Source organism: Rhinoraja longicauda, chromosome 10 (genome assembly GCF_053455715.1).
Source record: "Rhinoraja longicauda isolate Sanriku21f chromosome 10, sRhiLon1.1, whole genome shotgun sequence".
Taxonomy (NCBI): domain Eukaryota; kingdom Metazoa; phylum Chordata; class Chondrichthyes; order Rajiformes; family Arhynchobatidae; genus Rhinoraja; species Rhinoraja longicauda.
The window spans coordinates 60,263,190-60,407,368 of record NC_135962.1 but is presented as its reverse complement, the minus strand read 5'-3'; the positions used below and the strand labels follow the sequence as shown (position 1 = coordinate 60,407,368).

Sequence of the window (144,179 nt, the reverse complement as noted above, 5' to 3'; positions counted from 1 at the left end):
CAGTGCTGAGTGCTGACAGCACCAGGAATGCAATGATTTAGCTTTAGGCTTGGTATTGTCACCTGTACCGAGGTACAGTGAAAGGCTGTCTTTTGCATGCTGTCCAAACTGATTAGATAATACCGAAGGTAGACACAAAGCGCTGGAGTAACTCAGCGGGTCAGGCAGCATCTATGGAGAAAAGGGATGGGAGAGGCTTTGGGTTGGAACCCTTCTTCAGACTTCAGATAATACTACACATAAATACATTCGTCAAACTCCAGTACAACAGGTAGAGCAAAGGGGAAGATACAGAGTGCAGAATATAGTTCTCAGCATTGTAGCGCATCAGTTCCACAGACACAGTCCAATGTTCGCAATGGGGTAGAGGTGAATCGGACAGTACCCTAGCTTATGGAAGGGCCGTTCAGAAGCCTGATAACAGAGGGGAAGAAGTTGTTCCTGAGTCTGTTTTTTGAGTGCAGGAGGATGAGGGGTGAACTTATAGAGGTGCATAAAATAATAAACAGAAGAGATTGGGTGAAAGTGCAGAAGATTTTACCCAGTGTCGGGGAATCAAGAACAGAGGCCATAGGTTTCATGTGAGAGGGAAAGATTTAATAGGAACCTGAGGGGCAACCTTTTCACACCGAGTGTGGTAGGTGTATGCAACAATAGACAATAGACAATAGACAATAGGTGCAGGAGGAGGCCATTCAGCCCTTCGAGCCAGCACCGCCATTCAATGCGATCATGGCTGATCACTCAATCAGTACCCCGTTCCTGCCTTCTCCCCATACCCCCTCACTCCGCTATCCTCAAGAGCTCTATCCAGCTCTCTCTTGAAAGCATCCAACGAACTGGCCTCCACTGCCTTCTGAGGCAGAGAATTCCACACCTTCACCACCCTCTGACTGAAAAAGTTCTTCCTCATCTCCGTTCTAAATGGCCTACCCCTTATTCTCAAACTGTGGCCCCTTGTTCTGGACTCCCCTAACATTGGGAACATGTTATCTGCCTCTAATGTGTCCAATCCCCTAATTATCTTATATGTTTCAATAAGATCCCCCCTCATCCTTCTAAATTCCAGTGTATACAAGCCCAATCGCTCCAGCCTTTCAACATACGACAGTCCCGCCATTCCGGGAATTAACCTAGTGAACCTACGCTGCACGCCCTCCATAGCAAGAATATCCTTCCTCAACGAGCTGCCGGTGGAGGTAGTTGAGGCAGATGTAACAGCATTTAAAAGCTGTAACTGTAATTCTTTTTTTGTGCACAATCCGCAGGCATTGCCACTTTCATTTCACTGATGTGTATGTGACAAATAAACTTGACTTGACTTGACTTGACACCTGGACAGGTACATGGATGGGAAAGGTTTAGCGGATATGGGCCAAACGCAGACAAATGGGACTAGTTTAGAAGGGGCACCCTAGTCGACATGGGCAAGTCGGGCTGTATGACTCTAATATCTACCATGTGGCTCAGTCTTTGTTTGATAATACTCTTTGGAACATTTTGCTCTATCTGAATTACCTTTATTGTCATTCAAAATGAATTGAACGAAAATCATTCAATCCAAAATGAATTGAACGAAAAACACTTGTAGTTGTAAATTCTCATTGCTTTCAGCTGGTTGCCTTTAAACGGTGAGAGAGAGAGAGTGCCATCATTGGTGAATAATAATCAACATGAACTAATTTCAGGGTCAGATTGGGCTCTGTGCGTCTGATGTGTGCATTGTGCTGGAGCTCGGTGGGGAACCAGTAATGTGCGTGAAACAACAGGGACCTCTCAATGATGCTGGGATGTTTTAAACAAGTGGCAGATTGCTCTTAATGACTCATTCCCCAGGAGAGTCAGGGGATAGATGAAGCTGTGAATCATAGATGAATGATCCCAGCAGCAACTATCCTCTCTTCTCAAGGAACCCTCAGTAATACTGTGTAGGAAAGAACTGCAGATGCTGGTTTAAATCGAAGGTAGACACAAAATGCAGGAGTAACTTAGGGGTCAGGCAGCATCTCTGGAGAGAAGGAATGGGTGACTTTAGATTTTAGTTTTAGAGATACAGCGCAGAAACAGGCCCTTCGGCCCACCGAGTCCGCACCGCCCAGCGATCTCCGCACACTAACACTATCCTACACACACTAGGGACAATTTTTACATTTGCCCAGCCAATTAACCTACAAACCTGTACGTCTTTGGAGTGTGGGAGAAAACCAAAGATCTCGGAGAAAACCCACGCAGGTCACGGGGAGAATGTACAAACTCCGTACAGACAGCGCCCGTAGTCGGGATTGAACCTAAGTCTCCGGCGCTGCATTTGCTGTAAGGCAGCAACTCTACCGCTGCGCCACCGTGCCGCCATAACAACATGGGATAGAAACGTTTCGGGTCGAGACCCTTCTTCAGACTGAATTGTAACTTGTCCCTAGTGCGTGGGAATGTGGGAGCGTATGGGCTCATCACTGGTATGGGAACTATATATTTTCAGTATTTCTTTGGATGAGGCCATCATCAGACCAAGTGTGAAAATGTCATTATCACATTGTCAGTACATATGACAATTAAATAGTCTTGACGTTTGATTAGTGGCTGTCAGAGTTCTCCGTGACTGCGTGGGTTTTCTCCGGGTGCTCCGGTTTCCTCCCGCACCCCAAATATGTGCTGGTTTGTATGTTAATTGGCTTCAGTAAAAGTGAGTAAATAGACAATAAACAATAGGTGCAGGAGGAGGCCATTTGGCCCTTCGAGCCAGCACTGCTATTCAGTGTGATCATGGCTGATCATTCTCAATCAGTACCCCGTTCCTGCCTTCTCCCCATACCCCCTGACTCCGCTATCCTTAAGAGCTTGATCTAGCTCTCCCTTAAATTGCGCGTCGTGTGTAGGTGAGTGTTCGTGTGAGCGTGATCGCTGGTCGGCGCGGACTCTGTGGGCGGGGAGGGCCTGTTTCTATTCCTGTTCCTTATAGCTATGTCCTCTAGTGTTGGACATTTCTACCGTGGGAAATAGGTTCTGACTGTCTACCCTGTCTATGCCTCATCATTTGATATACTTCTATCACTTCTCCACGCAACCTCTAGATGATCCAGAGAAACTATTCAAGTCTGTACAACTTCTCCCTGTAGCTGAAACCCTCAAGCCTAGAGTTGAAGCCTTCACTCAATAGTTGGGTTGCCAACTTCCTCCCTCCCAAATACGGGACAACGGGTGACGTCACCGCCATTGGTGGAGCGGGAGCACGTGGCCGCTGGCTGGGTGAGGTCACGCGGGGCGGTGATGTCACCCTTTGTCCCTTATTTGGGAGTGAGGAAGTTGGCAACCCTACTAATATGGGACAAAACACGGGATGTCCCGGCTAATACGGGACAGTTGGCAACCCTACTCAATAGTGAGCATTGAGGGCGGTCTCCCTGGTTTAGGTGGCTCTAGATTTACCAGTGCAGGGTTAGCTCAGCATGCTTCACTGAACACCAGCCTTACTGCCATTCCTTGTGTTCCAGGCTCCGGCCACTGATTTCTGCTGTTCCTCTGAAGAAGGTGGCGGCCAGTGAGGTAAGATGCTTTCTTCATTCACTCCTTAGATCCTGAGAGACATGGCTCAGTGTGATCCAGTGATGTGGGATTGCACTGGATCCAGTGATGTGGGACAGCACTGACTCCAATGATGCGGAATGCACTGGCTTCAGTGATGTGGGACTGTTTACACTGGGTGATGTGGGACTGCACTGGATCCAGTGATGTGAGACTGTCTACACTGGGTGATGTGGGACTGCACTGGCTCTCTATGGTGCATCTGTAGACATAGACATAGAAAATAGGTGCAGGAGGAGGCCATTCGGCCCTTCGAGCCAGCACCGCCATTCATTGTGATCATGGCTGATCATCCACAATCAGTAACCCGTGCCTGCCTTCTCCCCATATCCCTTGATTCCACTAGCCCCTAGAGCTCTATCTAACTCTCTTAAATTCATCTGGTGATTTGGCCTCCACTGCCCTCTGTGGCAGAGAATTCCACACATTCCCAACTCTCTGGGTCGAAAAAGTTCCTTCTCACCTCAGTTTTAAATGGCCTCCCCTTTATTCTAAGACTGTGGCCCCTGGTTCTGGATTCGCCCAACATTGGGAACATTTTTCCTGCATCTAGCCTGTCCAGTCCTTTGCAAGAGTCAGGGGAGTCACGAGCGAGTTTCCTCGGGGCCCTGAAGTTGGTGTGACCGCCTGACTGACGCATCAGTGTGGTTTATCGCTGGTTGTTGTGTCCAGATTCAGGGACAGTTTCTTCCCAGCTGTTATCGGGCAACTGAATCATCCTACCATAACCAGAATACTATCTGCCTTGTTGGAGATTCTTGGGACTATCCTTGATGAGAGTTTGCTGGCACTACTTTGCACTAAACGTTATTCCCTTATCATGTACCTGTCCACTGTAAATGGCTTGTAGACACAAAATGCTGGAGTAACTCAGCGGGTCAGGCAGCATCCCTGGAGAGAAGGAATGGGTGACGTTTCGGGTCAAAACCCTTCTTCAGTCTGAAGAAGGGTCGAGACCCGAAACGTCACCCATTCCTTCCCTCCTGATATGCTGCCTGGCCCGCTGGGTTACTCCAGCATCTTGTGTCTACCTTCGCCTTTAACCAGCATCTGCAGTTTGTTTCCTACACTGCAAATGGTTTGATTGTAATCATGTATAGTCTCCCCGCTGACTGGATAGCCGGCAGCAAACAGCTTTCCCCTGTACCTCGGTGCACGTAACGATGAACCACACTGTAACCGTGTGTCCCCCCCAGAGCCCGGCAGCGGAGTCGGGGCCAGCGGTGGTGCAGGCTGCACAGCCAGGGGCCGTGCTGGTGGAGAGTGGCCCCGTGCTCTACCACGAGGAGGAGGTGGAGGAGGAAGAGGAGCAAGAGGAGGAAGAGGAGAACTGCATGAGTGCCCTGCAGCTGATCGGCGGCAACGGTGAGTCGCTAATCTCCCCAACTCTCCCCGCACAACCAGTGCTGCCATGTTGGAGGGGAGTGGTCACAAGGAGAGGCTGGACAAAGATGGGAGAGTCCAGGAACAGAGGGCACAGCCTCAGAATGAAAGGACGTGCCTTTAGAATGGAGATGAGGAGGGTAGTGAATTGAATCAGTATTGCAGTTGAGCAAAGGGGACTGTGGAGGCATGAGGGGGGAGCTGGCCAAAGTTGACTGGATAGGGATCCTAGCAGGGATGACGGTGGAACAGCAATGGCAGGAATTTCTGGGAATAATCCGGAAGATACAGGATCTTTTCATTCCAAAGAGGAAGAAAGATTCTGGGGGGAGAAAGAGGCGACCGTGGCTGACAAGGGAAGTCAAGGACAGTATAAAACTGAAAGAGAAGGCGTATAACACGGCAGAGATTAGTGGGAAGCCAGAGGATTGGGAAGCTTTTAAAGAACAACAGAGGGGAACTAAAAAGGCAATAGGGGGAGAAAAGCTGAAATATGAAGGTGAGTTAGCCAAAGAGGATAGCAAGACTATCTTTAGTTATATAACGAGCAAGAAAGAGGCGAGAGTGGACATTGGACCGCTGGAGAATGATGCAGGAGAGGTGATCATGGGGAATAAAGAAATAGCAGAGGAGTTGAATAACTTTTCTGCATCAGTCTTCACAGTGGAAGACACCAGCAACGTGCCTGAAATTCCAGAGAGTCGGGGGTGGAGTTAGTGGAGTGGCTATTACCAGGGAGAAGGTGCTTGGAAGCTGAAAGGGCTGAAGGTGGACAAGTCACCTGGAGCGGATGGACTGCACCCTAGGGTGCTGAAAGAGGTGGCTTTACAGATTATGGAGGCATTGATAGTGATATTTCAAGAATCACGAGAAATTCACGCTAAAATAGGCCAAAGTCAGCATGGCTTTGTGAAGGGGAGGTCTTGCCCAACAAAATTGCTGCAATTCTTTGAAGAAGTCAATAGCAGGACACACAAAGGAGAGCCAGTAGATGTTGTTCACTTAGATTTTCAGAAAGCCTTTGATAAGGTGCCACATGTGAGGCTGCTAAGGAAGATGAGAGCCCACGGTGTCAAAGGGCAGATACTGGCATGGACAGCAGGCTGGCTGGATGGCAGAGGGCAAAGAGTGGCAGTAAAGGGGGCTTTCACTGGGTGGCTGCCAGTGACCAGTGGAGTTCCGCAGGGCTCGGTGCTGGGGCCGCTACTCTTCACGTTGTATATTCATGATTTGGACGAGGGGATTGAAGGCTTTGTGGCCAAGTTTGCGGATGACACGAAAATAGGTGGAAGGGCAGGTAGTGTAGAGAAAGCAGGGACTCTGCAGAAGGACTTGGACAGGTTGGGAGAGTGGGCAGAGAAGTGGCTGATGGAATATAGAGCAGCAAAGTGAGGAGTCATGCATTTTGGTCGGCGGAATAAAGGCGTAGACTATTTTGTAAATAAGGAGATAATCCAGAAATCAGAGGTGTTAAAGGGACTTGGGAGCTGGTGCAGGATTCCCAAAAGGTTAATCTGCAAGTGGAATCTGTAGTAAAGAAAGCAAACTCAATGCCAGCATTTATTTCAAGAGGGCTTGTGTACAAAAACAGGGATGTAATGCTGAGGCTGTATAAGGTGCTGGTCAGGCCACATTTGGAGTATTGTGAGCAATTTTGGGCACCATATCTGAGAAAGGATGTGCTGGCTCTGGAGAGGGTCCAGAGGAGGTTTACAAGGATGAGCCCATGAATTAGGTTAACATATGACGAGTGTTTAGGAAGGAGATGAGGAGGAATGTCTTTAGTCAGAGGGTGGTGAATCTGTGGAATTCTTTGCCACAGAAGGCTGTGGAGGCCAAGTCAGTGGATATTTTTAAGGCAGAGATAGATTCTTGATTAGTACAGGTGTCAGAGGTTATGGGGAGAAGGCAGGAGAATGGGGTTAGGAGGGAGAGATAGATCAGCCATGTTTGAATGGCGAGTAGACTTGATGGGCTGTCTGTGTGGAGTTTGTACGTTCTCCCTGTGGCTGCAAGGTTTTTGTCCGGGTGCTCCGGTTTCCTCCCACATTCCAAAGACGTGCGGGTTTGTAGGTTAATTGGTTTCTGTAAATTGTTCCTAGTGTGTGGGGAGTGGATGAGAATGTGGGATAACATAGAACTAGTGTGAATGGGCGATCGACAGTCGGCGTGGACTCGATGGGCCGAAGGGCCCGTTTGCATCCTGTATCTCTAAAACTAAACTAAAGTTCTTGTGGAAAATGAGCAGATAAAAGAGATAATTTTCTCTTTTTAATGTTGAAATGCTCTGTTTTTCTGCTCCCCAGATTATGGTTTTGAAGTGGAGGAAGATGAGGGATTCTGAAGCGGACCGGCGCTTTCCCGTCGAGTCCCGGGATCCGTGGGAATGTGGGAATGCTTCCCGCGACGTTCCCTCTCTCACGGGACAAGGGAGAGGAATCTGTGAGCAGTATCGAGCGCCCCTCCTCATCCAGCTCACACCCCCTGCAGGAATACTCACTCTGAAAGTCAAAACACCACCCCACGCTTCTCGATTCTTTTCTTAAAGTTTATTTTTGTACAGAAGCTCCTATTTATTCTGGTTGACTTGAAGCCAGTTTTCTATTTCTGTGTGGGTGCAGATCTGTGAGGAGGCGTGGCAGCTGCTGGGGTTGAGAGATGTCTCGGTACGTCGCGCCATTGGAAACGGAGCGAGTTCCAGCTCCCTCTCCTCGCCCCACACACGCTGCCCGCCATTGCCTGGATGCCTCTCCACAGAGCAAGCCTGTGCCCCTCCAGCAGAGAGGGGCGAAGAGTGGGCTAGCACGGAGGAAGACTTGGTCACCGCGGGTCCATTCCCCAGTCCGGGCGGCCGCATGGATTATTGAGCTGTTTCAGGCAGAGCGTGAGTGGGCAATCGTGCCCTAACAGGGGCACAGCCTTGACACTTCCTCACACGGACAAACCCTGCGGCCTCTGTATAAAGTGCCAACTATTTATCGATCCATTCCCCTTGTGTCTTTGAATCTTTTCTATTCACTCACAGGGATAAGATGTTTTTACTGACTTTTTAAAAAACCGTAAGGCTCCAGACCAGTTAGCCCTGCACAGACAGAGGTGAGCAGAACCATTACGTGTTAGATGTTTCATTGCATTTGATCGATGTGTCCGCAGATATAGACACAGAGTGCTGGAGTGACTCAGTGGGTCAGGCAGCAGGTGACATTTTGGCTCAGGACCCTTCTTCACACGGCAGTCCACTTCAGATTGTAGTAGGTGAAAGAAGGCGGAAAAAAGATGTGTTTAGAGTTTAGAGACGCAGCGCAGAAACAGGCCCTTCGGCCCACCGAGTGAGCGATCCCCTTACACTAACACAATTATACACATTGGGGACAATTTACAATGTGGGATGAAACCCGAGCACCCGGAGGAAACCCACGCGGTCACAAGGAGAATGTACAAACTCCATACAGACAGCACCCGTGGTCTCTGTCGCTGTAAGACAGCTACTCTACCGCTGTGCCACCGTGCCGCACGTAAAGTGGGAGTGTGACAAAGACGGGTAAGTAATAGGTGGATACAGGTGAAGGGGGGGGGGGGTTTGATTGGCAAAAGAAGGGTCCCGACACAAAACGTCACCTATCCACGTCCTCTAGAAATGTTGCCCAACCCGCTGAGTTACTCCAGCACTTTGTGTCTTTTTTTGTAAACCAGCATCTACAGTTCTTTGTGTCTACATCCCTCCAATATGTCCATAGACATACCTTTAAGAAAGTCGCCTGCCACAAATGTCAAGGGTATTTTTAACTCTGGGACAATGTGTGATAGGAATTGGTATCTTTTAAAATCATCAATTTCCATTTGAACTCGGAGCAGTTACATCCTCCTGGTGGTGGTTTGGATTTATATAAATAATTAAACTCTTTGACTGAAGTTACTCTTACAGATTGAAACTCCCTCGTCCGGCTTTCTCTGGCCCAACCACCCTTGTGTTCTGGCATGTTTTGGACCTGTGGTACAATAGACAATATGTGCAGGAGGAGGCCATTCGGCCCTTCGAGCCAGCACCGCCATTCAATGTGATCATGGCTGATTATTCTCAATCAGTACCCCGTTCCTGCCTTCTCCCCATACCCCCTGACTCCGCTATCCTTAAGAGCTCTATCTAGCTCTCTCTTGAATGCATTCAGAGAATTGGCCTCCACTGCCTTCTGAGGCAGAGAATTCCACAGATTTACAACTCTGACTGAAAAAGTTTTTCTCCATCTCCGTTCTAAATGGCCTACCCCTTATTCTGGACTCCCCCAACATTGGGAACATGTTTCCTGCCTCGAACGTGTCCAACCCCTTAATAATCTTATATGTTTCAATAAGATCCCCTCTCATCCTTCTAAATTCCAGTGTATACAAGCCTAGTCGCTCCAGTCTTTCAACATACGACAGTCCCGCCATTCCGGGAATTAACCTAGTGAACCTACGCTGCACGCCCTCAATAGCAAGAATATCCTTCCTCAAATTTGGAGACCAAAACTGCACACAGTACTCCAGGTTCAGTCTCACTAGGGCCCTGTACAACTGCAGAAGGACCTCTTTGCTCCTATACTCAACTCCTCTTGTTATGAAGGCCAACATGCCATTAGCTTTCTTCACTGCCTGCTGTACCTGCATGCTAACTTTAAGTGACTGATGAACAAGGACACCCAGATCTTCTTGAACTTCCCCATTTCCTAACTTGACAACATTCAGATAATAATCTGCCTTCCTGTTCTTTCCACCAAAGTGGCACATGGTCATGGAGTCATACAATATGGAAACAGGCCCTTCAGCCCAACTTGTCAACACGCCAACCAACATGCCCCATTTACACTAGTCCCGCCTGCCCGCGTTTGGCCCATATCCCTCATAACCTGTCCTATCCACGTACCTGTCCAAATGTCTGTGAGATGCTGTTATAGTCCCTGCCTCAACTACCTCCTCCGGCAGCTCGTTCCATATACCCACCACCCTCTGTGTGAAACAGTTGCCTCTCAGGTTCCTATTAAATCTTTCCCCTCTCATCCTAGACCTACGTCCTTTGGTTCTTGATTCCCCGACCCTGGGTAAAAGACTCTGTGCATTCACCCTCTCGATTCCCCTCATCTGTTTAATTGACCGATTCCAACAAGATATAACGAAGATTTCAAAATGAATGAATGAATAAGTTTATTGGCCAAGTATGTGCATATACAAGGAATGTGCTTTGGTGCTCCGCTCACAAATGACAAGACAAACATACAGTTAACGATTAAGAATAAAGCATAAACACATCAAAACAATAAGGATACAACATTACGGTCTAAACATGTGGGTGAAAATAAACCAGAGCAAAAAAGAGACTACAGACTTTTGGCTGTTGAGTAGAACTACCACTCGTGCAACAAAGCTGTTTTTATGTCCGGCTGTGGCTGCTTTGACAGTCCGGACTCGCCTTCCAGTCGCTTCAAAGAGTTTGTGGCCAGGGTGAGAGGGGTCAGAGATGATCTTGCCCGCTCGCTTCCTGGCCCTTGCTGTGTACAGTTCGTCAATGGGGGGAAGGTTGCAGCCAACAACCTTCTCAGAGGATCGAACGATCCGTTGCAGCCTCCGGATGTGGTGCTTGGTGGCTGAGTCAAACCAGACCATGATGGAGAAGGTGAGGACGGACTCAATGATGGCAGTATAGAACTGGACCATCATTGCCTGTGGCAGATTGTGTTCCTTCAGTTGCCGCAGGAAGTACATCCTCTGTTGGGCCTTTTTGACTGTGGAGTCGATGGTGGCCCCCCATTTAAGGTCCCTGGAGATGATGGTTCCAAGGAACTTAAATGACTCCACAGATGTGACTGTGGTGTTGTTGATGGTGAGTGGGGGGAGGGGAGGGGGAGCTCTTCGAAAGTCAATTAACCTACACCCTTGTAAGTCTTTGGAGTGTGGAAGGAAACCGGAGCACCCGGAGAAAACCCACGAGGTCACAGGGAGAAGGTGCAAACTCAGTACAGACAGCGCCCGTACTCAACATCGAACCCGGGTGCTATGAGGCAGCAACTCTACCGCTGCGCCCTATGATGGTGGAGCTTGGCACGGGTTTGGGTACAGCATTGTATTGACCACTGGGTGGGCACCTTGTGCCTATGGACAGGGCACTACGGACAGTGGATCAGGACAGGAAGTAAGGGTGCCAACTATCTCACTCCCAAATAAGGGACAAGGTGACATCACCGCCCCGCGCCCCACATAACCTCACCCAGTCAGCGGCCACGTGCTCCCGCTCCACCAATGGCGGCCGCCCGGACCGGAAGGCAGATTGCTACGCAACCTCCGTTAGGCGGCGCCCGGGCTTCCGGACCTACACTGACCGGGCCTACAGTGTCCGGGCCTACACTGACCGGGCCTGCATTGTCTGGGCCTATACTGTCCGGGCCTGCATTGTCCGGGCCTTCACTGACCGGGCCTACAGTGTCCGGGCCTACATTGACCGGGCCTGCAATGTCTGGGCCTATACTGTCCGGACCTACATTGTCCGGGCCTACAGTGTCCGGGCCTGCACTGTCCGGGCCTTCACTGACCAGGCCTATACTATCCGGGCCTACAGTGTCCGGGCCTATACTGTCCGGACCTATACTGTCCGGGCCTACAATGTCCGGGCCTACACTGACTGGGCCTACACTGTCCGGGCCTACAGCGCCCCCGAGGCCTAATGCGGGACAAGGATGGTCCCGTACGGGACAAACTAATTTAGCCCAAAAGACGGGATGTCTCGGCTAATACGGAGCCGTTGTCGACCCTACCTAACAGGAAGCCAGGCAGCATTGGTGGAAATGAGTCACAGTCTATGAGTCCAAATCACAAGCTGCTGCACAAAATCACATCACAGCGGTTTCAGGTCAGTCTTTTCATTAAAAGCCACCGAGCTGCCAATGAGATTTTGGTTACAGCATGAATCTATACAATGCTCTCATGGTGAAACATGAGATGGGCTCTGGCCTTCCTGTCAGGTCAGCACTTGGATTAGTGTTAATTCAGCTTGAATTGGAAATAGTACCTGTGTTCTGGTCATCGACAGAAGCAAGGGCTCGTCTGTGCCTGAAGGTCGATGTGTCAAACAGCCTCGATTCCACAGCTCATGCTGGGCTGCAGTGTTGCCCAACAATCGATCAACTCCCCTTCCCCCATTCCCACACTGACCTTTCTGTCCTGGGTGGGGTTGCCAACTATCTCACTCACGCATAAAGGACAAGGTGACGTCACGGCCCTGCGCCCCAAGTGACCTCACCCAGCCAGCGGCCACATGCTCCCGCTCCACCAATGGCGGCCGCCTGGGCCGGGAGGCGGGTTACTACGCAACCTCCGTTAGGCGGCGCCCGGGCCTACGGACCTAGAATGTCCGGAGCTAAAATGTCAGAAACCTAGAGTGTCAGGACCTAAACTGTCGGGACCTACAGTGTCAGGACCCACAGTGTCAGGGCCTACAGCGTCCGGGCCTACACCGTCTGGACCTACAGCATCCGGGCCTACAGCGTCTGGGCCTACACTGTCCGGACCTACAGCATCCGAGCCTATAGCGTCCCCAGGCCTAATATGGGACAAGGGCGGTCCCGTACAGGATAAACCACTTTAGGCCAAAATACGGGATGTCCCGACTAATAAGGGACAATTGGCGACCCTAGACCTGGGCCTCCTCCATTGCCAGAGTGAGGCCCAGCGCAAATTAGAGGAACAGCACCTCATATTCCAGAGATAGACACAAAATGCTGGAGTAACTCAGCAGATCAGACAGCATCTCTGGAGAAAAGGAATAGGTAACGTTTTGGGTCGGGACCCTTCACACTGAGAGCCTCATATTCCACTTGGGTAGCTCACCATCTGATGATATGAACATTGAATTCTCCAAGATCAGGTAACTAACCTACCAAACAATCCCTTGGATAAAGGGATTAAAAGTACCATTAGCAAATTTGCAGATGATACAAAACTGGATGGTAGTGTGAACTGTGAGGAAGTTGCTATGAGGCTGCAGGGTGACTTGGATAGGTTGTGTGAGTGTGCGGATGCATGGCAGATGCAGTTTAATGTGGATAAGTGTGAGGTTATCCACTTTGGTGGTAGGAATAGGAAGGCAGAGTATTATCTGAATGGTGTCAAGTTAGGAAAAGGGGACGTACAACGAGATCTGGGTGTCCTAGTGCATCAGTCACTGAAAGGAAGCATGCAGGTACAGCAGGCAGTGAAGAAAGCCAATGTAATGTTGGCCTTCATAACAAGAGGAGTTGAGTATAGGAGCAAAGAGGTCCTTCTGCAGTTGTACAGGGCCCTAGTGAGACCGCACCTGGAGTACTGTGTGCAGTTTGGTCTCCAAATTTGAGGAAGGATATTCTTGCTATTGAGGGCGTGCAGCGTAGGTTTACTAGGTTAATTCCCGGAATGACGGGACTGTCGTATGTTCAAAGACTGGAGCGACTAGGCTTGTATACAGTGGAATTTAGAAGGATGAGAGGGGATATTATCGAAACATATAAGATTATTAAGGGGTTGGACATGTTAGAGGCAGGAAACATGTTCCCAATATTGGGGGAGTCCAGAACCAGGGGCCACAGTTTAAGAATAAGGAGTAGGCCATTTAGAACGGAGATGAGGAAAACCTTTTTCAGTCAGAGAGTTGTAAATCTGTGGAATTCTCTGCCTCAGAAGGCAGTGGAGGCCAATTCTCTGAATGCATTCAAGAGAGAGCTGGATAGAGCTCTTAAGGATAGCGGGGAGTCAGGGGGTATGGGGAGAAGGCAGGAACGGGGTACTGATTGAGAATGATCAGCCATGATCACATTGAATGGTGGTGCTGGCTTGAAAAAAGTATCCCCCGACCCCCTCCCCCACCTCCCACAATAAACAAACCAGAGAACATTAACACAAACTTTTAAAGCACACGAAAAATATCAAAAAAGACAGACAGACTGTTGGCGAGCCTGCCATCGCTGCCGGCGCCACCTGGTGGAATTGATGAAAGCCACCAGCCTTCTTTATCAAGTCCTTTCTGTCCTTGCAGAAATCAACCTGGAACTATTCCATTTCTGAGCAACTTAATTGCGGTCGGTCAACTCCTCAGAGCTGTGCCGTCAGAGTTGTTGAATTCAGGTCCTGTCCGTCTCTTCCATTGACGTCATCGTTCCCAGAGCAACACCTGAGACATTGCAGTAACTTGCTCCAGACCACAGGCCGACATTGCAGCTCCAGCCAACACACTGACCTAAGGAATGACCCGATGACTTTGTTTCAAACCCATTCCCTATACAATGGCAGCTTCATGGCGTGCTTTAAGCGGTTTGTGTGACTCTCAAGTAGAGTTGCCAACTGTCCCGTATTAGCCAGGACATCCTAGCCATCATTTTGGGCTAAATTGATTTGTCCCATAAGGGACCGCCCTTGTCCCGTATTAGGCCCTGACTGCGCTGTAGCCCCTGACACTATAGGCCCGGACGCTGTAGCCCCAGACACTATAGGCCCGGACACTGCATGCCCGGACACTGCAGGCCCGGACACTGTAGGCCCGGACACTGTAGGCCTGGACACTGTAGGCCTGGACACTGTAGGCCTGGACATTGTAGGCCTGGACACTAGGCCCGGGGGGCGCCTAATGGAGGATGCGTAGCAACACGCCTCCCGGCTCTGGGCGGCCACCATTGGTGGAGTGGGAGCACGTGGCCGCTGGGTGGGTGAGGTCACGTGGGGCGTGGGACGGTGACATCACCTTTTCTCTCTTATTTGAGAGTGAGAGAGTTGGCAACCCCTACAGACCAGACTCCCCACTATTGACTCCACCTACACTTTGTAAAAGCAGCTTTGATCAGTACCGGTGTCAGGGGTTATGGGGCAAAAGCAGGAGAATGGGGTTGAGAGGGAAAGATAGATCAGCCATGATTGAATGGTGGAGTAGACTTGATGGGCTGAATGGACTATTTCTGCTCCTAGAACCTAAGAACATAATCAAAAAAGTATCCATGTACCCAGTCCTTCTCTCTCCTACCGTCTCTGTGAAACGTCACCTATCCATGTTCTCCACAGATGCAGCCTGACCCGCTGAGTTACTCCAGCACTCTGTGAAACGTCACCTATCCATGTTCTCCACAGATGCTGCCTGACCAGCTGAGTTACTCCAGCATTTTGAGTTTTCTTTTGTAAACCAGCATCTGCAGTTCCTTATGTCTTCCCTCTAAACATTTCCTCTCCATGTACCTGTCCAAATGTCTTTTAAACGCCGTTGTACTAGCTACCTCATCTACCTCCTCTGGCAGATAGACACAAAAAGCTGGAGTAACTCAGTGGGACAGGCAGCATCACTGGAGAGAAGGAATGGGTGACGTTTCTGAAGAAGGGTCTCGACCCAAAACGTCACCCATTTCCTTTCTCTCCAAAGATGCTGCCCGTCCCGCTGAGTTACTCCAGCTTTTTGTGTCTTTCTCCAGTTTAAACCAGCACCTGCAGTTCCGTCCTACACATACCTCCTCTGGCAGCTTATTTATGGAGCAATGCAAATGTTCCGCTTGCAGGCTCTCCCCTAAAGCTTTCCCACGTCACAAACACTATGCACCGACCAGCCAAAACATTATGACCACCTGCCTAATATGCTGTTGGTCCTGCGTGTGCAGCCCCATACACAGCAGGGTGCGATGCACTGTGTATTGTGACACATTCCTCCCGTGACCACCATTAATATTTTCTGTGACTTGTGCCACAGTCGACCTTCTGTCGGTTCGGACCAGACGGGATAGCCTTCGTTGCCCTCGTGCATCGATGAGCCTTGGGCGCCCAACACCCTGTCTGTCGCCGGTTTGTGGTTTGTCCCTCCTCGGACCACTGTCGGTAGGTACTCACCACTGCTGACCGGAGCACCCCACAAGCCTTGCCGTTTCAGAGATGCTCTGACCCAGTCGTCTGGACATAACAATTTGGCCCTTGTCAAAGTCGCTCAGGTCTTTACTCCTGCCCATTTCTCCTGCATCCAACACATCAACTTCAAGAACTGACTGTTCACTTGCTGCCTAATATATCCCACCCCTTGACAGGTGCCATTGTAACAAGAAAATCAATGTTATTCACTTCGCCTGTCAGTGGTCGTAATGTTTTGGCTGATCGGTGTATCAATGAATTGGCCTTACTTTTATTCACTGCCACTTTCTTTATCACGCAGCGTGAGAGAGAAAGAGAGAGAGAGAGAGAGTTTAGTGGATTCACAACTCACCAACTCACCCATCAAATGAAACTCTCTGTGACTTTAGCCCACCGATCTCTCTGCCTCGTCTCTGCAGCTGTCGAGCTGACGTTAGCGTGATTGCATTACCGTTCAAGCTGCAAACTTGAAGGATTATGGACACACTGTCACCCACAGATGACAGGGAGACAGACCACACCCTTTGATCACAGCCTTGGTATCCAGGCTCCAGTTACAGGATTAATCACACACCACGAGAAGAAATCTCACCCCCCCCCCCCCACCCGCCCCAAGTTCTTTGATCTTCCCGCTCACTTGCCTTCCATCCACACTAATATTAAAATGCTAATTTTATAATTATGCATTAGGCATAATTAACATTTTAATTGACTGCGTGGAAGATTTTTTACCAAAACGTGCAAAAGACACTTTTCCAAACCGTGACCGTGACCGTGACCGTGACCGTGACCGTGACCGTGACCGTGACCGTGACCGTGACCGTGACCGTGACCGTGACCGACCCAAAGGTTATCACAGACAGAGCTGCTTCATCTGGCTCATCTGGCTCAGGAAGAGGGAGATGGACGGGTGAAGGGAGATGGTTCCAGCGTTTACAGGCCAGAACCCAAGTGCATTCCATGCAGGTGATGGAGAGGCCACATGTAGAGGAGACGCAAAGAACGGCAGGTGCTGGAATCTTGAGCAAAACAAGTGCTGGAGCAACTCAGCAGGTCAGGCAACATCCGTGGAGGTGAATGGACAGGCGAGTTTGGGGAGGTGATGGTGGGGGAGTCTGGTCTGTGTGATGGACTGCGTTTAGGGGTTACAAACTATCTCACTCCCAAATAAGGGACAAGGTGACGTCACCGCCCCGCGCCCCACATGACCTCACCCAGCCAGCGGCCACGTGCTCCAGCTCCACCAATGGTGGCCGCCCGGGCTGGGAGGTGGGTTTCTACGCAACCTCCATCAGGCGGCGCCCAGGCCTCCGGGCCTACACTGTCCAGGCCGACAGTATTCGGACCCACACTGTCCAGACCTAAATTGTCCGGGCCTACACTGTCCGGGCCTACAGTGTCCGGGCCTACAATGTCCAGGCCTACAGTGTCCAGGCCTACTGTGTCCGGGCCTACACTGTCCGGGCCTACACTGTCCGGGCCTACAGTGTCCAGGCCTACAGTGTCCAGGCCTACTGTGTCCGGGCCTACAGTGTCCGGGCCTACAATGTCCAGGCCTACTGGGTCCGGGCCTACACTGTCCGGGCCTACACTGTCCGGGCCTACAGAGCCCCTTGGGTCTAATACGGGACAAACCAATTCAGCCCAATATACGGGATGTCCCGGCTAATACGGGACAGTTTGCATCCGTAACTGGGTTACATCCACAACTCTGCAATTTCTTGTGCTCGTGGGAAGAGCCTGTTTCCCCACCAGGCTGTGATGCAACCTGACTGCTTTCTACGCTGCACCTGTACCATAAATACAGCATGGAAACAAACCATCAGCCATCCAAGCCCATGCCCACCATCGATCACCCGCTCACACTCGTTCTATGTTCCACTCCTCACACACTAGGGGCAATTTACAAAGGGCCAATTAACCTGCAAACCCGCACATCCTTGGGATGTGGGAGGAAACCGGAGCGCCTGGAGGAAACCCACGCGGTTACAGGGAGAACGTGCAAACTCCACACACACACACACACACAGACAGTAGCCGTAGTCAGGGTGGAACCCGGGTCGTTAGCGCTGTGAAGCAGTGGCTCTGTGTAATTGCTGCCTTGTGTGATCCTGTGGCCAGTATCTGACAGCAATATCGTTACACAACTCATCCTCATCCGCGGTCACTGGAAGCGAGTGTGACTGTCCTCTCCATAGGGTCGGACGCCTGTGCGTGACTTTGTTTAACGTGGGGAGACTGGTGCACAGACAGCCACCACACGGTCCTTGACAGATCTGGGTCAGGATCCAGTGGCATGGAGTCCAAGACGACCGGGGACCCTTTTCTGCTGCAGCCTTCATCCATCCGCCTTCCCAGCCGTTGTGACGCTCCACTAAAGTCAGCCGTCATCCTCCGCCTGTTCCACCATTGAGGTCTTGGTTGGATTGCTCTTTGTCAGGGACCTCCCCCTCGACCTTACCGCCATGGGTGACCCTACCAGGAGCGTAGCTCCAGACGGCATCGCTCTCAGGATCTCAGGACCACACGAGCTTCTCCACCATGACACGGTGACAATCCATGGAGAAGGTTACACAACATTGACCGCAGGAAGGCTGTGACCTGAGACCAGGTTACAGAGGGTGTGTGTCTATGGAAGGAGGGGAGAGGAGCAGGGAGGGGTCGTGGCATGCCGACAGTGGAGGGGGGAAGGCAGTGGGAGCTGAGGGAAAGGTAAGATTAGGCTGGAGGCAGTTTCAGGATCAGGAGGGTGGTGAGGGGATAATGGGGGGGGATATGATATACACCGATCAGCCAAAACATTATGACCACCTGCCTAATATGCTGTTGGTTCTCCGTGTGCAGCCCCATACACAGCAGGGTGCGATGCACTGTGTATTGTGACACATTCCTCCCCTGACCACCATTAACATTCTCTGTGACTTGTGCCACAGTCGACCTTCTGTCGGTTCGGACCAGACGGGATAGCCTTCGTTGCCCTCGTGCATCGATGAGCCTTGGGCGCCCAACACCCTGTCTGTCGCCGGTTTGTGGTTTGTCCCTCCTCGGACCACTGTCGGTCGGTACTCACCACTGCTGACCGGGAGCACCCCACAAGCCTTGCCATTTCAGAGATGCTCTGACCCAGTCGTCTGGCCTTAACAATTTGGCCCTTGTCAAAGTCGCTCAGGTCTTTACTCCTGCCCATTTCTCCTGCATCCAACACATCAACTTCAAGAACTGACTGTTCACTTGCTGCCTAATATATCCCACCCCTTGACAGGTGCCATTGTAACAAGATAATCAATGTTATTCACTTCGCCTGTCAGTGGTCGTAATGTTTTGGCTGATCGGTGTACGTACCCTTCCAACATATTGGTTTATTGTTGTCACGTTTACCGAGTTACAGTGGAAATTTACTTTGTGTTATGCGGTCAAAACATCCCATACATGAGTCTGATCTCGTGACACATGTCCAGGGGTACTGCAGAGAAACACCGGAGCGCAGAATGTAGCGTTAGAATTATGGTGTCAGTTACAGAAGGAGTGCGTGTAAAGAAAGTGCAAGGGCCGCAATGAGGTAGGTTGGAGAATTGGGACTACACCCTAGCTTATGGAAGGGCCGTTCAGAAGCCTGATAACAGAGGGGAAGAAGCTGTTCCTGAGTCTGGTGGTGCGCGCTTTCAAGCTTCTGCACCTTCTGCCGGACAGGAGCGGGGAGAGGGAGGAATAACCGGGGTGGGATAAGTCATTGATTATTTCCCGAGGCAGCGTACAGTGTAGAGGGGGTCAATGGTGGGGAGTCTGGTGTGTGTGCTGGGCTGGGCTACATTCACAGCTGTGTGTGGTTTCTTGCAGTCTTGGGCAGAGCTGCTGGTTAAGAAACCCCTTTCAGTCCCCTGAAGTCTTGTGAACAGGATTTGATGGTGAATGACGGATCCAATCTCCTCTCACACTTGCAACTGGTTTACAGTCTTGCCCCTTGCCCCTTGCCCCTTGCCCCTTGCCCCTTGCCCCTTGCCCCTTGCCCCTTGCCCCTTGCCCCGTGCCCCGTGCCCCGTGCCCTGGTAGTCTGCTGACAGAGGCTGTGATGAGCTCCTCCATTCAGGCTGCCTTTAATCCCACTCCTGCTGTGATAATCAGTGTCTCAGCACCCCTAGCACCTGCTGTATGATTGGACTTTAATTAAAGCACTTCCCCAGAGAGCAGCAGAGCTGGGCTCCACACTGACGTCTACAAGCCCATCAGGGTGTCCAGCAGTACCACTGACATCTCACACACCCCTCCCCATCACAGTCACACAGCTCGGAAACATGCCCTTCATCCCAATCAGGGTTGCCAACTGTCCCGTATTAGCCAGGACATCCCGTATTTTGGGCTAAATTGGTTTGTCCCATACGGGACCGCCCTTGTCCCATATTAGGCCTGGACACTGTAGGCCTGGACACTGTAGGCCTGGACACTGTAGGCCTGGACACTGTAGGCCTGGACACTGTAGGCCTGGACACTGTAGGCCTGGACACTGTAGGCCTGGACACTGTAGGCCGGGACACTGTAGGCCCGGACACTGTAGGCCCGGACACTGTAGGCCCGGACACTGTAGGCCCGGACACTGTAGGCACGGACACTGTAGGCCCGGACACTGTAGGCTAACGGAGTGTGTTCAGGGAATGGGGCCGTGTGTATTCGCCTGACGGAGGTTGCCTAGCAACCCACCTCCCGGCCCGGGCGGCCATCATTGGTGGAGGAGCACGTGGCCGTTGGCTGGGTGAGGCCACTTGGGGTGCGAGGCAGTGACGTCACCCTTTCTCCCTTATTTGGGAGTGAGGATGTTGGCAACCGTACTTGGGAGTTGACTACAATTCATGTTGAGACGGGGCAGGGCTACAATGCCCAGACTGTGTCGGGCCACGTGTTCATTATGACTGTGTGTGTCCACTATCTGCTCATGCTGGTAACATACATGAACACATCAGGGGAAGAAGCTGTTGCTGAGTCTGGTGGTGCGCGCTTTCAAGCTTCTGTATCTTGTAGGCAGTGCTTGTCGAGGTTTGTACTGGTATCAATTGGCTGAGATTGAGTCAGGAAGGTGTAACATTCCTGCTGAAACCTGAACAGTTCTCAGTATCACACACTCCCCCAGGGTCAGACACAGAGTGACGTTCCCTCTACACCGTCGTGTCACACACTCCCCCCAGGGTCAGACACAGAGTGACCCTCCCTCTACACCGTCCCATCACACACTCCCCCCAGGGTCAGACACAGAGTGACCCTCCCTCTACACCGTCCCATCACACACTCCCCCCAGGGTCAGACACAGAGTGACGCTCCCTCTACACCGTCCCGTCACACACTCCCCCCCCAGGGTCAGACACAGAGTGACACTCCCTCTACACCGTCCCATCACACACTCCCAGGACAAGGAATGAACAGTTCAGGCATAGATTCAATCAGTGTGTCTTGTGCTCGAATCTTGGGGCTTTCAGATTTGGGATCAGTCCCCGCCTCTGCTCTCTCCCCGTTGCCCTGACAGGGAGACTGTCCCAACAGCAGAGGGATTTGTCCCTGAATGAGTCACTGGCAGGAACACTGGCAGTTGCCAGCAACCCCTCAGCCTGGGATCATCATGCGCACTGTCGACTTACACGCTGCGATTCCTCACAGACAAATAAACTGACATCAAATCATGCAAACAAACGGAGCTAAATTATTCAGAGCTTGCAGGAGGGTGGTTATTTATTAAAGACGTGGCTTTACATCCGCTCATCTGCTTCCAGTGGTTCCCTGTGGTGGTCCGCTGGTGCTCCAGGCAGCACAGGGATGTGTTGGCACGTTCAAGCTTCACTGCTCTGTGTAGCGGAACTCGCTGAGTTGCCAGCACAGAGACACGAGTCCTTGGTTCACCAAGGCATGGAGAGGCACGGGTCTAAAGTGGGTTAGTATAGGTGTGGTGGGCTGAAGGGCAGAGATAGCATAGACAGGCACAGTCTTTTCCCTGGACAGAAGAGTCTCGGTCAAGGGGGTGGAGGTTTGAGGAGGGGGAGACATGTCACGGAGATCTGAGGGGTCTATTTTCCACAGAGTGTAGAATCTGGAACTCATCACACTCACACAAGGAGCTGCCTCTCGCTCTGTGATGCAATGATTAGAAAGCAAATGATCATTTCCAACACCGGGAGAGGTTGGCTGGTTTAAATGCCCTGAAGCTGTGAAATTCTCCAGCAGATAATTACAGCACCCTGACCTCACCAGGGCTCATTATAAGATGAAGCTTTCTCCTTCACACGAGAGCGAGAGAGAGTGGGAGAGAGAAAATGAGAAAAGGAGAGAGAGGGAGCAAGAAAGGGAATGAGAGAAAGAACAGAAAGGGAGACAAAGAGCAGAAGAGTGAAGACAGAACACAGAACAGTACAACACACGAACAGGCCCTTCAGCCCCCCCACAATGTTCATGCCTACCCTGATGCCAGGTTCAACTAATCTCCTCTCCCTGCACGTGATCCATATCCCGCTATTCCCTATGTATCCACGTGCCTGTCTAAAACCCCCTGAAACACCACTATGGTATCTGCCTCCACCACCACCCCTGGCAGCAGGTTCCAGTCATCCACCCCCCTCTGTAAAAACCTTGCCTTGCACATCGCCATTAAACTGCCCTTAAAGCTACTGTATGTCCTCCAGTCTTTGACATTTCCACTGTGGGAAAACAGTTCTGTTTACCCTGACTAAGATAGATGGGGCATCTTGGTCGGCATAGATAGGGTTGCCAACTGTCCCGTATTAGCCGGGACATCCAGTATTTTGGGCTAAATTGGTTTGTCCCGTACGGGACCGCCCTTGTACCCTATTAAGCCCGGACGGCGCTGTATGCCCGGACTTTGTGGGCCCGGACACTGTGGGCCCGGACAATGTAGGCCCGGACACTGTAGGCCAGACACTGTAGGTCCGGACACTGTGGGCCCGGACAGTGTGGGCCCGGACACTGTGGGCCCGGACACTGTAGGCCCACACAGTGTAGGCCCGGACACTAGGCCCGCACAGTGCAGGCCCGGAGGCCCGGGCGCCGTCTAACGGAGGTTGCGTAGCAACCGGCCTCCTGGCCCGGGCGACTGCCATTGGTGGAGCGGGAGCACGTGGCCGCTTGCTGGGTGAGGTCACGTGGGACGCGGGGCGGTGACATCATCCTTTGTCCCTTATTTGGGAGTGATGAAGTTGGTAACCCTAGTGCTGTGTGACTCTGCTACCTGACCCGCTGGGTTCCTCCAGCGTTTCGTGTTTAGCTTAAGATTCCAGCATCTGCAGTTCCTTGGTATCTTAATAATTTGAGTCACAGAGCACAGAATCAGTCCCTTTGGCCCATGCCGACCAAGATGCCCATCTAAGACAGTCCCATTTGCCCGTGTTTGCCCAGATCCCTCTAAACATTTCCTATTCATGCTCCTGTCCAAATATATTTTGAGTATGGTTATAGTTCCAGCCTCAACTACCTCCTCTGGCAGCTTATACCATGCACCCACCACCCTCTGTGTGAAAATATTGCCCCCCAGGTTACCATTAAATTTTTTCCCTCTCATCTTAAACCCTGTGTCCTCTGGTTCTTGATTCCTGTTGGGCCTGTTTTTACGCTGCATCTCTTAAGCCTAAAGTAAAGTCATACCTCCCCCCCTCCCCCGGTAGCTCAGGCCCTGGAGTCCAGGCGACATCCTCGTAAATCTTCACTGCGCTCGTTCCAGCTCAGTGACAGCATTCCTACAGCAGAGTGACTAGAACTGAACCGTAGTCATAGAAACATAGACAATAGGTGCAGGAGGAGGGCATTTGGCCCTTCGAGCCAGCACCGCCATTCATTGTGATCATGGCTGATCATCCACAATCAGTAACCCGTGCCTGCCTTCTCCCCATATCCCTTGATTCCACTAGCCCCTAAAGCTCTATCTAACTCTCTTTTAAATTCATCCAGTGAATCGGCCTCCAATGCCCTCTGTGGCAGAGAATTCCACAAATTCACAACTCTCTGGGTAAAAAGGTTTCTTCTCACCTCAGTTTTAAATGGCCTCCCATTTATTCTTAGACTGTGGCCCCTGGTTCTGGACTCCCCCAATATTGGGAACATTTTTCCTGCATCTAGCTTGTCCAGTCCTTTTATAATTTTGTACGTCTCTATAAGATCCCCTCTCATCCTCTAAACTCCAGTGAATACAAGCCCAGTCTTTCCAATCTTTCCTCATATGACAGTCCCGCCATCCCGGGGATTAACCTGGTGAACCTTCGCTGCACTGCCTCAATAGCAAGGATGTCCTTCCTCAAATTAGGAGACCATAACTGTACACAATACACAAGAGTGCTTGTGCAGAATCCTGTTGCTGTAACTCACTGGGCTGGAGGTGTGTGTGTGAGTGGAGGGGTGCTATAACTCACGAGCTGACCCGCCCCACCATCGTGCAGTGGCAGCCCAGTCCATTCTCCAGCTCTCCATGAGGCAGTGTCCATCTGTCAGGGTATCTGCCCCACGCTCCCACAACACAAAGCATTCCCCCACACATTGGCCACCGCCACAGTGGGGAATACCTCCACCTTCTGTCCCCATTCATGGCCGAACACACCCTGTGACAAAGCCAGTGATTTGTTGGCCCCCTAGTTAACTTATTGACTGTTTACAAACTGCAACCTGCTGCCTGTTGTGGAAATCTGGTGCCCGCTATTCACACAATCTGTTGCTGCCTCAGTCCTCGTATCAATGACTGGGTTAAAGACACATTACAATCAGAGTACATCTGGAACATTCCATCACTATCTCACTCACTCCCCACAGCCCTCTATCAACCCCACACTAATCCCACTGCCCTGCTCTCTCCCCACTGCCCTGTATCAACCCCACACTAATCCCACCGCCCCACTCTCTCCCCACTGCCCTGTATCCGTCCCACTGCCCCTCTCTCTCCCCACTGCCCTGTATCAACCCACACTAATCCCACTGCCCCACTCTCTCCCCACTGCCCTGTATCCGTCCCACTGCCCCGCTCTCTCCCCACTGCCCTGTATCAATCCCCACACTAATCCCACTGCCCCGCTCTCTCCCCATGAGCTGCGTCAGGTTGCGAGGCTCTGCTCTGCATAGTTGCTGGACGTCTGTGGGTGAATGCCGGCCGGATTGTGAATCTGCTCATTAGTCACGGCCCACACTGGCATCCCAGGCATGGGCCACATTGCAGCCAGGGCCTGACGCTCTGTGCGTGCCTGTGAGTGTGTGCTGCATGCGATGGCGCATATGTGGTGTACGTGTGTGTGCACGCGCATATGCGCGTTCTTGTGTATCCGTGTGTGTGTATGCGTGTGTGTGTGTGCGTGTTATGTGTGTGTATGTGTGTGCGCCTGTGCGTGCATGTGTGTGTGTGTGCGTGCGTATCTGTGTGCGCATGTGCGTGTGTGATGTGCGGTCGTGCTTGTGTGTGTGCGTGAGTGTGTGCGTGCGTATGTGTGCACGTGTGCTTACGTGTGTGTGCGTGTGTGCATGTGTGTGGGTGCGTGCGTGTGTGAGTGATGTGCGTGCTTGTGTGTGTGCGTGCTTGTGTGTATGCGTGTGTGTGTGCGTGTGCGTGCTTGTGTGTGTGTGTGTGTGATTTGCGTGCGTGCATGTGTGTGTATGTGCGTGTGCGTGCGTGCTTGTGTGCGTGCGTGTGTGTGCGTGTGTGTGTGTGCTTGCGTGTGTGTGTGTGCATGCGTGCGTGTGTGTGCTTGCGTGTGTGTGTGTGTGCGTGTGTGTGCATGCGTGCGTGTGTGTGCGTGTGTGTGCGTGTGTGCGTGTGTGTGTGTGCGTGTGTGTGTGAGTGGGTGTGTGTTTTCCCCGTGCCTGTAGTTGGTGAATAGCTCTGTACCAATTATCTGCTGAAGCCATTAATCAGCACAGATTATCCAGCCACTGCTGGGAGATGCTGGTATTAATCTTCCAGCGGGGGCTGAGATTCCGATCGTCGTGCTGTGGGAGAGTGGGTAATGCACATTCAGGTCGGCACGGTGGCACAGTGGCAGAGTTGCTGCCTGACGGCGCCAGGTGAGGCGGGTGAGATCAGTGTAGCTTGGCATTGTGGTCAGCACCAGAGGGCTTGGCTTTAGGATAAATCGGGGAACGTTTAAAGGAGATGTGTGGGGTAATGCGTGTCTAGAACGTGCTGCCAGGGGAGGTGGTGGTAACAGATACATCAGTGGTGTTTAAGAGGCTTTTAGACAGGCACGTGGATATGCAGGGACTGGAGGGATATGGACCACGTGCAGGCAGAGGAGGTTAGTTTAACTTGGCATCGTGTTTAGCATGGACGTTGTGGGCCGAAGGGCCTGTTCCAGTGCTGCACTATGTCCTATATTTTATTTCCCTTAAATCCCTGGTGATGATGAAAGCTATTGTTATTCTTGCGAAAAAAAGACACAAAGTTCTGGAGTAACTCAGCGGGATCAGGCAGCATATCTGGAGAACATGGATAGGTGACGTTTTGGGTTGGTTCCCTTCTTCTGAATAAGGGTTGCCTATCCATGTTCTCCAGAGATGTTGCCTGACCTGTTGAGCTACTCCAACAATCTTGTTTTGCTCAAGATTCCAGCATCCGCAGTTCCTTTTGTCTCTGGTTTTCTGAAGGTCTTCTAGACAATAGACAATAGGTGCAGGAGGAGGCCATTCGGCCCTTCGAGCCAGCACTGCCATTCAATGTGATCATGGCTGATCATTCTCAATCAGTACCCCGTTCCTGCCTTCTCCCCATACCCCCTGACTCCGCTATCATTAAGAGCTCTATCTAGCTCTCTCTTGAATGCATTCAGAGAATTGGCCTCCACTGCCTTCTGAGGCAGAGAATTCCACAGATTCACAACTCTCTGACTGAAAAAGCTTTTCCTCATCTCAGTTCTAAATGGCCTACCCCTTATTCTTAAACTGTGGCCCCTTGTTCTGGACTCCCCCAACATTGGGAACATGTTTCCTGCCTCTAACGTGTCCAACCCCTTAATAATCTTATACGTTTTGATAAGATCTCCTCTCATCCTTCTAAATTCCAGTGTATACAAGCCTAGTCACTCCAGTCTTTCAACATATGACAGTCCTACCAGTATAATTAAAATTATACATTTTAATTCACCAGTAGGTGTACATTATTTAGGGTTGCCAACTGTCTCGTATTAGTCGTATTAGTCGTGACTGTAGGCCCGGACACTGTAAACCCAGACTCTGTAGGCCCGGACACTGTAGGCCCGGATACTGTAAGCCCGGACACTGCAGGCCTGGACACTGTAGGCCCAGACACTGCAGGCCCGGACACCATAGGCCCGGACACTGTAGGTCAGGACATTGTAGGCCCGGGGGGCGCTGTCGTCCCGGACAATGTAGGCCCGGGCGCCGCCTAGCGGAGGTTGCGTAGCAACCCGCCTCCCGGCCTGGGTGGCCACCATTGTTGGAGCTGGAGCACGTGACCGCTGGATGGGTGAGATCACGTGGGGCACGGGGCGGTGACGTCACCTTGTCCCTTATTTGGGAGTGAGGAAGTTGGCACCCCTAACATCATTTGACCAAAATATCTCTGTGTCAGGAGGCAGCGAGGGCTTAGTTCATAATCCAAACCTTCCTTTAATTAAATACCATGAGATATCGGTATCAAAATATTTTCTCAGCATTCTCGGTGAAGAGTGTGAAATGATTCAGCTCCCCGTGACTTCCATCCGCATTAGAGGAGCTACAGTCAGGCTGATGTCATTCCAAGGGAACATTCAGAATAGAATGGGATTTAATTAGGCTTCACTTGAATAACATCGACACAGGGAAGTGCAGACGCTTGTTTACAAAACAAAACACAAAGTGCTGGAGTAACTCAGCGGGTCAGGCAGCATCTCTTCGGAACATGGATAGGTAACCCTTCTTCACAAGAAGGGAACCAAACCGAAACGTCACCTATCCATGTTCTCCAGAGATGCTGCCTAACCTGCTGTGTACTCCAACACTTCGTGAAACGTCACCTATCCATGTTCTCCAGAGATGCTGCCTAACCTGCTGTGTACTCCAACACTCTGTGAAACGTCACCTATCCATGTTCTCCAGAGATGCTGCCTGACCTGCTGAGTTACTCCAACACTTCGTGAAACGTCACCTATCCATGTTCTCCATAGATGCTGCCTGACCCGCTGTGTTACTCCAATTTCAATGGTTTTCATCAACACCAGGGTTTCAAGGGAAACAGAACATAGAACAGTACAGCACAGGAACAGGCCCTTCAGCCCACAATGTCTGTGCTGAACATGATTGCAAGTTAACTTGATCCACATCCCTCCATTGCCTGCATATCTTAGAAGCCTCTTAAACACCACTCTTATCATTTCTACCTCCACCACCATCCCTGACAGCACGCTCCAGGCACCCACCACCCTCTGTGTAAACATAAACGTGTGTGTGTGTATTTGTATTTGTGTGTGTGGATCAGTGAGTCTGTTGATGTGTTCATATACATGTGCACGTATGAGGATAGACACAAAGTGCTGGAGTAACTCAGCGGGTCAGGCAGCATCTCGGGAGAGAAGGAATGAATGGGTGACGTTTCGGGTCGAGACCCTTCTTCAGACTGATGTCAGGGGAGGGGGCGGGACAAAGATAGAATGTAGTCGGAGACAGGAAGACCAGTAGGAGAACTGGGAACGGGGAGGGGATAGAGAGGGAAAGCAAGGACTATCTGTAGTTAGAGAAGTCAATGTTCAATGTTCAAGCATGTATGAGTGTGTGTATATTTGTGTTGTGCCTGTGTTGTGTGTGTGTGTGTGTGTATGTGGGTGTATTTGTGTGCATGGTGTGTGTGTATGTATATGTGTGTGCATGGTGTGTGTGTATGTATATGTGTGTGCATGGTGTGTGTGTATGTATATGTGTTGTGCCTGTGTTGTGTGTGTGTGTATGTGGGTGTATTTGTGTGCATGGTGTGTGTGTGTGTATGTATATGTGTGTGCATGTATGGGTGTGTATATTTGTGTTGTGCCTGTGTTGTGTGTGTGTGTGTGTGTGTGTGTGTGTGTGTGCATGGTGTGTGTGGGTGTATATGTGTGTGCATGGTGTGTGTGTATGTATATGTGTGTGCATGGTGTGTGTGGGTGTATATGTGTGTGCATGGTGTGTGTGTATGTATATGTGTGTGCATGGTGTGTGTGGGTGTATATGTGTGTGCATGGTGTGTGTGTATGTATATGTGTGTGCATGTATGGGTGTGTATATTTGTGTGTATCAGTGTGTGCGCATATATGTGTGTGTGGGTGTGTTTGTGTGTGTATATATCATTGTATGTATAGCGTGTTTATGCACGTGTGTGTGTATAGGTGTGTATGAGTGTGTGCATGTGTGTGTGCGTCTGTGTGTGCCTGTGTGTGTGCCAGTGTGAGTTGGGCCGAAGAGCCAGTTTCTGTGCTGTACAACGACTCTGACTATTCCGGATGACCACAGAAAACACGGGCTACTGCCACCACCTGGTGGACACAGGCAGTAATGCAGGTCAGGGTGAGCCATTGAGATACAGTGAAAACATTTTTGTAGGAAGGAACTGCAGATAGTGGTTTAAACCGAAGATAGACACAAAATGCTGGAGTAACTATGGGCAGCATCTCTGGAGAGAAGGAACGGGTGACGTTTCAGGTTAAGATTTTTCTTTAGAGGGCCCAGCTCTCTCACACACACACACACACCCCACTCGCACACACCCCACACACAAACACACCCCACACACACACACACACACACACACACACACCCAACCCACACACACCCCCCACACACACACACAGTGAAGCTTCCTCCATCCCGACACACACACACCACACACACACCCCCCACACACACACACACACACACACACGCACACACACACACCCCACACACACACACACCCCACCCACACACACACACACACACACACACGCACACACACACACGCACACACACACACACCCCACACACGCACACACACACACACCCCACACACACACACACACACACACACACACACACACACACACATTCTAAAGAAGGGTCACAACCCAAAACGTCACCCATTCCTTCTCTCCAGAGATGCAGCCTGACCCGCTGAGTTACTCCAGCATTTTGTGTCTACTGTGAAACACTTGTTTCGTTGGGATATACGGGGGGGAGGGGCGGTGCAGTAACAGACCCTTCACGCTACCGAGTCCACGCTACCGACCATCGACCCACCGCTCACACCAGTTCAAGGTTATCCCACTTTCTCATCCACACCTTATACACAACAGGGGCAATTTACAGAGGGCCATTTAACCTACAAACCCGCACGTCTTTGGGATGGGAGAGGAAACTGGAGCACCCTGAGAAACCCACACAGTCACACGGGGAACGTACAAACTCCACACACAGACAGCACCTGAGGTCGGTGTCGATCCTGGCTCTCTGGCGCTGCGCCACTGTGCCGCCACTGCATGCTATCCAATCTAATCATTCTGTACATGAATACAATCATTAAACCGTACATTAGTACTACAGGTAGAGCAAATGCAAAAATACAGTGCAGCACTTAGTATTATAGCGTAGGAAAAAAAACTGCAGATGCTGGTTTAAATCAAAGGTAGACACAAAATGCTGGAGTAACTCAGCGGGTCAGGCAGCATCTCGGGAGAGAAGGAATGGGTGAGGTTTCGGGTCGAGACCGTCTGAAGAAAGGTCTCGACCCGAAACGTCACCCATTCCTTCTCTCCAGAGATGCTGCCTGACCCGCTGAGTTACTCCAGCATTTTGTGTCTGCCTTAGTATTATAGTGTTGCAGTTGCAGAGAAAGTGCAGGTGTAAAAAAAGTGCAGGGCCCTCTAGGAGGTTGGTTGGAAGATTGGGACTACACCTTAGGTTATGAGAGGTCCATACAGTAGACTGAGAACAGCGGGGAAGAAACGGTTTTGTGGAAAGGAGCAAAGGAGCACTGTGTTTCAGAGAACACAAAGTGCTGGAGTAACTCAGGGGTCAGGTCTGGGTTTAGATTCAGGTTTATTATTGCCACGTGTACCTTGGTACAGTGAAAAGCTTGGTTTTGCCTGCTATCCAATCAGATATACCATACACAAAGTCAAACTCAAGTACGATATGTAGAGCAAAGGGGAAGATACAGAGTGCAGAATATAGTTCTCAGCATTGTCGCGCATCAGTTCCACAGACAAAGTCCAATGTCCGCAATGGGGTAGAGGTGAATCGGACAGTACCCTACCCTAGTAACCTTACCCGACTGTTCAGAAGCCTGATAACAGAGGGGATGAAGCTGTTCCTGAGAACATGGATGAGCAATATTTTGAATCAGAACCTTCTTCCGACTTTTCAGTCACCTATCCACATTCTCCAGAGATGCTGCCCAACCCGCTGAATTACTCCTGCACTCTGTGAAACGTCACCTATCCATGTTCTCCACAGATGCTGCCTGACCCGCTGAGTTACTCCTGCACTCTGTGAAACGTCACCTATCCATGTTCTCCACAGATGCTGCCTGACCCGCTGAGTTACTCCAGCACTCTGTGAAACGTCACCTATCCATGTTCTCCACAGATGCTGCCTGACCCGCTGAGTTACTCCAGCATTCTGTTTAACGTCACCTATCCATGTTCTCCACAGATGCTGCCTGACCTGTTGTGTTACTCCAGCACTCTGTGAAACGTCACCTATCCATGTTCTCCAGAGATGCTGCCTGACCCGCTGAGTTACTCCAGCACTCTGTGAAACGTCACCTATCCATGTTCTCCACGGATGCTGCGTGACCCGCTGAGTTACTCCAGCACTCTGTGAAACGTCACCTATCCATGTTCTCCACAGATGCTGCCTGACCCGCTGAGTTACTCCAGCACTTTGTCTTCTATGCAAGATACCGTGAATCTGTGGTTTCTTGTGTCTCCATGTTCTCATGGAATAATGGTCGGTATTTAGCCCTCAGCTGACATCACTGAAATCGATATCCCGGACTGAATGCTCCAAGTATATTGGACCCTGGTTAGATCGCACCTGGAGTTTGGTGTACTGAATCATATCGATACTGAATGAAGAGTGGTCCTCAGGTTCCCATTAAATCTTTCCCCTCTCGGGGTGCCAACTATTTCACTCCCAAATAGGGACAAGGTGACATCACCGCCCCGCGCCCCACGTGACCTCACCCTGCCAGCGGCCACGTGCTCCCGCTCCACCAATGGCGGCTGCCCGGGCCGGGAGGCGGGTTGCTACGCAACCTCCATTAGGCGGCACCCGGGCCTACACTGTCCGTGACTACAGCGGCCCCTGGGCGACAGTGTCCAGGCCTACAGTGTCCGGGCCTACAGTGTCCGGGCATACAATATCCGGGCCTACAGTGTCCGGGCCTACAGTGTCCGGGCCTACAGTGCTGTCCGGGCTAATACAGGACAAGGGCGGTCCTGCATGGGACAAACCAATTTAGGCCAAAATACGGGATGTCCTGGCTAATACCCTACTCCACCACCACCCTTGGCAGCACTTTCCAGCCCCCACCAATCTGTATGTAAAAAACATACATCGTACATACCTTTTAAACTTTTCCCCTCTCACCTTAAAGCTATGTCCTCTAGTTTAGTTTAATTATTATTGCCACGTGTACTGAGATACAGTGAAGAGCTTTTGTTGCGTGCTAACCAGTCAGCGGAAAGACTGTACATGATTACAATTGAGCCGCCCACAGTGTACAAATACAGGATAGAGGGAATAACACTTAGAGCAAGAGGCTGCCCATTCCCTCCACAGATGCTGCCTGACCCGTTGATTTCCTCCATCACTTTGTGTTTTGGTCAAGAGATTGAGATTTTTCATCTCTGTTTGTTGATTTTCAGGAGGAGATATTTGCCATCCCCCCATCCTCTCCTCTCCTTAGGGGTGTCAACTATCTCACTCCCAAATACGGACAAGGTGATGTCATTCCCGCGCCCCACGTGACCACACCCAGCCAGCGGCCATGTGCCCCTGCTCCAACAATGGCGGCCGCCCGGGCCGGGAGGTGGGTTGCTACGCAACATTTGTTAGGCGGCGCCCGGGCCTCCGGGCCTACAATGTCCGGAGATAAAATGTCGGAAACCTAGAGTGTCGGGACCTACAACGTCGGGGCCTACAGTGTCGGGGCCTACAACATCCGGGCCTACAGTGTCAGGGCCTACAACATCCGGGCCTACAGTGTCGGGGCCTACAACATCCGGGCCTACAGTGTCGGGGCCTACAACATCCGGGCCTACAGTGTCGGGGCCTACAACATCCGGGCCTAGTGTCGGGGCCTACAACATCCGGGCCTACAGTGTCGGGGCCTACAACATCCGGGCCTACAACATCCGGGCCTACAGTGTCGGGGCCTACAACATCCGGGCCTACAGTGTCGGGGCCTACAACATCCGGGCCTACAGTGTCGGGGCCTACAACATCCGGGCCTACAGTGTCGGGGCCTACAACATCCGGGCCTACAGTGTCGGGGCCTACAACATCCGGGCCTACAGTGTCGGGGCCTACAACATCCGGGCCTACAGTGTTGGGGCCTACACAGTCTGGGCATAGAGTGTCGGGGCCTACAAGGTCCGGGCCTACAGTGCCCCCTGGGCCTAATATGGGACAAGGGCCGTCCTGTACGGTATAAACCAATTTAGCCCAAAATACGGGATGTCCCGGCTTATACGGGACAGGTGGCAACCCTACCTCTCCACTACCCTTCCCCCTTCCTTCACCGCCCCTCTCTCTCCATCTATTCCCTCCCATCCCTTCCCTCCTCCCCTTTCCTCATCCGTCCCCTCACCTCCTCTCCTCTCCTCTCTCTTCACTTCCCCTCCACTCCCCATCCTTCCACTGCTCTCCCCACACCTTCTCACCCATCCCTTCCCCATCCCTCCCCTCCCTTGCCTCACTCCCTTCACATCCTCCCCCCCTCCCTTGCCCAACTCCCTTCACACCCTCCCCCCACACCCTCACTGGGACTCTGGGCTTCCCCACTGGAACACTTGCCTGCAGTTCCGCCCGGTGTCCAGCAGGGAGAGCACATGGATCACAAACTCCAGACAGGGAGGGAGAGGTTGGACTCTCAGACTCGAATGGTTTTTTCTGGAGTTCTGGAGATTGAGGGGAGACCTGATAGCAGTGTATCAAATTATGAGAGGCACAGATAGGGTGGACAGTCAGAACCTTTATTCCAGGGTGGAAATTTCACAGACCAGAGGGCACAGCTTTAATGTGAGAGGGGCAAAGTATAAAGGAGATGCGTGGGTCAGGTTTTTCACACAGAGGGTGGTGGGGGCCTGGAACACGCTGCCAGGGGTGGTGGTGGAGGCAGATACCATGGTGGTGTTTAAGAGACTTTCAGATAGGCACATGAACATGGAGGGATATGGATCATGTGCAGGCAGATAAGAGTTGGTCTTGGCATCATGTTCAGCACAGACATTGTGGGCTGAAGGGCCTGTTTAGGGTTGCCAACTTTCTCACTCCCAAATAAGGGACAAGGTGACGACACCGCCCCACGCCCCACGCCCACGTGACCTCACCCAGCCAGCGGCCACGTGCTCCCGCTCCACCAATGGCGGCTGCCTGGGCCGGGAAGTGGGTTGCCATGCAACCTGGGTCAGGCCGACACACTTGGCCCTGCTCCCCGAACACACTCCGTTAGCCTACAGTATTTGGGCCCACAACGGCCCGCAGGCCTACAGTGTCCGGGGCCACAGCGCCCCCCGGGCCTACTACGGGACAAGGGTGGTCCCGTACGGGACAAACAAATTTAGCCCAAAGTAAGGATGTCCCGGCTAATACGGGACAGTTGGCAACCCTAGGCCTGTTCCTGTGCAGTACTTATCTATGTAGAAACAAGGAACTGCAGATGCTGGTTAATACACAAAAGGATACAAAATGCTGGTCAGACAAGTCAGGCAGCATCTCTGGAGAACATGTATAGGTGGCACTTTCATTGATATGGCGCCTTGGATGTAGTGTTGATGCAAATTGATTGAATTTATTGACTGATACAGCATGAAAACACGTCCTTCAGCCCACCGAGTCCACCGACCATCAATCACCCGTTCACACTAGTATTATGTTATCCCACTTTCCCATCCACTCCTAGGGTTGCCAACTGTCCCGTATTAGCCGGGACATCCTGTATTTAGGGCTAAATTAGTTCGTCCCATACGGGACTGCTTTTGTCCCGTATTAGGCCCCGTGGGGAGCTGTAGGCCCGGACATTCAAGGTCCAGACAGTGTAGGTCCAGACAGTGTAGGTCCAGACAGTGTAGGCCCGGACAGTGTAGGCCTGGACAGTGTAGGTCCGGACACTGTAGGCCTGGACAGTGTAGGCACGGACAGTGTAGGTCTGGACAGTATAGGTCCGGGCAGTGTAGGCCTGGACACTGTAGGTCCAGACAGTGTAGGTCCGGACAGTGTAGGTCTGGAGGCCCAGGTGCCGCCTAACGGAGGTTGCGTAGCAACCCGCCTTCCGGCCCGGGCAGCCGCCATTGGTGGAGCGGGAGCACGTGGCCGTTGGCTGGGTGAGGTCACGTGGAGCGCGGGGCAGTGACATCACTTTGTCCCTTATTTGGAAGTGAGATAGTTGGCAACCCTACTCCTCTCCAGCCGGCCTTGCTCCTCGCCCGTCCACGTCGTTCGTCATCGCCGGCTCCATCCTCCGGCCCTCCATGGGGCAGCGGATCGGACCAGGTGGTGTTGTTGAGCAAAGGCATGGACCGATGAGAAAACATTCCACCCAGCAGAGGAAACGAGCTGCAGTCATTGGAAGCAAACAAGGCTCAGAGCAGGAAGCAGGCTGGGGCTTTGCACCACTATCAGTGCTGGGCCACGCATTATCCTGGGTGCAACTTATCAGCACCACAGCTGCACAAATCTTTCACTGAAACCTTTTGCCATTGCAAACCCTCTCACAATAACATATTGTTCTGGACCAACGTGTTTATTTAGAAATAAATCAATTGTATAAAGTAATTTCCGGCTCTTATGCACAGTTTAGCTTTGGACAGGATGCTGTGGGGAGTAGATTAGAAAAGGAGTTTTAATAATGGAATCGTTTTGTCACCAAGCGGTTGCTGAACATAGTAGGCATAGTGGGAGCCATTAATGTTCACTGCATCGCTAGTCAGACTTTAATTTAGAGATACAGCGTGGAAACAGGCTCTTCAGCTAGGGCTGCCAACTGTCCCGTATTAGCCGGGACATCCGTATTTTGGGCTAAATTGGTCTGTCCCGTACGGGACCGCCCTTGTCCCGTATTAGGCCCGGGCGGCCGCCATTGGTGGAGCGGGAGCAGGTGGCCGCTGGCTGGGTGAGGTCACATGGGGCGCGGGGCGGTGACGTCACCTTGTCCCGTATTCAAGAGTGAGGGAGTTGGCAACCCCTATCTTCAGCCCACTGAGTCCACGCTGACCAACAATCATCCCGTACATTAACACTTTCGTGCAAACTAAGGACAAGTTACAATTTATACCCCAAGCCAATTAACCTACAAATCTGTACGTCTTTGGAGTGTGGGAGGAAACCGAAGCACCCGGAGAAAACCCTCGGGGAGAACGTACAAACTCCGCACAGACAGCACCCGCAGTCAGGATGGAACCCGGGTCTCTAGTGCTGTGAGGCAGCAACTCTACCGCTGCGCGATTGTGCCGCCCTTTAACAGAAGTAGTGAGGAAGCAGGGCAGAGAGGGATTGTGGGATCCAGGTCCACCACTCACTGAAAGTGGCATCACAAGACCGAGTGGCAAAGAAAGCGTAGGGTGTAGACACAAGGAACTGCAGATGCTGCTTCACAAAACAAGACACAAAGTGCTGGAGTGAATCAGCGGGTCGGGCAGCATCTGTGGAGGTCATGGAAGGGTGATGTTTCGGGTTGGGATCGTTCTTGAGGCTGATTGTATTTGCTTGCCTTTGTTAGTCAGGGCACAGAGTGCAGTGAGTTACCCATTGGGTTACTACAGCACTTTGTGTCGTTTTACACTAAGGGTTGCCAACTATCTCACTCCCAAATACGGGACAAGGTGACGTCACCACCCCACGCCCCACGTGACCTCACCCAGCCAGTGGCCACGTGCTCCTGTTCCACCAATAGTGGACGCCCGGGCCGGGAGGCGGGTTGCTATGCAACCTCCGTCAGGCGGTGCCTGGGCCTCCAGACCTACACTGTTCGGACTTACACTGTCCGGACCTGCAGCGTCCAGGCCTACAGTGTCCGAGCCTACACTGTCCGGACCTACAGCGTCCGGGCCTACAGCGCCCCCTGGCCTAATACGAGACAAGGGCGGTCCCGTATGGGATAAACCACATTTAGCCCAAAATACGGGATGTCCTGGCTAATACGGGACAGTTGGTAACCCTAGTACAAGTGTCATGGAGTCATGTTGCAGCTTAATAGGACCTTGGTTAGGCCGCATTTGCAGAATTGTTTGCAGTTCTGGTTGCTACATTACTGGAAGGATGTCATAGAATCGTCGAGTCTTACAGCGTGGAAACAGGCCCACGTGCCCACGCCGGCCAACATGTCCTATCTAGTCCCATCTGACTGTGTTTGGCCCATATCCTTCTAAACCTGACCTATCCATGTACCTGTCCAATTGTTTCTTAGTCCCAGCCTCAACTACCTCCTCTGGCAGCTTGTTCCATACACCCACCACCGTTTTTCTGCGAAAAAGCTACCCCTCAGATTCCTATTAAATCTTTTGCCCTTCACCTTAAACCTATGTCCTCTAGTCCGCGATTCCCCTGCTCTGTGCAAAAAGCTCTGTGCCTCAATCTGATCTATTCCCCTCAAGATTTTATACACGTTTCTAAGTTAAATCTCTGAACTCTTGGAAAAAGAGGGAGACTAACGAGGTTGTCGTAAAGGAGGAGGTGGGGTGGGGGAGTGGGGGGTGGGGGCGTTGGGAACTGATGGACAGGAATTGGCCATGGAATGGAGGAATGAGTACATGGGGAATAACCAGTTGGAATTTGAGGAGCTCAGAGTTATGTCGGAGTGGAGAAGATCATAAGATATAGGAGCAGAATTAAACCATTCAGCCCATTGAGTCCGTCATCGATCCATCGATCATGGTTGATCTTGTTAGAAAACATAGAAAACAGGTGCAGGAGGAGGCCATTCAGCCCTTCGAGCCAGCACCGCCATTTATTGTGATCATGGCTGATCATCCACAATCAGTAACCCGTGCCTGCCTTCTCTCCATATCCCTTGATTCCACTAGGTCTATCTCTATCTTTCCTTCTCAATCCCATTCTCCTGCCTTCTCCCCACAACCTTTGACTCCCTTGCTAATCAAGAACCTATCATTCTCCGCTTTGAAAATACCCAAACTCCACACAGGCAGCACCCGAGGTCAGGATGGAACCCGGGTCTCTGGCGCTGAGAGGCAGCGACTCCACCAGCTGTGCCTCTGTGCTGCAATCCTTCGCAGCCAAACCAAGCGGCCTCCTACCCGGTTTCTGCCCGGCACATTGCAGGCTGCAGGAGTACGTGCTGAGGGACGCACTGAAGCTCGGTGCAGCCAACGCCAAGGCTCTGTGGGGGAGGACCACAGTCTCAGGTCCCAACACCACGGGCACTGAGGGGCTGGGTCCCATGTAACAGTCTCGCAAACACTTCACAGTGCATTGTTTCAGGAGGAAACCTGAGTGGGATTGATATATCACTAGCCAATGCATTGAATTGATGGAACAATGTATGTAAAGATGTGTAGTGATTTCAATATATTTTTGTAATAAAACCACCGGAGGGAATAGTCATACAGCGTCAGACAGCATGGAAACAGGCCTTCAGCCCAATGTCTTTGCTGACCAGGACTTCCATCTCTGCTTGTTCCACCTGCCTGCGTTTGCCCCATGTCCCTCTACATCTTTCTTACGCATGTAGTTTCAGTTTAGTTTATTGTCACGTGTACCGAGGTACAGTGGAAAGCATTTTGTTGCGTGCTATCCAGTCAGCGGAAAGACAATACATGATTACAATTGAGCCGTTTACAGTGTATAGTGAACATGATAGACAATAGACGATAGGTGCAGGAGTAGGCCATTCGGCCCTTTGAGCCAGCACCACCATTCAATGTGATCATAGCTGATCATTCTCAATCAGTACCCCGTTCCTGCCTTCTCCCCATACCCCCTGACTCCGCTATCCTTAAGAGCTCTATCTAGCTCTCTCTTGAATGCATTCAGAGACTTGGTCTCCACTGCCTTCTGAGGCAGAGAATTCCACAGATTCACAACTCTCTGACTGAATTTTTTTTTCCTCATCTCCGTTCTAAATGGCCTACCCCTTATTTTTAAACTGTGGCCCCTGGTTCTGGACTCCCCCAACATTGGGAACATGTTTCCTGCCTCGAACGTATCCAACCCCTTAATAATCTTATACGTTTCGATAAGATCCCCTCTTATCCTTCTAAATTCCAGTGTATACAAGCCTAGTCGCTCCAGTCTTTCAACATATGACAGTCCCGCCATTCCGGGAATTAACCTAGTAAACCTACGCTGCACGCCCTCAATAGCAATGATAAGGGAATAATGTTTAATGCAGGGCATGTACCCCTCCAAATGAGTTTTAAGTCCTGTTATTATAGTACCTGCCTCAATTACTTCCTCTAGCAGCTCATTCCATGTACCCTCTGTGTGGAAAAGCTGCCCTTAACATTCCTATTAAATCAGCTACTTCGGTAGGAAATGTTTAGAGGGATTGGATATGCTGCCAAATGGCTTGAATAGGGCATCTTGGTCATCATGGACGAGTTGGGCTAAAGGGATAGTTTCTGTGCTGAATTACTCTGTGACTTTAGATTTTATTTTAGACTTTAGCGATTTAGATTTTCGAGATACTTAATAGACAATAGACAATAGACAATAGGTGCAGGAGGAGGGCATTCGGCCCTTCGAGCCAGCACCGCCATTCCATGTGATCATGGCTGATCATTCCCAATCAGTACCCCGTTCCAGCCTTCTCCCCGTACCCCCTGACTCCGCTATCCTTAAGAACTCTATCTAGCTCTCTCTTGAATGCATTCAGAGAATTGGCCTCCACTGCTTTCTGACACAGAGAATTCCACAGATTCACAACTGAAAAAGTTATTCCTCGTCTCAGTTCTAAATGGCCTACCCCTTATTCTTAAACTGTGGCCCCTTGTTCTGGACTCCCCCAACATTGAGAACATGTTTCCTGCCTCTAACGTGTCCAACCCTTTAATAATCTTATACGTTTCGATAAGATCCACTCTCCTTCTAAATTCCAGTCTAATATTTAGATTTTAGGCTCTCCGTGACTCTATGAGTTAGGCATCAGTCAGTCCATGGTCCATGCCAGTTTGTAATCCAACGAGCCGGGTTTTGTGCATTGCCTGAGACTGGAACATATTCTGTGCCTTTTGCAGAGGGCAGTTTGGGATAAGGTAGCGTGTTGCCATGGGCGATGGGACCAGAAGTGGTCACAAAGGGCAACTTTCCTGTGTTGTAAAGTGAGTTCCCTATACAATGAGGGGATACGAGAGGGAGGAAGGGGGAAAGCAGTGTTTTCTCACTGCATTTACAGTAGGTGGGACCGATTCAAAACACAGATAATACTGGCGTCACAATGGTCAAGGAGCGATTACTGGGTGACTCATTCACTTTCACATTTTGCTTTTCAATCTTAATCTTCCAGAGGGCGGCCCACACAGTAGTCGATAGTTCAACGTGTGCAAGTTCTGTTTGCATATTTACACACGCGGGCATCGACATGTTGTGGCGCCATTTTCAAATTCCCAAGTCCGGTCGGCCCGTGCACATGGTCTACTGGAGCAAGGGTTGCCAACTTCCTCACTCCAAAATACGGGACAAGGTGACATCACCGCCCCGCGCCCCACGTGATCTCACCCAGCCAACGGCCACGTGCTCCTGCTCCACTAATGAAGGCCGCCCGGGTCGGGAGACGGGTTGCTACGCAACCTCCGTTAGGTGGCGCCCGGGCCTCCGGGCCTACACTGTCCGCAGTTAAAATGTCGGAAACCTAGAGTGTCGGGACCTAAACTGTCAGCTTCGAGCCAGCACCGCCATTCATTGTGATCATGGCTGATCATCCACAATCAGTAACCTGTGCCTGTCTTCACCCCATATCCCTTGATTCCACTAGCCCCTAGAGCTCTATCTACCTCTTTTAAATTCATCCATGAAATGGCCTCTACTGCCTTCTGTGGCAGAGAATTCCACAAATTCACAACTCTCTGGGTGAAAAAGGTTTTTTCTCATCTCAGTTTTAAATGGTTTTCCCTTTATTCTTAGACTGTGGTTCCTGGTTCTGGACTCGCCCAACATTGGGAACATTTTTCCTGCATCTAGCTTGTCCAGTCCTTTTATAATTTTATACATCTCTCATCCTTCTAAATTCCAGTGAATACAAGCCAAGTCTTTCGAATCTTTCCTCATATGACAGTCCCTCCATCCCGGGGATTAACCTGGTGAATCTACGCTGCACTGCCTCAATAGCAAGGATGTCCTTCCTCAAATTAGGAGACCGTAACTGTGCACAATACTCCAGATGTGGTCTCACCAGGACCCTGTACAACAGCAGAAGGACCTCCTTACTCCTATACTCAAATCTTCTCGTTATGAAGGTGGCGCAGCGGTAGAGTTGCTGCCTTACAGCGAATGCAGCGCCGGAGACTCAGGTTCGATCCTGACTACGGGCGCCATCTGTACGGAGTTTGTACGTTCTCCCCGTGACCTGCGTTGGTTTTCTCCGAGATCTTCGGTTTCCTCCCACACTCCAAAGACGTACAGGTATGTAGGTTAATTGGCTGGGCAAATGTAAAAAATTGTCCCTAGTGGGTGTAGGATAGTGTTAGTGTGTGCAGGGATCTGAAGGGCCTGTTTCTGTGCTGTATCTCTAAATCAAACGAAGGCCAACATGCCATTAGCTTTCTTCACTGCCTGCTGTACCTCTGATTGTGGTCTGTGGGTCAGAGTCGAGCTCTACTCGTTCACCCTGCTGCCCCCTTAACTGACACCATTTTGTCTCCACTCAATCTGAAAAAAGGTTTCGACCTATCCACATTCTCCAGAGATACTGCCTGACCCGCTGAGTTACTCCAGCACTCTGTGAAACGTCACCTATCCATGTTCTCCACAAATGCTGCCTGAGCCGCTGAGTTACTCCAGCACTCTGTGAAACGTCACCTATCCATGTTCTCCACAGATGCTGCATGACCCGCTGAGTTACTCCAGCACTCTGTGAAACGTCACCTATCCATGTTCTCCACAAATGCTGCCTGAGCCGCTGAGTTACTCCAGCACTCTGTGAAACGTCACCTATCCATGTTCTCCACAGGTGCTACCTGACCCGCTGAGTTACTCCAGCACTCTGTGAAACGTCATCTATCCATGTTCTCCACAGATGCTGCCTGACCCGCTGAGTTACTCCGGCACTCTGCTCTACACAGAATTCCAACCAACAATTCTTTGTGCTTTTCACCTCTCGTTTTTGTGACTTACTCCACCAAACCCCTCCTCACCTGTATCCACCTATCACTTGCCAGGCTTTGTCCCTCCCCACCTCTCTTTTCCAGCTTCATGTGCGGGGATCGCAGGTCGGCGCGGACCCGGTGGGCTGAAAGGGCCTGATTTCTACGCTGTATCTCTAAACTAAACTAAAGTTGTAAAGATATACTTCATTGAAATCTAAAGAGCTTCATGTTCAAATTTATTGATTTGTTCAGGTGAATAAGGAAAATGTTTTCATAAGCTCATAAGAAGAGCAACGAGGCACAGATTGAAGATAATTGGCAAAAGAACCAGGAAAATGTTTAATGTTAACTGCATTGAGTTGCTGTGGTCTGGATTGTGGTGCCTGGAAAGGAAGCTGGATAAAGACTTAACAAGAAAGAATCGCAAGAAAGAGTCTGGGGAAAGGGCAGCGGGTGGGAACCGAGTGAACAAAGAGCACGTGTGGGCACAATGCACCAGCTTCTGTGCTGCGTGATTCAACAAGGAAGGAAATGGCAGAGGCTTACTCCCTGTATAATGGTGATTGTCCAAGAATCAAATGATTCTGAATGAGCTGCAGACAGAAAGCATTCACAGGTCACTGCAGATTATCAGCAAACTTAATAGTGGCCTCTGGGGTTGCCAACTTTCTCACTCCCAAATAAGGGACAATGGGTGTTGTCACCGCCCTGCGCCCCAGGTGACCTCACCCAGCCTGCGGCCACGTGCTCCTGCTCCACCAATGGCGGCTGCCCGGGCCGGGAGGCGGGTTGCGAGCACCGAGGTAGTTGAGGCAGTGGCTATCCTAACGTTTAAGAAACAGTTAGACAGGATAGGACAGGTTTGGAGGGATATGGGCCAAACCCAAGCAGGTGGGACTAGTGTAGCTGAGACATGTTGGCTGGTGTGGGCGAGTTGATTTAGCCTCCACAGCCTTCTGTGGCAATGAATTCCACAGATTTATATTTTTAGACTCCTGGAGCTTCTTCCCAATTACAGGGTCGTGTGGGTCCGATATCATGCTCTCTCTTTTAGCTGGAAATCTGACCAAGTTTTGTTAGTACAGAAGCCCACCACCAGGAGTAAATGTACAGAGTCATAGTTTATTCACAAAATGCTGGAGTAACTCAGCGGGTCAGGCAGCATCTCGGGAGAGAAGAAATGGGCGACGTTTCGGGTCGAGACCCTTCTTCATAGTTTAGTTTACTTTAGAGATACAGCGTGGAAACAGACCCTTTGGCTTACCGAGTCCGTGCCAACCAGCGATCACCATGCACATTAGCACTATTTTACACTAGGGACAATTTACAATTTTTACCGTAGCCAATTAACCTACAAACCTGCAAATTTTTGGAGTGTGGAAGAAAACCAGAGCACCCAGAGACACGTGGTCATAGGGAGAACATACAAACTCCGTACAGACAGCACCTGTAGTCAGGATGGAACCCGGGACTCCGGCACTGTTGAGGCAGCAACTCCACCACTGTGTCACTGCGCCGCCCAATGCCCAGAGTCTTTAATCCAGGGCAGAGTAATCATGAACCAGAGGACATGGGTTTACGGTGAAAAGGGAAATTTTTGTTAGCAGCCTGAAGGGCTACATTTTAGAAACATAGAAACATAGAAAATAGGTGCAGGAGGAGGCCATTCGGCCTTTCGAGCCAGCACCGCCATTCATTGTGATCATGGCTGATCGTCCCCAATCAATAACCCGTGCCTGCCTTCTCCCCATATCCCTTGATTCCACTAACCCCTAGAGCTCGATCTAACTCTCTCTTAAATCCATCCAGTAATTTGGCTTCCACTGCCCTCTGTGGCAGAGAATTCCACAAATTCACAACTCTCTGGGTGAAAAAGTTCCTTCTCACCTCAGTTTTAAATGGCCTCCCATTTATTCTTAGACTGTGGCCCCTGGTTCTGGACTTGCCCAACATTGGGAACATTTTTCCTGCATCTAGCTTGTCCAGTCCTTTTATAATTTTATATGTCTCTATAAGGTCCCCTCTCATCCTTCTAAACTCCAGTGAATACAAGCCTAGTCTTTTCAATCTTTCCTCATATGTCAGTCCCGCCATCCTAGGGATCAATCTCGTGAACCTACGCTGCACAGCCTGAAGAAGGGTCTCGACCCGAAACGCCACCCATTCCTTCTCTCCCGAGATGCTGCCTGACCTGCTGAGTTACTCCAGCACTTTGTGAATAACTCAATTACAAGGATGTCCTTCCTTAAATTAGGAGACCAAAACTGTACACAATACTGCAGAAGTGGTCTCACCACGGCCCTGTACAACTGCAGAAGAACCTCTTTACTCCTATACTGAAATCCTCTTGGTATGAAGGCCACAGAGGATGGTGGGTGTATGGAACAAGCTGTCAGAGGTTAGATACAAAATACAGCAGTGACTCACTGGGTCAGGCAGCTTCTCTGGAGAGAAGGAATGGGCGACATTTCGGGTCTCCCGTTCAGAGAGAGGAGAAGAGGATCTCGACCCGAAACGTCACCCGTTCCTTCTCTCCAGAGATGCCACCTGTCCCGATGAGTTACTCCAGCATTTTGTGTCTATCTTTGGTTTAAACCAGCATCTGCAGTTCCTTCCTACACAAGCTGTTAAGAGGAGGTAGTTGAGTGAGGTAGGGACTATTTAACAGACTCTTGGACAGGTACATGGATAGGGCAGGTTTGGAGGGATCTGGGCCAAATGTGGGTCAGGCAGCTTCTCTGGAGAGAAGGAATGGGCGTGCAGCGTAGGTTCACTAGGTTAATTCCCGGAATGGCGGGACTGTCGTATGTTGAAAGGCTGGAGCAATTAGGCTTGTATACACTGGAATTTAGAAGGATGAGGGGGGATCTTATTGAAACATATAAGATAATTAGGGGATTGGACACATTAGAGGCAGGAAACATGTTCCCAATGTTGGGGGAGTCCAGAACAAGGGGCCACAGTTTAAGAATAAGGGGTAGGCCATTTAGAACGGAGATGAGGAAGAACTTTTTCAGTCAGAGAGTGGTGAAGGTGTGGAATTCTCTGCCTCAGAAGGCAGTGGAGGCCAGTTCGTTGGATGCTTTCAAGAGAGAGCTGGATAGAGCTCTTAAGGATAGCGGAGTGAGGGGGTATGGGGAGAAGGCAGGAACGGGGTACTGATTGAGAGTGATCAGCCATGATCGCATTGAATGGCGGTGCTGGCTCGAAGGGCTGAATGGCCTCCTCCTGCACCTATTGTCTATTGTCTATTGTGGGCAGGCAGGACTAGTGTAGACGGGGCATGTAGGCCCGTGTGGGTGAGTTCTGTTTCCACGCTGTGTGAGTCCAAGAGCATCAAGAGATTGACAACAGGGCAAAGAATATAGAATAAACCAATCCACCTCACCGTCTCCATCTCTCGCTCCCCTTGTCCCCAGTCAGGTCTGACGAAGGGTCTCGGCCTGAATCGTCACCCATTCCTTCATCTCCACGGATGCTGCCCGTCTCGTTGAGTTACTCCAGTGTTTTTTTGCGTCTATCTTAAATAAAATACTCAACTGGTCGGGCGGCGTCTGTGGTGGACGGCAGTTGGTCCTCGCCCTGCCCCCGGACAGTGAGTGACAGCCCTGGCCCCGCCCCTGGGTAAACCCCGCCCCCGGGCAGTGAGTGACAGCCCTGGCCCCGTCCCTGGGTAAACCCCGCCCCTGGTAAACCCCGCCCCTCGAGTAAATCCCGCCGCCAGGCAGTTAGCGACAGCCCTGGGCCCGCCCCTGGGTAACCCCCGCCCCCCGAGTAAACCCCGCCCCTCGAGTAAACCCCGCCCCGTGCAATGAGTGACATATCTGGCCCCGCCCCATGGTAAACCCCGCCCCCCCGAGTAAACTCCGCCTCGAGTAAACCCCGCCCTCCGAGTAAACCCCGCCCCCCGAGTAAACCTCGCCCCGGGCAATGAGTGACAGACCTGGCCCCGCCCCATGGTAAACCCCTCCCCCGTGTAAACCCCGCCCCCCGGGCAAGTTGCGTGACAGACGGTGGCTCCACTCCGCCCCCGGGGAGTGAGTGACAGACGGTGGTTGCGCTCCGCCCCCGGGCAGTGAGTGACAGACGGTGGCTCCACTCCGCCCCCGGGCAGTGAGCGACAGCCCTGGCCCCGTCCCTGGGTAAACCCCGCCGCCGGGTAAAACACGCCCCCGGGCAATTAGTGACAGCCATAGCCCCGCCCCCGGGTAAACTCCACCCCTGGTAAACCACGCCCCTCTGGGTAACCCCGCCCCCGGGCAATAAGTGACAGACGGTGCCCCCGTGAGTGACAGACGGTGGCTCCCCCCCCCGGGGGGAGACAGACACCGTCCCCGGGGTGAGTGAAACCGTCCCCGGGGGGAGATAGACAATGTCCCCGGGGTGTGTGTGACACCGTCCCTCGATAAATCCGCACCCGAGCGCTGAGTGATAGACGGTGGCTCCGCCCCGCTCCTCACGGATTAACCCCGCCCCCGGTCGCTGAATGACAGACGCAGACCCCGCCCCCGGGCAGTGAGTGGCAGCGCTGGCCCCGCCCCCTTTGCGGCAGACCCAGTCCCCGGGGAGTGAGTGACAGCGCTGGCCCCGCCCCGCCCCGGGAGCCGGTGATGGAGTCGCTGACCGACGTTGAGGTGTCGCCGTGTCGCCGCTCCGTCTTCCTGCGCCCACTGCGGGCCCACTACACTCAGGTGGGTGGGGGTCACTACACTCAGGTGGGTGGGGGTCACTACACTCAGGTGGGTGGGGGTCACTACACAGGTGGGTGGGGGTCTCTACACTCAGGTGGGTGGGGGTCACTACACTCAGGTGGGAGGGGGGGTGGGGGTCACTACACTCAGGTGGGTGGGGGTCACTACACAGGTGGGTGGGGGGGTGGGGGCCACTACACAGGTGGGTGGGGGGGTGGGGGCCACTACACAGGTGGGTGGGGGTCACTACACAGGTGGGTGGGGGTCACTACACTCAGGTGGGTGGGGGTCTCTACACTCGGGTGGGGGGGTGGGGGTCTCTACACTCGGGTGGGTGGGGGGTCTCTGCACTCAGGTGGGTGGGTGGGGGTCACTGCACTCTGCAGGGTGGGGGTCACTACACAGGTGGGTGGGGGTCACTACACTCAGGTGGGTGGGGGGTCTCTACACTCTGCAGGGTGGGTGGGTGTCACTACACTCAGGTGGGTGGGGGGGGTCTACACTCGGGTGGGTGGGCGGTCTCTACACTCAGGTGGGTGGGGGTCACTGCACTCTGCAGGGTGGGGGTCACTACACAGGTGGGTGGGGGTCACTACACAGGTGGGTGGGGGTCACTACACAGGTGGGCGGGGGTCACTACACAGGTGGGTGGGGGGTCTCTACACTCAGGTGGGTGGGTGGGGGTCAGTACACTCAGGTGGGCGGGGGTCACTACACAGGTGGGTGGGGGGTCTCTACACTCAGGTGGGTGGGTGGGGGGTCACTACACACTGGTGGGTGGGTGGGGGGTCACTACACTCAGGTGGGTGGGGGGTCTCTACACTCAGGTGGGTGGGTGAGGGTCAGTACACTCAGGTGGGCGGGGGTCACTACACAGGTGGGTGGGGGGTCTCTACACTCAGGTGGGTGGGTGGGGGGTCACTACACTCTGGTGGGTGGGTGGGGGGACACTACACTCTGGTGGGTGGGTGGGGGGACACTACACTCTGGTGGGCGGGGGTCACTACACTCAGGTGGGTGGGGGGTCTCTACACTCAGGTGGGTGGGTGAGGGTCAGTACACTCAGGTGGGTGGGGGTCACTACACAGGTGGGTGGGGGTCACTACATAGGTGGGCGGGGGTCACTACACAGGTGGGTGGGGGGTCTCTACACTCAGGTGGGTGGGTGGGGGGTCACTACACTCTGGTGGGTGGGGGTCACTACACTCAGGTGGGTGGGTGGGGGATCACTACACTGGTGGGTGGGTGGGGGGATCACTACACTCTGGTGGGTGGGGGTCACTACACTCAGGTGGGTGGGGGTCAGTACACTCAAGTGGGTGGGGGTCACTACACAGGTGGGTGGGGGTCACTACACAGGTGGGTGGGTGGGGGGTCACTACACAGGTGGGTGGGTGGGGGGTCACTACACTCGGGTGGGTGGGGGGGTCACTACACTTGGGTGGGTGGGTGGGTGGGGGTCACTGTACTCAGGTGGGTGGGGGTCACTACACTCAGGTGGGTGGGGGTCACTAAGGTGGGTGGCTGGGTGTCAGTACACTCGGGTGGGTGGGGGTCACTACACTCAGATGGGTGGGGGTCACTACACTCAGGTGGGTGGGTGGGGGTCACTACACTCAGGTGGGTGAGTGGGTGTGAGTCACTACACAGGTGGGTGGGGGAGTCACTACACAGGTGGGTGGGTGGGGGTCACTACACGGGTGGGTGGGGGTCACTACACTCAGGTGGGTGGGTGGGTGGGGGTCACCACACGGGTGGGTGGGTGGGGGTCACTACACTCAGGTGGGTGGGTGGGGGTCACTACACTTGGGTGGGGGGTCACTACACTCAGGTGGGTGCAGGAACCACTGTGGGGTTGGGGTGGGAGGGGGGCCGGGATCTGGGGTCAGGGACCCGGCCACGGTCTGTGGGAGTCTGAGTCTCTGTCATAAGGTCATCAGTGATAGGAGCAGATTAGGCCCTTCGACCCATCAAGTCCACTCCACCATTCAATCACGGCTGATCTATCTCTCCCTCCTAACCCCATTCTGCTGCCTTCTCCCCATAACCTCTGACACCTGTACTAATGAAGAATCTATCTTTTTCTGCCTTAGAAATATCCACTGACTTGGCCTCCACAGCTGTCTGTGGCAAAGAATCCCACAGATTCACCACCCTCTGACTAAAGAAATTACTCCCCATCTCCTTCCTAAAAGAACGTCCTTTAATTGTGAGGCTGTGACCTCCGGTCCTAGACTCTCCCACTAGTGGAAACATCCTCTCCACATCCACTCTATCCAGGCCGCTCACTATTCTCCACTCCCTGCATATCCACGTGCCTACCTAAAAGGCTCTTAAATGTCACTATGGTATCTGCCTCCACTACCACCTCTGGCAGTGGGTTCCAGGCCCCCACTACCCTCTGTGGAAAAAACCCCATGTCCCAAACAGCTCCTTTAAACTACTCCCCTCTCACCTTAAAGCTATGCCCTCTAGTATTTGATATTTCCATCCTATGTCTACCCTTTCTACGCCTCTCATAATTTTATTTACCTCTACCAGGTCTCCCCTCAACCTCTGCCGTTCTAGAGAAAAAAAATCCAAGTCTGTCCAACTTCTCTTTGTAGCTCGAAAAAAAACTGCAGATGCTGGTCTAAATCGAAGGTAGACAAAAAATGCTGGAGTAAGTCCGCGGGTCAGGCAGCATCTCGGGAGAGAACGAATAGGTTGACTCCACCATTCCAATCATGGCTGATTCCTCCGTGTGCTCCGGTTTCCTCCCACATCCCAAAGACGCGTGGGTTTGTAGGTTAATTGGCCCGCTGTAAATTGCCCCTGATGTGCAGAGAGTGGATGAGGAATGAATGAATGAATGAATGAATAAGTTTATTGGCCAAGTATGTGCATATACAAGGAATGTGCTTTGGTGCTCCGCTCACAAATGACAACACAAACATACAGTTAACAATTAAGAATAAAGCATAACCACGTCAAAACAATAAGGATACAACATTACGGTCTAAACATGTGGGTGAAAATAAACCAGAGCAAAAAAGAGACTACAGACTTTGGTTATTGAGTGGAACTATCATTCGTGGAAAAAAGTTGTTTTTATGTCTGGCTGTGGCTGCTTTGACAGTCTGGAGTCGCCTTCCAGAGGGAAGTGCTTCGAAGAGTTTGTGGCCAGGGTGAGAGGGGTCAGAGATGATCTTGCCCGCTCGCTTCCTGGCCCTTGCAGTGTACAGTTCGTCAATGGGGGGAAGGTTGCAGCCAACAACCTTCTCAGCTGTGCGAACGATCCGTTGCAGCCTCCAGATGTTGTGCTCTCCTTGCTCTGGAGAGAAGGAATGGGTGGGCTTTCGGGTCGAGACCCTTCTTCGACTGACGAAGGGTCTCAACCCCAAAACGTCACCCATTCCTTCTCTCCTGAGATGCTGCCTGTCCTGCTGAGTTACTCCAGCATTTTGTATCTACCTTCGGTTATAAACCAACATCTGCAGTTCCTTCCCACACAAAGACTAATACCATTGTGTCTAGTCCTTGTCACTTCTGAACATATACAGAATTTCAGACACTGTCTTACAGTCAGTGATAAGACCATACTTGGAGTATGTTGCAGTTCTGGTCACCCAGCTACAGGAAGGATGTCATTAAGTTGGGAAGGATGCAGAAGAGATTCTCCAGGATGTTACTGAGAGTTACGGGCTCGAGTATTATAGCGAGAGGTTTTTACTTTGGAGCGTAGAAGGCTGAGGGCTAGTGTTACCAACTTTCCCGTATTAGCCTGATCATCCCATATATTGGGCTAAATAGGTTTGTCCCACATGGGACCGCCCCTGTCCCATATCAGGCCCGAGGGGTGCTGTAGTTCCGGGCGCTGTAGGCCCAGACGCTGTAGGCCCAGACGCTGTAGGCCCAGACACTGTAGGTCCAGAGGGCCGGGCGCCGCCTAACTGTCGTTGCGTAGCAACCCGCCTCCCGGCCCGGGTGGCCGTCATTGGCGGAGCAGGAGCACGTGGCCACTGGCTGGGTGGGGCACGGGGCGGTGACGTCACCTTGTCCCTTATTTGAGAGTGAGATAGTTGGCAACCCTACTGAGTGAGGGGTGACCTTACTGAGGTGTCCATGTTCATGAGGGGCATGGGTAAAGTGAACGCGCGCAGGCTTTTTCCTAGGGTAGGTGGAGGGTTCTAAAAGAGGGGCGACTTTTTCACTCAGAGGGTAGTCCATATCTGAAATGAGGAAGCTTTAGAAACGGATGCAATTATGTTTTAAAAGATATTTAGATGGATACTAGACGAGCCGTTGGGTTCCCGCTGTGATAACGGTTGATGAAAAAAAAGACACACTATTTTAATATTATTGAGCGGTCAAACTTTAACTTGAAGAAAATTTGAGCATTTACCTCAGGAGCCATCGTTCAACGAAGCACGCATTTAATGGTAACGTTGAACACGGAAGTATTAGATCAAAATGGAGGTGTTTATTTTATGGGGTATGTGTCCGAAATACAGCCTAAACGGTACACGATAACGCAACAATTTGAATGAGACTCTCTGAGATACTGCTTGACCTGCTGAGTTACTCCAGGACTTTGTGTCTTTTTTTTGGTGTAAATCAGCATCTGCAGTTCCTTGTTTCTCCATTTATCAAATGACTTGTTTATAAATGAATGTTAGATAGAGCTCTAGGGGCTAGCGGAATCAAGGGGTATGGGGAGAAGGCAGGCACGGGTTACTGATTGTGGATGATCAGCCATGATCACAATGAATGGCGGTGCTGGCTCGAAGGGCCGAATGGCCTCCTCCTGCACCTATTTTCTATGTTTCTATGACTTGTTCATTTGAGGGAAGATATACTATCTTCGTGGCGTGGTTTTGCCAGGCTGTGCCTCTGTGCCGCTTGTGATTGCTGGCTGTGGCTGGGTGATTGATGGTGATCCATCCGTGGAATGTGGGTGTACTGACTAGGGCCGCCAACTGTCCCGCATTAGCCGGGACATCCCGTATTTTGGGCTAAATTGGTTTGTCCCGTACGGGACCGCCCTTGTCCCGTATTAGTAGGGTTGCCAACTTCCTCACTCCCAAATAAGGGACAGAGGGGTGACGTCACCGCCCCGCGCCCCACGTGACCTCACCCAGCCAACGGCCACGTGCTCCCGCTCCACCAATGGCGGCTGCCATTGGTGGAGCGGGAGCACGTGGCCGCTGGCTGGGTGAGGTGACGTGGGGTGCGGGGCGGTGACGTCACCCCTTTGTCCCTTATTTGGGAGTGAGGATAGTTGGCACCCCTGGTCTGCTGACCAACATTGCAGAAGCCTTGGCCACACAGCTGCTGTGCTGCCGAGCATGGTGGCTTGAGAGAGTCTTCTGTCACAGCAGCAGAGGGTGCTCTGAGCTCATCCATGGAGAATTCCTCAGCAATGTCTTTACTCTGTCAAACCTCCAATTGTCCGATCGGCATTTACATCGGCACATGGATACGGATCGTGCGCACGGGCAGATGAGATTATCAGAGTCATTGAGTCATGCCACTCATAACAACTGCAGTGTGGTCTGGACTTGGAAAGGGCTCAGTAGACTGTTTAGGAAAAAAACTGCAGATGCTGGTTTAAATCGAAGGTCGACACTATATTCTGCACTCTGTATCTTCCCCTTTGCACTACATATTGTACTTGAGTTTGACTTTGTGTATGGTATATCTGATTGGATAGCAGGCAAAACCAAGCTTTTCACTGTACCAAGGTACACGTGGCAATAATAAACCTGAATCTAAACCCAGACCTGACCCCTGAGTTACTCCAGCACTTTGTGTTCTCTGATACACAGTGGTCCATTGCTCCTTTCCACAAAACCGCTTCTTCCCCGCTGTTCTCAGTCTACTGTATGGACCTCTCATAACCTACAGGTGTAGTCCCAATCTCCCAACCTACCTCCTGGAGGGCCCTGCACTTTTTTACACCTGCACTTTCTCTGCAACTGTAACGCTATAATACCAAGGTAGACACAAAATGCTGGAGTAACTCAGCGGGCCAGGCAGTATCTCTGGAGAGAAGGAATGGGTGACGTTTCGGGTCGAGTCTGAAGAAGGGTCACGACCCAAAACGTCACCCATTCCTTCTCTCCTGAGATGCTGCCTGACCCGCTGAGTTACTCCAACATTTTGTGTCTATCCTCAGTAGACTGTCACTGTACAATTGCTAATCGTGGGGTGGTATGGTGATACTCTACTGGACTGTTTGTAAGAAATGAATTTCATTGTGCTGGTGCTTTGCACATGTGGCAATAAAGCACCAGAGAACCATCATAGAGCACAGAAACAGGTCCTTGAGCCAATCTTGTCATGCTGACCAAGATGCCCCATCCAAGCTGCTACCCGCATTTGGCCCATAGAGCGCGGAAACAGGCCCTTCATTAACACCATCCTACACACACTAGGGACAATTTTTTACATTTACCAAGCCAATTAACCTACAAACCTGTACGTCTTTGGAGTGTGTGAGGAAACCGAAGATCTCGGAGAAAACCCACGCAGGTCACGGGGAGAACGTACAAACTCCGTACAGACAGCACCTGTAGACGGGATGGAACCCGCTGTAAGGCAGCAACTCTACCTTTGTCTATTGTCTATTATCGAGATCCTTCTGAAGAAGGGTCTCGACCTGCAACGTCACTCATTCCTTCTCTCCAGAGATGCTGCCTGACCCGCTGCATTTTTTTTCCTACTCCTGGAACCGGTGTAAACGGGTGATCGGCACGGACTCGGTGGGCCGAAGGGCCTATCTCCATGATTCACCTCATAATAAAAAAACATGGCATGGAATTTTGTGCCTTATTTGCACATCTCACAGTCGGTGAGTAAAAGCTTGGGGAAGGATAATTTTGCAATCTCTGCTCATCTCACTGATCTGTCTGCAGGTTCCTGCCTGTGGTTTGTTGTGGGAGGGAATCTGTCATTAAACCCACTAATGGAGCAATCTCAGCTTTTTATCTTCCATCTCTAATCACACCAATTGTCTGAATTCCTGTCATCCACACCTGCCCCTCCAACGTGGTTCCATCTCCCGTGTCACCATTCCTTCTTATTCCACTCTTAAACATATTCACCACTCAAACCTGGGATTGTGTTCAGTGGAAGCATAGAAAATAGGTGCAGGAGGAGGCCATTTAAGCCAGCACCGCCATTCATTGTGATCATGGCTGATCATTCACAATCAGTAACCCGTGCCTGCCTTCTCCCCATATCCCTTGATTCCGCTAGCCCCCAGAGCTCTATCCAACTCACTTTAAAATTCATCCAGTGAATTGGCCTCCACTGCCGTCTGTGGCAGAGAATTCCACAAACTCACAACTCTCTGGGTGAAAAAGGTTTTTCTCGCCTCAGTTTTAAATGGCCTCCCCTTTATTCTTAGATTGTGGCCCCTGGTTCTGAACATTGGGAACATTTTTCCTGCATCTAGCTTGTTCAGTCCTTTCATAATTTTATACGTCTCTATGAGATCCCCTCTCATCCTTCTAAACTCCAGTGAATACAAGCCCAGTCTTTCCAATCTTTCCTCATATGACAGTCCCGCCATCCTAGGGATTAACCTGGTGAACCTACGCTGCACTGCCTCAATAGCAAGGACACCAGTTGCTGAGGCAAAACCTGATGGAAGTATGTAAAATAGAGGAGGCACAGTGCTACCACAGTAGAGTTGCTGCCTCACAGCGCCAGAGACCCAGGTTTGACCCTGACTACTGGTGCTGTCTGTACGGAGTTTGTACGTTCCCTCTATGACAGCGAGGGAACATTTTTCCTGCATCTAGCTTGTTCAGTCCTGTCATAATTTTATACGTCTCTATGAGATCCCCTCTCATCCTTCTAAACTCCAGTGAATACAAGCCCAGTCTTTCCTCATATGACAGTCCCGCCATCTTAGGGATTAACCTGGTGAACCTACGCTGCACTGCCTCAATAGCAAGGACACCAGTTGCTGAGGCAAAACCTGATGGAAGTATGTAAAATAGAGGAGGCACAGTGCTACCACAGTAGAGTTGCTGCCTCACAGCGCCAGAGACCCAGGTTTGACCCTGACTACTGGTGCTGTCTGTACGGAGTTTGTACGTTCCCTCTATGACAGCGAGGGTTGGCTCCGGGTGCTCCGGTTTCCTCCCATACTACAAAGACGTACAGATTTGTAGGTTAATTGGCTTTGGTAAAATTGTAACTTGTCCCGAGTGTGTGGGATAGTGCTGGTGTACGGGGCGATCGCTGGTTGGCAATGACTCGGTGGGCCGAAGGGCCTGTTCTCATGCTGTATCTCTAAAGTGTAAGTTAAAATATTGTCTAAAATTATGAGAGGCATAGGTAGGGTAGACAGTCGGCGCCTTTTTTTCAGGGTGGAGGTGTCAAAGACAAGAGGGCATTCTTTCAAGGTGAGAGGGGCAAAATTTAAAGGAGATGTGCGTGGCAAGTTTTTATACACAGAGTGGTAGCTGCCAGGGGTGGTGGTGGCAGATACGTAATTGGCATATAAAAGACTTTTGGATAGGCACATGGACATGCAGGGAATGAAGGGACATTGATCACGTGCAGGCTGATGAGATCAGATATGGGACTTTATTTGTCACTTGTATCGAGGTACAGATGCTCCTCGACTTACTTACGATGCTTCGACTTACGATATTTCGACTTTACAACGGTGCAAAAGTGATACACACTCAGTGGAAACAGTGCTTTGAATTTTGATCTTTTCGCTTACTGCTAGTGATATGCGGTACGATACTCTCTCGTGATGCCGGACAACGGCAGCGAAACGCAGCTCCCAGTCAGCCACGCCATCACCAGTGTAAACAACCCCTTCTCTGCAGTGCACGGCATTGCTAGCCTTTTTTGGATTTTGCCCAACTGTAGGCTAATGTAAGTGTTCTGAGCATGTTTAAGTTAGGCTCGGCTAGGCGATGATGTTGGGCAGGTTAGGTGGCTATGATGTTGGGCAGGTTAGGTGGCTATGATGTTGGGTAGGTCAGGTGGCTACGATGTTGCGTAGGTTAGATGGCTACGATGTTGGGTAGGTTAGATGGCTATGATGTTGGGTAGGTTAGGTGGCTATGATGTTCAGTAAGTTACGTGGCTATGTTGTTGGGTAGGTTAGATGGCTATGATGTTCGGTAGGTTAGGTGGTCATGGTGTTGGTAGGTTAGGTGACTATGATGTTCGGTAGGTTAGGTGTATTAAATGCATTTTCAACTTACGATATTTTCGATTTACGATGGGTTTATCGGAACGTAACCCCATCGCAAGTCGAGGAGCATCTGTACAGTGAAATACATTTTTGTATACCGTTCAGTACAACTATCACTATACATAAGCACTTAGAAACATCTTAGATAAGCATCTCAGATACAGCACAAGTGTACAGCTCTAGTACACACTTAGACAGTCGCTGGTTTAACGCTATTTTCAAGTCATCTCAGTCATAGACATAGTCATACAGCACAAAAACAGGCCATTCGGCCCAACTCATCCATGCCGATCATCTAAGCTAGTCCCATTTGCTCAGGTTTGGCCCATATCCCTCTGAACCTTGCTGATCCATGTATCTGTCCATGTTGGCATCATGTGTAGGAAAGAACTGCAGATGTTGGTTTAAATTGAAGGTAGACACAAAATGCTGGAGTAACTCAGCGGGTCAGGCAGCATCTCTGGAGAGAAAGAAGACCCATTCCTTCTCTCCACTGATGCTGCCTGTCCTGTTGAGTTACTCCAGCATTTTGTGTCTACCTTCAAGTTGGCCATCATGTGTGGCTCAGACACTGTGGGCCAAACGGCCTGTTCTTGTGCCGCATTTTTCTTTGTTCTACGTTAATAAATATCACAACCTGGTGAGTTTTCTTTACATTCCGCACTGTTTGCGGTAAATTACTGTGAGATTAAATCTATATTTTCCTGTGACATTGTTTTCCGCTTCCCTGGTTTATTTTCCCACATTCCAAGCATTGTGAGGCATCGGGGGTTTTGTGTTCACATTTAACACAACCTCTTGAGTCTTGATTTATTTTAGTCACAGTTTGTACCTTGCTCCATTTCCGACAATTAAAGCTTAAATTGAATATTCTCTGATTTCCCGTGGAATTCTATATTCCTTTCGCACTTTTTTAAAAGAGAAAAATGTGCGGTTTAGTAGCTCATCCATCACCACCCTTCTCTGTTGCCATTTGAGTGCTTTGATTTTTAATTTTCCTGCTCCTCCTTCCTAGTTGAACAAATCTCTGCTATTTCCATTCATTAGTTTGCTTCCTGTTCAGGCCTGGGCCATCTTTGCTGAACAACCTTTCCCCAGAACTGGTCCCAGCACCCCAGGAACAGAAACTCTTTTCCCAACACTGGAATTTAGAAGGATGAGAGGAGATCTTATCGAAACGTATAAGATTATTAAGGGATTGGACACGTTAGAGGCAGGAAACATGTTCCCAATGTTGGGGGAGTCCAGAACAAGGGGCCACAGTTTAAGAATCAGGGGTAGGCCATTTAGAACTGAGATGAGGAAAAACATTTTCAGTCAGAGAGTTGTGAATCTGTAGAATTCTCTGCCTCAGAAGGCAGTGGAGGCCAATTCTCTGAATGCATTCAAGAGAGAGCTAGATAGAGCTCTGAAGGATAGCGGAGTCAGGGGGTATGGGGAGAAGACAGGAACGGGGTACTGATTGAGAATGATCAGCCATGATCACATTGAATGGCGGTGCTGGCTCGAAGGGCCGAATGGCCTCCTCCTGCACCTATTGTCTATAACACCATTGTATAGCCATTTGCCGAACTCCACAACCTTCAATTTAGTTTATTGTCACCTGAACCGAGGTACAGTGAAAAGCTCTTTTTTGCGTGATATCCAGTTAGCGAAAGGACTATACATGATTGCAATCACACCCTCCACTGTGTACAGATACAGCATGAAGGGAATAACGTTTAGTGCAAGGTAAAGTCCGAAGAAAGATAGTCCGAGCGTCTCCAATGAGGTAGTTAGATTGCAGCTCTGGTTGGTGATAGGATGGTTCAGTTTTCCGATTATCTCTGGAGAAAGGGAATAGATGACGTTTCGGGTCCAGACCCTTCTTCAGACATGCTTTTCTCCAGAGATGCTGTCAAATCCATTGAGCTACTCCAGTTTTTTGTGCCTATCTTCAGTTTAAACCAGCATCTGCAGTTCCTTCCTACACATTTCGTGATGCACTGCAGAGCTGAGAACTATATTCTGCACTCTTTATCTTTCCCTTTTCTCTATTTATTGTACTTGAGTTTGACTTGATTGTATTTATGTATGGTATTATCTGATCTGATTGGATAGCATGCACAACAAAGTTTTTCACTGTACTTCAGTAAACGTGACAATGATAAACCTAAACCAACACTCTGACATTATTGACTCCAGAAAATTATTTAGCTTGTCCAGTCCTTTTATAATTTTAATTTTACTGAGGAAAGATTGGAAAGACCGGGCTGTATTCACTGGAGTTTAGAAGGATGAGAGGGGATCTTATGAAAACGTATAAACTTATAAAAAGACTGGACAAGCTAGATGCAGGAAAAATGTCCCCTCTGGGGTCAGGCAGCATCTGTGGAGAACAATGTTGGGGGAGTCCAGAACCAGGGGGGCACAGTTTAAGAATAAAGGGGAGGCCATTTAAAACTGAGGTGAGAAAAAACGTTTTCACCCAGAGAGTTGTGAATCTGTGGAATTCTCTGCCACAGAACAAGATCATGAGGGGCATAGATAAGGTAGATGGCGGGGAACTTCTTCCACTGGTGGAAGGTTCAACAACGAGGGGACATAGATACAGGGTAAGGAGAGGGAGGTTTCAGGAGGATGTGAGAAAGAACTTTTTCACCCAGAGGGTGGTTGGAGTCTGGAACTCACTACCTGGGGTGGTGGTGGAGGCGGGAACACTCACAACGTTTAAGAGGCATTTGGATGGGCACTTGAAATGCTACAACATTCAGGGCTACGGTCCAAATGCGGGAAAATGGGATTAAAATTAGACTGTGTTTGGTAACGGGCCGCACGGACACGATGGGCCGAAGGGCCTCTTTCTGTGCTGTAGGACTCTATGACTCTATGAGAAGGTAGTGGAGGCCAATTCACTGGATGAATTTAAAAGAGAGTTAGATAGAGCTCTAGGGGCTAGTGGAATCAAGGGATATGGGGAGAAGGCAGGCACGGGTTACTGATTGTGGATGATCAGTCATGATCACAATGAATGGCAGTGCTGGTTCGAAGGGCCAAACGGCCTCCTCCTGCACCTATTTTCTATGTTTCCATGTTGCCTGGATGAGAGGGTATTGGTTACAGGGAGAGGTTGGACAGACTTGGATCGTTATCTCTGGAATGCCAGAGTTTGTGGGATGACCTGGTTGTCATGTTGCAGCTTGTAAGACTTTGGTTTGACTGCGTTTGGAGTATTGCGTGCAGTTCTGGTTGACCCCACTACAGGAAGGATGTAGAGGCTTTGGAGAGAGTGCAGAAGTGGTTTGTCAGGATGCTGCCTAGATTAGCAACAGGGAGAGGTCGGACATACTCTGGAACACCAGACAAGCATCTAGCTTGTCCAGTCCTTTTATTTTCTAGGCCGTTTAGAACGGAGATGAGGAAAAACGTTTTCAGTCAGAGAGTTGTAAATCTGTGGAAGGTATTTATTCACAAAATGCTGGAGTAACTCAGCAGGTCGGGCAGCATCTCGGCAGAGAAGGAATGGGTGACTTTTTGGGTCGAGACCCTTCCTCAGACTGTCACCCAACGTCCCCGAAACGTCACCCATTCCTTCTCTCCCGAGATGCTGCCCAACCTGCTGAGTTACTCCAGCATTTTGTGAATAAATACCTTCGATTTGTACCAGCATCTGCAGTTATTTGCTTATACTACTTGTAAATCTGTGGAATTCTCTGCCTCAGAAGGCAGTGGAGGCCAATTCTCTGAATGCATTCAAGAGAGAGCTTGATAGAGCTCTTAAGGATAGCGGAGTCAGGAGGTATGGGGAGAAGGCAGGAACGGGGTACTGATTGAGAATGATCAGCCATGATCACATTGAATGGCGGTGCTGGCTCGAAGGGCTGAATGGCCTCCTCTTCCTCCTCCTATTGTCTATTGTTGAGGGGAGACCTGATAGAAGTATATAAAATGATGAGAGGCATAGATAGGGTAGACAGTCAGAACCTTTATCCCAGAGTGCAAATGTCAAGGACTAGAGGGCACAGCTTTAAGGTGAGTGGGACAACGTTAAAGGAGATATGCAGGTCAGAACTTTTACATAGAGGGTGGTGGGTGCCTGGAACGCACTGCCAGGGGTGGCGGTGGAGGCAGGCACGATAGTGGCATTTAAAAGCCATTTAGATTGGCATATGCATAGGCAAGGAATGGAGTGATATGAATCACATGCAGCCAGAAGAGATTAGTTTAATTTGTTTAGGAAAGAACTGCAGATTCTGGTTTGAATCGAAGGTTGACACAAAACGCTGGAGTAACTCAGCGGGACAGGCAGCATCTCTGGAGAGAAGGAATGGGTCGGGTTGAGACCCTTCTTCAGATTCATTTGACATCATCTTAGACAGGGACATTGTTAGGCTGAAGGGCCTGTTCCCGTGCTGTACAGTTCTGTGTTCAGAGAATAATTGCCATTCGGCTCACTCTGTTCCCCATAATTGTTCCCTTAAGGATAGCGGAGTGAGGGGGTATGGGGAGAAGGCAGGAACGGGGTACTGATTGATAGTGATCAGCCATGATCGCATTGAATGGCGGTGCTGGCTCGAAGGGCTGAATGGCCTACTCCTGCACCTATTGTCTATTGTCTATTGTCTTCCTAGAGTCATTGAGTCACAGAGTGATACAGTGTGGAAACAGGCCCTTCGGCCCAACTCGCCCACACTGGCCAACAATGTCCCAGCTACCCTGGTCCCACCTGCCTGCGCTTGGTCCATAACCCTCCAAACCTGTCCTACCCATGTTCTGTCCAACTGTTTCTTAAACGATGGGATAGTCCCACCCTCAACTACCTCCTCTGGCAGCTTGTTCCATACACCCACCACCCTCTGTGTGACAAAATTACCCCTCAGATTCCTATTAAATCTTTTCCCCTTCACCTTGAACCTATGTCCTCTGGTCCTCGATTCCCCTACTCTGGGTAAAAGACTCTGTGCATCTACCCAATCTATTCCTCTCATGATTTTGTACACCTCTAGAAGATCACCCCTCCTATGCTCCATGGAATAGACCCAGCCTACTCAACCTCTCTCTATAGCTCACACCCTCTAGTCCTGGCAACATCCTCGTAAATCTTTTCTGACCCCTTTCATGCTTGACAATATCTTTCCTATAACATGGTGCCCAGAACTGAACACAATACTCTGAATATGGTCTCACCAACATCTTGTACAAAGTGAAGTGTTTCTCAGCCCAGATGAACTGGGCTGGTGTTGTTTTCTTCAAAGTTGCTAAAGGCTTTGGTTTTTCCTTCTGACTAACCCCACTCTACGCAGCAAACCTGGGCTGTATATCCAGGTTGCTTAGTGACCGTCAAACACTGCTAACTCAACATGTTCAGTGAAATGTTCTTTCCAAAGTCAGAGACACCGTATAAATCTCGGCTGGTGTCACCGTGAATATACTAGGGAACCACAGATGCTGGTTAATGCACAAGAGGACACAAAGTGCTGGAGTAACTCAGCGGGTCAGGCAGCATCTGTGGAGAACGTGGATAGGTGAAGTTTCACAGAGTGCTGGAGTAACTCAGCGGGTCAGGCAGCATCTGTGGAGAACATGGAAAGGTGACGTTTCACAGAGTGCTGGAGTAACTCAGCGGGTCAGGCAGCATCTGTGGAGAACATGGATAGGTGACGTTTCACAGAGTGCTGGAGTAACTCAGCGGGTCAGGCAGCATCTGTGGAGAACATGGATAGGTGACGTTCTGGGTTGACACCCTTCCCACCTATCCATGTTCTCCAGGGATGCAGCCTGACCTGTTGAGTTAATGCAGCATTTTCTCTGAATACTCATCAGTTGCTTTGATGAATGGAGTTCCATCAACACCCAGGGAACTTGGAATTGCAGTTTAGTTAAGAGATGCAACATGGAAACGGGTTTGGCCCATTCAGTCCTCACCAACCATCGAACACCCATTCTCACGAACTGTATGTTATCCCATTTTCTCATCCACTCCTCACACACACGAGGGGAAATTTACAGAGGGCCAATTAACCTACAAACCCGCACGTCTATTGGAATGTTGGAACAAACCGGAACACCCGGAGGGAACCCAAGTGGTCACAGGGAGAACTTGCAAACTCCACTCAGACGGCACTTGAGGTCTGGATGGAACCCGGGTCTCTGGTGCTGTGAGGCAGCAGCTCTACCCGCTGCACCACTGTGCCATGCAATCATGTCTGGTTTTATCAAACATTATGACCCATTGAGTTACTCCAGCGCACTGTGAAACGTCACCTATCCATGTTCTCCACAGATGCTGCCTGACCCGCTGAGTTACTCCAGCACTCTGTGAAACATCACCTATCTATGTTCCCCACAGACGCTGCCTGACCCGCTGAGTTACTCCAGCACTCTGAAACGTCACCTATCTATGTTCTGCAGAGTTGCTGTGCAGTTGTTCAGTTACAGAGCGGAGTGTGAAGGTAGTGTTTGTGCGCTGAGGGTCAGGGGCTGCAGCAGCTGTGCCGGTCTGCTGAGCTGTAGAGGGAACGAGGCCAGCTACTGCCAGCCTGATTTCTAGCTGGGAGCAGGAACACAGCTGTTCAGGATGCATACCTGTGAAATACTGGTGGAGATTTAATAATGCAGGGTGTTAATTATATCCCCTCCGCCACTCCCATCCTCTAGTGTGCTGGTGTCTGTTTTACACAGCAGCAATTACTCTGCACCTCTCCAGTCCTCAGTAACAGACAGATAGTAACTATGCAGTCTTGTAGAGTCATACAGCGTGGAAACAGGCCCTTCGACCCAACTTGTCCACGCCGACCAACATGTCCCATCTAAACTAGTCCCACCTGCCTGTGTTTGGCCCCTATCTCTCTAAACCTGTCTTATCCATGTACCGGTCTAAATGTGTCTTGAACATTGTGATTGGACCAGCCTCAATCGGGCGGTCACGGTGGTGCAGCGGTAGAGTTGCTGCCTCACAGCGAATGCAACGCCGGAGACCCGGGTTCCATCCCGACTAAGGGCGCTGTCTGTACGGAGTTTGTACGTTCTCCCCGTGACCTGCGTGGGTTTTCTCCGAGATCTTCGGTTTCCTCCCACACTCCAAAGACGTGCAGGTATGTAGGTTAATTGGCTTGGTAAATGTAAAAAATGTCCCTAGTGGGTGTAGGATAGTGTTAGTGTGCGGGGATCGCTGGTCGGTGCGAACCCGGTGGGCCGAAGGGCCTGTTTCCGCGCTGTATCTCTAAACTAAAAAAAATGAAAAAGTTACTCTTTACCTCTCCAGTACTCGGTAACAGACAGACAGTAACTGTGCAGTCTGATAGAGTCATACAGCGTGGAAAAAAGGCCCTTTGGCCCAACGTCCACGTCGACCAACATGTCCCAGCTACACTAGTCCCACCTGCCTGCGTTTGGCCCATATCCCTACAAACCTGTCCAATCCGTGTACCTGTCTAAATGTTTCTTGAACATTGTGATTGTACCAGCCTCAACTACCTCCTCCAGTAGCTCGTTCCCACCACCCTTTTTGTGAAAAGAACAGTTACCCCTCATGTTCCTATTAAATCTTTCCCCCCCCCCCCCCCCTCACCTTAAACCTATGTCCTCTAGTTCTTGATTCCCCTACTCTGGGCAAGAGACTGTGCGTTTGCTCGATCTATTCCTCATGATGTTGTACACCTCTTTCACATCACCCCCCGTCCTCCTGCGCTCCAAGGAACAGAGTCCGAGCCTGTCCAACCTCTGCTGAAAGCTGTGACCGAGACATGAGATCAGGATGAGACCAGTTCAAAACTGTTCAGCCTATCTTAAAGATGGACACAGAGTGCTGGAGTTACTCAGCACTTTGTGTCTATCTTTGATATAAACCAGCATCTGTAGTTCTTTGTTTCTACATACAACCGATCTTAACTTTGGCTCCTTCCTTTAGTTCCGTAGCTCTTAAGGTCCCTTGGCCAGGGTCTGTCACTCCCAGTTTGCTAGGTGTAACTCAAGCTCGGCCTTGATTTTGTCAAGAGTGAGTGAGAGGGAAACACCCTTTGTGTGAAGGAGACACTTCCTATTTCCTCTAACAACCAGGCTCAGTTTCCAAGGTTTTCTTATTCTGGTCTCCCTCTGTCCTTTTCTCTCAAACTTTGCTCCAAAATGCTTGAGTTATTTTAAATGCCTGAATGATTCAGCCCTGTATAAAATACTGAAGGGGAATAGATGGGATGGATGCAATAGACAATAGGTGCAGGAGGAGGCCATTCGGCCCTTCGAGCCAGCACCGCCATTCAATGTGATCATGGCTGAGCATTCTCAATCAGTACCCCGTTCCTGCCTTCTCCCCATACCCACTGACTCCGCTATCCTTCAGAGCTCTATCTAGCTCTCTCTTGAATGCATTCAGAGAATTGGCCTCCACTGCCTTTTGAGGCAGAGAATTCCACAGATTCACAACTCTCTGACTGAAAAAGTTTTTCCTCATCTCCGTTCTAAATGGCCTACCCCTTATTCTTAAACTGTGGCCCCTGGTTCTGGACTCCCCCAACATTGGGAACATGTTTCCTGCCTCTAACTTGTCCAACCCCTTAATAATCTTATACGTTTCGATAAGATCTCCTCTCATAGTCTAGAATCTAGACTATGAGAGGAGATCTTATCGAAACGTATAAGATGCAGAGTGCAGGGGGGGAATCATGAACCAGAGGATGTGGATTAAAGGTGAGAGGGGAGAGATTTAATAGGAACCTGAGGGGCCAGCTTTCCACTCAGATGGTGGTGGGTGTATGGATCCAGCTGCCAGAGAAGGTAGATGAGGCAGGTACCATAAAAGCGTTTAGTCTAGTTTAGAGATACAGCGCGGAAACAGGCCCTTCGGCCCTCCGGGTCCGCGCCGACCAGCGATCCCCGCACACTAACACTATCCTACACCCACCAGGGACAATTTTTTCATTTACCAAGCCAATTAACCTACAAACCTGCACGTCTTTGGAGTGTGGGAGGAAACCGAAGATCAGCTTGGGCAGCGTACACCCCAGTGGTATGAACATTGACTTCTCTAACTTCAAGTAACCCTTGCTTTCCCTCTCTCTCCATCCCTCCCTCTTCCCAGTTCTCCGACCAGTCTTACAGTCTCCAACTATTTTTTTTTGCCTCTGTTTGCTTTGAACAGAGATTTTAAAAAACAGCTAACTCCCAACTCTCTGACCTCTTCACAGGAATAAAAACTGCCACCTGCTCTCTGGACCCCATCCCCTCCAGCTTTGTCAAGGCCTGCCTTCCTGCTCTCTCTCCACTTATCACTGCAACAATAAACTCCTCCCTGTCCACTGGCATCGTCCCGCCATCCCTCAAAATCGCTGCTGTCACCCCCATTCTGAAAAAACCTGGTCTAAACCCTGACACCCCAAACAACTTCAGACCAATCTCCAACCTACCCTTTCTGTCCAAAGTTTTGGAACGTGCTGTAGCTTCCCAACTCAAATACCACCTCTCTACCAATAACCTGTATGAAACTTTCCAATCCGGATTCCGCTCAAACCACTGTACTGAAACTGCGCTCCTCAAAATCACAAACGACATTCTCCTCTCCTCCGACGCTGGCAACCTCAACATCCTCATCCTACTTGACCTCAGCGCCGCCTTTGACACCATAAATCACTCCATTCTCCTCACCCGACTTGAAACCTCCCTTAACATCACCGGCACAGCCCTATCCTGGTTCAAATCTTACCTCTCTGACAGACACCAGTTCATCTCCATTAACAACTGTAAATCCCCCACCGCTCCCCTCCCCCAAGGTGTCCCCCAAGGCTCAGTCCTTGGCCCCCTCCTCTTCATCCTCTACCTGTTCCCCCTTGGTCAATTAATCCGCCGTCATGGTCTCAACTTCCACTGCTTCGCCGATGATATCCAGCTCCTCATCTCCACCAAGTCAATCTCCCCCACCACACACTCTACACTGACAAACTGCATTACTGAAATAAAATCTTGGCTTCAATCAAACTTCCTCAAACTCAATTGCAACAAATCTGAAATCATCATCATTGGTCCAAAAACGCTCACCAAATCCACCCAAAACTTCATCCTCAACATTGATGGTCTCCCAGTATCCACCTCACCTCACATCCGGAATCTTGGAATCATCCTTGATCAAACCCTCTCCTTCGACAAACACATCAAACACATCACAAAGACAGCCTTCTTCCACCTCAAAAACATTGCCCGTCTCCGTCCATCCCTCTCCTCCACAACTGCAGAAACCCTCATCCACGCCTTCATCACCTCCCGTCTGGACTACTGCAACAGCCTCCTCTATGGCGCACCCTCAAAAATCATCAGTAAACTTCAATACATTCAAAACTCCGCTGCCCGTCTACTCACACACACCTCGATCCGTGACCATATCACCCCCGTCCTTTATAAACTCCACTGGCTCCCCATCCCCCAGAGAATCCAGTACAAAATCCTCCTCATAACCTACAAAGCCCTCCATAACCTGGCCCCACCCTACCTGACCGACCTCCTCCACAGGCACACTCCCACCTGCACCCTCCGCTCTGCCGCTGCCAATCTCCTATCCCCCCACATCCGGACCAAACTCAGATCCTGGGGGGACAGGGCTTTCTCCATTGCTGCTCCCACCCTATGGAACTCACTACCCCAAACCGTTAGAGACTCCCCCACACTCACCACATTCAAAACATCGCTGAAGTCTCACCTGTTCAGCACTGCCTTCAACCACTGAAGGTCACCTCACCTTCTGTCTCCTTTCTCTGTTCATTTATTTATTTACTTATTTATCTATTTATTCATTTACCTATGTTCTCAAAATCTCTGTAAAGCGTCTTTGAGTATATGAAAAGCGCTATATAAATAAAATGCATTATTATTATTATTATTAACTAACCATGACCTATTCTACATTTTCCTTGATCTACATTCCCTTTGTCCGATTTTCACACCTTACACTTCCTTATCTCTGTATCTCTCTCTCCCCTAACATCAGTTTGAAGAAGGGTCCTAACCTGAAACGTCACCCATTCCTTCTCTCCAGACCCACCAGGAGGGTCTTAAAGCCCTCCGTTATAAGATTATTTAGGGGTTGGACACGCTAGAGGCAGGAAACATGTTCTCAATGTTGGGGGAGTCCAGAACCAGGGCCCACAGTTTAAGAATAAGGGATAGGCCATTTAGAACGGAGATGAGGAAAAACTTTTTCAGTCAGAGAGTTGTGAATCTGTGGAATTCTCTGCCTCAGAAGGCAGTGGAGGCCGATTCTCTGAATGCATTCAAGAGAGAGCTAGATAGAGCTCTTAAGGATAGCGGAGTCAGGAGGTGTGGGGAGAAGGCAGGAACGGGATACTGATTGAGAATGATCAGCTATGATCACATTGAATGGTGGTGCTGGCTCGAAGGGCCGAATGGCCTCCTCCTGCACCTATTGTCTATTGTTCATTCCTAGAACCAATTTCCGTCTACCAATACTCTCCTCTGCCTAGCAGAGCCGGCCCCTACCCTCAACAACTTCTCCTTTGACCCCTCAATGTTTTAAACCAGCATCTGCAGTTCTTGCCTGACAATTAAACACTGCTGACTGTTGGCGAGTGTGTGACCGTTGCCAAGTGCAGTCAGCTGAGCATCGAGGAAGGAAAGAAAGGGAAAGAAGCACCTAATCTAATAGGTGAGAGATTGCAGAGCTGTGAGATAAAGAGGACCAGGGTGTCAGTGAATGACTCACAATAGGCTATAAACAGTTACAGTGAGTAGTTCAGAAACCTAACCGAGCAGATTAGACATGATACAAACGTTAGATATGATTAGGCGTGCCAACTATCTCACTGCCAAATACGGGACAAGGTGACGTCACCGCCCCGCGCCCCACGTGACCTCACCCAGCCAGGCGCCATTGGTGGAGCGGGAACACGTGGCGGCCGCCATTGGTGGAGCGGGAGCACGAGGCGGCTTGCTGGGTGAGGTCACCTTGTCCCGTATTTGGGAGTGAGGAAGTTAGCAACCCTAGATCTGGATCACGTGCGGGCAGATACAAGTTGGTCTTGGCATCGTGTTTGGCACAGACAGGATGGGCCGAAGGGCCCGTTCACCTGCTGTACTGCTCTCACCTGAGGGAAATTAATACAAAGTGGACATCTGAGGAACTGCAGAATGCTGGAATCTTCAGAAAAGAACAAAGTGCTGGAGGAGCTCAGCGGGTCAGTCAGTGTCTGTGGAGGGAATGGGCAGGCAACGTTGTGTATCAGGAGGCAGACACAACATGCTGGAGTAACTCAGCGGGTCAGGCAGCTTCTTGGGAGAGAAGGAATGGGCGACGTTTCGGGTCGAGACCCTTCTCCTTGTGTATCAAGACCCTTCTTCCGTCCGATGCTGCTGAGCCCCTCCAGCACTTTGTCTTTGGCTGAATACAATACAATATATCTTTATTGTCATTGAACAGGGGTACAACGAGATTGGGAATGCGCCTCCCATACGATGCAATAATTTAATTAATTTAAACAACAACAACCCAACGAAACAAATTGTAACAGTTTTAAAACAGAATAAAGTGCAAGTAGATCTGTGCCGGTTCACTGTGCGATGTGACCATCCGGCTCAGCAGGACCGGTTCATAGCAGCTATGGCCCTGGGGATGAAGCTGTTCCTGAGTCTGGAGGTGCGGGCGTAGAAGGCCTTGTATCGTCTGCCCGATGGTAGAAGTTCGAACAGACTGTTGCAGGGGTGTGAAGAGTCTTTGTGGATGCTGGTGGCTTTTCTGAGGCATCGTGTGTTGTAGATGCCCTCCAAGGCTGGTAGCTGTGTTCCGATGGTCCTCTGAGCTCTATGGACTACCCGCTGAAGAGCTTTCCTCTCTGCCTCCGTGCAGCTGAGGTACCACACAGGGATGCCATGTGTTAGGATGCTCTCTATGGTGCAGCGGTAGAAGGTCGTCAGCAGCTGTTGGGGTAGACCAGACTTCTTCAGTGTTCTTAGGTAGAACAGTCGTTGCTGTGCCTTCTTGACCAGCGCAGCAGTGTTATTGGACCATGTTAGGTACAAAGTAGTGATGAGTTGCTTGACCTTTATTGTTGTTGGTACAGATGGCAATGAAACTATTTCTGTCTCTCTATCTTTCTCATCTGTGAGTGTGAAGGTGTGGAATTCTCTGCCTCAGAGGGCAGTGGAGGCCAGTTCGTTGGATGCTTTCAAGAGAGAGCTGGATAGAGCTCTTAACGATAGCGGAGTGAGGGGGTATGGGGAGAGGGCAGGAACGGGGTACTGATTGAGAGTGATCAGCCATGATCGCATTGAATGGCGGTGCTGGCTCGAAGGGCCGAATGGCCTCCTCCTGCACCTATTGTCTATTGTCTATTGTCTATCTTTGGTTTTATTTTGGAGATACAGCACTGAAAGAGGCCTTTTAGCCCACTGAGTCCACGCTGACCAGCAATCTCCTATAAATTAGTTCAATCTTGCACACTAGGGGCAACTTACAGAGGGCCAATTAACCTACAAGGTTGCACATCTTTGGGATGTGGGAAGAAACCGGAGCACCCGGAGGAAACCCAGCGGCCACGGGGAGAACGTACAAACTCCGTATGGACAGCACCCGTAGTCAGGATTGAACTCGGGTCTCTGGCGCTGTAAGGCAGCAGCTCTACCGCTGTGCCTCTGCGCTTCATATTTGCTTCAAACCTTTACGATATATGTACCCATCTAAATATCTTTTAAAAATCATTGTTCCTCTGGCAGCCCGTTCCATATACACACTAAAACGTTGCCCTTCAGCTCCCCTTTAAACCTTTCCCCTCTCACCTTGAGGCATGGCTTCTATTAAAGTTGTGCAGCCTCTTCCAACCACTGATAATAGACAATAGGTACAGGAGGAGGCCATTTGGCCCTTCGAGCCTGCGCCGCCATTCAATGTGATCATGGCTGATCATTCTCAATCAGTACCCCGTTCCTGCCTTCTCCCCGTACCCTCTGACTCCGCTATCCTTAAGAGCTCTATCTAGCTCTCTCTTGAATGCATTCAGAGAATTGGTCTCCACTGCCTTCTGAGGCAGAGAATTCCACAGATTCACAACTCTCTGACTGAAAAGGTTTTTCCTCATCTCCGTTCTAATACATATCTGTTATCAAACTACTGTTGAAGAGTTGGACAGATATTAAAAGGTAATAGAGAATAGGTGCAGGAGGCCATTTGGCCCTTCGAGCCAGCACCACCATTCACTGTGATCATGGCTGATCATCCACATTCAGTACCCCGTTCCTGCCTTCTCCCCATATCCCTTGCCTCCACTATCTTTAAGAGCTCTATCTAACTCCGCTATCTTTAAGAGCTCTATCTTCTTGGAGATCACAAGAAGACACAGGAGGATAGAGAGAGAAGAATGAATAATAGACACAAAATGCTGGAGTAACTCAGCGAGATAGGCAGCATCTCTGAAGAGAAGGAATGGGTGACGTTTCAGGTCGAGACCCTTCTTCAGACTAGGAGTCAGTGGAGAGGGAAACTAGAGATATGGAAGGGTACAAAGAGCATGTAAGATGTGAAAAGGACAAATCAAAGCACACTATGCTGAAGGAAATGACAATGGTTCATTGTTGGCTGAGGGGAAGGTGCAAACGAGACAGTAAAACTAGTCGGAGAACTAGGATGGGGGAGGATGGAGAGAGAGGGAGAGCAAGGGTTACTTGAAGTTAAGATAAATCATAATTCATACTGTGTTATAAGCTGCCCAAGTGAAATATGAGGTGCTGTTCCTCCAATGTGTGTTTGGCCTCACTCTGACAGTAGAGGAGGCCCAGGACAGAAAGGTCGGTGTGGGAATGGGGAGAGGGAGTTCAAGTGTTTAGCGACCAGGAGTTAATGTTGGTCAATTCTTTATCTTTTCATAAATTATTCCTAGCTGATGGATTATTGATTCAGGGGGCAGAGTCTGCCTGTGTTTGCAGTGTGGGTCTAAACTTCCCACTGGCAGAGTGGTTATAGACAATAGGTGCAGGAGGAGGCCATTCGGCCCTTCGAGCCAGCACCGCCATTCAATGTGATCATGGCTGATCATTCTCAATCAGTACCCCGTTCCTGCCTTCTCCCCATACCCCCTGACTCTGCTATCCTTAAGAGCTCTATCTAGCTCTCTCTTGGCTGAATCAGTAAGCTCAGCCCATGCAGAAGGGCACTGGGAGGATGCAAGCTAAAGTCAGCCGCTTCCTGTTATGCTTTCCAGCTCCTGTTAACGAGTTTCTTGTTCAAAACTGGAAGGAAGTGTTCTCTACCCCTTGCCGCCCTGGATCTGATTTCGGATGTAGCTTTTCACGTGTCGAGTCCTCTAAATCGTACTCTTAGTTTTTAGTTTTAGTTTATAGTTTTAGAGATACAGGCCCTTTCGGCCCACCGGGTCCGCTCCGACCAGCAATCACCTATCGGCCAGCGATCCCCGCACACTAACACTATCCTAGACCCCACTAGGGACAATTTTTCCATTTACTAAGGCAATTAACCTACAAACCTACACGTCTTTGGAGTGCGGGAGGAAACCGAAGATCTCGGAGAAAACCCACGGGGAGAACGTACAAACCATGTGAATGTCTTCCGGAGATTTCTCTAGTCTCTCTTCCCAGAGTTTGAGCCTTCTGGACGATGCACTGCAGTCCAGGGGATGGACAGAAGAGAGGAAACTTCAGCGTGATTTCAAACGCTGAGGTAGCAAAGGCTGGTCATGTCTTTCATCCTCTGATTGTCTGAGGCGTTCTTTTTGACTGGCTACAGCTCTTCTGATTCCAGGAGGTGCAATGCCAGAGAGTAGGTAGATGTTGTCAGTCTTGGTAGGTTTCGTGCATTCGCTGCTGCATGGACAGCTTGTGTTTAGCACAGGATCAATCTTCCTTGCATGAGCTGAGCGCTCCCAGACTGCGCAGGCGTACTCGGCAGTGGAGAAGCAGAGAGCCAGAGCTGTTGATCGAATGGTTTTAGAATTAGCTCCCCATTCTGAGGTACTAAATGCGGGCAAATAGGACTAGCTTAGATGGGGCATCATGGGCAGGTTGTGCAGAAAGGCCCGTTTCCGCGCTGCATGATTCTACGACTATGACCTTGGCTTTTTCAGATGGGTGCGTGTGTGCGTTTAGCTTAGTTTTGTTTATTGTCACGTGTACCGAGGTACTAGGGTTCCCAACTGTCCCGTATTAGCCGGGACATCCCGTATTTTGGGCAAAATTGGTTTGTCCTGTATGGGACCGCCCTTGTCCCATATTAGACCTGGGGGGCTCTGTAGGCCCGGACACTGTAGGCCCGGACACTGTAGGCCCGGACACTGTAGGCCCGGACACTGTAGGCCCGGACACTGTAGGCCCGGACACTGTAGGCCCGGACACTGTAGGCCCGGACACTGTAGGCCCGGACCCTGTAGGCCCGGACACTCTAGGCCCGGACACTCTAGTCCCGGACACTGTAGGCCCGGACACTGTAGGCCCGGACACTCTAGTCCTGGACATTCTAGGCCCGGACACTGTAGGCCGGGACAGTGTAGGGTAACAGAGTGTGTTCGGGGAGTGGGGCCAAGTGTGTTCGCTTAACGGTGGTCGCGTAGCGACCTGGGCGGCCGTCACTGGTGGAGCGGGAGCACGTGGCCGCTGGCTGGGTGAGGGCACGTGGGGCGCGGGCGGTGATGTCACCTTTTGTCCTGTATTTGGGCGTTAGAAAGTTGGCAACCCTACGAGGTGCAGTGAAAAGCTCTTCTTGCATGCTAACCAGTCAGCGGAAAGACAATACATGATAACAATCAGATGCAGGATAACGTTTAGTGCAAGATAAAGTCCAGCAAAGTCCAATTAAAGATAGTCCGAGGGTCTCCATTGAGATAGACAGTTGTGTGCGTGCGTGTTGCACGTATGGGTGTGCACGCTTGTGTGTGCGCGTGTGTGCGTGAGCGTGTGCGTGCATGTGTGCGTGTGTGTGCGAGCGTGTGAAGTTTTTCATTCTCTGGCTGCAATGCCTGGGCTGGACACGGTGGTGCAGCGGTAGAGTTGCTGCCTCACAGCGCCAGAGACCCGGGTTCCATCCTGACTACGGGAACTGTCCATATGGAGTTTTTGCGTTCTCCCCGTGACCTGCGTGGGTTTTCTCCGCGTGCTCCGGTTTCCTCCCACGTGAAAGGTTTGTAGGTTAGTTGGCTTCGGTAAAATTGCAAATTGTCGCCCTCGTGTGTGCAGGATAGCGTTAATGTGTGGGGATCGCTGGTCGGCACGGTCTCGGTGGGCCGAAGGACCTGTTTCCGCGCTGTATCTCTAAACCAAACTTTAAAAAAAAAAGAAATGCCGTCTTTCCTGTAGGTAAAATGGGAAGATCTTGTCAAAGTGAAGCGGCTCATTGTGTGTGTGAAAGCGAGCGTGTAACAGCTCGTCCAGCCCACTGTTTACACATTGACTTTGCCAAGGTAACTGCATTAGCTGGTTGTTTGGCTGGATTATTCTTAGAGCAGACCAGGTGTTACCTACATGACTGAAGAATTCTAGTGTATTGTTTGCTCTGCCCCCACCCTCCACCTCCTGCTCTGCCCCCACCCTCCACCTCCTGCTCACCTCTGCAAATGAAATCACAACACTAAACTATGAGCACAAAAATGCTTCTCTCCCAATAACCAAAGTGTTGCTGATGAAAGCCAATGGCATGTTGCCCTTCATTGCGAAAGGATTTGAGGTTAGGAGCAAGGAAGTCCTACTGCTGTTGTACAGGGCCCTGGTGAGATCGCACCTGGAGTATCGTGTGCAATTTTGATCTCCTAATTTGGGGAAGGACATTCTTGCTATTGAGGGAGTGCAGTGTAGGTTCACCAAGTTAAATCCCGGGATGGCGGGACTGACATATAATGAAAGAATGGGTCGACTGGGCTTGTATTCACTGTAATTTAGAAGGATGAGAGGGGATCTTATAGAAACATGTAAAATTCTTAAAGGATTGGACAGGCTAGATGCAGGAAAAATGTTGTCGATGTTGGGGGAGTCCAGAACCAGGGGTCAAAGTTTAAGAATAAAGATAGGCCATTGAGGACTGAGATGAGGAAAATCTTCTTCACCCAGAGAGTTGTAAATTTGTGGAATTCTGTGCCACAGAAGGCAGTGAAAGCCAGTGGATTTTTTTGAGGATGTAACTAGGAAAATGGACAGGGATGTGGATGTAGTGTACCTTGACTTTCAGAAAGCCTTCGACAAGGTCCCACATAGGAGATTAGTGGGCAAAATTAGAGCACATGGTATTGGGGGTAGGGTACTGACATGGATAGAAAATTGGTTGGCAGACAGGAAACAAAGAGTAGGGATAAATGGGTCTCTTTCAGAATGGCAGGCAGTGGCGAATGGAGTGCCGCAAGGCTCGGTGTTGGGACCGCAGCTATTTACAATATACACTAATGACTTGGATGAAGGGATTAAAAGTAACATTAGCAAATTTGCAGATGATACAAAGCTGGGTGGCAGTGTGAACTGTGAGGAAGATGCTATGAGGTTGCAGGATGACTTGGACAGGTTGTGTGAGTGGGCGGATGCATGGCAGATGCAGTTTAATGTGGATAAATGTGAGGTCATCCACTTTGGTGGTAAGAATAGGAAGGCAGATTATTATCTGAATGGTCAAGTTAGGACAAAGGGACGTACAACGAGATCTGGGTGTCCTAGTGCATCAGTCACTGAAAGGAAGCATGCAGGTACAGCAGGCAGTGAAGAAAGCCAATGGAATGTTGGCCTTCATAACAAGAGGAGTTGAGTATAGGAGCAAAGAGGTCCTTCTGCAGTTGTACAGGGCCATAGTGAGACCGCACCTGGAGTACTGTGTGCAGTTTTGGTCTCCAAATTTGAGGAAGGATATTCTTGCTATTGAGGGCGTGCAGCATAGGTTCACTAGGTTAATTCCCGGAATGGCGGGACTGTCATATGTTGAAAGACTGGAGCGACTAGGTTTGTATACATTGGGATTTAGAAGGTAGAGAGGGGTTCTTATTGAAACATATAAGATTATTAAGGGATTGGAAACATTAGAGGCAGGAAACATGTTCCCAATGTTGGGGGAGTCCAGAACCAGATGAGGAAAAACTTTTTCAGTCAGAGAGTTGTAAATCTGTGGAATTCTCTGCCTCAGAAGGCAGTGGAGGCCAATTCTCTGGATGCTTTCAAGAGAGAGCTGGATAGAGCTCTTAAAGATTAACACATTAACACTATCCTACACTAGGGACAATTTACACTTATACCAAGCCAATTAACCTACAAACCTGCACGTCTTTGGAGTGTGGGTGGAAAACGAAAATCTCGGAAAAAATCCACCCAGGTCATGGGGAGAACGTACAAACTCCGTACAGACAGCGCCCGTAGTCGGGATCGAACCTGGGTCTCCGGCGCTGCATTCGCTGTAAGGCAGCAACTCTACTGCTGTGCCACCGTGACCACCCGTTTCTTGAAGGGCCTGAGGTGGGCTGAAGGGCCTGCTTCCGTGCTGTAATGGCCCTATCCTTGCACAGTCCAAAGTAATAGTTTCACCTAGTTCCCAGACCCGTGTCTGTGTGCGTGTGCACGTGCACACATGTGCATGTGTGTTTGTGTTTCTCGATCGTACGTATTTGAACACACCCATCCCGGTTAATTTATTTGTTCATTGTCCACATGGCTCGACGTCGAAGGTACTGCAAGTCTTTCATAAGGTCATAAGGGATAGGAGTAGAATTAGGCCAGTCGGCCAATCAAGTCTAGTCCACCATTCAATCATGGCCAATCTATCTCTCCCTCCTAACCCCATTCTCCTGCCTTCTCCCCATAACCCCTGACACCCGCACTAATCAAGAATCTATCTGGCCGAGATCCTTCTTCAGATGCGTCAAAAAATCATAAGTTCTAGGACAAGAATTCCACACATTCACCACCCTCTGACTAAAGAGGTTTCCCCTCATCTCCTTCCTAAAAGAACCTTTAATTCTGAGGCTGTGACCTCTAATCCTAGACTCTCCACATCCACTCGATTCATTAGCGCTAGGGTTGCCAACAATACAATACAATACAATACAATACAATACAATATATCTTTATTGTCATTGTACCCAGGGGTACAACGAGATTGGGAATGCGCCTCCCATACGATGCAATAATTTAGGTAATTTAGACAGCAGCAACCCAACGAAACGAACAGTTGTAACAGTTTTGGACAGGGTAAAGTGCAAGTTGATCTATGCGTTGTGGCCATCCGGCTCAGCAGGACCGGTTCATAGCAGCTATGGCCCTGGGGATGAAGCTGTTCCTGAGTCTGGAGGTGCGGGCATAGAAGGTCTTGTATCGTCTGCCCGATGGAAGGAGTTCGAACAGACTGTTGCAGACTGTCCCGTATTAGCCGGCACATCCCGTATTTTGGGCTAAATTAGTTTGACCCCCTTGTCCTGTATTAGTAGGGTTGCCAACTTCTCACTCCCAAATACGGGGCAAAGGGTGACGTCACCGCCCCGCGCCCCACGTGACCTCACCCAGCCAGTGGCCACGTGCTCCGCTGGCTGGGTGAGGTCACGTGGGGCGCGGGGCGGTGTCGTCACCCTTTGTCCCGTATTTGGGAGTGAATAAGTTGGCACCCCCCCACTGACAACAAATACCAAGAGGATTAAAGTCCGTAATTAAAAATGTGCTGCTCTTCTAACTCCAAAGTGGAGGTGTTCCACAGAGAGTGTAGCAGCAAGTGGAGAATGCTGCTACAGCAGAGGGCAGTCTTTATTAACAAAAGCAAAAGTCAACCCCACTGACGATCCTTGCACTCTCTGGGTGTGTCTGGACTGTACTTTTGCTTTGGTGTGACATCGCGATAAACCCACGCAGTCATAGGAATGTACAGTGCAGGAACACGTCCTTTCGGCCCATCCCGACCATGTTGTCCGTGATTCACATCCACGCTAACCATTTGCCCACTCAAGGCCCGTATTCCTCCCTGCCTTCTGGTCTCACAAGCCTGAGCTAGAGGTAGGGTCACCAACTGTACCCTATTAGCCGGGACATCCCGTATTATGGGCTAAATTGGTTTGTCCCGTACGGGACCGCCCTTGTCCCGTATTAGGTCTGGGGGGCGCTGTAGGCCCGGGGGCTGTAGCAACCCGCCTCCCGGCCCAGGCGGCCGCCATTGGTGGAGCGGGAGCATGTGGCCGCTGGCTGGGTGAGGTCACATGGGGCGCAGGGTGGCGTCGTCACCCTTTGTCCCTTATTTGGGAGTGAGGTAGTTGGCAACCCTAGCCAGACGGGGTGGTTGGGCAGGCACAGACTTTACTCCTTGGAGCGCAGGAGGATGAGGGCAGCATGGTGGCACAGCGGTAGAGTTGCTGCCTTACAGCGAATGCAGCGCCGGAGACGCAGGTTCGATCCTGACTACGGGCGCCGTCTGTAAGGAGTTTGTATGTTCTCCCCGTGACCTGCGTGGGTTTTCCCCGAGATCTTCGGTTTCCTCCCACGCTCCAAAGACGTGCAGGTTTGTAGGTTAATTGGCTGGGTAAATGAAAAATTTGTCCCTAGTGTGTGTAGGATAGTGTTAGTGTGCGGGGATCGCTGGGCGGCGCGGACTCGGTGGGCCGAAGGGCTTGTTTCCGCGCTGTATCTCTAAATCTAAATCTAAAAAAAATCATGAGGGGTAATAGATAGTGTAGATGCACAGAGTCTTTTACCCAGAGTAGGGGAATCAAAAGCCAGAGGACATGGGTTGAAGGTGAGTGGGGAAAGATTTAATAGGAACCTGAGTGGCAACTATTTCACACAGAGGGTGGTGGGTGTATGGAACGAGCTGTTGAGCTAAGAAACGTTTGCTTAGTTGGCTGTAAGTTAATTACCTCAGCACATTCTCCTGGACTTTCATTAATTGACAAGGGAACAAACAAGCTGAGCAAACACCCTCAACATTCTGTTGATCAAATTGACAATAAAAGTGCTAATCATAACCAGAGAGATGATGAAAAGGTAGACACAAAATGCTGGCGTAACTCAGCGGGACAGCGTGGGTGACGTTTCAGGTCGAGACCCTTCTTCAGACCGAAGAAGGGTCTCAACCTGAAACATCACCCATTCCTTCTCTTCAGAGATGCTGCCCGTCCCGCTGAGTTACTCCAGCACTTTGTGTCTACCTTCGGTTTAAACCAGCATCTGCAGTTCTTTCCTACAGATAATGAAAAGGTCTTGGCACATCACTCACACTCTGGTACCTGTGACTTCAGGAATCCCAAATCACCTGAATTGATTCAAAGTCATGAATTTGAAAGGGAGAATCAAAGGGAGAAGTGGCGTTCAGAAACAAACAAACAAACGAGAGTTTTAGTATATAGATTTTTACAGAGGGTTGTGGGAGTTTAGAACACGCTGGCAGGGCTGGTGGTGGAGGCGGATACGATAGTGGTGTTTAAGAGGCTTTTGGATTGGCACGGGGACAACCAGGGAATGGAGGATAAATAACTTGGACTGGTTGGAAGAGTGGGCAAAGAAGTGGCAAAAGGAATACAGTGTGGCAAACTGTGTGGTCATGCACTTTGGTAGTAGGAATAAAGGTGTAGACTATTCCTCCCCCCCCTCCCCCCTCCCCACCTCCCTCCTGCCCCCCCCACCCCCCCCACCCCTCTCCACTGTGGAGCCAACACCGCCATTCACTGTGATCATGGCTGATCATTCTCAATCAGTACCCCGTTCCTGCCTTCTCCCCATACCCCCTGACTCCGCTATCCTTAAGAGCTCTATCTAGCTCTCTCTTGAATGCATTCAGAGAATCGGCCTCCACTGCCTTCTGAGGCAGAGAATTCCACAGATTCACAACTCTCTGACTGAAAAAGTTTTTCCTCATCTCCGTTCTAAATGGCCTACCCCTTATTCTTAAACTGTGGCCACTGGTTCTGGAATCCCCAAACATTGGGAACATGTTTCCTGCCTCTAACATGTCCAACCCCTTAATAATCTTATACGTTTCGATAAGATCCCCTCTCATCCTTCTAAATTCCAGTGTATACAAGCCTAGTTGCTCCAGTCTTTCAACATACGACAGTCCCGCCATCCCAGGAATTAACCTGGTGAACCTACGCTGCACGCCCTCAATAGCAAGAATATCCTTCCTCAAATTTGGAGACCAAAACTGCACACAGTACTCCAGGTGCGGTCTCACTAGGGCCCTGTACAACTGCAGAAGGACCTCTTTGCTCCTATACTCAACTCCTCTTGTTATGAAGGGCAACATTCCATTGGCTTTCTTCATTGCCTGCTGTACCTGCATGCTTCCTTTCAGTGAGTACTGCACTTTGGTAGTAAGAATAAGGGCGTAGATTATTGCTCCCCCACCCCCCCTCCTACCTATCCCCCCCTCTCCACCATGGAGTGTATTGAAATAAAGACGTCCAGTGTACACTGCTTAGACGGTAGAGTTGTGAGAGTTAATGATTACCCACCTGACTAGCATTGGGTCGCTGAGCAACTGGACAAACAGAGTGAGCGGGGAGGGGAGGGAGGGGAGGGGAGGGAGGGGAGGGAGGGGAGGGCTGGGAGCCTGGGCCAGGGTGTGGGCTGGGACGGCGTGCTGGCAGTCTGTGTGTGTGTGTGGTGTTCCCACTCTGCGGCTCCATTGTCTGCCCTGGCTTTGTACACCCAGCCTTATCACACACTGATTTAGTGCGATCAGGGCACAAACACACCAGGCAACCTCCCGTCAATCACGTCCACAGTTAACCACCTCCGGCCATACATCAAAGCAAAGCGGGCGCGAGGTATGGGTTGCCAACTTCCCCGCTGCCAAATACGGGACAAAGGGTGACGTCACTGCCCCGCCCCCCACGTGGCCTCACCCAGCCAGCGGCCACGTGCTCCCGCTTCACCAATGACGTCACCCTTTGTCCCGTATTTGGGAGTGAATAAGTTGGCACCCCCACAGACCACTAATACCAAGAGGCTTAAAGTCCGTAATTAAAAATGTGGCCACCAATGGCGGCCGGGAGACGGGTCATTATTTAACCTCCGTTAGGCGAACACACTCGGCCCCGCTCCCCAAATACACTCTCTTAGCCTACACTGTCTGGGCCTACAGCATCCAGGCCTACAGTGTCCGTGCCTACAGTGCCCTCCGGGCCTCATACGGGACAAGGGCGGTCCCGTACGGGACAAACCAATTTAGCCCAAAATACGGGATGTCGTGGCTAATATGGGACAGTTGGCAGCCCTGGAGTGAGGGGTCATAAGGAAGAGGAGTAGAATTAGGCCATTCGGCCCATCAACTCTACTCCATTCAATCATGGCTGATCTCTCTCTCCCTCCTAACCCCATTCTCCTGCCTTCTCCCCATAACCTCTGACACCCGTACTAATCAAGAATCCATCCATCTCTGCCTTAAATATATCCACTGACTTGGCCTCCTCAATAGACAATAGGTGCAGGAGTAGGCCATTCGGCCCTTCGAGCCAGCACCACCATTCAATGTAATCATGGCTGATCATTCTCAATCAGTACCCCGTTCCTGCCTTCTCCCCGTACCTCCTGACTCCGCTATCCTTAAGAGCTCGATCAAGCTCTCTCTTGAATGCATTCAGAGAACTGGCCTCCACTGCCTTCTGAGGCAGAGAATTCTAAGGATAGGAGGGAGAGATAGATCAGCCACGATTGAAGATAGACACAAAAAGCTGGAGTAATTCAGCAGGACAGGCAACATCTCAGGAGAGAAGGAATGGGTGACGATTCGGGTCGAGACCCTTCTTCAGACTGGTGTCAGGGGAGAGGGAGATACAGCGGAGTAGACTTGATGGGCCGAATGGCATTAATTCCGCTCCTATCACTATGACCTTATGATCTAGAATCAAACACTGAGGTTGATTTCTTTCACGATTACGAATGGATGGCACAGCGGGTAGAGCCGCTGCCTCACAGCGCCAAAGGCCCGGGTTGGATCCTGACCTCGGTTGCTGTCTGTGTGGAGTTTGCACGTTCTCCCTGTATCCTCCAGGTGTTGGTTAACCAGTTGTACGGTCCACAGCGATGTATCCCTCTTGTGATCACCCCGTCCCCCAGCCGGCTATCAGCCTGGCAGGGAACCTCCTGCCTGGGGTCGCCAACTGTCCCGTATTAGCCGGGACATCCTGTATTATGGGCTAAATTGGTTTGTCCCGTACGGGACCACCCTTGTCCCGTATTAGGCCCGGGGGGGGGGGGGGGGGCGCTGTAGGCCTGAACACTGTAGGCCCTGATGCTGTAGGTCCAGACAGTTTAGGTCCCAACACTCTAGGTTTCCGACATTTTAGCTCCGGACAGTGTAGGCCCGGAGGCCTGGGCGCCGCCTAACGGAGGTTGCGTAGCAACCCGCCTCCCGGCCCGGTGGCCGCCATTGGTGGAGCAGGAGCACGTGGCCGCTGGCTGGGTGAGGTCACGTGGGGCGCGGGGCGGTGACGTCACCTTGTCCCGTATTTGGGAGTGGGATAGTTGGCAACCCTCCTCTTGCCTGCGCCCATCTGTTGCCGGCCCTGATTTGTCCTTGTCTTTTCTTGCTTCCCGTTTTCAACCCTCCCACAATGAGTCTGAAGAAGGGTCCCGACTCGAAATGTCACCATACCCATGTTCTCCAGAGATGCTGCCTGACCCGCTGAGTTACTCCAGCACTCTGTGTCTATCATTGGTATAAACCAGCGTCTGCAGTTCTTTGTTACTACATTTGATGCTGCTTGCAGTCCCTGTGCTCACAGACCCATCAGTCTAACAGACCTGACATGTACACCCCTGAGGTAGTCTCCCTGCAACCTTTACATTAGACTCTGGACTCCGCGTGTTTCATCTGCCTCTGGGCTCTCTGTTACAAGCAGTGCATGAGATAATGAGGCTTTAAACTAATGGGCACATGTGCAGTAAATGTGGAGATACATCAAAGTACCTCTCGCTGGGCAGGGCAGGGCTGGGCTGGTGGGCACGCAGGACACAGTGGGTATTAGGACTAAGGACCGAGTTTAGAAGAATGAGGTGGGACCTTATTGAGACGTACAGAATAGTGAAAGGCCTGGATAGAGTGGATGTGGAGAAGATGTTTCCACTAGTGGGAGAGTCTAGGGCTAGAGGTCACAGCCTCAGAATTAAAGGACGTTCTTTTAGGAAGGAGATGAGGAGAGATTTCTTTAGTCAGAGGGTGGTGAATCTGGAATTCTTTGCCACAGAAGGCTGTTAGTGAATTATTTTAAGACTGATATGGATAGATTTTTTTATCCGTCTCATCTTCTTCCCTCTGAAGAAGGGTCTCGACCTGAAACATCACCCATACTTCTCTCCAGAGATGCTGCCTGTCCCACTGAGTCACTCCAGCTTTTTGTGTCTATCTTCGGTGTAAAACAGCATCTGCAGTTCCTTCCTACTATGTCATTAAAATAGAAACATAGAAAATCGGTGCAGGAGGAGGCCATTATGGCCCTTCGAGCCAGCACCACCATTCATTGTGATCATGGCTGATCATCCACAATCAGTAACCCGTGCCTGCCTTCTCCCCATATCCCTTGATTCCACTAGCCCCTAGAGTTCTATCTAACTCTCTTTTAAATTCATCCAGTGAATCGGCCTCCACTGCCCTCTGTGGCAGAGAATTCCACAAATTCACAACTCTCTGGGTGAAAAAGTTTCTTCTCACCTCAGTTTTAAATGGCCTCCCCTTTATTCTTAGATTGTGGCCCATGGTTCTGGACACCCCAACGTTGGGAACATTTTTCCTGCATCCAGCTTGTCTAGTCCTTTTATAATTTTATACGTCTCTATAAGATCCCCTCTCATCCTTCAAAACTCCATTGAATACAAGCCCAGTCTCTTTCCAATCTTTCCTCATATGACAGTCCCGCCACCCCGGGGATTAACCTGGTGAACCTACGCTGGCACTGCCTCGATAGCAAGGACGTCCTTCCTCAAATTAGGAGACTAAAACCACTCACCATACTCCAGATGTGGTCTCACCAGGGCCCTGTACAACTGCAGAAGGACCTCTTTATTCCTATACTCAAATCCTCTCGTTATGAAGGCCAACATGCCATTAGCTTTCTTCACTGCCTGCTGTACCTGCACGCTTACTTTCAGTGACTGGAGTGCAAGGACACCCAGGTCTCGCTGCACTTCCCCTTTACCTAATCAGACACCATTGAGATAATAATCTGCCTCCTTGTTTTTGCCGCCAAAGTGGATGACCTAATGTTGTTATAGTACCTCCCTCAACTACCTCCTCTGGCAGCTCGTTTATACACCCACCACCCTCTGACTGAAAAAGTTGCTTCTTGGGTTCCTGGTAAATCTTTCCCCGCTCACCTTAAACCTATGTCCTCTGCCTTTCATTTCCTCTTCCCAGGGCAAATGCAGATTGTAATGAGGCCAGTCAAGGAGAGAATGCAGGGATGAAAATAGTGATTTGGCAATTGTCTTTCCTCTCAGAGGACCACCCTTGGAACTCACTTCCTCAAAGGGTGAGGTACGGTAGTAAAGAAAGCAAACTCAATGCTAGCATTTATTTCAAGAGGGCTTGTATACAAGAACAGGGATGTAATACTGAGGCTCTACAAGGTGCTGGTCAGGCTGCATTTGGAGTATGGTGAGCAATTCTGGGCCCCGAATCTGAGGAAGGATGTGCTGGCTCTGGAGAGGGTCCAGAGGAGGTTTACAAGAATGATCCCAGGAATGAGTGGGTTAACACACGATGAGCGTTTGTCGGCACTGGGCCTGTACTCGCTGGAGTTTAGAAGGGCGAGAGGAGGACCTCATTGAAACACAGATTTTTGAAAGGCCTGGATAGAGTGGATGTGGAGAGGATGCTTCCACTGGTGGGAGAGTCTAGGACTAGAGGTCACAGCCTCAGAATTGAAAGACGTTCTTTTAGGAAGGAGATGAGGAGGAATGTCTGGTCAGAGGGTGGTGAATGTGTGGAATTCCTTGCCACAGAAGGCTGTGGAGGCCGTCAGAAGGCAGGAGAATGGGGTTAGGAGGGAGAGATAGATCAGCCATGATCGAATGGCAGAGTAGGCTTGATGGGCAGAATGGCCTAATTCTACTATCCCTTATGACGGATATTCTTCTCTCCCTCTTTTTCTCACTTTCTCTCACTCTCTCACTTTCTCCCTCACTTTCTCTCCCTCACTTTCTCTCCCTCACTTTCTCTCAATTTTCACTCTCACTTTCTCTCTCTCACTTTCTCTCTCACACTTTCTCTCTCACACTTTCTCTCTCTCTATCTCTTTCACTCTCAATTTTTCCATACTCTCACTTTCTCTCTCTCTCTCTCTCTTTCTCACTCTCTCTCACTTTCTCTCACACACTTTCTCTCTCACTCTCTCTCTTTCTCACTTTCTCTCTCTCTCTCTCTCTCTCTCTCTCTCTCTCTCTCTCTCTCTCTCTCTCTCTCTCTCTCTCTCTCTCTCTCTCTCTCTCTCTCTCTCTCTCTCTCTCTCTCTCTCTCTCTCTCTCTCTCTCTCTCTCTCTCTCTCTCTCTCTCTCTCTCTCTCTCTCTCTCTCTCTCTCCCCCCCCTTCTGTCTCTCTCTCTCTCTTCCCCCCCCCCTTCTGTCTCTCTCTCTCTCTCTCCTTCTGTCCCTCTCCATCTCCCCCTCTCCATCTCCCCCTCTCCATCTCCCCCTCTCCATCTCCCCCTCTCCATCTCCCCCTCTCCATCTCCCCCTCTCCCTCTCCCATTCGCATGTCCAGTGTAGTTTTAAGACCACCTGAAGCCAGTGCTGAAGGTGGGGCTCACCCCCTCTTGCTGGCGAGGGGATATATTTGGTCAGCCTTACCTCTGCTATGTCACACTGCACACACAGGCTCCTCAAACATGCCTCTCTCTCTCTCTCTCTCTCTCTCTCTCTCTCTCTCACTCTTGTTTACAGAACGGCATCCGGAAGGAATGGGACTTTGTGAAAACACACGACAGGTGAATCTCCCCAGGAATGCTGTTTGCGATTGTTTACATCCTCAGCCGACACCCGCCGATCTCACTGCCGCGGTGAAGTATCATTTACAGACTTGCTCCTCTCCTGATTATCACCTTCTGCTGCCTCTGATTACAGCCCAGCCCTTCCAGCAGCTCCCTCCCCTCCCCTCCTATCCCATCCCATCCTGAGGCGATGGTATCGTGGCTGTCACCTGCGCAGAATATTTGCACCCACTTTGTTTCATGGATTGATGTTGGCGGACTGTCCACTTCCACCTACATCCTTTCACATTCCACATCTGTTCTCTCTGTATCTCCTTATCCCTTTCGCTGTTTCATGTTCATAAGTGATAGGAGCAGAATTAGGCCATTCGGCCCATTGTCTATCCCGTCATTCAGTCAATAGACAGTAGGTGCAGGAGTAGGACATTCGGCCATTCTCTGTGATCATGGCTGATCATCCACAATCAGTACCCCGTTCCTGCCTTCTCCCCATACCCCCTGACTCCGCTATCTTTAAGAGCTCTATCTAACTCTCTCATGAAAGCATCCAGAGAATCGGCCTCCACTGCCTTCTGAGGCAGAGAATTCACAGATTTACAACTCTCTGGGTGAAAATGTTCTTCCTCATCTCCGTTGTAAATGGCCTACCCCTTATTCTTAAACTGTGGGCACTGGTTCTCCAACATCGGGAACATGTTTCCTGCCTCTAGTGTGTCCAATCCCTTAATAATCTTATATGTTTCAATAAGATCCCCTCTCATCCTTCTAAATTCCAGTGAATACAAGCCCAGTCTATCTCTCCCTCCTAACCCAATTCTCCTGCCTTCTCCCCATAAACCGTGACACCCGTACTAATCAAGAATCTATCTATCTCTGCCTTTGAAATATCCATTGACTTGGCCTCCACCGCCGTCTGTGGCGATCAAATGCCTCAGATTCACCACCCTCTGACTAAAGAAATTCCTCCTCATCTCCTTCCATAAACCCCCCTCACCTGTATCCACCTATCACTCAGCTACAAAGAACTGCAAATGCTGGTTTACAAAACAAAAACATAAAGTGCTGGAGTAACTCAGCGGGTCAGGCAGCATGGACAGTTTCAAGCCGGGATCCTTCTTCAGATGCGTCAAAAAATAATAAGTTATAGGACAAGAATTATATCATTCGGGCCACCGAGTCTACACTGCCCTTCAATCATGGCTGATCTATCTTTCCCTCTCAACCCCATTCTCTTGCCTTCTCCCCATAACCCTCAACACCCTTTCCAATCAAGTTTCTGTCAATCTCCGTCTTAAAAATACCCAATGACTTGGCCTCCACAGCCGTCAGTGGCAATGAACTCCACAGATTCACCACCCACCCCAGAAGGGTCCCACCCCGAAACATCGGTACCATTTCATCCCTTGCATCACCACTCTCTCCATCCCTCCCACACCCAAGTCGTACCAGCTTCAAAGTCATCTTGTTGAGTCTCATTGTCTGTAACTCGTTTTCACCTCACCCACAGATAACAATGGCGTGTTTCCTTTATTGTCGTTACTTTTTTCCATATCTTTGATTCGTTTGTTCTATATTTCTCTATATCACTGTCTATATATCTTGTTTCCCTTTCCCCTGACTCTCAGTCTGAAGAAGGGTCTCGACCCGAAATGTCCCCCATTCCTTCTCTCCAGAGATGCTGCCTGTCCCGCTGAGTTACTCCAGCTTTTTGTGTCTACCATCCATTTCCTTTGCCTGGACGTGTGCCCGCACTAATGATGGAGGGCAGGTGGAGGCTGGAAACCGTGACACAATGCCCATCAAAGGGAGGGTCAGGGTCAGGGTAAGGGTCAGGAGGAGGGTTGCCAACTTTCCCATATTAGTCGGGACATCCAGTATTTTGGGCTAAATTGGTTTGTCCCGCACGGGACCGACCTTGTCCCTTATTAGACCCGGGGGGCGCTGTAGGCCCAGACAATGTAGGCCCGGATGCTGTAGGCCCGGGCGGGCAGCTGAGGGCCTGGACTGTGTAGGCCCGGACACTGTAGGCCCGGGGGCAGGTGTAGGCCCGGGGGCAGCTGTAGGCCTGGACAGTGTAGGCCAACGAAGTGTGTTCGGGGAGCGGGGCCGAGTGTGTTCGCTGGACGGAGGTTGCGTAGCAACCCGCCTCCCGGCCCGGGCGGCCGCCATTGGTGGAGCGGGAGCACGTGGCCGCTGGCTGGGTGAGGTCACGTGGGGCGCGGGGTGGTGACGTCACCCGTTGTCCCTTAATTAGGCTTGTATACACTGGAATTTAGAAGGATGAGGGGGGATCTTATTGAAACATATAAGATAATTAGGGGATTGGACACATTAGAGGCAGGAAACATGTTCCCAATGTTGGGGGAGTCCAGAACAAGGGGCCACAGTTTAAGAATAAGGGGTAGGCCATTTAGAACGGAGATGAGGAAGAACTTTTTCAGTCAGAGAGTGGTGAAGGTGTGGAATTCTCTGCCTCAGAAGGCAGTGGAGGCCAGTTCGTTGGATGCTTTCAAGAGAGAGCTGGATAGAGCTCTTAAGGATAGCGGAATGAGGGGGTATGGGGAGAAGGCAGGAACGGGGTACTGATTGAGAGTGATCAGCCATGATCGCATTGAATGGCGGTGCTGGCTCGAAGGGCTGAATGGCCTACTCCTGCACCTATTGTCTATTGTCTATTGTCTATTAATTGGGAGTTAGAAAGTTGGCAACCCATAGTCAGTGGGTGAGGGTCAGGGTGAAAGTGGGTGAGGGTAACGGTCAGGATGAGCCAAGATTCGAAGCCTGATTGGAATACCGAACTGTGGAAGAAGTATTCTGAAGATTGCCCCTCGTGTGTAGGGAGTGGATGCAAACGTGGGAATACATAGAACTACTGTCAAAGGGCGATCGATGGGCAGCGTGGACCCGGTGGGCCGAAGGGCCTGTTTCCGTGCTGTATCTCTAAAAGTAAAACAAAGCACTGGAAGAACCCAGTGGGTCAGCATTACATCTCACTCTACCGAGGTACAGTGAAAGGCTTTTTGTTGTGTTGCTATCCAGTCAGCAGAAAGACAATACATGATAACAATCGAGCCATTTACAGTATGTGGACACATGATAAGGGAATAACGTTTAGTGCAAGGTAAAGCCAGCAAAGTCTGATCAAGGATAGTCCAAGGAACATTTATTTCTCCACTGTACATTTTACTCAAGATCTTGCTTTCATCTCCTCGTTTCTCTTTCATTATGAGAATATTTTAAGTGGTTACAGGAACAGGAAGATCCAGTGGTGTGAATGTACAAATGCAAAGTGGGAAAAGTTGCATATGGAACTTATTTATAGATGCAGAGTCCAGCAAACGGGGCATTGTAAATCTTTATCAATTACTAGACCAAGTGGACCCGTGGGGCCCGAACCTCTCCTGCATTGGTGTAGCACCCTCTCCTCCCCCGGGCGACCGCCATTGGTGGAGCGGGAGCACGTGGGCCGCTGGCTGGGTGAGGTCACGTGGGGCGCGGGGCGCGGGGCGGTGACGTCACCCTTTGTCCCTTATTTGGGAATGAGGAAGTTGGCAACCCTACTAATACGGGACAAGGGCGGTCCAGTACGGGACAAACTAAAATACGGGATGTCCCGGCTAATACGGGATAGTTGGCAACCCTATCCTCGACACAACTATTAACTCTGCACCCTCTGAACCTTTTACACTCAGGCAATCCCAGTTCATATTTGTGAAGTGATATCCCCCAGTACTACGGTCTGAAGAAGGGTCTCGATCCGAAACGTCACCCATTCCTTCTCTCCAGAGATGCTGCCTGTCCAGCATTTTGTGTCTATCTCTGGCTTAAACCAGCATCTGCAGTTCCTTCCTACTTTTTCATCATGACTTTTTGTTGCATATCTTTCATTCATTTGTTCTATATCTATCTATCGTTTCACTTTGCCTTACAGTCATAGAGTGACACAGTGTGGAAACAGGCCCTTCGGCCCAACTCACCCACGCCGGCCAAAAATGTCCCAGCTACCCTAGTCCCACTTGCCTGCGCCCGGTCCATATCCCTCCAAACCTGTCCTATCCAAGTACCTGTGCAGCTGCTTCTTAAACGTTGGGATAGTCCCAGCCTCAATTACCTCCTCTGGCAGTTTGTTCCATTCACCCACCACCCTCTGTGTGAAAAGGTTACCCCTCGGATTCCTATTAAATCTTTTCCCCTTCACCTTGAACCTATGTCCTCTGGTCCTCGATTCCCCTACTCTGGGTAAAAGACACTGTGCATCTACACGATCTATTCCTCTTATGCCTTGACTCAGTCTGAAGAAGGGTCTCAACCTGAAACATCACCCATTCCTTCTCTCCAGAGATGCTGCCTGTCCCACTGAGTTACTCCAGCACTTTGTGTCTACATTTGGTTTAAACCAGCATCTGCAGTTCCTTCCTACTCACTGTGTCACTGGTACTATACAGACCCCTAGTATGTTTCTTTTGTATGAAGTGTTCTGTGTTCATAATCTCTCTGTACTCCTCCTTCAGCACATGGCCCTTTCCCACACTCTGCTGTTCCTTATCTCCATCCATGTTACTTTCTACTTATCTCCTTCACAGATTCAGATCCAGATTGAGATTACTTTATCACCATATGTAACAGTGTGCAATGAAATTCCTTGTTCGCATGAGGCTCACAACATAAACAGTATATCTACACTTCTCTCTACCTGTAACACAACATGTTACTGCATTCTGCTTATCTTCCCTTTCACACTGCCATGCCATGCACAGTACGATCTGACTGGATAACAAAGTGCTTCACTGTATCTCGGCAAAGAGGTCCTTCTGCAGTTGTGCAGGGCCCTGGTGAGACCACACCTGGAGTATTGTGTGCAGTTTTGGTCTCCTAATTTGAGGAAGGACGTCCTTGCTATCGAGGCAGTGCAGCGTAGGTTCACCTGGTTAATCCCAGGGATGTTGGGACTGTCATATGAGGAAAGATTGGAAAGACTGGGCTTGTCTTCACTGGAGTTTCACTGGAGGACTGGAGTTTGAGAGGGGATCTTTTCGAGACGTATAAAATTATCAAAAGACTGGACGAGCTAGATGCAGGAAAAATGTTCCCAATGTTGGGGGAGTCCAGAACCAGGGGCCACGGTCTGAGAATATCGGTGATGTGGAGAGATAAAGAACAATGAATGAAAGATATCCAAAAAAGTTACGATGATAAAGGAAGCAGGCCATTGTTAGTTCGGTAAGGTGAAAATGAGAAGCTAGTACGACTTGGGTGGGGGAGAGATAGAGAGAGAGAGGGAATGCCAGGGCTACCTGAAGTGAGAGAAATCAACATTCATACCACTGGGCTGTAAGCTGAGGTTGGAGGAGGTGCAGGTGAACCTCTGCCTAACCTGAATGGACTGTTGGGGTCCCTGGACAGAGTCGAGGGAGGAGGTATAGGGATGGGTGTTGCATCTCCTACGCTTGCAGGGGAAGGTACCTGGGGAGGGGGTGGTTTGGGTGGGAAGGGATGAGTTAACCAGGGAGTTGCGGAAAGGGGTAGAGATGGGAAAATGTGGCCAGTGGTGGGATCCCGTTGGAGGTGGCAGAAATTTCGGAGGATTACGTGTTGTATGCGATGGCTGATGGGGTGGAAGGTGAGGACTTGGGGGACTCTGTCTCTGTTGCGACTAGGGGGAGGGGGAGCAAGGCCGGAGCTGCAGGGTACCGAGGAGACACGAGTGAGGGCCTCATCTATGATGGAAGAGGGAAACCCCGTTCCCTAAAGAATGAAGACATCTCTGATGTCCTAGGATGGAACACCTCATCTTGGGCACAGATGCGGCGTAGACGGAGGAATTGAGGGTAGGGGATAGTCTTTGCAAGAAGCAGGGTGGGAAGAAGCGTAGTCGAGATAGTCGTGGGAGTCAGTGGGTTTGCAATAGACATCAGTCAATTCTCTATTTCCTGTGATGGAGACGGTGAGATCTAGAAACGGTCAGGAGATGTCGGAGATGGTCCAAGTGAAGTTGAGTGCAGGATGGAAATTGGTGGTGAAGTTGATGAAGTCCATGAGTTGTGCATGGGTGCAGGAGGTAGCACCGATGCAGTTGTCAATGTAACGGAGATAGAGTTCGGGGATTGGGCCAGTGTACGTCCGGAACAGGGATTATTCAACGTACCCTACAACGAGGCAGGCATAGCTGGGGCCCATGCGAGTGCCCATAGCTACGCCTTGGACTTGGTGGAAGTGCGAGGAGTCGAAGGAGAAGTTGTTGAGGGTGAGGACCAGCTCTGCTTGGAGGAGTAGAGGGAAATTGGATGGTTCTGCAGTCGAGGAAGAAACGGAGGGCTTTAAGGCCTTCCTACAGACACATACACACAGATACACACAGATACACACACACATACACACACACAGATACACACACACACACACACACACACACACACACAGATATATACACACACACATGTATATAGGATAGCGGAGTGAGGGGGTATGGGGAGAAGGCAGGAACGGGGTACTGATTGATAGTGATCAGCCATGATCGCATTGAATGGCGGTGCTGGCTCGAAGGGCTGAATGGCCTACTCCTGCACCTATTGTCTATTGTCTATTGTCACACACACACAGATACATACACACACACATACACACACACACACACACACACACACAGATATATACACACACATACACAGATATATACACACACACACACACACACACTAGAGTTGCCCACTGTCCCGTATTAGCTGGTAAATCCCGTATTTTGGGCTAAATTGGTTTGTCCCGTATGGGACCGCCTTTGTCCCGTATTAGGTCCAAACACTGTAGGCCCGGACACTAGGCTAACGGAGTGTGTTCGGGGAGCGGGACCGAGTGTGTTCGCCTAACAGATGTTGCGTAGCAACCCACCTCCCGGCCCGGGTGCCTGCCATTGGTGGAGCGGGAGCGGGAGCACGTGTCCGCTGGCTGGGTGAAGTCACGTGGGGCGCGGGGCGGTGACGTCACCTTGTCCTCTATTTGGGATGAGATAGTTGCACACACACACACACACACGCACAGACCTACTTTGAAAACTCTACAGTGTCTGGGCCTACAGCGCCCCCCGGGCCTAATACGGGACAAGGGCGGTCCCGTACGGGACAAACCAATTTAGCCCAAAATACGGGATGTCCCGGCTAATATGGGACAGTTGGCAACCCTGGCTGACACACACTGCAGGGAGGGACACTGCAGACAGTGCCTGTGAGTGTGTGTAAGGCCTCACTGACTTGCCCCAGTGCTGTTTGAGACCACACTGTGAACACTGGCTCCTTCCAGCCCCCAGTCATTGGCATTTTCCACAGATCCCAACCAGTGATGAGCTGCCAACCTACTGAGAACTAAATAACTAGTCTACAGCTCTTTGAAGCCTGTTGTTTGGCCTCTCATTTACAACCTGGATAACCTATCATCACAGGTGTGGAAAGATTTAATCATGAATAAGGCACACCAGACCGTCTATTTTCTTAGAAGTTTCAAGATATTTGGCATGCCTCCGAATCCTCTAACAAACTTCTAATCAAGAGTATTTTATTGTCAAATGTCCGAAACAGAACAAGGAAATTCTTCCTTGCAGAAGCAACACAACAAGTCTGTCAGCAGTGTAGGAAGGAACGGCAGATGCTGGTTTGAATCGAAGAAAGACTCAAAATGCTGGAGTAACTCAGCGGGACAGGCAGCATCTCTGGAGAGAAGGAATGGGTGACGTTTCAGGTCGAGACCCTTCTGCAGATCTGTAAGCAGTGTAGTTTTAGTTTACTTTAGAGTTGTGGCATGGAAACAGGCCCTTTGGCCCACAGTGTCCGCGGCGACCAGCGATCACCTGAGGGTTGCCAACTGTCCCGTATTAGGCCTGGGGGGTGCTGTAGGCCCGGACGTTGTAGGTCCCAACACTGTAGGTGCGGACGGTGTAGGTCCGGACAGTGTAGGCCTGGGGGCCGCTGTAGGTCTGGACAGTGTCGGCCCGGAGGCCCGGGCGCCGTCTAATGGAGGTTGCATAGCAACCCACCTCCAGGCCCAGGCGGCCGCCGTTGGTGGAGCGGGAGCACGTGGCCGCTGGCTGGGCGAGGTCACATGGGGCGCGGGGCGGTGACGTCACCTTGTCCCTTATTTGGGAGTGAGATAGTTGGCAACCCCTAGATCACGACGTACACTAACATTATCCTACACACTGGGGACAATTTATATATTTTTTTATCAAAGTCAATTAACCTACAAACCTGTACGTCTTTGGTATTTGGGTGGTAACTGAAGCACCTGGAGAAAACCCACGCAGGTCACGGGGAGAACGTACAAACTCCGTACAGACAGCACCTGTAGTCAGGATGGAACCCGGGTCTCTGGCGCTGTGAGGCAGCAACTCTACCGCTGAGCCACCGTGCCACCCCGTGCTCAATAGATTAAATTATTAAACAAACAAAAAAAAATCAATAAATAAAAACTTAATATAGTGCAAGAACATGACAAAACCCAAAGTCCAAATTGGTCCCACCTGAAAGTCACCCATTCGTTTTCTCCGGAGATGCTGCCTGACCCAATGAGTTACTCCAGCACTTTGTGCCTATCCTCACTTACAACTACTAGTGTGGGGAAGGGAGGGGAATTAAAATGTGACCCTTGCTATCCAGGATACACTGCAGCCTCTGCCGTGTTTCCCAAAGGCCTCCACTGTGCCAGCAGTTGCTGGGTCTGCCACATCCAGGCACTCCAACAGGCAAGAGTGTTTCATTGTCATATGTCCCGAAACGGAACAATGAAATCCTTACTTGCAGCAGCACAACAACAGGTCTGTAAACCAAAGATACTAGAGGAGCAAGATGAACCACTCCGTTGAAATCGCCCATACTGAAGTGTAGTACGCAAAGGAGTGGAACGTCCACCATTTTAGTTGGCAAAACCTGCCGTCCGTTATGAGGGCGTGCAGCGTAGGTTCACTAGGTTAATTCCCGGAATGGCGGGACTGTCATATGTTGAAAGACTGGAGCGACTAGGCTTGTATACATTGGAATTTAGAAGGATGTGAGGGGATCTTATCGAAACGTATAAGATTATTAAGGGGTTGGACACGTTAGAGGCAGGAAACATGTTCCCAATGTTGGGGGAGTCCAGAACCAGGGGCCACAGTTTAAGAATAAGGGGTAGGCCATTTAGAACGGAGATGAGGAAAAACTTTTTCAGTCAGAGAGTTGTGAATCTGTGGAATTCTCTGCCTCAGAAGGCAGTGGATGCCAATTCTCTGAATGCATTCAAGAGAGAGCTAGATAGAGTTCTTAAGGATAGCGGAGTCAGGGGGTATGGGGACAAGGCAGGAACGGGGTACTGATTGAGAATGATCAGCCATGATCACATTGAGTGGCGGTGCTGGCTCGAAGGGCCGAATGGCCTCCTCCTGCACCTATTGTCTATTGCCTCTCACAGTGTAATCAGTGTTCTGGGGGAACAGTATGTGTGATGATACCATAAAAATGCAGAATATATCTCATCTATCAATTCACAGATTCTTGTTATTTTTATTTTTAAATGTTTCTGCAAGTTTCCGCCTACTAAAATGGCGCCGTGACGCACTACGGCTTTTAGGGTCGAGTGGCCTATCTTGCCCTGCTCTATTTTCTTTGCTGTAAACATAGTACTCTGTAAAGCCCATTATAAACACCAAAATCATTTTTATATTTTTTAAACTATGAGAGTGCAAAGACAAAAACAGTCTCCAAGTCTGTGCAGTTTGGTGCTTATTTGAGGTTGTAGTGTTTAGTAGCGTGATGGTTGATGGGAAGAAGCTGCTGCTGAACCTGGACGTTACAGTTTCCAGGCTCCTGTACCTTCTTCCCGACGGCAGGAGTGAGTGAGTGAGAGCGTGGCCAGGGTGGTGTGGGTCTCTGCCTTTTAAAGGCAGCGTCTCCTGTAGATCCCTTCGATGACTGGGCAGTGTTTACCCCCCCCCCCCCTTTTGGCAATCCTCTTCCCTCCTGGGTGTTTGAGTTGCCGAAGGCAAGCCGTGATGCAACCAGTCAATTTGCTCTCACTCTCCAGTCCAGCATCAGTGTGCTGGGTCCAGGACAAATCTTCTGATAAATGTCACCAAAGAACTTGAAGCTTTTGATTCTCTCCTCCACCGTCCCCCGTCTATGAAGTCAACAATTTGGGCGGTCACGGTGGCGCAGCGGTAGAGTTAGACAATAGACAATAGGTGCAGGAGTAGGCCATTCAGCCCTTCGAGCCAGCACCGCCATTCAATGCGATCATGGCTGATCACTCTCAATCAGTACCCCGTTCCTGCCTTCTCCCCATACCCCCTCACTCCGCTATCCTTAAGAGCTCTATCCAGCTCTCTCTTGAAAGCATCCAACGAACTGGCCTCCACTGCCTTCTGAGGCAGAGAATTCCACACCTTCACCACTCTCTGACTGAAAAAGTTCTTCCTCATCTCCGTTCTAAATGGCCTACCCCTTATTCTTAAACTGTGGCCCCTTGTTCTGGACTCCCCCAACATTGGGAACATGTTTCCTGCCTCTAATGTGTCCAATCCCCTAATTAGCTTATATGTTTCAATAAGATCCCCCCTCATCCTTCTAAATTCCAGTGTATACAAGCCTAATTGCTCCAGCCTTTCAACATACGACAGTCCTGCCATTCCAGGAATTAACCTAGTGAACCTACGCTGCACGCCCTCAATAGCAAGAATATCCTTCCTCAAATTTGGAGACCAAAACTGCACACAGTACTCCAGGTGCGGTCTCACCAGGGCCCGGTACAACTGTAGAAGGACCTCTTTGCTCCTATACTCAACTCCTTTTGTTATGAAGGCCAACATTCCATTGGCTTTCTTCACTGCCTGCTGTACCTGCATGCTTCCTTTCAGTGACTGATGCACTTGGACACCCAGATCTCGTTGAACATCCCCTCTTCCTAACTTGACACCATTCAGATAATAACCTGCCTTTCTATTCTTACTTCCAAAGTGAATAACCTCACACTTATCTACATTAAACTGCATCTGCCATGTATCCGCCCACTCACACAACCTGTCCAAGTCACCCTGCAGCCTTATTGCATCTTCCTCACAATTCACACTACCCCCCAGCTTAGTATCATCTGCAAATTTGCTAATGATACTTTTAATCCCTTCATCTAAGTCATTAATGTATATCGTAAATAGCTGGGGTCCCAGCACCGAACCTTGCGGTACCCCACTGGTCACTGCCTGCCATTCCGAAAGGGACCCATTTATCCCCACTCTTTGCTTTCTGTCTGTCAACCAATTTTCTATCCATGTCAGTACCCTACCCCCAATACCATGTGCTCTAATTTTGCCCACTAATCTCCTATGTGGGACCTTGTCGAAGGCTTTCTGAAAGTCGAGGTACACCACATCCACTGCTGCCTTACAGCGAATGCAGCGCCGGAGACCAGGGTTCCATCCCGACTACGGGCGCTGTCTATACGGAGTTTGTACGTTCTCCCCGTGACCTGCGTGGGTTTTCTCCGGGTGCTCCGGTTTCCTCCCACACTACAAAGACGTGCAGGTTTGTAGGTTAATTGGCTTGGTAAATGTAAAAATTGTCCCCAGTGGGTGTAGGATAGTGTTAGTGTGCGGGGATCACAGAACCTGAACATCAGTGTTTTCAGACTCCTGTACTTTCAATTCAATTCAATAATGATGGCAGGAGACTGTAATCAACTCTCTCCTTACTTTTCTGTCTTTTGCAGCGTTTCAGTGCTGATCTACCACACAGTGCGGGAGACCTTTGTGCTCGTTAAACAGTTTCGTCCAGGTAATTATCTCAGCTGAACATTATGTTGTCTTGCTGGGGCTGGGGCTGGGGCTGGGGCTGGGGGTAGGGGTGGGGGTGGGGGTGGGGGTGGGGGTGGGGGTTGGGCTGGGGTTGGGGCTGGGTTGGGGTTGGGGCTCTGGTTCGGGCAGGGGGTGGGGTTGGGGCTGGGGGTGGGGTTGGGGTTGGGGTTGTGCTTGCGGTTGGGGTGAGGGAGATTTCTGAAGCTGCAGAAGTTTATCTGGAAACAGATGAACATATGAAGCAGGAGACACCAGCAACTCCAATTCTGGGATCATGAGCTGAACACAAAGTGCTGGAGGAACTCAGCAGGTCAGGCAGCATCTCTGGAGGAAATGGACGGATGACATTTTGGGTCGGAACCCTTCTTCAGACTGATTGTAGTGGGGGGGGGGGGGGGAGAGAAAGCTGGAAAAGAGAGGTTGGGGTCGGACAAAGCCTGGCAAGTGATAGGTGGATACAGGTGAGGTGAGGAGGGGGTAGGGTTGCCAACTGTCCCGTATTAGCCGGCACATCCCATATTTTGGGCTAAATTTGGACCGCCCTTGTCCCGTATTAGGCCCGCGGGCCGTTGTAGGCCGGGACAGTGTAGGCTAACGGAGTGTGTATGGGGAGCGGGGCCGAGTGTGTTCGCCTAACGGAGGTTGCATAGAAACGTAGAAAATAGGTGCAGGAGGAGGCCACTCGGCCCTTCAAGCCAGCACCGCCATTCATTGTGATCATGACTGATCATCCACAATCAGTAACCTGTGCCCAACTTCTCCCCACATCCCTTGATTCCACTAGCCCCTAGAGCTCTATCTAACTCTCTCTTAAATTCATCCAGTGAATTGGCCTCCTCTGCCTTCTGTGGCAGAGAATTCCACAAATTCACAACTCTCTGGGTGAAAAAGTTCCTCCTCACCTCAGCTTTAAATGGCTTTCCCTTTATTCTTAGACTGTGGCCCCTGGTTCTGGACTCCCCCAACATTGGGAACATTTTTCCTGCATGCAGCTTGTCCAGTCCTTTTATAATTTTATACGTCTCTATAAGATCCCCTCTCATCCTTCTAAACTCCAGTGAATTCCAGTAACAACCCGCCTCCCGGCCCGGGCGGCAGCCATTGGTGGAGCGGGAGCACGTGGCCGCTGGCTGGGTGAGGTCACGTGGGGCGCGGGGCAGTGACGTCACCTTGTCCCGTATTTGGCAGTAAGAGACTCAGGTTCGATCCTGACTACGGGTGCTGCACTGTAAGGAGTTTGTACGTTCTCCCCGTGACCTGCGTGGGTTTTCTCCGAGATCTTCGGTTTCCTCCCACACTCCAAAGACGTACACGTATGTAGGTTAATTGGCTGGGTAAATGTAAAAATTGTCCCTAGTGGGTGTAGGATATTGTTAATGTACGGGGATCGCTGGGCGGCACGGACTTGGTGGGCCGAAAAGGCCTGTTTCCGGCTGTATATATATGATGATGATATGATAGTTGGCAACCCCTAGGAGTGGGGGGGGGGGGGTTGGTTGGCAGATGGGTGAAGTAAGTGACAAAGGCTAGAGATTGAAAAGGTTTAGGTTTATTGTTGTCACATGTACTGAGGTACAGTGAAAAGCTTTGCTGTACCTGCTATCTGATCAGATCATATAACACTATACATGAATAATATCAAGCCAAACTCAAGTAAAACAGGTAGAGCAAAGGGGAAGATACAGAGTGCAGAATATAGTTCTCAGCATTGTAGCGCATCAGTTCCACAGACAAAGTCCAATGTCCGCAATGGGGTAGAGGTGAATCGGACAGTACCCTAGCTTATGGAAGGGCCGTTCAGAAGCCTGATAACAGAGGGGAAGGAGCACGGGAGAGAGTTAGGGGGTATTAGTTAATAACTAGACAATTCAATGTTCATACCGTTCGGTTGTAAGCTACACCAAATGGAAGATGAGGTAAACGTTAATTAACTTACATTTTTTAATTTGTGTTTATTCCATCTTTAGTGGTTGTGTTTCAGTCTTTTTTAATTGTAGGTTGTGAATAGTTTTGGAATGTTTTGCTTGTTTCTGAATGTCAGAAACATTTGATTATTTTAACAGCTTGGCGAGGAATCCGTTAAACGTTGCCTTCAGGTGTCTCAGTGGATGGGTTATTTTGCCCCTGTCCCCCAGTGAACAATGGCATTAGTGGAGCAGGCAGCTTGTGGAGCAATCTCTACACTGATCTCAAAACCAGTCAGCGAAGGGTTAACAACTTAGGCTGGGTCTCTATTCCGTGAAGCACAGGAAGACGAGGGGTGATCTTGTAGAGGTGTACAAAATCATGAGAGGAATAGATCGTGTAGATGCACAGAGTCTTTTACCCAGAGTAGGGGAATCGAGGACCAGAGGACACAGGTTCAAGTTGAAGGGGAAAAGATTTAATAGGAATCCGAGGGGTAACTTTTTCACACAGAGGGTGGTGGGTGTGTGGAATAAGCTGCCAGAGGAAGGTAGGAACGGGGTACTGATTGAGAATGATCAGCCATGATCACATTGAATGGTGGTGCTGGCTCGAAGGACCGAATGGCCTCCTCCTGTACCTATTGTCTAAAACAAAACAGCAAAATAGTCTACATGCTCATAAATTAGAAAAGGAAAGTTGGTTGTGAGCAGGGCCAGTGAGGATAAAATCAGGCAGTGATCACGAAATGGCGGAAATATTAAATAATTACTCAGCATCAGTATCTATCAGGGAGACAGATCTGGTGGTCATGACATTGGAAAACGAGATTAGAAATGATATAACTACGTTTAAAGGGAAAAAATAAAGGAACAAAATATTAGGTAAACTAATTGAACTAAAATATAATAAATCCTCCGGCCCAGAAGAGATATATTTACTCTGGCTTGGAGGACGCAGGGCACAAATACACACAGCCACACACATGGCAATTTCAATAGACAATAGGTGCAGGAGAAGGCCATTCGGCCCTTCGAGCCAGCACCGCCATTCAATGTGATCATGGCTGATCATTCTCAATCAGTACCCCGTTTCTGCCTTCTCCCCACACCCCCTGACTCCGCTATCCTTAAGAGCTCTATTCAGCTCTCTCTTGAATGCATTCAGAGAATTGGCCTCCACTGTCTTCTGAGGCAGAGAATTCCACAGATTCACAACTCTCTGACTGAAAAAGTTTTTCTTCATCTCCGTTCTAAATGGCCGACCCCTTATTCTTAAACTGTGGCCCCTGGTTCTGGACTCCCCCAACATTGGGAACATGTTTCCTGCCTCTAACGTGTCCAACCCCATAATAATCTTATATGTTTCAATAAGATCCCCTCTCATCCTTCTAAATTCTAGTGTATACAAGCCCAGTCGCTCCAGTCTTTCAACATATGATAGTCCCGCCATTCCGGGAATTAACCTAGTAAACCTACGCTGCACGCCCTCAATAGCAAGAATATCCTTCCTCAAATTTGGAGACCAAAACTGCACACAGTACTCCAGGTGCGGTCTCACTAGGGCCCTGTACAACTGCAGAAGGACCTCTTTGCTCCTATAAACTCCTCTTGTTATGAAGGCCAACATTCCATTGGCTTTCTTCACTGCCTGCTGTACCTGCATGCTTCCTTTCAGTGACTGATGCACTAGGACACCCAGATCTCGTTGTACGTCCCCTGTTCCTAACTTGACAACATTCAGATAATACTCTGCCTTCCTATTCTTACCACCAAAGTGGATAACTTCACACTTATCCACATTAAACTGCATCTGCCATGCATCCGCCCACTCACACAACCTGTCCAAGTCACCCTGCAACCTCATAGCATCTTCCTCACAGTTCACACTACCACCCAGCTTTGTATCATCTGCAAATTTGCTTATGGTACTTTTAATCCCTTCATCCAAGTCATTCATCCTTGCGGTACCCCACTAGTTACTGCCTGCCATTCTGAAAGGGACCCATTTATCCCCACTCTTTGCTTTCTGTCTGTCAACCAATTTTCTATCCATGTCAGTACCCTACCTCCAATACCATGTGCTCTAATTTTGCCCACTAATCTCCTACGTGGGACCTTGTCGAAGGCTTTCTGAAAGTCAAGGTACACCACATCCACCGGCTCTCCCCAGTCAATTTTCCTGGTTACATCCTCAAAGAATTCCAGAAGATTAGTCAAGCATGATTTCGGTACATATCACAATGAAATACTCTTGGCAATTGATCTTGCCCAAGTGTGAGCAAGTGTGAGCAAAGGCATACGTGTAGGGCTGCCAACTTCCTCACTCCCAAATAAGGGAGCTGGCTGGGTGGAGTCACGTGGGGCGCGGGGCGGCGACGTCACCCTTTGTCCCTTATTTGGGAGTGAGGAAGTTGGCAACCCTACCAATACAGGACAAGGGCGGTCCCGTACGGGACAAACCGATTTAGCCCAAAATACGGGCTGTCCCGGCTAATATGGTTTAGTTGTCAACCCGACATGTGTCCGTGCGTGCACTCGCTGACCGATGCAGTGACCAACAGCCCCTCATGTTTCACTTGGGCAGCTTACACCCCAGCGGTATGAATATTGACCTCTAACCAAGTAACCCTTGCTTTCCCTCGCTCTCCATCCCTTCCTCTTCCTAGTTCTCCGACCAGCCTGACCGTCCCCCTGATTAAATTTGTATCTGTTTGCTTCATTGTCACCTGTTCAATAGACAATAGGTGCAGGAGGAGGCCATTCGGCCCTTCGAGCCAGCACCGCCATTCAATGTGATCATGGCTGATCATTCTCAATCAGTACCCCGTTCCTGCCTTCTCCCCATACCCCCTGACTCCGCTATCCTTAAGAGCTCTATCCAGCTCTTATGTTCCTAGCTAACAATGGATCTATTCTGCTTTTTTCCTTGAGCTGCATCTCTTTTGATATCTCATTTTCACACCTTACACTTCTTTAAATCTGTGTCTCCCTCTCCCCTGACTCTCAGTCTGAAGAAGGGTCTCGGCCTGAAACGTCACCCATTCCTTCCCTCCAGAGATGCTGCCTGTCCCTCTGAGTTACTCCAGCATTTTGTGTCTACCTGCAGTGTCAAGGCCCTTTAATGAAAGATATCTCTAAGCTTAAAGCCAAGATGATGAAAGCTGAAGACACTAATACAAAAGCTTCTTTCTCTCAGGGAGAGCGTGCAATTTGACACCTTCTGAATTATACATGTTTATTGGCAGCTTTAAATGAGCTGGCTTAATATCTCTTGAGTAGGGTGGAGCTGAGAACTTGTGAGAGATCAGGCTCCCTGCCTGTTTCTCAGCTTTCTGGGATGTTCTCAGCGGGCGGCTGAGAGTGGTCCCTGTCCATGTTTGAGTGCACTGGACCCAAGGGTGTATCTCCACAGAAGATAGACACATAAAGCTGGGGTAACTCAGCAGGTCAGGCAACATCTCTGGAGAGAAGGAATGGGTGACATTTTGCGGGTCAACACCCTTCTTCAGACTGGTTAGGGATAATAGACAATAGACAATAGACAATAGGTGCAGGAGTAGGCCATTCAGCCCTTCGAGCCAGCACCGCCATTCAATGCGATCATGGCTGATCACTCTCAATCAGTACCCCGTTCCTGCCTTCTCCCCATACCCCCTAACTCCGCTATCCTTAAACGAGAGATATAGATGATGATGTGGAGAGATAAAGCACAATATGCGGCACGGTGGCGCAGCGGTAGAGTTGCTGCCTTACATCGAATGCAGCGCCGGAGACTCGGGTTCGATCCTTGCCACGGGTGCTGTCTGTACGGAGTTTGTACGTTCTCCCCGTGACCTGCGTGGGTTTTCTCCGAGACCTTCGGTTTCCTCCCACACTCCAAAGACGTACAGGTTTGTAGGTTAATTGGCTTGGTAAATATAAACATTGTCCCTTGTGGGTGTAGGATGGTGTTAATGTGCGGGGATCGCTGGGCGGTGCGGACCCGGTGGGCCGAAAGGGCCTGTTTCCACGCTGTATCTCTAAACTCTAAATGAATAAAAGATACGCAAAAAAGTGACGATGATAAAGGAAACTGGCAATTGTTAGCTGTTTGAACATAACATAACATAACATAACATAACATAACATAACATAACATAACATAACAACATAACATAACATAACATAACAACATAACATAACAACACTTTATTGTCACTCGGCTTTTTACACCGAACGAAATTTCAGCAGTCACACAAAACACAGCAAAAAAGAAAAGAACACAGGACACCCGACCCCAACACAAACATCCATCACAGTGACTCCAAACACCCCCTCACTGTGATGGAGGCAACAAAACGAGAAGCTGGTGCGACTTGGACTTCCAAGGTGCCTGTCCCACTGAGTTACTCAGCCTTTGTGTCTATCTCTGGTTTAAACCAGCATCTGCAGTTCATTCCGACACGTATCTGTACGGAACACTAACAGCTCCCATTTGTGGTCAAGTGGAGTTTATTGTCACCTGCACAGTGAGGTACAGGTACAAGGGGAAAGCTTACTCGCTGCACCATCACAGGCACACAGACTCATACAACACACAAATGCATTGAATTGAAAGAGACAGCATGGAGACAGGCCCTTTGACCCACCGAGTGTATAAAATCATGAGAGGAATACATCGGGTAGATGCACAGTGAGTCTCTTGCTCAGAGTAGGGGAATCGAGGACCAGAGGGCATAGGTTTAAGGTGAAGGGAAAAAGATTTAATAGGAATCTGAGGGGTAACTTTTTCACACAGAGGGTGGTGGGTGTATGGAACAAGCTGCCAGAGGAGGTAGTTGAGGCTGGGACTATCCCATCGTTTAAGAAACAGTTACACAGGTACATGGATAGACAATCGACAATAGGTGCAGGAGGAGGCCATTCGGCCCTTCGAGCCAGCACCACCATTCAATGTGATCATGGCTGATCATTCTCAATCAGTACCCCGTTCCTGCCTTCTCCCCATACCCCCTGACTCCGCTATCCTTAAGCGCTCTATCTAGTTCTCTCTTGAATGCAGTCAGAGACTTGGCTTCCACTGCCTTCTGAGGCAGTGAATTCCACAGATTTACAACTCTCTGACTGAAACAGTTTTTCCTCATCTCGGTTCTAAATGGCCTACCCCTTATTCTTAAACTGTGGCCCCTCGTTCTGGACTCCCCCAACATTGGGAACATGTTTCCTGCCTCTAACGTGTCCAACCCCTTAATAATCTTATATGTTTCGATAAGATCCCCTCTCATCCTTCTAAATTCCAGTGTATACAAGCCTAGCCGCTCCAGTCTTTCAACATACGACAGTCCCGCCATTCCGGGAATTAACCTAGTGAACCTACGCTGCACGCCCTCAATAGCAAGAATATCCTTCCTCAAATTTGGAGACCAAAACTGCACACAGTACTCCAGGTGCGGTCTCACTAGGGCCCTGTACAACTGCAGAAGGACCTCTTTGCTCCTATACTCAACTCCTCTTGTTATGAAGGCCAACATTCCATTGGCTTCCTTCACTGCCTGCTGTACCCGCATGCTTCCTTTCAGTGACTGATGCACTAGGACACCCAGATCTCGTTGTACGTCCCCTTTTCCTAACTTGACACCATTCAGATAATAATCTGCCTTCTTATTCTTACCACCAAAGTGGTTAACCTCACACTTATCCACATTAAACTGCATCTGCCATGCATCCGCCCACTCACACAACCTGTCCAAGTCACCCTGCAACCTCATAGCATCTTCCTCACAGTTCACACTGCCACCCAGCTTTGTATCATCTGCAAATTTGCTAATGATAGGACAGGTTTGGAGGAACGTGGACCAAACGCGGGTAGGTGAGACTAGTGTAGCTGGGTCGTGTTGGCCGGTGTGGGCAAGTTGGGCCGAAGGGCCTGTTTCCACGCTGCATGGCCCACCTGATGAGTGCCTGCCGACCATCGATCGCCCGTACACACACACAGGTTGTGTGTAATCTCACTTACCACCCATGCGTGATTATAGTATTATCTGATCTGTATGGACAGCGTGAAAAACAGAGCTTTTCACTGCATCCCGGCACACACGCCAATAATAAGCTTCAACCTTAGTCTAAACCTAAACCATTGGTATGTTCACGGGCATCAGTACTTGTGTGATTCTTGCCAATCTCATTCTTCATCCTGGGATCTGGAAACCTTTTCTGACAAAGCATTTAATTGAAATGAAAAGTGCCTGATTTTATTTCCAACCAAAGCCTCTTTTTGTTGGCTGAGCCTCGGCCTCACTATTATGTGCAAACTAGTTTAGTTAAACATACACTGGGCTAAATTGCCTGTGATCACTGGAGCGTTGCAGCTGCCTGCACTGCCTAATCTCCGGGCCCATCTCACAGCTAGGTCGGTTGGTCGGCCACAGTCACTCTCTTAGGTTTCTATTTCCAGCCCATTACAACTCATTGTGATTTTGCTGGTAGAAACGTATAAAATTATAAAAGGACTGGACAAGCTAGATGCAGGAAAAATGTTCCCAATGTTGAAGGGGAGTCCCGAACCAGGGGCCACACAGTCTAAGAATAAAGGGGAGGCCATTTAAAACTGAGGTGAGATGAAACTTTTTCACCCAGAGAGTTGTGAATTTGTGGAATTCTCTGCCACAGAGGGCAGTGGTGGCCGATTCACTGGATGAATTTAAGAGAGAGTTAGATAGAGCTCTAGGGGCTAGTGGAATCAAGGGATATGGGGAGAAGGCAGGCACGGGTTACTGATTGTGGATGATCAGCCATGATCACACTGAATGGCGGTGCTGGCTCAAATGGCCTCCTCCTGCACCTATTTTATATGTTTTCTATGTTTCTAGAACCTGCAGGAAGAATGTAGGACAAATGGAGACATAAACCACAGGCCAACACACCCAGGCCCCATCCAAACTAGCCCCATATCCCTCTAAACCCTTCCTATCCATGTACCTGACCAAATGTGTTTTAAATGTTGTTATTGTACCTGCCCCAGCCCCCCCTTTTGGCAGCTTGTTCCACATACCCACCACCCTCCGTGTGAAAGAGATACCTCATAGCCACCTGATAAAATTTCCTCCTCACAACTTAAACCTATGCCGACAGTCAGAGGGTGGTGAACCTGTGGAGCTCATTGCCACAGAAGGCAGCGGAGGCCAAGTCAATTGATATTTTCAAGGCAGAGATAGATTGATTCTTGATTAGTGCGGGTGTCAGAGGTTATGGGGAGAAGGCAGGAGAATGGGGTTAGGAGGGAGAGATAGATCAGCCAAGATAGAATGGTGGAGTAGACTTAATGGGCCGAATGGCCTATTTTCCTCTCACTTATGACCTTATGACCTGCTTTGATCTGTCGTTTTCACACCTTACCCTGGTATATGTCTAGACTTCCTCTCCCCTGACTCTCAGTCTGAAGAAGGGTCAACCCGAAACGTCACCCATTCCTTCTCTCCACGGGTGCTTGCTGACCCGCTGAGTTACTCCGGCATTTTGTGTCCATCCTCTGGTTCCTGGTTCCTCTATCCTGGAGAAAAATGCTCCGCGTTCACTCTGTGCCTCTCGTGACTTTATACATCTTCATTAGATCACTCCTCAGCCTTCTGCGTACCAAGGAATAAAGTCCTAGCCTGCCCAACCTCTCCCTCAAGTCCTGGCAACATCCTCGTAAATCTTCTCTCCGCACCCTTTCCAGTGTAATGACATCCTTCCCAAAGCAGAGTGACCAAAACTGAAGGCAATAGTGAAAATGTGGCCTCACCAACGTCTTGTACAAGTGTAACGTAACATCCCAACTCTTGTACTCAATTCCATTGATGAAAGCCATCTTCACCATCTGTGACACCGTGTCCAATTTCTGACATTCTGCTTGGCGACTTTGGGAGAGAAAGCCTCGGCTCTGAGACCAGCTTTGAGGTGAGGTTCAGAACTAAAATAGAACAGAGATAATCAGGATAGAGTCACAGAGTGATACAGTGTGGAAACAGGCCCTTCATAGAGTCATAGAGTCACAGAGTGATACAGTGTGGAAACAGGCCCTTCATAGAGTCACAGAGTGATACAGTGTGGAAACAGGCCCTTCATAGAGTCATAGAGTGATACAGTGTGGAAACAGGCCCTTCATAGAGTCACAGAGTGATACAGTGTGGAAACAGGCCCTTCATAGAGTCACAGAGTGATACAGTGTGGAAACAGGCCCTTCATAGAGTCATAGAGTCACAGAGTGATACAGTGTGGAAACAGGCCCTTCATAGAGTCATAGAGTCATAGAGTGATACAGTGTGGAAACAGGCCCTTCGGCCCAACTCGCCCACACCGGCCAACAATGTCCCAGCTACACTAGTCCCACCTGCCTGCGCTTGGTCCATATCCCTCCAAACCTGTCCTATCCATGTACCTGTCCAACTGTTTCTTAAACGATGGGATAGTCCCAGCCTCAACTACCTCCTCTGGCAGCTTGTTCCATACACCCACCACCCTCTGTGTGAAAAAGTTACCCCTCGGATTCCTATTAAATCGTTTCCCCTTCACCTTGAACCTATGTCCTCTGGTCCTCGATTCCCCTACTCTGGGCAAGAGACTCTGTGCATCTACCCGATCTATTCCTCTCATGAATTTGTACACCTCTATAAGATCTCCCCTCATCCTCCTGCGCTCCATGGAATAGAGACCCAGCCTACTCAACCTCTCCCTGTAGCTCACACCCTCTAGTCCTGGCAACATCCTCGTAAATCATTTCTGAACCCTTTCAAGCTTGAACGGATGTCTGAAGAAGGGTATCCAGCCGAAACATCAACTATTCTCCCTCAACAGATGCTGCCTGACCCGCCGAGTTCCTCCAGCACTTTGTATTTGTTTGCTCAAGATTGCAGCATCTGCAGTTACTTGTGTCTCCGTGCTACAAATGACTATTAAAAGACACAAGGACAGATGTATGGATGAGAGGGTTTAGAGGAATATGAGCCAAATGCAAATTATGAGAGGGGTAGATAGGACAGACAGGCAGTAATATTTCCCAGGATGGACGTGTTAAATGTTGCAGGGCACCCCTTTAGATGAGAAGGGCAAAGTGGAAAGGAGATGTGTGGGGCAGGTTTTTTAAACAGGGTCAGAGAGTCCCAGATAGAGTCACAGAGTGATACAGTGTGGAAACAGGCCCTTCGGCCCAACTCGCCCACACCGGCCAACAATGTCCCAGCTACACTAGTCCCACCTGCCTGCGCTTGGTCCATAACCCTCCAAACCTGTCCATGTACCTGTCCAACTGTTTCTTAAATGATGGGATAGTCCCAGCCTCAACTACCTCCTCTGGCAGCTTGTTCCATACACCCACCGCCCTCTGTGTGAAAACGTTACCCCTCAAATTCCGATTAAATCTTTTCCCCTTCACCTTGAACCTATGTCCTCTGGTCCTCGATTCCCCTACTCTGGGCAAGTGACTCTGTGCATCTACACGATCTATTCCTCTCATGATTTTGTACGCCTCTATAAGATCTTCCCTCATCCTCCTGCGCTCCAGGGCGGTGGATGCTTGGAACCCACTGTTTACGGTGGTGGTGGAGCCAGATTCGACTGTGGCATTTGAGAAACCTGGGCAGGCACATGGACATGCAGGGAATGGAGGGATATGGATCACGTGCAGATACATGGACATGCAGGGAATGGATCACGTGCGGACACATGGACATGCAGGGAATGGAGGGATATGGATCACGTGCGGATACATGGACATGCAGGGAATGGATCACGTGCGGACACATGGAGATGCAGGGAATGGAGGGATATGGATCACGTGCAGATACATGGACATGCAGGGAATGGAGGGATATGGATCACTTGCGGATACATGGACATGCAGGGAATGGAGGGATATGGATCATGTGCAGGCAGATAACGGTCGGTCTTGACATCATGTTCAGCACAGACATTGTGGGCCGAAGGGCCTGTTCCTCTGCTGTACTGTTCAATGTTTTACGTTAAATACGATACGATACGATAGAACCTTATTCATCCCTGGAGGGAAATTGGTCTGCCGACAGGCACGACTCGAAATTAAAATTAAATTAAGAGTGAATAAAAGAAGAAAAAGTCAAGCGACTGTTGTCTGGCTGCTGTACACACACACAGCGTCTTCACCGGAACAAACAAACAAACAAACACAGGCTTATCCCCTGGGCAGAGGATTCTAAACTAGTGCCCCCCCCCACCTCCTTTGTTCTTCCACCGTCCCTCACGGCCCCCACCCCCCCCAATGCCGGGACCCCATTGGGACTAGCCCAACGGTGGGAATGGACGATGTGGGCTGAAGGGTGTGTGTGTGTGTGTGCGCAGTGTGGCTCCCAGACTGTAATGGGTGGTCATTTCTAGGAGCCAGTCAGGGCACGATGGGCTGAAGTTGCTTCCTGTGATGCGTTGAGTGTTGAGCGTGGCATTCATTGTCTGTTTGCAGCTGTCTACATGTGCGAGTGTGCACGGCAAGGTTTGCTGCCCACCGTCGACACGATGGCCACTGATGCCGACCCCCAGACCCGGGTGGCAGTGCAGACCCTCCCCGCCTCGCTGGGCGTCACGTACGAGCTGTGCGCCGGCCTCGTGGACAAGCCCGGCCTCTCACTGGAGCAAGTGGCCATGGAGGAGGTGCAGGAGGAATGTGGGTACCGAGTGCCCCTGGAGAGCCTGCAGAAGGTCACCTCCTACAGGTAACAGAGACATCCAACGTCAGTGATCCTCACGGGCGGTCACGGTGGCGCAGCGGTAGAGTTGCTGCCTTACAGCGAATGCAGCGCCGGAGACCCGGGTTCCATCCCCACTACGGGTGCTGTCTGTACGGAGTTTGTACGTTCTCCCCGTGACCTGCGTGGGTTTTCTCCGAGATCTTCGGTTTCCTCCCACACTCCAAAGACGTGCAGGTATGTAGGTTAATTGGCTTGGTAAATGTAAAAATTGTCCCTAGTGTGTGTAGGATAGTGTTAATGTGCGGGGATCGATGGTCGGTACGGACCCGGTGGGCTGAAGGGCCTGTTTCCACGCTGTATCTCTAAACTGAACTAAACTGGACGTACAAACTCCACACAGACAGCGCCCGTGGTCAGGTTGGAACCCCGGTTTCTGGCGCTGTGAGGCAGCAATTCTACCGCTGTGTCTAAACGTGACATTAATGCATCGCAAGCCCCTCAGTGGTGCATCTGTCATACTTGGGTGCCTGCTTCTCTCCCCGCACTGCCTTCTCTCAGAATTTTAAGTGGGTAAGATTTTGTTAAGCTGAGGTTGAAATGAGTGGTGGAGCAGTGACATGGGTGCATGAAGTGCTGAGTGCAGATTGGCCCTGTCCTTGTTGTCATGGCTGTTCCAGTAGAGTCTGTTTAAATTGGTCAGTGCCTTGTCCCTGCCAATTGGTGGAAGGGTGGTTGCTAGGGGAGTGTTTATTGTTTGGAGCGGGGTTTTGTTAGTGTGTCGGTCGTAGGACAGGCAGCTGCTACTGTCTAAACCATCCCAAGCATTCGACCTAACGCTGAGAACAAATCCGAGCGCCCTGTGGTATAAGGTGTCCACACCTGACTCCTGGGCTGCCAGTAATCCACTGCCTGTAGACAGGGTCCCAACCCAAAACGTCACCTCCCCATCTTTAGCCTTTAGAGATGCAGCATGGAAACTAGGGGTTGCCAACTTCCCCACTCCCAAATACGGGACGAGGTGACGCCACCGCCCCGTGCCCCACGTGACCTCACCCAGCCAGCGGCCACGTGCTCCCGCTCCACCAATGGAGGATGCCCGGGCTGGGAGGCGGGTAGCTGCACAACCTCCGTTAGGCGGCGCCCGGGCCTCCGGGCCTACACTGTCCGGAGCTAAACATTGAAACACAGAAAATAGGTGCAGGAGTAGGCCATTCGGCTCTTCGAGCCTGCACCGCCATTCAATATGATCATGGCTGATCATCCAGCTCAGTAACCTGTACCTGCCTTCTCTCCATACCCCCTGATCCCTTTAGCCACAAGGGCCACATCTAACTCCCTCTTAAATATAGCCAATGAACTGGCCTCAACTACCTTCTGTGGCAGAGAATTCCACAGACTCGCCACTCTCTGTGTGAAGAAATGTTTTCTCATCTGTACAACTGCAGCAGAACCTCCCTGCTCCTATACTCAAATCCTCTTGCTATGAATGCTAACATACCAAATGTCAGAAACCTAGAGTGTCGGGACCTAAATCGCCAAGGCCAACAGCGTCCGGGCCTACAGTGCCCCTCGGGCCTACAGCGCCCCCAGAGCCTACAGTGCCCTTCGGGCCTACAGCGCCCCCAGAGCCTAATACGGGGCAAGGGCGGTCCCGTACTCCTCCATTCAATCATGGCTGATCTCTGCCTCCTAATCCCATTTTCCTGCCTTCTCCCCATAACCCTTGACACCCATTCTAATCAAGAATTTGTCTATCTCTGCCTTAAAATTATCCACTGACTTGGCCTCCACAACCCTCTGTGGTACTAAGTTCCACAGATTAACTACCCTCTGACTAAAGAAGTTCCTCCTCACCTCCTTTCTAAAAGAGCGCCCTTTAATTCTGAGGCTGTAACCCCTGCTCCTGGACTCTCCCACTAGTGGAAACATCCTCTTCACATCCACTCTATCCAAGCCTTTCATTGTTCTGTACGTTTCAATGAGGTCCCCCCTCAATCTTCTAATGTCAGCGTTCATTTCGAGGGGACTGGATAATAAAGGAAGGATGTAAGGGTAGGGTTTATTAGGCGCTGGTCAGACCACACTTGGAACATAGTGAGGAGCCGTACATTGGAGGAAGGTTGTGGTGAGGATCCAGAGGAGGTTTACGGAGAATGATCCCAGGGATGATCGGCTTAACAAATGTGGAGCGTTTGATGGCTCTGGGCCCAAACTCACTGGAGTTTGGAAGGATGAGGAATAATGAAAGGCCTGGATAGAGTGGATGTGGGGAAGATGCTTCTGCTAGTGGGAGAGTCTAGGACTGGAGGGAAATGCCTCAGAATAAAAGGAGGAACCTTTAGAACGGAGATGGCGTGCAGCGTAGGTTTACTAGGTTAATTCCCGGAATGGCGGGACTGTCGTATGTTGAAAGACTGGAGCGACTAGGCTTGTATACACTGGAATTTAGAAGGATGAGAGGGGATCTTATCGAAACGTATAAGATTATTAAGGGGTTGGACACGTTAGAGGCAGGAAACATGTTCCCAATGTTGGGGGAGTCCAGAACCAGGGGCCACAGTTTAAGAATAAGGGGTAGGCCATTTAGAACTGAGATGAGGAAAAACTTTTTCAGTCAGAGAGTTGTGAATCTGTGGAATTCACTGCCTCAGAAGGCAGTGGAGGCCAATTTTCTGAATGCATTCAAGAGAGAGCTAGATAGAGTTCTTAAGGATAGTGGAGTCAGGGGGTATGGGGAGAAGGCAGGAACGGGGTACTGATTGAGAATGATCAGCCATGATCACATTGAATGGCGGTGCTGGTTCGAAGGGCCGAATGGCCTCCTCCTGCACCTATTGTCTATTGTCTATGAGGAATGTCTTCAGCCAGAGGGTGGTGAATGTGTGGAATTCATTGCCACAGACAGCGTTGGAGGCAAAGTCGTTGAGTATTTTTAAAGCAGAGATTGATAGGTTCTTGATTAGTAAGGGCATCAAAGGTTATAAGGATAAGGAGAAGGCAGGAGCATGGGGTTGAGAAGGAAAGATAGATCAGCCACGATCGAACGGTGGAGCAGGTTTGATGGGCCGAATGGCCTAATTCTGCTCCTATATCTTATGATTGTCTCCACTCCGTCAGAACTCTGTGCTCCAATTCCAACTGTTTACTCCCCATGTGCTCACTCCTCCATCCCTGGCCAAGTCCAGACCCTCAGTTCCCAACCCCCCCCCCCCCCCCCACACCTCCTCCTTTACAACACCCTCGTTAGTCTCTCTCTTTTCCCAAGAGTTCAGAGATTTAGTAGAGAAACAGGCCCCTCGGCCCACCAAGTCCATCGACCACCCGTTCACACTAGTTCTATGTTATCCCACTTTCCCATCCATTCCCCACACACTAGGGGCAACTTACAGAGGGCCAATTAACCTGCAAACCAGACGTGCTGGCAACCGGAGCAACCGGAGCATCCAGAGCACCCGGAGGAACCCATGAGCCCATCGTCTACTCCGCCATTCAATCATGGCTGATCTATCTCTCCCTCCTAACCCCATTCTCCTGCCATCTCCCCATAACCCCTGACACCCGCACTAATGAAGAATCTATTTATCTCTGCCTTAAATATATCCACTGACTTGGCCTCCACACTCTGACTAAAGAAATTCCTCCTCATCTCCTTCCTAAAGGAACGTCCTTTAATTCTGAGGCTGTGACCTCTGGTCCTAGACTCTCCCACTGGTGGAAACATCCTCTCCACATCCACTCTATCCAAGCCTTCCATTATTCTGTACGTTTCAATGAGGTCCCCCTCAACTTTCTAAACTCCAGTGAGTACAGGCCCAGTGCCGACAAACGCTCATCGTAAAGACACATGCCCGTTTTTGTAAACAAGCCCTCGTGAAATAAATACTAGCAACATTGTCTTTCCGCTGGCAGACACAAAATGCTGGAGTAACTCAGCGGGACAGGCAGCATCTCCGGTGAGAAGGAAGGGGTGACTTTCATCTGACTGGGTAGCATGCAACAGCTTTTCACTGTACCTCGCTCGGTACACGTGACAATGAGCCAAACTGAAGTGGGGCTGTGGGGAGTTACTGTCAGCCTTTCCAGTCACTGCCCGGCCGGCGTCTGCATGCAGAGGCTTGTCGACACAGTTAACCGTCGTGGGCTGTCGAGCTTCAGTGCAAACGCTATGAGTAATTGAGGGGAACTCGCACAGATCCTCTCCCGTTCCAGCGATTTCCCAACTCCTGTCACACCTCGACACTCGCACTGAACTGCTTTGCCTGAGTATTTCCTGCAGGGAAAGCAGACGAGGAGGGGCGGGAGTGTCCGGCACAAGTGTGGAGCAGCGGGACTTGGAGGAAAGAAATATAATCCACTGTCAAATCCTCTGGACGTGCAGCAGTTCGAAGATCAGGCTGCTCCTGTAGACGGGCACTGTGGCACCAACACTCAAAACCACCCCACACCCTTTGCGGTCGGTTTCATCCAGTTTAGATTCATTTAAACTAAATTAATGAAATTCCTCGCATGTTGCAAAACATACTTGGCTAATAAATTGTGATTGTGATTGTGATTGGTTGTGATTCAGCTTCTAAGTTCATGTTATAAGAGCAGAATTAGGCCATTCGGCCCATCGAGTCTACTCCGCCATTCAATCATGGCTGATCTACCTTTCCCTCTCAACCCCGTCCTCCTGCCTTCTCCCCAGAAACCCCTGACACCCGTACTAATCAAGAATTTGTCTAGTTTAGAGATACAGCATGGAAACAGGCCCTTCCTCCCACCGAGTCCACGCCGAGAGAAGGCAGGTACAGGTTACTGAGTTGGATGATCAGCCATGATCATATTGAATGGCGGTGCAGGCTCGAAGGGCCGAATGGCCTACTCCTGCACCTATTTTCTATGTCTATGACCATCGACCGCTAGTTCAACGTTATCCCACTTTCTCATCCACTCCCGACACACTGAGGGCAATTTACAGAGGGCCAATTAACCTATCCTGTTCTCCAGAGATGCTGCCTGACCTTCTCAGTTACTCCAGCACTTTGTGCATTTTCTTTCTGTTACCCCCACTTTTGTATCTATTCCCTGCACATCGGGGACAATTAAACTCTAAAACGCACGTGTCTTTAGGATGTGGGAGGAAACCGGAAGATCGTGAAGCTCCACACAGACAGCACCCGAGGTCAGGATCGAACCCTGGTCCCTGGTGCTGTGAAGCAGCAGCTCTACCCGCTGTGCCACCTTGCAGCCACTTTGTTTGTCAAATCACCAATGTTGTGATCTTGTGTGCTGTATTGTTGCTGTGATATTTTGGTCCACTGATCCTGTAATGTGGGTTCCAACAAGTTGTTCTATATGAATTAAGCTTCACCAGCACATCTATATATATTATATATATATTACGAAAACTCTCATCTTGTATATTTGTGGGTTTGTGGATAGATTTGCTCCCGAAATACCGTCAAAACGGTACACGATAGCGCCACAATTTTAGGCCCACCCTACTCACCATTCCCCTGCGGTCTCGATTGATCAAGTTTCGTTACATTTAATAAATGCGCTCCCCCCCCCCCCACTGCCGGGAGGACCGGCGCCCGTCCCGGCATGCCCCGTGCCTGACCTTCCTCCCATGGTCAAACAAGATGGCCGCCGGCTGGACGACATGGGGCAGCGCCTTGCGGCCGCCCTCCTGCTGCTGGCCGCCGCGATGGCCGCCCGGGTCCGGGGTGAGTGGCTCCCTCTCCCCTTTCCTCTACCCCCTCGCCCACCCAAGGCCCCGGGGGAGACTCCCTGGCCGGCAACAGGTCCTCGGGTCATCAGTTGGGGGAGGGTTGCCGGGCCCACAGGAGAGGCTTGCACACAACGGGTCCACGCGTCGCCTGGTACTCTCTAAATGCAGATTACAACATATAATGGACAGAATCAATAATTACTAGACAGCCTATGTCAGCTGGCCCTTTGCCCCCATCATCCTTTCCTCTCTCGTCCTCTCTGCCCCACCATCGACTCCATCCACACTTCAGGCTGCCTCGGGAAAGCAGCCAACATAATCAAAGACTTCTCCCCGCTCCAGTCCAGCAGAAGGTAATGAAGCTTGAAAGCGTGCACCACCAGACTCAGGAACAGAATCTTCAGTCTGAAGAAGGGTCTCCTCCCGAAACATCACCCACTGCTTCTCTCCAGAGATGCTGCCTGTCCTGTTACTCCAGCATTTTGTGTTCACCAACAGAACCGTCCCCTCTGTTATCAGGCTTCTGAATGGTCCTTCATAAGTTCATAAGTTATACGAGCAGAATTGGGCCATTCTGATTCACCTCTACCCCATTGCGGACATTGGACTTTGTCTGTGGAACTGGTGCGCTACCATGCTGAGAACTATATTCTGCACTCTATCTCTTATGTGCTTGAGTTTGACTTGATTGTATTTATGTATAGTATCTTCTGATCTGTCAGGATAGCAAACGAAACAATGCTTTGCACTGTACCTCGGTACACGTGTCAATAACAAACCTAAATCTTTCCACTTTCTCCTTCTGTCCCTCCATCTTCTCGTCTCTTTCTCTCTCTGGTCCTTCTGCAGTTGTATAGGGCCCTGGTGAGACCACATCTGAAGTATTGTGTGCAGTTTTGGTCTCCTAATTTGAGGAAGGTCATCCTTGCTATTGAGGCAGTGCAGCGTAGGTTCACAAAGTTAATCCCCGGGATGGCGGGACTGTCATATGAGGAAAGATTGTAAAGACTGGGCTTGTATTCACTGGAGTTTAGAAGGATGAGAGGGGATCTTATAGAGACGTATAAAATTATAAAAGGACTGGACAAGCTAGATGCAGGAAAAATGTTCCCAATGTTGGGGGAGTCCAGAACCAGGGGCCACACAGTCTAAGAATAAAGGGGAGGCCATTTAAAACTGAGGTGAGATGAAACTTTTTCACCCAGAGAGTTGTGAATTTGTGGAATTCTCTGCCACAGAGGGCAGTGGCGGCCGATTCACTGGATGAATTTAAGAGAGAGTTAGATAGAGCTCTAGGGGCTAGTGGAATCAAGGGATATGGGGAGAAGGCAGGCACGGGTTACTGATTGTGGATGATCAGCCATGATCACAATGAATGGCAGTGCTGGCTCGAAGGGCCAAATGGCCTCCTCCTGCACCTACTTTCTGTTTCTATGTTTCTCTACCTCCCCACTATTTCCTCATTTTCAGTCTCGGTGTCATCATCTGTCTGTAAGTCAGTTATTCCTTTCTCTCTCTGTCGTACTCTCACTGTCTCCGTGTGTCTCCCTAGTTCTCAGTGGCATCTCTCCTCTTTCTATTGAATGATTTGTCCCAGCCTGTGTTTCTCTCTCTCTTTCTCTCTCTTTTTCTCTCTCTCTCTCTCCCCTATCTCCCTGGCTTCTGTCTGATTGCTGATTTATGATTTGTTTTCTTCTGCTGTCCTCCTACCTTGTTCTTGTGCTACAGTAAGTACACTTTGTTCCCCTTGTGGGTGGTCAAGATGTACTCTAACCCATTAATATCTCAGCCCACAACACCTCTCCCTCCTACGCTCCTGCCACTTCTGAAACTGGAGCGTGCCTTAACCTGACCACCACCTGAGCAGTAGCCTCTGTTTCTGCCTTGTTCGTTGCAGGCAGGACTGCAAGGGCCCTGGAAGATGGGAACCGAGAGATGGAAAGTGCACGTCTTAGAGTCATAGAGTGATACAGAGTGGAAACAGGCCCTTCGGCCCAACGTGCCCACACCGGCCAACAATGTCCCAGCTACACTAGTCCCACTTGCCTGCGCATGGTCCATATCCCTCCAAACCTGTCCTATCCATGTGTAGGAAAAAAAACTGCAGATGCTGGTTTAAATCAAAGGTTGACACAAAATGCTGGAGTAACTCAGCGGGCCAGGCAGCCCCTCTGGAGAGAAAGAAGAACCATTCCTTTTCTCCACTTCAGAAGGATCTCGACCCGAAACGTCACCCATTCCTTCTCTCCAGAGATGCTGCCTGACCCGCTGAGTTACTCCAGCATTTTGTGCCTACCTGTCCTATCCATGTACCTGTCTAACTGTTTCCTAAACGTTGGGATAGTCCCAGCCTCAACTACCTCCTTAGGCAGCTTGTTCCATACACCCACCACCCTCTGTGTGAAAAAGTTACCCCTCAGATTCCTATTAAATCTTTTCCCCTTCACCTTGAACCTATGTCCTCTGGTCCTCGATTCCCCTACTCTGAGCAAGAGACTCTGTGCATCTACCCGATCTATTCCTCTCATGATTTTGTACACCTCTATAAGATCACCCCTCATCCTCCTGCGCTCCAAGGAATAGAGACCCAGCCTACTCAACGTCTCCCTGTAGCTCACACAATGTGTTGGAAAGAACTGCAGATGCTGGTTTAAATCGAATGTAGACATAAAATGCTGGAGTAACGCAGCGGGACAGACAGACATGCTGCCTGACTCGCTGAGTTACTCCTGCATTTTGTATCTACCTATAACTCACACCCTCTAGTCCTGGCAACATCCTCGTAAATCTTCTCTGAACCCTTTCAAGCTTGACAATATCTTTCCTATAACATGGTGCCCAGAACTGAACACAATATTCTAAATGTGGTCTCACCAACGTCTTATACAACTGCAACATGACCTCCCAACTTCCATACCCAGTACTCTGACTGATGAAGGCCAATGGGCCAAAAGCCTTTTTGACCACCGTATCTACCTGCGACTCGACCTTCAAGGAACCATGCACCTGCACTCCTAGATCCCTCTGCTCTACAACACTCCCCAGAGGACTACCATTTACTGTGTAGGTCCTGCCCTTGTTCAACGTCCCAAAATGCATCACCTCACACTTCCCTGTATTAAATCCCATCAACCATTCCTCCGCCCACCTGGCCAATCGATCCAGATTCTGTTCTTCTCCTTTCACTATGAGCTGGTGGAGTCGCTACCTCACAGTGCCAGAGACCCGGGTTCCATCGTGACCTCGGGTGCTGACCTGTGTGTGTGGAGGTTGTACGTTCTCTCTGTGAACTGCGAGGGTTTCCTCCTGGTGCTCTGGTTTCCTTCGACATCCCAAAGACTTGTCGGTTTGCAGGTTAATTGTCCCTCTGTAAATTGTGTAGGAAGTGGATGAGAAAGTGGGATAACATTGAACTAGTGTGCAAGGGTGATCGCTGGTCGGCGTGGACATATCCCACATATTGTAATATATATTTATGTGTGTGTGTGTGTATATATATATATATATATTTATGTGTAGGAAAATAACTGCAGATGCTGGTACAAATCGAAGGTATCACAAAATGGTTGAGTAATCAGCGAGTCAGGCAGCATCTCTGGAGAGAAGGAATGGGTGACGTTTATGGATGGTATGAACATTGACTTCTCCAACTTTAGATAGCTCCTCTGTCCCTCTCTTCCACTCCACCTTCCCAGTTCTCCCAATGTCTTCCTGTCTCCATCTATATCCTTTCATTGTCCCGCCCCCCCCCCGACATCAGTCTGAAGAAGGGTCTCGACCCGAAACGTCACCCATTCCTTCCCTCCAGAGATGCTGCCTGACCCGCTGAGTTACTCCAGCTTTTTGTGTCTGTCTTAAGTATATACTTCTATCAGGTGCATACCTGTATTAGGTGTATACTTCTATCAGGTGTATGCTTCTATATTAGAAAATAAACAATAAGTGCAGGGGTAGGCTATTCAGCCCTTCGAGCCAGCATCGCCATTCACTGTGATCATGGCTGATCATTCACAATCAGTACCCCGTTCCTGCCTTCTCCCCATACCCCCTGACTCCGCTATCTTTAAGAGCTCTATCTAGCTCTCTCTTGAAAGCATCCAGAGAATATTAGGTATATATATCGGGTGTATACTTGCATCAGGTGTATGCTTCTATGAGGTATTCAGGTATTTACACACATCTATATATATATATGTATATAATATATATATATCATATCATATCATATCATATACATACAGCCGGAAACAGGCCTTTTCGGCCCTCCAAGTCCGTGCCGCCCAGTGATCCCCGTACATTCCCAATCTCGTTGTACCCCTGGGTACAATGACAATAAAGATATATTGTATTGTATTAACACTATCCTACACCCACTAGGGACAATTTTTACATTTACCCAGCCAATTAACCTACATACCTGTACGTCTTTGGAGTGTGGGAGGAAACCGAAGATCTCGGAGTAAACCCACGCAGGTCACGGGGAGAACGTACAAACTCCTTACAGTGCAGCACCCGTAGTCAGGATCGAACCTGAGTCTCCGGCGCTGCATTCGCTGTAAAGCAGCAACTCTACCGCTGCGCTACCGTGCCGTATATATATATATATATATATCATGAATATACATGTATTAGGTATATATATCAGGTGTATACTTGTATCAGCTGTATGCTTCTATGAGGTATTCAGGTATTTACATATATATATATATATATATATACATACACACATATATATATATATATATATATATATATATATATCTCATGAATATGCATGTATCAGTCATATATATCAGGTGTATACTTTTATCAGGTGTATGCTTGTATCTGATGTTCACTTCTCTCAGGTAGTTGTGCGTGTGACGGTGACGGTGACCTTGGCCTGGTCCATACTGATGTGCTCTCTCTCTCTCTCTCTCTCTCTCTCCCCCCCCCCCCCCCCCCCCCCCCAGGTCGAGTGTGGGCCTAATGGGGTCCAAGCACACCATGTTTTACACGGAGGTGTCGGACGCCATGCACGTGGGTGTGGAGGGCGGCAAGGCGGAGGAGGGGGAGCTGATTGAGGTTGTCCACGTGCCCGTGAGAGACTGGCAGGCCTTTGCCTTGGACGAGGGTATTCCCAAGACAGCAGGTGTCCACCTGGCCTTCATGTGGTTCCAGTCCTGCATCGCCCCCCGGCTTCACGCTGCCCAGTGTGTCTCGCCCGCCTCCTGATGGAGGTCTCCCGGCGCCGCCGATCAACCACGATAAACCCGTATCCCTCTGTAACCAGCGGCTGCCGGCAAGACCGCCCATCACCAGCGAACCTTGTAAAAATTAAACACAGTCCACCCTAGACATTCTTACAGTTATTCCTCTCTGATTTTAAACTGTAAGTATTAAAAGTATTGAAGAAACATTTAGATAGTTACATGGATTTAGAGGGAAAATGTGTAGGAAAAAAAACTGCAGATGCTGGTTTAAATCGAAGGTAGACACAAAACGCTGGAGTAACTCAGCGGGTCAGCCAGCATTTCTGGAGAGAAGGAATGGGTGACATTTCGGGTCTGAAGAAGGGTCTCGACCCGAAACGTCGCCCATTCCTTCTCTCCCGAGATGCTGCCTGACCCGCTGTGTTACTCCAGCATTTTGTGTCTACCTTGGATTCAGAGGGACATGGGCCACACGGAGGCAGGTGGGACTGGTGTAGATGGAGGCATGTTGGCCGGTGTGGGCAAGTTGGGCCGAAGGGCCTGTTTCCACGCTGTATCACTCTATGACTCAATCATGAGGTCTTCACTGGGTCAAGCAGATCCACTTGGTTAGCTTACAACCTAACACCATGAATGATGCATTCCCCAACTTTAGATAACGAACCTATGAACCTCTTCCCTCTTCGCTTCTCTCTCCCCCCCCCCCCCCCCCCCCAGTTTAGTTTAGTTTATTGTCATGTGTACCGAGGTACAATAAAAAGCTGTTGTTGTGTGCTGTCCAGTTAGTGGAAAGATTATACATGATTACAATCCAGCCATTCATGGTATAAAGATACGTGATAAGGGAATAATGTTTAGTGCAGGATAAAGCTCGTAAAGTCCAATCAAAGAGGTAGATAGTTCAGGACTGCTCTCTAGTTGCAGAGAGGGTAGAGGAGGGAGTGGCCAGGGTGAGACTGGTCCTTGATTATGCTGCTGGCCTTGCCGAGGCAGCGTGAGGTATACCCCTCTGCCCCACCTTGACATGTGCCCATTTCTCCCCTTCCACCTGCAATCCTTCATTGGCTTCACAATTCGCACCTTTTCTAGTGTAGTCTAGTGACTGGTCAATGTGTGACTGTGGGTTGTTCAGAAGCCTGATAACTAGGGTTGCCAACTGTCCCGATTTGGCCGGGACATCCCGTATTTTGGTCTGAATTGGTTTGTCCCGTACGGGACCGCCCTTGTCCCACATTAGGCCCGGGGGGCGCTGTAGGCCCGGACGCTGTAGGCCCCGAATTTAGAAGGATAAGAGGGGATCTTATTGAAACATATAAGATTATTAAGGGATTGGACACGTTAAAGGCAGGAAACATGTTCCCAATGTTGGGGGAGTCCAGAACCAGGGGCTAGACACTGTAGGCCCAGACACTGTAGGCCCAGACACTGTAGGCCTGGACACTGTAGGCCCCGACACTGTAGGCCCCGACACTGTAGGCCCAGACACTGTAGGCCCCGACACTGTAGGCCCAGACACTGTAGGCCCGGACACTGTAGCCTGGGGGCCGCTGTAGGCCCGGACACTGTAGGCCCAGACACTGTAGCCTGGGGGCCACTGTAGTCCCGGACAGTGTAGGCCCGGGCGCTGCCTAACGGAGGTTGCGTAGCAACCCGCCTCCTGGCCCGGGCAGCCGCCATTGGTGGAGCGGGAGCACGTGGCCGCTGGCTGGGTGAGGCCGCGTGGGGCGCAGGGCCAGGACATCACGTTGTCCTTTATTTGGGAGCGAGAAAGTTGGCAACCCTAGTAAGAAGAGAGAGGTCCCTCTCATCCTGTGCATCGAGTAAACGCCCCACACTGAACAATACAGTTACCTGGAGACTGAGATATACGGAAAAAATATCAGTGATTAATTCAGGAACATCCCCAGTCAATTGCTTCCTGCTCCCAAAGGTAACTTGGCAAGGCCTCTGTGGACCACAGTGTCTCTAATTAAGTCTGAAGCAACTTGCTCCATTTTATTTTCTTGGCATCCTCTACACTGCCCGGTAACTTCCTTGTCAAGATCCTTCCGAAAGAGCAGACAGACTGTTCATCACTTGCTGCCCTCCACAGCTGGAGGCCCTGCAGCAGCCTGGGGCTCCATTAGACCGGGCCCTGCTGGAGGCCCTGCAGCAGCCTGGGGCTCCATTAGACCGGGCCCTGCTGGAGGCCCTGCAGCAGCCTGGGGCTCCATTAGACCGGGCCCTGCTGGAGCCTGGGGCTCCATTAGACCGGGCCCTGCTGGAGGCCCTGCAGCAGCCTGGGGCTCCATTAGACCGGGCCCTGCTGGAGGCCCTGCAGCAGCCTGGGGCTCCATTAGACCGGGCCCTGCTGGAGGCCCTGCAGCAGCCTGGGGCTCCATTAGACCGGGGGCCGCTCCAAGAAGGCCGAGCGGGCGGATCGGACGCGGCCTGCAGCAGGATATCGACATCATCGCTTGGCCAGGCCGACCACTGCAACTCCGGCCCAGTGCCATCGCCAGGACAACTTTATGGCCAAGTTAAAACTCTCCATTTTTAACAACTTTGAACTTAAAGGGTAAAGTAGTGTGGGGAACATGGCAACTCTTGTGTATTGCCTCAGAATCATCTACACTTCCTGCACTCGTGTACATGGGTATGATTGTGCCTGTGATTGGTTTGGTTTAGTTTAGAGAGACAGCATGGAAATGGGCCCATCGGCCCATCAGGTCCATGCCAACCAATGATCATTTGTTCCATGTTATTGGGTCGGGGGTCCTTCTCCAAACCGTTCTGCAAAGCAAGGCTCGGTGCTGGGACCGCAGCTATTTACAATATACATTAATGACTTAGATGAAGGGATTAAAAGTAACGTTAGCAAATTTGCGGATGACACAAAGCTGGGAGGTAGTGTGAATTGTGAGGAAGATGCTATGAGGCTGCAGGGTGACTTGGACAGGTTGTGTGAGTGGGCGGATGCATGGCAGATGCAGTTTAATGTGGATAAATGTGAGGTTATCCACTTTGGTGGTAAGAATAGGAAGGCAGATTATTATCTGAATGGTGTCAAGTTAGGAAATGGAGACGTACAAAGAGATCTGGGTGTCCTTGTTCATCAGTCACTTAAAGTTAGCATGCAGGTACAGCAGGCAGTGAAAAAAGCTAATGACATGTTGGCCTTCATAACAAGAGGAGTTGAGTATAGGAGCAAAGAGGTCTTTCTGCAGTTGTACAGGGCCCTAGTGAGACCACACCTGGAGTACTGTGTGCAGTTTTGGTCTCCAAATTTGAGGAAGGACATTCTTGCTATTGAGGGCGTGCAGCGTAGGTTTACTATGTTAATTCCCGGAATGGCGGGACTGTCATACGTTGAAAGACTGGAGCGACTAGGCTTGTATACTGGAATTTAGAAAGATGAGAGAGGGTCTTATTGAAACATATAAGATTATTATGGGTTTGGACATGTTAGAGGCAGGAAACATGTTCCCAATGTTGGGGGAGTCCAGAACCAGGGGCCACAGTTTAAGAATATAGGGTAGGTAGGCCATTTAGAACGGAGATGAGGAAAAACTTTTTCAGTCAGAGAGTTGTAAATCTGTGGAATTCTCTGCATCAGAAGGCAGTGGAGGCCAATTCTCTGGATGCTTTCAAGAGAGAGCTAGATAGAGCTCTTAAAGATAGCGGAGTCGGGGGTACGGGGAGAAGGCAGGAACGGGGTACTGATTGTGAATGATCAGCCATGATCACAGTGAATGGCGGTGCTGGCTCGAAGGTCTGAATGGCTTCCTCCTGCACCTATTGTCTATTGTTATCAATCTTATCCATGGACCAGTCCAAATGTTGAACCAAGGATCTGCAGATGCTGGAATCTTGAGGAAAACACAAAGTGCTGGAAGAACTCAGCGGGCCATAAGGAATAGTAGAATTAGGCCATTCGGCCCATGAAGTCTATTCCGCCAATCAATCATGGCTGAACTTAAGTTCTTCAAACTCAATAGTCAACAAGCCTGAAGGAGAAATGTTCAGAGAATGGTTTCACCCTTAGATCTTTGCTGAGGCAAAGTTAATCCAACTCACACTGACAATGGCACTTTGTTGTCACATGTAAGTTCATAAGTTCATAAATGATAGGAGCAGAATTCAGCCATTCGACCCATCGAGTCTACTCCGTCATTTAATCATGGCTGATCTATCTCTCCCTCCTAACCCCATTCTCCTGCCTTCTCCCCATAACCCCCGACACCCGTACTAATCAAGAAACAAGGACATGGTCACGGACAGACGAAGAAGGGTTTGCTACCCCACCCCCTGAAACATTGCCTTTGCATTCCCTCCACAGATGCTGCCTGATCCACTGTGTATTGCTCTTTTAAAGGTTGTTACTGTACCATCCTCAACTACTTCCTCTGGCAGCTCGTTCCATTCACCCAGCACATTATTGAAGTGTACAAGACCATGAGGGTCACGGATAAAGTGAATGCTCACAGTTTTTCTCAGGTGTAGAGGATTCTAGAACTAGAGGGCACAGGCATAAGGTGAGATGGGAGAGATTTAAGAGGGTCCTCAGGGTCAGCCTTTTCACTGAGAGTTGTTCGTATCTGGAACGAGCTGCCAGAGGAAGCTACAGAAGCTAATACAATGACGACATTTGGACAGTTATATGTGGATAGGAAGTGGCTCGAGAGATGTACACCGATCAACCAAAGCATTATGGCCACTGACGGGCGAAGTGAATAACATTGATTATCTTGTTACAATGGCACCTGTCAAGGGGTGGGATATATTAGGCAGCAAGTGAACAGTCAGTTCTTGAAGTTGATGTGTTGGATGCAGGAGAAATGGGCAGGAGTAATGACCTGAGCGACTTTGACAAGGGCCAAATTGTTATGGCCAGACGACTGGGTCAGAGCATCTCTGAAACGGCAAGGCTTGTGGGGTGCTCCCGGTCAGCAGTGGTGAGAACCGACCGACAGTGGTCCGAGGAGGGACAAACCACAAACCGGTGACAGACAGGGTGTTGGGCGCCCAAGGCTCATCGATGCGCGATGGCAACGAAGGCTATCCCGTCTGGTCCGAACCGACAGAAGGTCGACTGTGGCACAAGTCACAGAAAATGTTAATGGTGGTCACGGGAGGAATGTGTCGCAATACACAGTGCATCGCACCCTGCTGCGTATGGGGCTGCACACGGAGGACCAACAGCATATTAGGCAGGTGGGCATAATGTTTTGGCTCATCAGGTCACAATGTTTTGGCTGATCGGTGTATATAAATAGGAAAGGGCTGGAGAGATCTAGCCCAAATGCGGCAAATAGGACTAGCTCGGTATGCAAACTTGGTCAGCATGCACAGAATGGGCCGAAGGGCCTGATTCATGTTCATAAGTCATAGGAGCAAAATTGGGCCATTCGGCCCATCTAGGCTAGTCAGCCATTCACAGCCATTCAATCATGGTTGATCTATCTTTCCCTCTCAACCCCAATCTATCTATCTCTGCCTTAAATATATCCACTGACCTGGCCTCCACAGTCTTCTGTGGGAAAGAATTCAACAGATTCACCACCTCTGACTAAAGCAATTCCTCCTCATCTTTAGATTTAAATTTAGAGAGATACAGCGTGGAAACAGGCCCTTCGGCCCACCGGGTCCGCGCCGCCCAGCGATCCCCGCACATTAACACTATCCTACACCCACTAGGGATCATTTTTACATTTACCCTGTCAATTAACCTACAAACCTGCACGTCTTTGGAGTGTGGGAGGAAACCGAAGATCTCGGAGAAAACCCACGCAGGTCACGGGGGAGAACGTACAAACTGCGTACGGACAGCACCCGTAGTCAGGATGGAACCTGAGTCTCCGGCGCTGCATTCGCTGTAAGACAGCAACTCTACCGCTGCGCTACCGTGCCGCGCTTCCTAAAGGAACGTCCTTTAATTCTGAGGCTGTGCCCTCTGGTCCTGGACTCTCCCACTAGTGGAAACATCCTCTCCACATCCACTCTATCCAAGCCTTTCACTATTTGGTACGTTCCAATGAGGTTCCCCCTCATCCTTCTAAACGTGGTTGTGAGGAGAGGGCACCTTCTCTATGCAGAGAGGGCCAGTCAGCTACTGCAGGGAAGTGAGGGGAAGTGAGGGGAGGGGATGGGAGGGGAGGGGAGGGGAGGGGAGGGGAGGGGAGGGGAGGGGAGGGGAAGTGACAGCCTACGCGTGCCCTGTCTGCCACTGCCCCAGGGCTCCCTTACCGTCCTGTCCCGTCCCGTCCCGCCACACGCACCCTGCCCTGGTGTTTATCATAAATCAACGTCAATAACTTGTCCCAACAGAGCTGAAATTAAATAGATTTGTAAAGAACGTGGCAGAATACTTGAAGATTAAAATCATTAAGGCAATATTTGTTTTAACTCTTCAAAATTGCCAAGGGGCGGGTTGGTGTCTCTTTTCTGGGGAAGGAGGGAGGGAGGGAAGGAAGGAGGGAGGGAGGGATGGAAGGAGGGAGGGAAGGAAGGAAGGAGGGAAGGAGGGAGGGAGGGAAGGAAGGAGGGAAGGAGGGATGGAAGGAGGGATGGAAGGATGGAGGGAGGGAGGGAAGGAAGGAGGGAGGGAGGGAAGGAAGGAGGGATGGAAGGATGGAGGGAGGGAGGGAAGGAAGGAAGGAGGGATGGAAGGATGGAGGGAGGGATGGAAGGATGGAGGGAGGGAGGGAGGGAAGGAAGGAGGGATGGAAGGATGGAGGGAGGGAGGGAAGGAAGGAGGGAGGGAGGGAAGGAAGGAGGGATGGAAGGATGGAGGGAGGGAGGGAAGGAAGAGCAGGGAGAAAATGCTGAGATGAGGGACCTTTTACTCATAAATTCTAAAATTGTGTCCTCTAAAAACATAAAACAGTACAGCACAAGAACAGGCCCTTTGGCCCACAAGGTCTGCTGAATTGGGTTGCCAACTTCCTCACTCCCAAATAAGGGACAAAAGGTGACGTCACCGCTCCGCGCCCCACGTCCCACGTGACCTCACCCAGCCAGCGGCCACGTGCCCGCGCTCCACCAATGGCCGCCCGGGCCGGGAGGCGGGTTGCTACGCAACCTCTGTTAGGCGGCCTCCAGGCCCACACTGTCCGAACCTACACTGTCCAGGCCTACACTGTTTGGACCTACACTCTCCGGGCCTACACTGTCCAGGCCTACACTGTCCGGACCTACACTGTCCGGGCCTACAATGTCCGGGCCTACACTGTCCGGACCTACACTGTCCGGACCTACACTGTCCGAACCTACACCGTCCAGGCCTACACTGTCCGGACCTACACTGTCCGGACCTACACTGTCCGGGCCTACACTGTCCGGACCTACACTGTCTGGGCCTACAGTTTCCTGGCCTACACTGTCCGGGCCTACACTGTTTGGACCTACACTGTCCGGGCCTACACTGTCCAGGCCTACACTGTCCGGACCGACACTGTCAGGGCCTACACTGTTCAGGCCTACACTGTCCGGGCCTACACTGTCCGGACATACACTGTCCGAACCTACACTGTCCAGGCCTACACTGTCCGGACCTACACTGTTCGGACCTACACTGTCTGGGCCTACACTGTCCTGACCTACACTGTCTGGGCCTACAGTGTCCGGGCCTACAGTGTCTGGGCCTACAGCGCCCCCCCGGGCCTAATACGGGACAAGGGCGGTCCCGTACAGGACAAACTAATTTAGCCCAATATACGGGATGTCCTGGCTAATACGGGACAGTTGGCAACCCTAGTGCTGAACATGATGTCAAGGTAAACTCTTATCTGCCTGCATGTGATCCATATCCCTCTATTCCCTGCATGTCCATGTGCCTGTCCAAAAGCCTCTTAAAGAAGTTTCTCAACATAACGATTAGGGAGGAATGGGGAGCCAATGATAGGGAGAGTGGACGACTGTGGGGAGCATGTGGGGAGGTGTTAGAAACTGGGTGATGTGGGGCAGGCTGTGTTGTTGGAAAGCAGGGTGTGTGTGAGAGGGGTGGGGTGGATCAGAAGAAGAGGGAAAGAGACAGAGGGGGAACAGGTTACTGGAAACTGGACGATTCAACGTTCATACCGAAGATAGACACAAAGTGCTGGAGTAACTCAACGGGACGGGCAGCATCTCTGGAGAGAAGGAACAGGTGACGTTTCGGGTCGAGTCCCTTCTTCGGGTCCCGATCCAAAACGTCACCTATCCTTTTTCTCCAGAGATCTTGCCTGACTCGCTGAGTTACTCCAGCACTTTGTGCCTATCTTCGATATGGACCAGCATTTGCAGTTCCTCTCTACAAATTCAATGTTCATACTGTGTAGGAAGGAACTGCAGGTGCTGATTTGTACTGAAGATAGACGCAAAGTGCTGGAGTAACTCTGGGACAGGCAGCGTCAAGAATGTTCATGCCGTTGGCGTGTGAGCTACCCAGGCAGAGCTGTTCCTCCAGTTTGTGTGCAGTCTCACTGTGGAAAGGGAGGAGGTTGGGGAAGGCCAGGCCGGAGTTTTCCAACTTGAGCAGATAAACAGGGAGAAGAGAAGAGGATCTCGACCCAAAACGTCACCCATTCCTTCTCTCCAGAAATACTGCCTGTCCCGCCCGCTGAGTTACTCCAGCATTTTGTGTCTATTTTCCATTCAGTGATGCATACTAAAGCCCAGTGACCAGGGAACAGTGAGTCTGCAGGAGACATGTTCCCAATGTTGGGGGAGTCCAGAACCAGGGGCCACACAGTCTAAGAATAAAGGGGAGGCCATTTAAAACTGAGGTGAGAAGAAACTTTTTCACCCAGAGAGTTGTGAATTTGTGGAATTCTCTGCCACAGAGGGCAGTGGAGGCCAATTCAATGGATGAATTTAAAAGAGAGTTAGATAGAGCTCTAGGGGCTAGTGGTATCAAGGGATATGGGGAGAAGGCAGGCACGGGTTACTGATTGTGGATGATCAGCCATGATCACAATGAATGGTGGTGCTGGCTCGAAGGGCCAAATGGCCTCCTCCTGCACCTATTGTCTATGTTTCTATGTTTCGTGATTGTGGATCGGAGAGGCTGCTGCACAGTCTATCAAGGGCTTGCTGACCTTCCATCTGATGGGGGAGAGATTCATCAGCAACCTGGCTCTTCACCACACGGTTGTTAAGGGTCAAGGGTGTTGAATTGTCATATGTATTGGCAAGGGAACAATGAAGTTCTTGCTTACCTACCGCAGCTTAACAGGCCTGTAAAAACGCAACATCACACAGATGCGTATACAATAATAAAAAATACAATAAATTAATCACCGTAATACTAGGTCACCATAATAGTACAAAACCCAAAGTCGGTGGGGCAAACAAAGATGTGGTCCATAGTTAGGGTTGCCAACTGTCCCGTATTACCCGGGACATCCCGTATTTTGGGCTAAATTGGTTTGTCCAGAAAGGGGACCGCCCTTGTCCCTTATTAGGCCCAGGGGGCGTTGTAGGCCCGGACGCTGTAGGCCCGGACAGTGTAGGCCCGGACACTAGGTGTGCATACTGTAGGTGCAGACGCTGTAGGCCCCGACGCTGTAGGTCCGGACAGTGTCCGGAGGCCCAGGCGCCGCCTAACGGAGGTTGCCTAGCAAACCGTCTCCCGGCCCAGGCGGCCGCCATTGGTGGAGCAGGAGCACGTGGCCGCTGGCTGGGGTGAGGTCACGTGGGGCGCTGGGCGGTGACGTCACCTTGTCCCTTATTTGGGAGTGAGATAGTTGGCACCCCTATCCATAGTAGTTCATAGTTGCTGGGACAGGTATGTGTATGAAGGAACTGCAGATGCTGAATTACACCAAAGACAGACACAAAATGCTGGAGCAACTCAGTGGGTCAGGCTCTCGCGAGTCAGGTAAAGCGTTTTAGAGACCCACTGAGTTACCCCAGCATCTTGCGTCTATCTACTGAGGCTGGTGTTGTGCAGAGTTTAGGAGCCTGATGGTTGCTGGGAAGAAGCTGTTCTTGAAGCTGGTGTTCCTTGTTTTCAGGCTCCTGTACCTTCTTCCCGATGGTAGCAGCGAGGTGATAGTGTGGCCAGGGTAGTGTGGGTCTCTGATGATGCCGGCTACCTTTGTGAGGCAGCGTCTCCTGTAGATCCCTTCGATGGTGGGGAGCTCAGTACCCATGATGGACCGGGCAGTGTCCACCACTCTCTGTAGCCTCTTTATTCCTGGGCGTTTGAGTTATCGAAGCAGGCCGTGCTATAACCAGTACAAGTAGACATTCAATCAGAATATTCCTCGACATAGAAACAGAAAATAGGTGCAGGAGTAGGCCATTCGGCCCTTCGAGCCAGCACCGCCATTCAAGATGATCATGGCTGATTATCCACAATCAGTACCCCGTTCCTGCTTTTTCCCCGTATCCCTTGATTCCTTTAGCCCTAAGAGCTAAATCGAACTCTCTCTTGAAAACATCCAGTGAATTGGCCTCCACTGCCTTCTGTGGCAGAGAATTCCACAGATTTACAACTCTTTGAATGAAAATGCTTTTCCTCATCTCAGTCCTAAATGGCCTACCCATTATTCTTAAACTATGACCCCTGGTTCTGGACTCAACCAACATCGGGAACATTTTTCCTCCATCTAGCCTGTCCAGTCCCTTAAGAATTTTATATGTTTCTTTTAGATCCCCTCTCATCCTTCTAAATTCCAGTGAATACAAGCCCAGTCGACCCATTCTTTCATTCAATACAAATAGAAGTTCGATCAGCATATTCCTCGACATACTGAATCTCCTCGATCTTCTGGGGAAGTAGAGGAGCTTTCTTTGTGATTGCGTCAATGTGCTGGGCCCAGCAAAGATCTTCAGAGATCTGCAGGCCCAGGAACTTGAAGATGTTGACTCTCTCCACCACCATCCCGTTGACGAAGACAGGTTTGCAAATTTTTCGTTTTCGTTTAGAGATGCAGCGCGGAAACAGGCCCTTCGGCCCACCGAGCCCGCACCGACCAGCGATCCCCGCACACTAACACTGTCCTGCACACACTGGGAACAATTTCCACATACATCAAGCCAATTCACCTACAAACCTGTACGTCTTTAGAGTGTGGGAGGAAACCGAAGATCTCGCAGGTCACGGGGAGAACGTACAAACTCCGTACAGACAGCACCTGCAAAGGAACAACGGATGTAATTGTGTTCGTCCTCGATCCTCACCGGATCTGCCTCACTGCACCAGGGACCCGGGTTCCATCCTGACTACAGGTGCTGTCTGTATGGAGTTTGTACCTTCTCCCCGTGACTGCGATCTCGGGTTTTCTCCGAGATCTTCGGTTTCCTCCCACGCTCCAAAGACGTACAGGTTTGTAGGTTAATTGGCTGGGTAAATGTAAAATAAAACTAGTGTGAGTGGGATAGTGTAAGTGTGTGGGGATGTCTGGTCGTTACGGACTCGGTGGGGCAAAGTGTGTGGGGATGGCTGGTCGTTACGGACTCGGTGGGGCAAAGTGTGTGGGGATGGCTGGTCGTTACGGACTCGGTGGGGCAAAGTGTGTGGGGATGGCTGGTCGTTACGGACTCGGTGGGGCAAAGTATGTGGGGATGGCTGGTCGTTACGGACTCGGTGGGGCAAAGTGTGTGGGGATGGCTGGTCGTTACGGACTCGGTGGGGCAAAGGACCTGTTTCCATGCTGTGTCTCTAACCTAAACGAAACATCGCGCACGTTTGGAAAATGTAGCTTGTGATCAAAGATCATCTCCTGCACCGGAGAGCAGTGCTGAACTACTACCTACCTCTTTGGCGAGCCTCGGACTATCCTTGATTGGACTTTGCTGGCTTTACCTTGCACCAAACCTTATTCCGTTATCATGTATCTGTACGTAAAAATATAGAAAATAGGCGCAGGAGGAGGCCATTCAGCCCTTCGAGCCAGCACCGCCATTCAATATGATCATGGCTGATCATCCACAATCAGTACCCCATTCCTGCTTTCCCCCCATATCCCTTGATTCCGTTAGCCCTAAGAGCTATATCTACCCTCTCTTTTGAATACAACTGTACACTGTAACTGGATCGATTGTAATCATGTATTGTCTTTCTGCTGACTGGTTAGCACACAACAAAATGCTTCTCACAGTACCTCGGTACACATGACAAGAAACTAAGCTCAAACTAAACTCAAATCGGCTATGGCGGCGCAGCGGTAGAGTTGCTGCCTCACAGCGCCGGAGACCCGGGTTCCATCCCGACTACGGGCGCCGTCTGTACGGAGTTTGTACGTTCTCCCCGTGACCTGCGTGGGTTTTCTCCGAGATCTTCGGTTTCCTCCCACACTCCAAAGACGTACAGGTATGTAGGTTAATTGGCTTGGTAGGTGTGTAAATTGTCCCTAATGTGTGTAGGATGGTGCTAATGTGCGGGGATCGCTGGTTGGTGCGGACCCGGTGGGCCGAAAGGACCTGTTTCTGCGCTGTATCGCTAAAAGATTTTAAAAATAAATAAACAGACAAACAAATGAATAAATAAATAAACTGAAACACATTCCCCCCGGTCCCACAGGGAATATCCAAGGTCATTGACCGTTCAAATCTCTTGTAGTGACACTTCTCCGTACTTCAGTGCAGACCCTATCCACCTGTCTCCATGTCCCCTGCACACTCAGTGTAACTAAGGACTTTTATATGTTATGTATTAGCTCATTAGGTTTTAGATTTCACTAGGAATTAAACGAGTAGATTGTGACCTCGAAAAACAAATAGTACTTTGAAATCTAATTAACAACAAGAAATTCAACTTAATTTACTTGGCTGAGTGTGCTGCCTTTGTACACTGCCCCTTGCTTTTCAGTCATTTATCATAGATCGTCAAAGCCGTGCGAACCTTGGTGGAGGGGGTCTTACCGACTGGAGACTAGTGGTGTGCCTCAGGGATCAGTCCTGGGCCCATTGCTGTTTGTGCTTTATACCAACGGTTTGGATGGAAATGCAGGAGGCATGATGAGTACATTTGTGGATGACACTGACGTGGGTGGTATTTAGGGGTTGCCAACTATCTCACTCCCAAATAAGGGACAAGGTGACGTCACCACCCCACGTCCCACATGACCTCACCCAGCCAACGGCCATGTCCTCCCGTTCCACCAATGGCGGCCGCCCGTGCCGGGAGGTGGGTTGCTACGCAACCTCCGTTAGGCGAACACACGCGGCCCCGCTCCTCGAACACATTCCGTTAGCCTACACTGTCCCAGCCGTCAGCGGGCCTAATACGGGACAAGGGTGGTCCCGTAAGGGGCCTAGAATTTAGAAGGATGAGAGGGGATCTTATCGAAATATCTAAGATTATTAAGGGGTTGGACACGCTAGAGGCAGGAAACATGTTCCCAATGTTGGGGGAGTCCAGAACCAGGGGCCACAGTTTAAGAATAAGGGGGAGGCCATTTAGAACGGAGATGAGGAAAAACGTTTTCAGTCAGAGAGTTGGAAATCTGTGGAACTCTCTGCCTCAGAAGGCAGTGGAGGCCAATTCTCTGAATGCATTCAAGAGAGAGCTAGATAGAGCTCTTAAGGATAGCGGAGTCAGGGGGTATGGGGAGAAGGCAGGAACGGGGTACTGATTGAGAATGATCAGCCATGATCACACTGAATGGTGGTGCTGGCTCGAAGGGCCGAATGGCCTCCTCCTGCACCTATTGTCTATTGTCTATTAAACCAATTTAGCCCAAAATACGGGATGTCCCGGCTAATACGGGACAGTTGGCAACTCTAGTGGTATTGTAGATCGTGAACATCCTGTTATCAATAATTACAGCAGGATCTTGATCAGTTGGACTAGTGGGCTGAGGAATGACGAATGGAGTTTAGTTTCACTTTTCAGTTTATGGTCATTTGGACTGAGGTACAATGAAAAGCTTTAATGCAGACAAGTGCGAGATGTTGCATTTTGGGAAGTCAAACCAGGGCAGGACCTTCACAGTGAATGGTAGAGCCCTGGGGAGTGTTGTAGGGCAGACATCTAGGAGTACAGGGGCATAGACCCTTGAAACCCGGGCATCTAGGTCAGCATGGACCATTGGGCTAAAGGACCTGTTTCCATGCAGTATGACTATGATTCTTTGACTCTAATACTCCATATCTCACAGGTCAGGCAGCATCTCTGGAGAGAAGGAATGGGTGACGTTTCGGGTCGAAACCCTTCTTCAGTCTGAAGAAGGGTCTCGACCCGAAACGTCACCCATTCCTTCTCTCCAGAGATGCTGCCTGACCCACTGAGTTACTCCAGCATTTTGTGTCTACCTTCGACTTAATCCAACAACTGCATTTTTTTTTCCTACTCTATCCTTGGTTGGACTTTGCTGGCTTTACCTTGTACTAAACGTTATTCCGTTATCATGTATCTGTACATAAAAATATAAAGTTTAATCTTTTTATCTCTGGCCTTTGTCCGACCATCTGCCTATCAACCACTCCCCCCACCCCCACCCCCATTCCCCTTCATCTGTATCCACCTGTCACTCGCTAGTCTTTGACCCGCCCCAACCTCTCTTCCAGCTTTATTTCCCCCACCATAATTAGTCTGGAGAAGGGTTCTGACCCAAAAAACGTCTCCTCTCCAAGTTCTCAGGGGATCTGTATGAAGGAACTGTAGATGCTGGTTTAAACCGAAGGTAGACACAAAAAGCTAGAGTAACTCAGCGGGACAGGCAGCATCTCTGGAGGGAAGGAATGGGTGACATTTTGGATCTGAAGAAGGGCCTCGACCCAAAACGTCACCCATTCCTCCTCTCCAGAGATGCTGCCTGTCCCGCTAAGTTATTTCAGCATTCTGTGTGTGTTTTGTGTAATCGCATTGTTCTGAGCGCCTGGAACTAGGGTTGCCAACTGTCCCGTATTAGCCGGGACATCCTGTATTTTGGGCTAAATTTGTTTGTCCTGTACGGGACCACCCTTGTCCCGTATTAGGCCCGGGGGGGGCGCTGTAGGCCCGGACACTGTAGGCCCCGACACTGTAGGCCCGGACACTGTAGGCACGGACACTGTAGGCCCGGATACTGTAGGCCCGGACACTGAAGGACCGGACACTGTAGGCCCGGACACTATGCCTGAACACCGTAGGCCCAGACATTGTAGCCCGGGGGCCGCTGTAGTCCCGGACAGTGTAGGCCTGGAGGCCCGGGTGCCGCCTGACGGAGGTTGCGTACCAACCCGCCTCCCGGCCCGGGCGGCCGCCATTGGTGGAGCGGGAGCAGGTGGCCGCTGGCTGGGTGTGGTCACGTGGGGCGCGGGGCGGTGACGTCACCTTGTCCCTTATTTGGGAGTGAGAAAGTTGGCAACCTTAATTGGAACTGACTGCTGTGACAATGGGGGGGGGGCTGGTGATCTGTGTGGTTCCACAGGCTTGTGATAGCTGTGCCCGTCCCTGGAGTGGAGACCACCTGCTGTGTGAGTGGGGGGGGGGGGGGGGGGGGAGCAGCCCTGGGAGTGAGCCTGACAGCGGGGCTGATAAGCAGAGAGCAGCAGGTGTGAAAGTATTCCGGGTCAGTGATAACATCTGCAGATTGCAGGTTGAGGCCAAGGTTTACTGTGACTGAAATCTGCTCGCCAACTGTATGCAAATACTGCCTCCACTCCACACACGCTGCCCCTGTGAAGCTGCTGATACTCTGGCACCTTCACCAGAGGCCGGCGGAGTTACTGTGTTAACACAGAAACATAGACAATAGGTGCAGGAGGAGGCCATTTGGCCCTTCGAGCCAGCACCGCCATTCATTGTGATCATGGCTGATTTAGATTTAGATTTAGATTTAGAGATACAGCGCGGAAACAGGCCCTTCGGCCCACCGGGTCCGCGCCGCCCAGCGATCCCCGCACACTAACACTATCCCACACCCACTAGGGACAATTTTTACATTTACCAAGACAATTAACCTACAAACCTGTACGTCTTTGGAGTGTGGGAGGAAACCCAAGATCTCGGAGAAAACCCACGCAGGTCACGGGGAGAACGTACAAACTCCGTACAGACAGCGCCCGTAGTGAGGATCGAACCTGAATCTCCGGCGCTGCATTCGCTTTAAGGCAGCAACTCTACCGCTGCGCCACCGTGCTGCTCGCCCGGCATCCACAATCAGTAACCCGTGCCTGCCTTCTCCCCATATCCCTTGATTCCACTAGCCCCTAGAGCTCTATCCAACTCTCTTTTAAATTCATCCAGTGAATTGGCCTCCACTGCCCTCTGTGGCAGAGAATTCCACAAATTCACAACACTGGGTGCAAACGTTTTTTCTCCCCTCAGTTTTAAACGGCCTCCCCTTTATTCTTAGACTGTGGCCCCTGGTTCTGGACTCCCCCAACATTGGGAACATTTTTCTTGCATCTAGCTTGTCCAGTCCTTTTATCATTTTATACGTCTCTATAAGATCCCCTCTCATCCTTTTAAACTCCAGTGAATACAAGCCCAGGCTTTCCAATCTTTCCTCATATGACAGTCCCGCCATCCCGGGGATTAACCTGGTGAACCTACGCTGCACTGCCTCGATAGCAAGGAACAAAACCTGATGGAAGTATGTAAAATAGAGGAGGGACAGTGCTACCACAGTAGAGTTACTGCCTCACAGCGCCAGAGACCCGGGTTTGATCCTGACTACTGGTGCTGTCTGTACGGAGTTTGTACGTTCCCTCTATGACACCGAGGGTTGGCTCCGTGTGCTCCGGTTTCCTCCCATACTCCAAAGACGTACAGATTTATAGGTTAATTGGCTTCGGTAAAATTGTAACTTGTCCCGAGTGTGTGGGATAGTGCTGGTGTACAGGGCGATCGCTGGTCGGCACGGACTCGGTGGGCCGAAGGGCCTGTTCTCATGCTGTATCTCTAAAGTGTAAGTTAATATATTGTCTAAAATTATGAGAGGCATAGGTAGGGTAGACAGTCAGAGGCTTTTTTTCAGGGTGGAGGTGTCGAGGACAAGAGGGCATTCTTTCAAGGTGAGGGACAACATTTAAAGGAGATGTGCGTGGCAAGTTTTTATACACAGAGTGGTAGCTGCCAGGGGGAACCTACGCCGCACGGCCTCAATAGCAAGGACGTTCTTCCTCAAATTAAGTGTTGTGACGGCAACATGAGGGGAAGGGAGAGGGTGGAATGCCCAGAGCAGGGGAGTCAAGAACTAGAGGACACAGGAATGGCGCAGCGGTAGAGTTGCTGCCTCACAGCGCCAGAGACCCAAGTTCCATCCGGACTGCGGGTGCCATCTCTACGGAGTTTGTATGTTCTCCCTGTGACCCCATGGGTTTTCTCCGGGTGCTCCGGTTTCCTCCCGCATGCCAAAGATGTGTGGGTTTGTAGGCTGATTGGCTTTTTGTAGGTAAATTGTTCCTAGTGTGTCTAGGATAGTGCGGGATGATCGCAGGTCGGCACGGACTCTGTGGGCCGAAGGGCCTGTTTCTGTGCTGTATCTCTCTCTCCACAGGAGGTCGTTAAAACAGGTACTATAACGACATTTAAAAGGCACTTGGACAGGTACATGGATAGGGAAGGTTTAGAGATCGCTGGGCGTCACGGTGGCGCAGCGGTAGAGTTGCCGCCTTACAGCGAATGCAGCGCCTGAGACTCGGGTTCGATCCTGACTATGGGCGCCGTCTGTACGGAGTTTGTAAGTTCTCCCCGTGACCTGCGTGGGATCTTTCTCTGAGATCTTCGGTTTCCTCCCACACTCCAAAGACCTACAGGTTTGTAGGTTAATTGACTGGGTAAAATGTAAAAATTGTCCCTAGTGAGTGTAGGATAGTGTTAGTGTGTGGGGATCGCTGGTCGGCACGGACTCGGTGGGCCGAAGGGCCTGTTTCCGCGCTGTATCTCTAAATCTAAATCTAAATCTAAATAGTCATAGAGTGATACAGTGTGGAAACAGGCCCTTTGGCCCAACTTGCCCACACCGGCCAACAATGTCCCAGCTACACTAGTCCCACCTGCCTGCACTTGGTCCATATCCCTCCAATTCTGTCCAATCCGTGTACCTGTCCAACTGTTTCTTAAACGATGGGATAGTCCCAGCTTCAACTACCTCCTCTGGCAGCTTGTTCCATTCACCCACCACCCTCTGTGTGAAAACGTTACCTCTCAGATTCCTATTAAATCTTTTTCACTTCACCTTGAACCTATGTCCATGGCCATGCGCTTAAACGCATGTAAATGGGACTGGCTGAGATGGGGCACCTTGGTCAGTATGAACGGGATGGGCCGATGGGCCTGTTTCCGTGCTGTGCGACTCTGCAACTCCATGACTACGACTCGGTCTTTGACGGCGAGCAGTCGTTTTGCCAGGATCTTTCAGAACAATGCCAAACATTGTTTTTGTGTGTTGATAACTAGACAAATATGCGTGTTGGTCGGGGGAAGGAGTCAGATGTAGAGGGAAATAGTTTGCTCTGCCAAGGTAAACACTCTGCCACAATAACAGTCAGTGAGCCAAGAGTTAGCAGAGCTGTCAATAGCCCTGCGTCTGCACCGACTCTGCCTGTAAGCATTACCCAGCGCCTGTATCCATCAATGTATGTCCGTAACTGTCACCCAGCGCCTGTATCCATCAATGTATGTCCGTAACTGTCATCCCGCGCCTGTATCTGCCAATGTATGTCCGTACCCATTACTCAGCGCCTGTATCTGTCAATGTATGTCTGTAACTGTTACTCAGCGCCTGTATCCGTCAGTATATGTCCCTGTACACGTCAGTGTATGCTTGCACCTGTCAGTTTATGTCCCTGTACCTCTTAGTATACGCCTGTACCCTTCAATGAGTGCCTGTATCCATCAGTATAACTCCCTGTACATGGCAGTGTCTGTCCCTCTACACATCAGTCGTAGAGACACAGAGTGATACAGTGTGGAAACAGGCCCTTTGGCCCAACTCGCCCACAGCGGCCAACAATGTCCCAGCTACCCGAGTCCCACCTGCCTGCGCTTGGTCCATATCCCTCCAAACCTGTCCTATCCATGTACCTGTCCAACTGTTTCTTAAACGATGGATAGTCCCAGCCTTAATGACCTCCTCTGGCAGCTTGTTCCATACACCCACCGCCCTCTGTGTGAAAAAGTTACCACTCGGATTCCTATTAAATCTTTTCCCCTTCACCTTGAACCTGTGTCCTCTGGTCCTCGATTCCCCTACTCTGGGCAAGAGACTCTGTGCATCTATTCCTCTCATGATTTTGTACACCTGTCAGTGTATGCTTGTACTCCAGTGAGCGCCTGTACCCGTCAGCACCCACTCTGCCTGTTCCGTCACTCACAGAAGAGTACATAGAAAAGCCTTAAACACTCCTCTATCACACCCCCAGTCCCCATGCCCTGTATACCCCCCTGACTAATCCCACACCCTATAATCTACTGCCCCCCAGTCTAATCCCACCACTCACCCCCGACACCCTTCAATCTCCCCCCTGATACAACTCACTCCCCATGCCCTATCATTCACTCCCAGTCCAACCCCACTCTCCCTCACCTTCTCTCTCCCCCTCCCCAGTCTAATAGGAACATAGAAACAGAAAATAGGTGCAGGAGGAGGCCATTTGACCCTTCGAGCCAGCACCGCCATTCATTGTGATCATGGTGTGGGGGTGGTGTGGGGGGGCGTGATTTGGGGGGGCGTGGTGTGGGGGTGGTGTGGGGGGGGCGTGGTGTGGGGGGGCGTGGTGTGGGGGTGGTGTGGGGGGGCGTGGTGTGGGGGGGCGTGGTGTGTGGGTGGTGTGGGGGGGCGTGGTGTGGGGGTGGTGTGGTGGTGGTGGTTGTGTGGAGGAGGTGGTGTATGGGGGTGGTGGTGTGTGGGGGGGGGTGGTGTGGGTGGGGGGGTGGTGGTGTGGGGGGGGGGGTGGTGGTGTGAGGGGGGTGGAGCGGTGGTGGTGTGGGGGGGGGGATGGTGGTGTGGGGGGGGGGGATGGTGGTGTGTGGGGGAGGTGTGGGTGGTCCGGAGGGAGGGGGGTGGTGCGGGGGGGTGGAGCGGTGGAGGGGTGGTGGTGTGAGGGGGGTGGAGCGGTGGTGGTGTGGGAGGAGGGGGGGGATGGTGGTGTGGGGGGGGGATGGTGGTGTGGGGGGGGGATGGTGGTGTGTGGGGGGGTGGTGGTGTGAGGGGGGTGGAGCGGTGGTGGTGTGGGGGGGGGGATGGTGGTGTGGGGGGGGGATGGTGGTGTGGGGGGGGGGTGCGGGGGTGCGGTGGGTGGAGGGGTGGTGGTGTGTGGGGGGGGGGGGGTGCTGGGCTGTGAATATCTGGGTGTGCCGGTCGGTGTTCTCTCTGCCTACAATGTATGGCAGGCAGATCACGATACCACCTACAGCCGGAATACAAGCTCTTTCACCAACTTATTGCGGTCACATGAATGACAATACAACCCAATCAAGCAAACCACTTCCTGCTCCGATGTTTCCCAGACACATTCCCTCTCCACTGACAGAGCGTCAGAGAGCCGTAGTCATTCAGCATGGAAACAGGCCCTGCGGCCCACTCCGACCAAGATGCCCCATCTACACCAGTCCCACCTGCCCATATCCCTCTAAACCCGTCCCGTCCCGTCCATGTGCCTGTTCAAGTGTCTTTTAAATGCTGTTATAGCCTCAGCCTGAACTACCTCCTCTGGCAGCTCGTTCCATACACCCACCACCCTCTGTGCGAAAAAGGTTTCCCCATTTGGTGCCCGGAGTTGAATCAGGTACAATAACAACATTGAAAAGACAATGGTGCAGCAGTAGAGTTGCTGCCTTACAGTGCTTGCAGCGCCGGAGACCCAGGTTCGATCCTGACCACGGGTGCTGTCTGTACGGAGTTTGTACGTTTTCCCCGTGAATGCGTGGGTTTTGTCCGAGACCTTCGGTCCAAAGACGTACAGGTTTGTAGGCTAATTGGCTTGTTATAAGTGTAAAAATTATCCCTAGTGTGTGTAGGATAGTGTTAATGTGCGGGGATCGCTGGGCGGCGTGGACTTGGTGGGCCAAAGGGCCTGTTTCCGTGCTGTATCTTTAAAAAAAACCTAAATAAAGACACAGTGCTGGAGTAACTCAGCCAGTCAGGTGGCATCTCTGGAGAACATGGTTATAATCTCCATCACTTGTCCATGTTCTCCAAAAATACTGCCTCACCCGTTGAGTTACTCCAGCACTTTGTGTATTTTCTTTGGAAACCACCATCTGCCATTCCTTGTTTTGACATTTAAAAGACCTTTTCACCAGTACATGGATAGGAAAGGTTAAGTGGGGAAATGGGACGAGTGTAGATGGGGCATCTTGGTTGGCACGGACGACTTGGGCCAAAGGGCCTGTTTCCCTGCTGAATGACTCTCTGACACTCTATCTACTGGTGCTGCCACCTTCAGGGATCTTTGAACTGTTGCACCAAGGTCCCTCTGTTCCTCTCCACACCCTGAGGCTCTGCGGTTCACTGTGAATGTGCAAGCCTTGCTATTGAGGGAGTGCAGCGTAGGTTCATCAGGTTAATTCCCAGGATGGCAGGGCTGTCATAAGTTGGAAGAATGGAGCGACTGGGCTTGTATTCAATGGAATTTAGAAGGGGTATGAGAGGGGATCTTATTGAAACATATAAGATTATTAAGGGATTGGACACGCTAGAGGTAGGAAACATGTTCCCAATGTTGGGGGGAGTCCAGTACCAGAATTTGTGAATTTGTGGAATTTTCTGCCTCAGAGGCCAATTCTCTGGATGCTTTCAAGAGAGAGTTAGATAGAGCTCTTAAAGATAGCGGAGTCAGGGAGAAGGCAGGAACGGGGTACTGATTGAGAATGATCAGCCATGATCACATTGAATGGCGGTGCTGGCTCGAAGGGCCGAATGACCTTCTCCTGCACCTATTGTCTATTGTCTATAAATTTCGCAAATTGCGTCACCTTGCATTTCTCAGGATTAAATTCCATCTTCCACCCCTTGACCCATCTTATCAATACTTTTCTGTGGCGAGAGATTTCTCTCAAAGTCAAGTTTACTACCATTTACACAAGTGTTGTGAGGTACAGGTAGAAACACAGAAACTAGGTGCAGGAGGAGGCCATTTGGCCCTTCGAGCCAGCACCGCCATTCATTGTGATCATGGCTGATCATCCACAATCAGTAACCCGTGCCTGCCTTCTCCCCATATCCCTTGGTTCCAGTAGCCCCTAGAGCTCTATCTAACTCTCTTTTAAATCCATCCAGTGAATTGGCCTCCACTGCCCTCTGTGGCAGATAATTCCACAAATTCACAACTCTCTGGGTGAAAAAGTTTTTTCTCACCTCAGTTTTATTCCTGGACTGTGGCCCCTGGTTCTGGACTCCCCCAACATTGGGAACATTTTTCCTGCATCTAGCTTGTCCAGTCCTTTCATAATTTTATACGTTTCTATAAGATCCCCTCTCATCCTTCTAAACTCCAGTGAATACAAGCCCAGCCTTTACAATCTTTCCTCATATGACAGACAATGATAATCTTGCTTGCAGCAGCAGCAGTATCACAGACACATAAACTTACACAACACACAAAAAGCAAATACATAAATTACACACAAAATTCCAAAAGAAAGAAGCAAAGAAAACGACATTAGTGCAAAAACATAATTAGAAAAGAAAACATAATTAGAAGAGAAAGTCCATGATGATGCGGGAGATAGGATTCATCATCGGTGGTCACTGGAAGCGAGTGTGACTGTCCTCTCCATAGGGTCGGATGCCTGTGCGTGACTTTGTTTAACGTGGGGAGACTGGTGCACAGACAGCCACCACACGGTCCTTGACAGATCTGGGTCAGGATCCAGTGGCATGGAGTCCAAGACGACCGGGGACCCTTTTCTGCTGCAGCCTTCATCCATCCGCCTTCCCAGCCGTTGTGACGCTCCACTAAAGTCAGCCATCATCCTCCGCCTGTTCCACCGTTGAGGTCTTGGTTGGATTGCTCTTTGTCAGGGACCTCACCCTCGACCGTACCGCCATGGGTGACCCTACCAGGAGCGTAGCTCCAGACGGCATCGCTCTCAGGATCTCAGGACCACACGAGCTTCTCCACCACGACACGGTGACGATCCACAGAGAAGGATTAGAATTGTGCAGAAACAAGGAGCTGCAGATGCTGATTTGGTGTCCCTGGCCTTTCCTGAGAAGGAGCTGCTGAAGACTATGCTGCCCATTGTCGGAGACATCCCCTTCTCCCGAGACCTCGGTCAAACTCTCGGCTATCAGTGGCTAACTGATTCCACTGGCAATGTCGGGGAAGCTTTTGGTTGAGAGGTCGGGTGGGTGGGAGGTGAGGGGTTGTAGGAGATCGGGTGGGAGATGTTTGGGAGATCAGTTGGGAGGTGAGGTGGTCGCGGTGGCGCAGCGGTAGAGTTGCCGTCTTACAGCGAATGCAGTGCCGAAGACCCGGGTTCGATCCTGAGCACGGGTGCTGTCTGTACAGAGTTTGTACGTTCTCCCCGTGACCTGCGTGGGTTTTCTCCGAGATCTCCGGTTTCCTCCCACACTTCCTGGACGTACAGGTTTGCAGGTTAATTGGATTGGTAAATGTACCCACCTCGAGGGTATAGGGTAGTGTTAATGTGTGGGGATCGCCGGTCGGCGTGGACCGGACTGGGTGGGCTGAAGTGCCTGTTTCCACACTGTATCTCTCAACTAAGGTGGTGGTGGGGGTTAGGGAGATGTTTGGGAGATCGGGTGGGAGGTGGGGAGATTTTGGAATCAATTGGGAGGTGGGGAGATGTTTGGGGGCTGTGGGGTGGTGGAAGTAAGGGTGTGTGAGATGTGGGTGTGGGGAGGGGAAGGAGAAGTGAAGGGTTCCTACACAAACTGGAGTGAACGCAGAGAATCCTGATTAACATAGAATACAGAACAGTGAACTTGAACAGGCCTATCAGCCGACAATGGCCATCCCAACCTCTTTGCCCATCTGCACCAACCCCTGTATCC

At 50.4% G+C, this 144,179-nt stretch overlaps 2 protein-coding genes across 3 annotated transcripts in view; both read left to right on the top strand.

Moving 5' to 3' along the window:
• brf1b (BRF1 general transcription factor IIIB subunit b) overlaps nt 1-8,522 on the top strand; it is a 308,241-nt gene extending 299,719 nt beyond the window's left edge. For both annotated transcript variants that reach the window (XM_078406970.1, XM_078406969.1), the window contains exons 16-18: nt 3,492-3,543; nt 4,779-4,947; nt 7,272-8,522. In XM_078406970.1, coding sequence (XP_078263096.1) covers nt 3,492-3,543; nt 4,779-4,947; nt 7,272-7,309 — 259 coding nt within the window. In that variant the 3' untranslated portion in view covers nt 7,310-8,522. The remainder of the gene's footprint in view (nt 1-3,491; nt 3,544-4,778; nt 4,948-7,271) is intronic.
• A 38,324-nt stretch (nt 8,523-46,846) lies between these two features.
• Nucleotides 46,847-120,471, top strand: nudt14 (nudix (nucleoside diphosphate linked moiety X)-type motif 14). Its single transcript, XM_078407241.1, has 5 exons — nt 46,847-46,978; nt 84,981-85,024; nt 96,749-96,813; nt 109,191-109,440; nt 120,082-120,471. Exons 1-5 carry the CDS (start codon nt 46,898-46,900, stop codon nt 120,341-120,343), a joined length of 702 nt encoding a protein of 233 aa, XP_078263367.1. The 5' UTR covers nt 46,847-46,897; the 3' UTR covers nt 120,344-120,471.
• Nucleotides 120,472-144,179: the final 23,708 nt, after the last annotated feature.

Excerpts from the sequence above, each read along its gene's own strand:
- nudt14 (XM_078407241.1), top strand. The coding sequence starts at position 46,898 with ATGGAGTCGCTGACCGACGTTGAGGTGTCGCCGTGTCGCCGCTCCGTC. Across the intron at positions 85,025-96,748 it reads TTTGTGAAAACACACGACAG|CGTTTCAGTGCTGATCTACC; the intron begins GTGAATCTCCCC and ends TGTCTTTTGCAG. Across the intron at positions 109,441-120,081 it reads CAGAAGGTCACCTCCTACAG|GTCGAGTGTGGGCCTAATGG; the intron begins GTAACAGAGACA and ends CCCCCCCCCCAG.